This window comes from Myripristis murdjan, chromosome 20, assembly GCF_902150065.1.
Source record: "Myripristis murdjan chromosome 20, fMyrMur1.1, whole genome shotgun sequence".
In the NCBI taxonomy this organism is placed as follows: Eukaryota; Metazoa; Chordata; class Actinopteri; order Holocentriformes; family Holocentridae; genus Myripristis; species Myripristis murdjan.
In genome coordinates, this window is record NC_043999.1 from 20662092 (window position 1) to 20771181 (window position 109090).

Sequence of the window (109090 nt, forward strand, 5' to 3'; positions counted from 1 at the left end):
CCCACCGCTCTATTGTGATGCTGGGAGAGTGATAATCCACACATAAATAGAAACTCGGAACAAAACAGAGACACAGCCCGCAGAAGAATATGTGCTAAGCCTTATTTCAGCTCCCATTGTTCACTCCTTGTCATCTTGTGTGGATTCAGGAGGGGAGAGGAGGAGAGGGGAGGAGTGTTGTTGGGCAGGCACGAGGCCAAATGCAAATATTGTGGAATAAATGGTGCTAAAGCTCAACTGTGCCACTTCGCACCTAAGCCTGTGTGTTGAATTAACACTGTTATCATAAACATTATGTTCCTGTGGAAGTGGGCTGAGCATCGACAGATGGTTAAGAGCATTAGGGAGATACCTGCCAAAGGCCGCTTTTCACCTCCAGTTTGGGCTATTAGAATTCACAGGCGAGTCATGGCTCCGCAAGCACCCGTGGCATATGGCCCGCTAAATATTGACTGATATTTTAATTACGCTTTGCATAATCTAATAATTAATCACAAACGTGCAGTTTCACCTTTCGTGAGTGCCCAGATTTAAAATTGCGGTTGGTGAAGGCTCCTTACGAAATTGCTATTAGGGATTTCACATACTAATGAGGAAAGTTTTTTTTTTTTTTTTTTTTTTTTTTTTTTTTGTCTTTCAGTGGTGTACAACTTCCATACATTTCTAATAGCAAGTTCCATTAACAGTGACAAAATAATACAAAGCTGCACCATACACAGCATTGGAGATTGGCATTATTTTTGATCACTAACATGCCTGATGCACGAGGATTTGCAAATTTGTGCTCTCTGGATTGTGATTGATGTCTGTTTGCTGCTCTGTTGGTGCATCTATATGTGCAGATATGACAATACTGTACGCGCATTTACATACCTCATGTGCACATGTGTTACGGTGTTTCAATTCATGTCTTTGTATCCTATAAAGGGATTGTACTGTAAAGGAAATGCTGGCTGGAGCCTCGCTACATAGAAACTGGGATCTGAGTCAGAACGGGCTCAGAAATACACTCCATGCACCTGGCAGTGTGTGTGTGCAGCACTGCACTGTATCTCCTACTGTCTCCCGGCTCGGAGACAGAGAATGAGATGGAGAGGCAGAGAGTCAGAGAGAGGGAGGGAAAGGTTGGAGCATCTTGCTCTGAGTGGGTGGGGAGGAGTGGGCGGGAAGATTCACATGTCGCACATCAAACTCCTCACAGGCCAGGGGAGTTCAGAGGAGGCATCTGTAACAGAATAATACACCACAGGCTCAGCATCCAACAACTTAGCATGCAACAGGGAGCAAGTAAAGCCCAGAGAGAGAGAGAGAACGAAAGAGAGCAGATGAAAAAAAAAAAAAAGGGAGGTGGGGGGGAGCAGAATCAGACCATGCCAACCTTTTGGAAAAGCAACAGCTTCTTCTTTTCCTTGTTGCGGTTTCAGTATTGTGCAACATTCGAGCGACGCCCCGCCTGCTGGATGAGCCGCACAACACCAGATCGACAAAAACCTGCTGTGTATATTGTTCTTCAGTGATTGCATGAAATTCCCCTCTAATTGCTCTTGTTCGTCAACACAGTCCAACGGGTGATATTGAGAACATCTGAGAGCTTTCAGCCTGTGTGTGTGTGTGTGTGTGTGTGTGTGTGTGTGTGTTTGTACATTTGGAGGACAGCCTGGAAAATGAGGCAGTGAGATTTGACAGGCTGGGTGGGGGGAGTGTAGCTTTCACCTGTGTGTGTATGTGACTTCACATAGGCAATTGAGCTTTTAAATCCCCCTTAATGGAATCCATAAAATTGCCTGGCATATGGGGGCAATCCGGACCACATGGCGGGCTGCTGCTGCATGTCAAAACCCACAGGACCGCTCATGATCAGCAGCACTGATAGAGGTGTCTGTGGCATTGCCAATGAAAGCAGAGTTGCATGATCACATGTTTGTATTGCTCCATGTTAAAGCCATAGTCACCCATAGCAAATGAGATTATCTTATGCTCAGATAACCTTCGTTTCTGCTCTTTTCCTGCTACTCTTGGCCTCCAATGCACAGAGCAGTCACACCTGAGAGTCTGCTTTTGGTCACTCGGCAGCCTCGTGGGATTAGCTGGCTTTGAACCGCCTTGCTTAGCACGTCAACAGCAGAGGGTTGTGGGCGTGGACAGCGAAAACAGCTTTTTCCCCCAATACAGAATGTCCTGGCCAGGGATTTACACTGGCGAGCTTCAAGTCACCATCCCACTCTCTTTATCAAACCCTTGGCGACTGCCGCCCCACATTCAACGTGAGCAATCGCGTGCTTGAGTTTCTTTGTACTTTAATTTCCATCTTGTCAATATTTGATGGAGTTCCATTAAAAAAAAGAAGAGAAATCAGTCTGCAACATGTTATCTTAAGCAGAGTATTGGCACCGTTGCTGTGTGTTTAGTGAGATTGATAGTGGTGTACAGTAATCTAACATGACTTAAATATGACTCACTGTGAGTCCATTTGATCATCTGGGTTTCTGTGCCAGCAATGCCTCAAGGTCTCCACCACGCGCTGCTTCCCAACAATGGAAATTAGTATTGCACTGCCCTCTATGGGACAATGTAGGAAGTATACCTATTGTGTTGACTGCAGCAGGAGTTTTCAAGCTCCAGACTTACAAGTTGACTTTCATGAAGCCACAGGCCCCATTAGAAGTGACTGTGTGTTCAGTTATTATTAAAAATGAAAAGTTTTACATTTAGTAGCCAAACCTGGGCACTGACATAAATTCAAATAGATGAGATTAAAACATGTTAAACTGACCACACTTACATTTTTTGTGTCATAATCATTTCTATTGAATTATACTGAAATAAAACTATTCCTCATATTGTGGAGGACGCTGTGAAGGGCCCCTTAAGGACCGCGGACCCCGCTTTGAAAACCACTGGTCAATTGTATCAGGTGGAATATTGTTAATTTAACAGAATCCCTTAAAATACTCCTAAATTTTAGCCCAGTGTGTGAAGTCAATTTATAACAAGAGTTTGACGAAGAAAAACTGATTCAATACTGCAAGTAAAGACAAATGAATAAATAAGTGTGAATAAATGAATGAATGAATAAAAAGAAAAAGACAGGGGCGAGCTTCTCTGATTTACATCTTTAATAATAATAATATTATTAATAACTTTATTTCAGTGTTTATTTCTCTAATAGTTCTTTATATCACAAAGAGTCTTCAAAATGCAGACTAGGATCTGTATATAAACTGTACACAAAAGCAAGGCACTATACACCGTAGGATTCGAACATCAAATACATTTCCACCGCTTTCTCTCTCTCTCTCTCTCTCTCTCTCGCTGCGCGTTACTTCACGCCTGCAAATGATCCTTTCTTCCGTCTGAGCACCTGAATAATAATGACACCAGATCCATCGGAATGAAGCTGCATCATCGGAACGGTAAATGGCAAATGGTGTACTGTACACGGTCTCGCGGCAAGGGAAAACAAAGAATCACAATACTGCCCGCTAGTTATCAACATATGACACAAACCTCCTCCACATTAATTATACAATTTATTTCATCATTCTTAGCTCACTGAATACTCGCAAAGCTGTTTTTTTTTTAATTCCTATATGGATTTGATATAAATATAAATTATTTGTAATGCACAAACATACATACAAGAATAGCAGAGTCTGATTTCGGGGAGTGTGCCGAACAGTTTGACAGGGCTGCTCCCACTCCAGTAAATGGCTGCATGGCTGACAATGTAAGGGCAACAGCTGGCCTGCATTTACATATATACAAACATTAACTACAGAGTGTAGGTTCAAAAAGCCACATGAACATCCACGCCTCCACACAGATCAGCGGCCGCTTACACCCTCACCTACTTACACGACCAAAAAACACAACACACACAGGAGGGTGAAGAGACTGGCGTCACAAAAGGCCGGTGTGCCTTTTATTTAGCCACCTTTTTTTTTTTTTTTGACTCTCCAGCTCTTCATGTCCGTTCAAGCCCTCCATCTTGACTTTTGCTCAGGATAGGCCGATCCAACAACAAACAGGAAGCCATCAACAACCAAAAAGTTCCTGGTGGCTGGTTGAGTCCCTCCCTGACACTGCTCTCTGCTGCTCCTCAGCTCAGCTCTCCGCCCCGACCTTCTAGAAAAGTCCTTTGGCTTTCTTCAGGTTCACCTGCTTCCAGCCAGGCAGGCTCTCGTACTCCACTCTGGTCATCTCCAGCGTTTTCTGTGGGAAACGCAGATCCATACCGTCAGTGTACTGATAATACTCCACAATACGGATCATTTACAAAAAAAAAAATATCACATTCCCCCATTTAAAGAGCACAAACCAAACTCTGCCTCCTGCAGGGTGAGCAGTTCAGACATGAGAAAACATTAACCTGTGAGAACACACTCATGCATGAGTGAGATACAAACATCCAGCCATCATTCGACAATTTGTCTCCCAATAAATCATGATTTATCAAGTCTGACAAACAACCACACCACTTGTAGACTGTGAGTGATAACATGCTGAAAAAAACATGAGAGAAAAGCCGGAAAGATGTTTAATTCAGATTATGGAGGACATCCACAGAGTGATGAGGTAGAGTCAGAGAGAGGCAGAATGATGGGTAATGTAGTGTGCTAGAGAGTGAGGATGCGGTGCAACACGACTTGTCCCGGCCGTCCATGCTCACGTCAGAGGACTCACCTTCCCATAAGCCCCTACACCCTGGAGGGTGGAGTGAATGAAAGACATAAGTTTACAAAGAAGACAGATGATGGAGAGAGGATGACTCAAAACATAATGAAACACATGATGATGAGAGAGGAGGAAGAGAGGGATGAACGAGACAATCTGGACAGACAATCATCAGCACGCGAGAGAAGCCGTCAAGATGATCACAAAACACAGGACAGAGACGAGAAACATCACAAGATTATACTTTTACACACAGTTCCTCCTCCTGAGAGGCAGAATTAAGGGAACCGGTGTTGCAATTTGAGTTTCGGATAAACTTAGTAGCATTTTTCAACTTATCACTGACTACGTTTACATGCACAAAATATTCATTTTTCTGACCTTGTGCTATTAAAAGAAAATATTCCTACTGAGCTGTTTACATGACTGATGAGAATGAATATTCCACTGTATTCCAGTTTAAGCCGTGGCAAACACAGCCTCCCTCTTTCATTTCATAATGTTTAAACGTCTGACCAGAAATGTGGGCTTTTCTTTTGTGAATGCAACTCGAGCCCAGTCTTACAAAGTGCTGACTAGTTGGTTTGTTTACAACACACAGAGCTGAGCGTAAACAGGTAGCCGTGTGCCACAAACCCCAATTGAGGCACATATTTCTAATGTGCTGTATACATGACGAAAGAATACTCCCACAACCCAAATCATATCGTCATATCCCTCATGTCTTAAATGGAAAATGCTAAATGCTTCTGGACTTAGTGCCAATGAATGCAACCCGGGTTGAGACAGCTGGCACACACACAGCAGCTGCACTAGTGCTACTTTTGGTCAAATTAGGACGGCATTCCCATAAAACCCCACTGCTTCCGATCATTAAAAGGATGTCGCTACATTGATCAAAAGGTTTCCTCATTCAACATGTTGGAAATGGTTTTTCCAGTGACCTTTTTTACTTGTTCCACCATCTGCCCCAGCAAGAAACTGAAAGATTTAACTCCATTTGTGCTGGAAGAACAGCATCCTTGCCCTGCTTTGTGCCATAAAGCAAATCTGCCTCTGTGCTGTAAAGCAACAAAAGGATTTCCAGCCAAATCAGAAATCAGAGTGTAACGTTGCCAGTCTCCTCAATGATGGTCTCATTTGTTTGCAGTGACTATACTAATGTCTCAAAGTGAACACAGTTATGATTTACTGATATTAAATGCAACAAGTAACACTTTAAATTAAAAGCAGAGTCTGTCAGTGTACGTGAGGATCTGAGCCCACCTTAAAGTCGTCGTCAGACAGGTAGACTTCCAGACGGAGAGGGTCCACTCCCTCTGGCAGCGGCCGTGCCAGCAGATCCTCCAGGGGGTACGTGGTCTTACACAGCCTGGCCAACACATCCTCCACCAGAATAATCTGGTTACAAACCTCTGCCTCCTGCTAGGACACACACACACACACACATCGAAAAATGATACACTGACTGAAAATCCCTCCCATGCAAAGGGTTCATCACACCATATACAGAAAAAAATGCATTTTACATACACTTCAGGATGTACAAAAAAAAAAAAAAAAAAAAAAAAAAAAAAAAAAAAAAACTGGCTGCACATGTATTTGTACAAGACCACAGAATGTGTCCCGTGTTTCAAAGGAAGACATTTTGAATGAACAAATACATTTATCCACTCTGTACGTTTTGAAACATTACTAAACACGCTTGGAAATGTATGTGAGGTGTATTTTTTGCAGCCTGGGACGTGTCAGTGGAGGCTGATGTCTTCCTGTGGAAACTATATTGTTCCCCTCCATCAGATTACCCAGCCTGCAGTATTAGGATAATATTATTTTTTCCACCCACCCTCTCGGTGATCTCAGCGATGTCCTCTCTGTGCTCCCAGCTGGGGAACATGTTGGTGAAGGTGAGCGGCTCCAGACCGGCGTGGATCAGATACGACTTGGGAGGCTTCTTCTCATTCTTCTCTGTGGGGAGAAAGCAAAAGAGCCTGTTTTTGTGGAGAACACATTATGAGTCTTAAAGTGGTAATCCATGACTTTTTCACCCTTTAATTTAGCCTGTCCATAGCGCTTGTTGTGGTATTTTTGAATTGCACTTCCCAGAAATCACTAGTGAATGAAACATTGCCTTTGGCCCTGTTTAATTCGACCTATGAGATTATTTTCTCCACAGCAGCTCTGTTTCCGGGAAACGTTTGCATGACTATAAAACATAACTATAACTCCAATATGTGGGATTTCACCTCAGCTTTTAACATGCTGCAAGTCACACAGACGATCCATCCCGTCATTGTGATATGACTGTTTCTGCTGGAACACACGGTGGGGTGGATTACCTCTGCAGTACTGCAGCACCGTCTCCATGGCGCACTTCCTGTCCGAGTCCCAGCGGATCCGAGCCGAGCCGGTGCTCTCGCTGTCCTGAGGCCACCAGCCCTGCCACAGGTACACCTCGTGGTGGTTGTCCACCAGGAACAGGGCTTCACACAGGACAGAGACACATACTCATCAAGTTTTAAAACCTTTAAATACGCAGGGGGGGTTATTTCTTTATCCTGCAATCAAAAAATAGATTTGAGAGCAAAAACTATCAACACTACAATCAAAGAATTCTATTGCAAATTTGTGATAGAAATGCAAATCCAGAAGTTTTGCTTGCTGTTGAGCTGAGTATCGTGGGCGGGACCTACCCTGAAAGACACGTCTCTATTGGCCAGTCTCGACAGCGTGGCATCATTCACTGTTATAGTGTCTTAGCATTAGCGCCACAGTCTGGATAGGAGTGTGGGTCAGAACGGCCTCTGTAGCCTGTTATTAAATGTAACTGTGGATGTTGCCACCAAAGCTTTGCGATTTGTAAACAAAACTTTACAATTTCCAAATAAAACCTTTCGGATTTGCATTTTAACCACACACTTATTTTACTTGCAATAAACCAGTTTTTGATTGCACCGTTCATAGTTCTGCTCTCAAATCTTTTTTTTTTTTAATTGCAAACCTGTTCTGTTTGATTGCATAATAAAGAAACAAAAAACAGTCCATAGGGAAGGTTCTCTGAGCCGTCTGTCCAGAAACGTCCTCCATAATTATAGTTACAAATGCACGTCTGTTCATTTATGCTCCATTCTTCTGCTGATTTGTGCTTTGTGCTGTGAGGCTGAGGGAGAAATGCTGTCTGTTTATTTGTGTATGAGACAACTGCTCATGTTTGTGTGTGTGTGTGTGTGTGTATGTGTGTGTTATTGTACTTTTGTTTTTGTGTTAACCAAGTTGGAGTTTTACACTCTCAGAACGAGGACATTCCCATAAAGTGGTCAGTCCTCACTTCAGTGGACTAGCTTAGGTTTTACACAGAGAGTTACAGTTTGCTCATGATAAGAGTAAAGGACAGTAACGGTGAGCATTAAATGAATAAATCACATTTTGAGGTCACTGGCCTTTTGATCAACTTATCTGTTAAGTGATGAAAAGACAGACATCAAAATGTGAACACTTTAGCTCACACATTATGTCAAACAGGCAACTGGCAATCTCCAAAGTAAGAAGACTGACTGTTTCATGGTAAAAAGACTAAAACGTTAAGCGGCTTCTATTCTATGGCCGGCACATTAACTTATTTTAAAAATCACACAGCATTAATTTAATGATTTATTTTTGAAGATGTTTCTGGTGAGGTGACCTTTCACCCTCTGTAAAATAACTTTAGCAGCACATAAGAGCTTGCTTATCACTGACTGGCACTGGGCACATGGGCCAGTGATCTGCCAAGGACACATGGATGACTTCAATGTCAGCCGTCTCTTCATACAAAAGTTGACAGGTAAGTAGCCAATCTTCCAGAACTTGGTGTGTTCCTTTAACGGGAATGATAGTCAATGTCCTAGTCAGTGTGTGTGTGTGTGTGTGTGTGTACCTGGCTGGGAGGCTGAGTACAGGTCCTCCTGTAGGAAGGGCAGAGAGTTGACCTGCTCAGGGTCTCTGGCCGGGTAGAGAAACTCCACGGCTGCAAACTCCCCTGAGCTGCTGCTCAGCTGGTAGAGGCGAGGCGTGAAGTTAAACTTCCCGGGGTCTGAGGGTCAAAAGAGACTTATAACCAAGGGTGCTGCTAGGTTATACATGTCACAAATTGTGTTATCTCAGAATAAGAAATGTTATTAAAAAGTTGTATTTTACTCCAATAAACAGCTTAATCAAAAAAAAAAAGTGCATTTTGACTCGTGTTGTTGTGATGTAAAAAGGGTTTCACGCTGAGTCACATGCGCCTGGCTTCACGGTGTTTGGTGACCCACCTTGCAGCATGCAGTCGTACGCTTTCCTGTCCCTCCTCCCGAGGGCTTCCCAGAAGCCCGTGGGCTCGGCTCCCTCATCACACTCACGGATGGTCACCTTGCTGCTGCTGTGGAGTCCCGCCTCCAGAGGACAGCTGCACACAGACCAAGGCATCACTCTCACCCATGATGACACTCGTATTTGACAAATTGAAACCAGCTATCACTCTGATGTTTTGCAGGGCCCTGGAGTTTATTTTTTGGTTAGTTGTCCGTAAAGGTTAGAACTGAATAAAGCATGTTCTTCCTCTTCATGGAACTCACTGTAAAACAATTTGAAGCTGAAACACTAACAGGTCATTTAGTTTCTTTTTTCTAAAAATGAAAAAAGGTAATTCCACCTGTTTCACTTCAGCATAAGGCAGATCAGCCCACTGGGATCAAGAAAGTGACAACTGACTCAAGACGATTCTGGAAACACGTGGGATTATCTCACCACACTAGGTGGGATTTAATACATTTTGCTGGTATTGGTGAACATTGGACTGCTTTAACAGAAGATTCAGAATTGAGGGGAAAAAACACTTTAAAAATGTAAAAGACACTTGAGTTTAGATGCCACTCACTGTTCTTTGATCTTGTTGGCGGCGTTGCGCGCCACCTCCCGCGTGTGGGCCTGGGACTTGCAGCCGTGCCACAGGTAGATGAGCGCCTGGCTCACGCTCAGCAGCACCATAGAGACTCTGGAGCGCAGGCTGCTGCAGTGACACGCAGCCTCCAGCAGGTGGCCCTCCACCGCCACCTCCCCCCGCACACAGTAGAGACGCCAGTCATCTGAGAGGGAGAGGAGGAGGAAGACTTGAGGCTCACTGTAAGTCAGGGGCAGGTGAACACCCAGGCAGAGGTCTGCTTGTGTTTGCATCAGAGAGACGGACAGCAGAGACCAAACCACAGCAGCCCCTCCGTCCTGGAGCCAGGGGAGCAAAAGCTCAGCTCATGCAGACGTGTAGATAAATATGGAGCGCCTACAAAATGCAGGGTGCTGATAAAGAGATTGCGAATGTTTATCCCGTAGGACACTTTCTATTCTCGACATCCAATTCTTCTCCGAGGTGCTACGCCGCTCTCGGCTGTGTGCGTCACTCATTACGGGCGGATGATGAATTTACACGGCTCCCGCACAGAAAAGCGCTCGCTGCTTTGAATTCGAGTCAACTGTGATCGTCTCATTGTCTCAAGAACTGGCAGGGCTCACGTATCCAATTATAATTCAGAAAACAGAGGGAGGCTGAGAGGAAAAGGTGAGGGAATGAAGGGGAAACAACACACACGAACACACACAGACACACACACGTTACAGCAGAACTGTGTATGACAAGGGGAAGCTACTCAAGATGAAATGGATTCTCTTGGGGGGAAGGACACTTGGCCTCTCTCTGCAGACTTCATCTTGTTGTGTTTGTTTGTCAAGCTGTCGGGCCCCTTGCCTACACAATGCAAAATTAGCATAGGACTACATATATATAACGACCATCATTTTATATTTAGTATTATATTACAAGAAAAATAAAGACCCAGTTTTTTCACATGAAGGCTGAAGTGAGCAGCATTTAATTTTCATTTATTTTCATTTCGACATTTTCATTTTGATATTTTTATTTGTGAGTGGCCCTGCGTCCTTCTTATTTCGTACTTTTACAATCTGAGTGTTTCATGGGAGACACTAATATTTTGGGGCTGCATTGATCTATTCATGATAAAATGCAAAGGCCCCCAAATGATTTTTTTTTTGTCCAGGGCCCCAAAATGTCTAGTCTAGTCTAGTCTTCCTTCCTCACAGCCGCTCCATTCAGCTGTGTGTAGGAGGGGCCACTCTAATACTGAATTACATTAATTTAATAAGAAGAACATTAGCAAGATCAGAGTAAGAACAGGAGAAGAACAACACCCAGCTGCTGCTTTCACTGCCTGGCAAATGACTTTATGTTAAAAGTAGTTAAAATTGTGGGCTCACTTTGCGAGTTTTCCTCCTCCTCCTCTCTCTTCCCTGAGTGGATGATCATCCCTCCTTTGAAACACTGCAGGAAACACGGAGGCTCCTTGCCCTGCTGCACCTGAACCTGGAGCAGGGGGAGGACAGGAGTCAGCCTTCAGTGTCACACACACACTTTGAATACAAACAGATAATCAGTGAGTGTGCTTGAGTGGGTCTATGTGGCTCTGTGCTGCCCACTGTACCTGCGCTCCCCTCTCCTCGTCCAGCTCCACTGTCATCAGTGCTGACGTTCCTTTCTCGCTGATGGTGGAGTTGCGGCCCTGCCAGAAGAAGTAGCAGCACTTCTCCTTCCCGGCTCCCGCCGTCCTGAGCTGCTCCGGGTTCTGTCTCTTCCCGACTGAAGAGGAGGAGGAAATTGTCAGAGAGACAGAAAGCTGAGCTGGATGTAAAGCTGCCGTATTAGAAAACCTGGGCTGAGCCACATCACAATTTTCATTTAAATGATGATATGATATCTGCTGGGGTCTGTAACAGACAGACACAGAGCAAAATATTTCATTTATGTATTTTGTCACACATTTGACAAAACTCCAGATCCTGGGATTTGCTTGTCTGTGACTGCACTTGGCCATTTTGTGACTTGGATCATTTTTATTCATTGTTCAGCCCAATAAAAAAACTACTGGAAAACTGCAAAATATTGTGATGTCAGAATCAATATTTATTATGTTATGAACCTTGTGTTCAATGTTGGGTATAGATATTATGGCAAGTAAATTCTTTGTACGTGCCGCCACATGACATTTATTTTATTTGGAAAAACTCTCGAGGCTTGTTTCTGAAATGATATTAAATTGCACAAACGGCTGTATACCAGAGGATAAACAAATGCTTTTCTGATTTTTTTTGTGGTTGAGGATGTGGATGTTTGTCCTCAGATAACAACCAGTTGGAGGTCACAGTTTACCAAACTTTTTATTTACCACTACATCACTGCTTGTTGGAGTGAGACCAGCCACTCGGCAGGCTCCTTTCCCTTCTATTTTCTCTCATTGAGCTGGCTCCACTGTCTGCCCTGCAGCAACATGCCTTTATGTCTCTCTGCTCTCGGAAAGCTGCGGCCTGCCATAGCTAACCAGCGGCTGGGACTCCTTACAAAACACCATGGAAGATTTCTCTCCGGTGTTTATGCTGTGGTCGACAACTATGACTTCCAAAACAGAAGGAGAAGGAGGGATGGAAGAGGGACGAGACGGATGAGAGTGAGATTGAGGAGAGAAAAGAACAGCGATCTAGCTTGGTATGGAACCATGTTTCCATGTGGTGTGTAAAGGGAGACGACTGGAGTCTGAATCAGACATGTGCTCTGATACTGTTCGATGTGTGCAGAGCGAACGAGCTGTATTTCTGAGGGGACGCAGTGTGCAGTCAGATTGGCCTACATCTACAGTAACCCACATCAAGTCTAGCTTCAGCTACTGAGACAACTTCTGAGGAAGAGAGGACGCATGAAAACACAGGAAATTATGTTCTTACTAAGTGACATTCCACCTTATTATCCATCTTATTTATCAGTATCAAAGTTTATTTTGTTTTAAGCTCCTCAAAATGGGGTAAGATTATTTTACTACTTACTTAACTTGTTTGAACACATTTTCTGTTCCTTGAACAGAAGACATACCTATAACCCATTATGGGATCACAGTAGGCTCCTTGTAAAAAAGCTCTTTTGTTTTGCACTAATGAACTCCTGACTTTTGCAGACTCTGGGGGAACTGAAGATTTGTTCCATGCAGACTGTTGTTCCCTGAGAGACATAAAGGCAACAAAGTGGAGAAGTTTCAGCTTTTTATCTTTTTTTTTCTTGGTAGAATGACTGGCAATGGCTACCTGTGTTCCAGAACTTTATACCAATGTGGACTATTTTGATTTTGAGCGAAGCAGAAGAAAGCTCAGCAGACACAACCTGTGGCATTTTAAATCAAAGGAGGACATTTACAGTTTGAGTGCTTTTCAGCACTACTTTGCAGATGGCTCAGCTGACCTGCACAAGTTCACCTGGAGCCCAATTTTTAGCACTAAATTACTCAATGCTAACACATTCAACGAAACTGCTGCATTTACCAACAGACAGTTCAGGAGGGAAGTCATAAACACAGCCTAATTTCAAAAATAGCAATAAATTGTCCTTTAAAACTCCACAGGACTCAATAGATGGCAACTAGATGAGTTGCTATAGGGATGTTTTAGCAGGTAGGAGTGTACAGACACAGTATAGGGGAGTGAGGCCGGTACAAACCTGCGGTGCTGACCATGTACTTCCACTTCACCACGTAGGTGTCGCCCTCGTGGAACTGGCCGATGCTCTGGCGAGGCAGGCGGCTGTAGTCAAACTCCAGGATGTGCCACACCTCCACCGCCAGCGTGCTGATCTCGTAGTTCCGCCTCTCCTCGCCCTCCACCAGGCCGTAGCCCCGCCCCACGCTGAGCCCGTCCAGCTTGGTGTGGACGGGCGCCTGGTGGAGGGGCAGCATTAGGGAGGCGTTGTACGCACGGGGTTGGTCTGACATGGACGGCTCCTGGGGTGATGAAGGAGGAGAGAGAGGAGCAGGGATGGAAATGAGAATGATGGCAGAGAAAAGAGAGAGTAGGAACTGAGAGCAGCCATGATTCACAAAAGGCAAGACATGTCATAACTCCCTAAAAAACATCTAAAAATCTGATTTAGGGGAGAGCATCTTGGCTTTTTTTTTTTTTTTTTTTTAAAGCCAAGATTAATATTTTTTTAATTTAACATTTTTTTCCAATTTTTTCCACCTCAGAATTTAAAAAAAAAAAAAAAAAAAAAAAAAACTTTTATTTTTATATTTTACCTTTTGTTTATGCCCTAAATGACCTGGCATGGGTGACTTAGGTTTTTCTAATTTCTACAGAATTTCTACATTTTAAATATGTGCAGTATTTCCATGTCTGTAAATGCATTTTGCGCCCTGTTCCACATTCCAAGATGTGCGATATTAAACTACAGTGACGAAGGAGGAAATCCCCTTTTTGTGTATTTTCTTTTTTTTTTTTTTTTTTTTACTTTTTGATCAGTGATGTTGTCATTGCCGTTCTTGGTGGGACTGGGTGATTTCCTGGAGTCGGTCCAGTCCAGGAACTTCTCCTTGAACAAGGTTGTCTCGTTGTGTTGGGTCAGTCTGCCAAACACTGCCCAGTCGGGACGGCCCTGGCCTTTCCTGCAGGTAAAGACAAGAAGTCGGTACGTCAGGGAACACACAGCTATGTGGGCTCAATCGCTAGGATCTTTGAAAAGCTTCTCAGTGAATCACTTCACTTCTGTTGGGTTGTTATCTGTGCTATAATACTTTTAATTTTGATCACTTTCATGTTAAAATGCATTACAAGTCATGTTTAGCAGCTTTTTAAAGCAGGCTGACAAACTTCACCTATTCAGAACACACAAAAAAGAAAGTAAACGAATTGTGCCAAGAAAATGAAATAATAATAAGAGTGCAACAAGGAAATACACGACCCGCTGGGCTAAGCAGGCCAGATGGAGACGTTTAGATCAAAACATACAAAGGTTTCTGTGGTTCAGTGTGGCTCGGCTTGATGAAAATGATCAAAGGTGTTGTTCTCTAATGCTGCGGTGTGTGTGTTTCCGTACTTGGGTATGAGGGCGTTGCACTCTCCAGGGTCCAGAGGATTGATGTCACAGTTTGTGTAGTCGAAGGTGCCGTTCCACAGGTGCTTGGCCAGCTGGAAGGCCACCTTCCTCTGCGCCAAAGTCACTTCCTTCCCATGCCATATGTACATCTCGCTGCCAAAGTCAAAGACCAAAACCTGGGAAAGACACAGAGGGGGGAGGGGTTGTCATTTTTCATTCCGACACTGATGGATATCTAACCCGGCCAACCCAGATGTCTTACCTCTTTGGGATTGAGCAGGCAACAGCGGGGAACCTTGGCCCAAAAATCATCATCGGGGACCAGTTTGTCATCCATCAGGCGGTAAATACAGTTGGTCTCCACTATGGCACCTTCATACAGCTCATCTTCATCTGGCGTCCCCGCCGCTACGAAGGAAAAGAGGGAGATTTACAAGCTGAGGCACATTATTGTTACCTGGGTATTTACAGACGGAGCGGAAACGACATCTGGATGCATTTTAATACTCCGGGGACTGATTTCTCATGGTTTAATGCCTAGTAAATTATTTTAAGAAGGAAATAGCATTCCCATTTGTAAGATATATGCCAGGAGCTAATGCTTACACTGATAAGTGGTCTGTCCACCCAGAATTGTCCAGAACTCCTTGGCAGCTTGGCTGTGTATGTTGATGCCCTCCTCGATGACGTGGACATAATTGGCACGGCAGCCCAAGTCCCTCTTGGTCTGGATGAAGTTGGCAAGCTCCTTAGCCTGCAAGAAAGAGAGAGAGGCTCTTAATGAAAAACTCTCATTACACATTCCTGACGAGTTCTTGTTGAGTGTGTAGGAGTAAATGAATACTTTACTCTCTTAATAAATAACTGTCATGGGTAATGCAGTGTACACACTGATTAATTGCATCTAGGACGCAGAAGAAAGCATTCTCAAGCTTGTTTAAGCGTTCATTTATAGCAGACTAACCTCATCATTCAATATCTGAAAGAAACAACCGAGTCTGCATAAGCATTGTTTTGTCAACCATGGACATTAGGTACTTTTATTATACCATTATATTTTATGATACCATTATATGTTTGTTGTGTGTAAGTTGCACCATCTATCATGTTGTAGTAGTAGATGTCATTTTTTTTCAAATATGTAGATTTGTCATTTTTAACTGAAACTTTTTATTGACAACACACTTCAAGTCAGATTGAGGTCACTGCTGTGTCCAAACATGTGGAGGTCATCAGGTCAGGCCAGGCTTTGAACAATAGCCTTGGTCTGTGTGTCAGAGAGGGGCTTCCTGCAGCTGCCCCCCCCCACCCGACACTCCAGCTCACCCCCACATTTTCCTCTCTGCCCACACAAACCGCTTCCTGTACTACGCCAGTGCTACTTCCTCCCCGGGCTGTGTATACTTCCTGCACGTGAAGCCTTTCCCTCATAACAACAAGCAGATTTGTTCAGCTCACTTACTGAGGTGAACAGATCTAAATTCAATTAAAACACACACCTTTTTTTTTTTTTTTTTCTTAAACTGGCTGCATCGTTTTGTGTCATGTAGAACTGGAACTGCAAAAGCAAGACTCACCTTGTTCTTCTCAATGACGTTGGAGAACTCCCCGGTCCAGATGAAGCAGTGGTGTGGCGTGATGAGCAGGAAACAATCGCCGCTGTTCAGGGAGGACGCTCTGGGCTCCACCAGTCTGGTCTGGACGTGCCGTCGGCCTGGCGTTACACAGGCCAGAATAAACAAACACACAGACAGGTGGCTTATCAGTGACAGGTCCGATTATCACTGTCAGCACGCCTGGATTATCCGGCTAGGGGCCTCGGGGCGACCGGTGTCCCCGTTTCACCGCCGGCCATCACAACGCCACCCTGTACATGGTGCAAGTACCCAACCAGTCATGTGCACACCACATGGGCCAGGCCAGACTGTGCTGTGAACAAGTGCTCAACTGAAGACAGTCACGAAACTATGTAAATTACACTTAAAGGTTTATCTGCACAAAAAAACAGAGCTTTGGGCTGATTTGGGATTCTTGGCAGTTAATCTGGACCTGTCTGTCAGAAGCCAGCAGGAGCTGAAGGACCGCTCTTAACACAATGAGGTTGGAACAGTTCCACCTTTAGTAAAGAGGTACCCCTGATTTAGTGGATTTGGTGTGGATTACAGGCAGACAGTGGGGTTGTAAGGGCGGATCAGGATAGCGTGAGGTGGCCTGGGGAGAATGATTTAGGGTCGCAGCTGTCACCGACAGACATGTGGAGGAGGTGCGAAGACACCAAAATAGACTGTCTCTCTCCTCTCCCATTTTAGATATCCTCTGGAAGGGACACCCTTGAAGCAGCATCCTCCACAGCTTTGTCCATAATGCCAGTTATTACCCGCCCCCTCTCGGTGAACCTCAAAGTAACTTCTGCTCTCTGAGGTTATCCTCAATTGTTCCAAACTGGTTTAGGTATGATGTGCAGTAAACAAGGGGAAGATAAGACTCTGCAGGATAAACAAGCCAATTTATAGAAAATTAGCATGAGGTCGACTGACATTTCGCTGTCCGTTCTCATTGGCTGGCCCAGCATGGCACATCTGTAAGTCTGTACAGCAACAAGCGGCTCCCCCTGGCCTGTTTCTTGGTATGGCCTGCCCTCAATTTCACTTTTCTAGGGCAGTGGCTTCACAGAGGACTGCAAGAGACATTTCTCGGTGCAGCGTGACAACCTAGGAACGTGCCCATTATCAGCATCCCAACAGATAGCACTCTGATCCCCAGAGTGTCTCTGGCAGTGAAAAGATCTGTACGATGTCTGCATGCCGAAGCTGCAGCTCTACTGTTTTATGGAGCACTGCTGATCTCTAAAAAGACAGGCAAGTGGAAAGATGACAATAGTCCCCTCATAGAAGGTAAGATTAAGGGGTTGGTGTTTTCTATTACCTATAGAAAAATGGTTTGCAGTGTGTGGAAGAGTCAAGGTTATTATCATAAACTAAGATGAAAACTGGGAGTTACAATTATTGATAAATGAGAGAGTAAAACAACTTTTTCTTGGTGACGGTAAATTAAAATAAAAATATGCTCAAAATGCGTTGAGTTCCTGACTTTTGGAAAAAAGCACAACATATATTTGGCAAGTTTTTTTTTTTATTATTATTTCACTGACGTTAGATGAGGATGTAATGAAAAATGTGTATGTAAATACATTTTTAAAATAATTTATGAGTTATTAATCTCATACAATACCTGTCGCAAACACATACAAAACACCTGTTCTGAAATTCCATCAGTATACCTTTAAAAAAACATCATTCTTAGCAAAACCACACTTGCACTAAACAAAAACTAAACTAAAATCACCAAATTAAGGTATAGGAGTGTGAGGCTGGTACATTAAACTAAAGACTGAACTGACATTAAAAAGAAAAAAATATATATATAAAAATAAAAACGAATCCACAACTACATTGAGCCTGGTGAGTGCAGCTCTATGTGTTTATGTGCAGTTGGGGTGGTCTGTCCACTCCACTGACCTTTGACCTGCAGAAGCATGAGTTTCTTGTATGGCACGGCGCTGTTGTTGGACGTCTGCTCGGAGATGTTGACGCTGCGCAGGCTGACACTGCTGAAGTTCTCCTTGCTGGCCAGACCGGCCAGGGCCACTTCAGAGAAACCTGAGTTCTTGTTCACTGCAGTAAACGGGACAGAGGAGAGGGAGGAGGGGAGGGGTGATGAGAAGGCAAAACACCCAGAGTCTGACTATAAAGGCACCTGAGCTGCCAAACTACTAACCATGATCACCCTGACAAGTGACCTCTAGAGCTTGAAATGATTACATTTTATCCCTGTATGCAGATTTTTGAGACATCGGCCATACAGACGCTCTCACGCAGTTTCCATTCAGTCTCAGGCCTCCATGTTGCTTCACCAAATATAGAACACTGTAGAGACATTACTGCATGTTTTTACTGCTGTCAAATGAGATTAAGGCAGATGTCGAGAGTAACTTGGCTTTGGCTTTGTGGGTTTTGTGATGTCACTCCCAAAAAAAGCTGCAGAGCACGTGAAGTCCACAAAGGTACAAAAACAAGCCTGGGCTTTTGAGGACTGCTCCGCACAATGGCAGGAAACCGAGACGAGTCCCAAATGTAGGTCAGTTTATCCCCCATGAGGCTTGTGTGGGTTAATTCACAACACAGAGAAGTGACGTATAGATTCAGTATGTATGATTTTATATGTGGGTGTGTTACTATATCTGTGAGGGATATTTGTAGCTTACTGTAGGCTATGTCTTGCACTGTCTCTGGCCCTATTCCCTTTGTAGTGACAGGGCGTGTTGTTCTTGTGCCATGTACATCTGCATGACCTGCGAAACTCTGAGCTCTTCATACGCTGTTACACTAATATTACCAAGATTACCAAAATATTACCAAGTTTATTGAAAATCTGCAAGTTGTGCTGCCAAGTGACCAGCCATGAGTGGAGGCTGATGGCTGAACAATTGGATTTCCTACACAAATTGGTCAAATTATTTAATACAGGGATTTTATTTTTGAACATTCGAGAATTGAATTTCATTGATATTCAGAGTTTATGGAGCCTTTTATTTTGCCAATTGAGCATGCCAAGGCATTCATGATGCATAACAAATTGAGCAAATGCTGGCCAAACAGCTCCCCCACTGAAAGAGCCTGTCACATGTCACATCCCAGAGTGATCTGTCTCATTCATTCTCCAGCTCCTCATCCATCCATCCATCCATCCTCACTCACTCTTCTCAGCCTTCATCCTCTTGCTCTCCAGCAGGCCGATGTTGAGTCTCTGCTCTGTGTACTCGTGTCTGATGTCCTCCCTGGCAGCCAGCATCCTCAGAGGGTTTCTGGATGACTGGACGTTACGTGCCGGCCGCACCGCTCGCTTGTGTTGCACCATCTCAGAGGTCAGCCTGGGATAGGGTCAGAGGTGAAGGGTCACGAGTGAGAGGTCATGGTTCACAGAGGGAAAGAACTGGGGACACACGACTAAAAAGAAAAGACTCTACTGTTCCTAAGCAATGAAAACCATTTATGAAAACATTAAGAGTACCTTTAGAGGATTATTTAATCACCTTTATTTACCTTGAATGTCCAGTGAAAACAAGCTGATCATCGACAAACAGTAGTAAAAAGAGTAAGAAAATGTCTGTTTCAACTCCACTGGGTACAATGACACTTGTGGTTAGAAACATCAGTAAAGCAGAGAGCAGAATTCCTCGCCAACTAGCAAGCCAAAGACGGGCCTTCAGTTCGGTGAGCTTGCAAACTTGACACACAGACGATCTGGCATTCTCGGTAAACGGTTTATTTGGAAAAAAGCAAAGTTATCTCCGTTTGGGACATACTGAACAGTCAAGACCTGGATTACGATGCACAAAAAGTTTGAGAATTTGAAACGGATGCTTTCAATATCCATTTTGATGCCGATCAATCCCGTTCTAGCAGAAATGGCAACAAATTTTGGAACCTTTGTTCTCTGTGAAGCATCAAATTAAATATTTTCCACTGGACATTCAAGACAACTCAGGGTGGGTAAATGATACCAAATATACAGTTTTTGGATGAGGTATTCTTTTAATCTGTAGCCATGAGAGCTTACTTTGGCATCTGGGGGCCGAAGATGGCATCAAAGTCATCGTCTATCTCCACCTGGCTGGAGACGGAGGGGAGGTCCTCCACATGGCGGTAGAACTTGGAGAAGGTCTCGTCTTCGAGGCTCATCACTTCCTTAACTTTCTTCTCAGTCACTGTGATGGTAGCCTCGGGCAGCCCGGACACTGGAGAGGAACAAGACAGGTAAGGTCTTATTCAATTAGCTGTGCATTTATGGCTGCAAAGACTGTAAGGTCAGATGTACTGAGATGAAACTGATTACATGTGGGTCTTGGTTACAGCATTAAAACACACATTTACACTGCAACTTATGATTTATATCGACTAACTCCTAAAAGTCTCAGACAAATCTCAGAGGAAATCTATTTTAGTTTAGTTTATTTTCATATCCATACAAAAAACATATCCAACATATGCATCAGCGATACATCTGTAAACGGAACAATGCAACACAATCGCCAATGCAGATTCATGCAGATTCATGCAGTCAACATACTGCACTGTTGCCACACATGACAAGTATACAAAATAATGTATTGACAAAAAGCTATAATGTAATCATAAATAAAATACTGAATCTTTGATGATAATGTCTAATCAGTTATGTGTGGGTGAATGGTGAAATATTTGTAAAGTGTGTGGTTGATCTGAGACATGATGAGCTTTTCAAAGCGTGTAGTGAGACTGACCTTTACTGTTGATTTTGCCGAGGAAGGACTCTAGTTTATCCAGCTTCCTGTCTGACTCCAGGTTCAGATCTGGGATGGCCTTGATTTCTGCACAGCCACACAGCAGTTAGACCCATGAAGTTACAGCGCATTTCACTTTAGCACAGTTCACACCTCTGAACAGGCAAGGCAGTCTCAGATCGCTGTTCAGAAGTCACGTTTGACATCACTGAGGACTTCAGGTGACTTGAACAACTACTGAGCATGGGTAGATGCATACAGTCACATTCAAGTTAATTTGAACGGATCAATAGATGGTCACCACAACTGTCAGTCACAAGCAGAGTTACAGCCATTCAATGGAATAGTGTTGTTTGATGTAAATATGCCTTTCCCCCCACTTTGCACTCATGCATTTTTTATTCAAGTAAACACTATCCCAAAACTTTAATTCCATCAAGCACTGGCAACCTGATAGAAGCATCACTGCAACATCAGCCACATTAGTGTTGATGATATTCATGATACTGATGATGATGGACATTGCATACAGTGCAACACCAAAAGAAATGGGAATACACCTTCATTATCAGATAGCTCCTCCATGTCTTTTAAAAGAGAAGCAAAGGCAATGAATTACATAGGGTCCAAATGCCATTTATGAAACACAAAAACTTGAAAACCAGTCAATTCTGTAGCCAAGGACAAACTTGAAGCTGAATGTCTTGTACATGGACGACTCATGAACGTAAATCAAATCAGGATTCCAACTCAGTTTAGCACATTATCAGTTAGTGAGATGTGTATACAGTTAGTCTGGCCAAATGCGCATCTGGTGACAGCGGAGAGCATAACATCGTCATGTCATTAAGTCTAAATCCGCATGGGGCCCGAACTGAATGGCTTCACATGACGGCAGCTTGACGTGACAGGCAGAGAGTCACGAGAGTGTAGTCAGAGGCACCAAAGATAAAAAGTTAGACAGAACAAGGGGGGAAAGAAATGGGGCAGAACTGACCTTCCTGTGGTTTGGAGATGGCGGGGGTGCCTGTCTTGGGCTTGGATGGCACTGGAGACAGGAGGGCAGAGGGTGATGCCAGCCCTGATGCACAAACACACACAGGCATTAACAACGAATGATCCAATAAGCTCACATGGTTACTCTGCTCTGTATCCACCACATGCCACATTACTAAATTATAGAATATGTGTAAAAGTCAACATTTTCTTGAATATTATAAACTAGGGCAAGGGAGAACACTGCAGCGATTGTCTTCATAGACCAAAGAGCAGGTGCGTGCGCATAATGAGCATACTAATTAAGTATACAAAGACACTTTGAATGTTCCAACCTCCACTGAGACCAGACGATGGTAAAGTAAACACATTTAAACTTTAACAGGGAGGAACCTCTGTATTATTGAGAACCCAGGGGCAACTGGATGCTAAATGTTTCAAATGACACATGGTTATGCACTGAGGCAGAAGTGAAGGTTTGTTTGTGTAGCATGTTCCTAACCAAGTAGTAGTAAACAAACACTGGAACTAGTGCTGTCAACATTAGCTTCACAGGGAGTGGGAAGGGAAGGAAGCGCGATCTAGAACGCCCCTGAAGCTGAGGCTTGAGTGCATCGCTCTGCCGCCATCAGTTCTGATGCTAATCCTTCCTGTGCCACCCTCCATCAGCGGTAATCTGCCTAAACCTACCAACCAAACACTTCCCTGAACACAAATAAAGCCCGCCGCCCCCTCTGGCCTCGTCTGACACTAATAGGATAACAGGCCAACCATTAAATAATTTTCTGCTTGAGCGGGGGCCTCCCAGTGGCGACTTCAGGATGGTGTGTCTGGACAGGAGCTGATCCGAGGGAACAGGGGAGTTATTTTCCTTCAGTAGCTAAATGAGAAGGGGGATTTGGGGAAATGAGGGCAGAAAATTGTGACTACGATCCCCCTGGTTGAGCTTATTGAGCGCCTTTACAATTCTGCCTTTGCCTATGAAAGACAAAGAAAGAGATCGATGGTGGAGAATAGTTTGTCTTCGGACCTTTCTTCACCATGCGGGCGGCCACGGTGAACTGGGTGGAGTCGTTGGCGGCTCCCTTGCCCTTGCTCTTCGAGGCCTCCTCTCTGGCCACTATCAGCTGCTTCCTCTCCTGGATGGACATATGAGCCTCGATCCGCTCACTCTCCATCTCACCTTCAGCGATCCTCTGGAAGAGAGCGAGGGGAGGAAACGTTACAGGAGGTAACGTTACAGTCAAGTGAATCATACTGAATCGTGTTGGAAGGAAAAATCCACCTTTGGATACTCTTTCACCGTTACATATTGCCATTATTTATCACCAACCTATGATGTTCAATGCATTCCACAACTTATTTTGTGATGAAGTGTGGGTATTTGTTTTTGTTGTACCCACTTTGCCTCAACCTGCCCTGTCTAGCCTCTTCAGCTGGTGATTTCCTACATTTCCCAGAGCACCTTTCAACACCTCCCATAGAATGAGTGTTTTATTTACCTGTGGGATGTAATGTAATATAAGAGAGCTGGCGTTTTTCTAGTTGAGTTATTCTTACCTCAACACATCCTGTGGCTGCATTGCATTCTGCTGTATTGAGGCTACTACCAGTGGGGAAACTGCATCTCTGCCTTTTCTGCAATGGATTTACTTTTGTATGCTTGTTGCAAAACAGTGAGTCTAGAAAGAAACCCTTGCTTAGAGTTTTTTCATCTATTAAACTACATGGTAGCTGTGCTGAAATATTAAGTTATCCATAGGAGAAAAGAAAAACACAGCATCAAAAAGAAAAAAAATGCAAATGGCCATTTTACAAACAGTGCTCAAGTGTTTTAGGGTGGATTTTTCCTTTTAGAATATGCCAAATTTACTCGGCAACAAAGAAAGTAAGCAATGACACGAATGGACAGAGCACATCACTCCTTGCCTTACATGTAAAATAACCCCTTACCGACAAACAAAGTGTTTATTTGTCTACTCTGCTGGTAGACGGTTATGTAATTCACACTGAGGCGAAGCACAGGACTCTGAGGCATTGATGTCCCTGCCAGTGCGGATTACACTCAAGATTTAGAATTAAACTCTTTTTTACAGTTTTCCATTAAAGTGAATGAAATCAATGTCACTGCCAAGACAACATAGAGACCAGCCTGTTTTTAGTAACAAACTCATTTAGTACCACAACTTGTGAGCTGCAACACAATGTGCTGCTTCAACTATTGCACTTGTGTGCGCGGGCTGCAGCAGGAGGGGTGGAGTAAACGACCCCACACAAGTGAGAGGGCTGTGTATGGCATTAGCAGAGCCGGTGGGTCACCTTCCGTCTCCAGGGGTGTCTCTCATCCACCTGTAGTGGCCTGGGATGTCTGGTGGCCTTCACGACCAGAGGAAGAGGTTGGGATGATGAAGGTAAGAGAGAGGGATGAGGATGAAAAGATGAGAGAGCAGCTGCCTGAAGACAACCTATCAACTGGCCTCAAGCATCAAACTCTGCAGGGGGCTGCCATGCTGCTTCACAGGCATGTAGCAGAGCTTTGGGAAAGTGATGGGAGCTTGTATTCGGCAAACATTTAGCGGCATACCACAGGAGCTGGGGGGGGGGCTGCGGAGGGTTGGTGAGCGCTGCAGACCACCGTGTACTCTCGCCAGAAAGATTTTGCTCAATGTGGTTGCAGATGAGGAAGCAGCAAAGCTCAGACAGCCCAGTGTTTGGGAAGGAAAGCTCTAATATGTAAGTATGTAAGGGCAGTTAACAATGTAGGTATGCCTGTATAGCGACTCCACTGTCTTTACTGGGTGTTTGACAGACCTTTATTAATGCACACTCTCCAACTTGTGCCCAATCATTTCATCAAAGCAAGGCCTAAGAGGAGATCTGTGATTTGTGTTTGGATTTCAGAGTTTAACTACTCAGGCGGGGAACTGAGCTGTAGACTTGGGCAATATCCAGGTTTTAATATTCCTGTTCCTTTTCTCCAATATGTACGTGTGTTGCTCATTAATCACAATTGTCACGTGTGTAATCATAATTATCCTTGCATCCTATTACTGTTACTCAACTTGCCACTAGCTACAGCACCAATAATTCAACATTTTTTTTTTTTTTTTTTTTAAATCAAATAGAAGTTAAGGGAAACAAGAAGTCAGGGAAATTAATCAATGCTGAATCAAATCCTTTATTGCAAAGGCTGCAGCCACTTTGTAGAAAATGTTGCATATGGCCACAAATATTGTGATATTCGATATTATCAGATTACTGGCCCAAGCCTTGTGAGCAAGCAAGCAAAAGGGAAGGCTTCACAAGCAGCAAGACCTGGTGTGTCTTCCTACCTGGTTGGCCGGCTCATTGGGCGGAGAGGTGTGGAGGGGGGGCTCAGGAGAGGGGGTGAAAGTAGAGGCAAAGACTGGCTCCTATCGAGGTACAGCCATGGAAAGTGGAAACACACAGAGTGCAGAGAGAGGACACAGTCAAGAGTAGAAGCAGCTGGAAAGGAGGGCAAATGGGGAAAGGAAAACAGAAAAGCATGCCAAACTGTTTGGATTATATTTCATGGATCCACAACAATTCTGGCGGGGAATGAATGAGACTCGGAAAGGGATGGGGGTTTCAGTCTCCTGCTGTCACACATCCTTCACTTTACCATTAAATATCTACCAAAGTCATGCGGTGTAGATCAGCTTTCAGCAAAGATGTTAAAGTGAGTTAAGTTTCAGGACCGATCCTTAACGTTTTAACAAATAAACAGAGAAAAGACATCAGATCACACAACCCGTATGTAAGATACCTGAAGCACCCATGATTATGAAACCCAGCGAGCAGAGGTGGGATGAATTAGAGCAACTCGGAGGTCACACACACCAGCATTAGTGCAACACCGTCACCATGATTGTAAAACGGGACACAGACACACACACACACACAGAGTCACCACATTGATACACACACAAGATGTGCGTGTGTGTTACACTAGGATTTGTATTTATCAAGAGAGGGTTATTGCCCAGGAAGTGTTACATTTAGATTGCTAACACAATTTTAATATACTTGATAAATACCACCTCAGTGTTGTGTGTGTGTGATTCTGGCCTTGCACGTGGCCTTACCCAGAGCTGATCGGACACAGCGTACTCATCGATCATCATCGGTGCTTCATCATCCTATAGACAAGCAGCCGGAGGAGAAAAGGGACATGTTTTCTGGACACTCAGTTTCTCTCACTGAACCATACCATGGATCACACAAACAGTTCCCCCTGCATCCTCCACATCTTAAATATCTGAAGTTGTATTTTTAAAGGCCCCTTTAGTAGATTGTAGATTAGTACTTACTCTTTGGGTTGAAGTCGACAGTATGTGGGGTTTAACAAGCTAAAGTAGTGCCAGTTCCATCAAAACCTGGCATTACTGGACAGAACAATGGGAGTCTTTATATCCTTAATTGTTGGCATTTGCTCCAGCCTGCTCAGTTTTGTGTTTGCCTAATCTTTACTGTCCTTGTTCTTTGATCTAAAACAGGATATTGCCTGAATTGGGTCCACTGGCTTCGGTGAATGGGAGGATGAAAACAAGATGAACAACAACAACTGTCCTTCCCCCTGACCTCAGCTAGAACCATAAGCCAGTCCTTGAACTTGATTAAGGAGTCCGTTTTCATGTTTTGATTAAAACATTATGCCTTTCTTTCACCTCCTTAATCATTGTGGGAAAGGCCCGGAAAAAGCGAACCAAACCCAGTGTGTCTGATCTTTCACAAAGGCGTCAGGGGAAAAAAAAAAAAATCTTCCTGACCTTAAATTAATTAAAAAGCTACAGAATTTGCAAAGCTGATCCGTCCAGCAAAGCTGAACAAACCCAGATAAGCAGTCGAAAACAAAACCGTCCTGCTTCACGGAATCATCTGCGCTGTTGTGAATATTCCCAAACAGAGAGGTATGTGTGCAGTCCCGCCCCGGCCCTCCCTTCCAAAAACACACCGTGGATGTCAACACAGAACCACGCTCACCATGCAGAGGATGAAATCAGGTTTATTTTTAAAGGAAAAGGACATGCAAAACAGAGACAAAGGCAAACAGAAGAATGAGAGGTTACATGAGACGTGCATTCAAAGGAAAAAGAAAAAGTTAAAGACGGGCCTGACAAAAACCAAAACAAAACAGAGGTTTAGTTGGAAAGAAGAGTTAAGTCATGATATGGTACAGGTGTCATCTCCAAGCGCAAATACATTATGTTACTTTTTCTCTAATAAAAAAAAAATGCTTTTAATCTCCGTAAGTGATTTAAATATCAAGATGAGGCAACAGACTGTATACTGATGACTTCAGTCCTGTAAATCACAACAGAACTGGGTTAGTATGGTGTAGAGTAAGTTCAGGCATATTAGGTTTAAGGTACAGTAATCCTTGATATTAACTAAAACTAATCAAACCCACTGTTATGAAGAATTATGTAACATTAATATTACAGAGGAAAAATGAAGTTTCTACAGAATGAAAACAGCATGCATGAAACACAACAAGAATGATGCTGATGCTAGGTTATCTACCATTTAGTGTAAAACTGCCACTGGAATAGATAAACGTGACTCCTGGACTTCCTGATGAAATCAAAGCGTGACAACATGCAAAAGCTCTTACATGTGACAGGAGAGAGGAAACAGACAGATCAAAAAGAAAAGCCACACACAAAGACAACACACAACCTCTCTGTTTAGAGATATCCAGGCTTGTTACCACGTGCCTTTGTGTGCATCTACTGTAAAACATTTTATTTAATGGCTATATAGGCAATTTTTAAATCCCTTTGACTCCAGTGTTACATGGCAGCAAAAGAAAAGAAAAAAAAATAGATGATGTGCATCTTCAGAACTCTGCATAATGAACAGCCTGGCTTCAAAGGCTGGCACAGAAAACGGAAGAGGTCATGGTAACTTGTTATCATAACTACCGCACAGAGTGGATCAGATCAAATTACCAGAGCCTCAGTGGCATGTCGCTGCCGCTATATTGGTGCTGCGTTCAAGTCACATGGGAAAAATCGTTGGAATGACGTGACAGTTAAAAGTAACGACTTGGAAGTGTTCACGCGTTTGAACTCGTTTGAAGCCGCTAAGATGCTGCGATTGAAGATTTATGTGGAACTGGGCTGCGCTCAATAAGCCATTTCACGCCAAAACACACATGCATGTAGCAAGTGATGCCTTTCAGTTCACGTGTTACAGCAAAACAGACAGCACCATGCCAACAACAAACAAAAAATATGACAAAACTGTGTCCAACTAAGGTATTTTGTAAGAACTGGAATAAAAAAAAAAAGACTTATTTGATGAAAATCGTGTATTTTGTTAGTGTCATCTTTTAAAATATTTCCTTCTGGTGATGTCTGACTATTGGGATCTGTCACCAACCCTTTACTTCCCAAGGACTATTTCCTTCTGAGAAGCTGAATTGAGCTGTATGTGTAAATGTTTCGGGGAGGAAGATCATGGCTTTTGTTTTTCCCATGTGACACTGAACACAGCGCGCGTCCATATCTGCTTGATGAGCATGGCACAGGACAGTGTGTGTCTGCGGCTTGGCGTGTCTGCTCATCTGTTCACAGCCCTCAGTGAGTGTGCACATCAGCTGGTTACCTTCTTCTTGAAACTCTGCTCCACCTCCCAGAGCTGAGCGTGGCATTCGCCCACCGCCACCTTCACCACATCCTGCTTCTTGTTGATCCTGTTCCTCCAGTCCTCCTCGCCGCTCTTCTTCAGCATCGCCAGTCTGAGGAGCAGAGGGAGGGAGGGAGGGAGAGAGAGAGTGGGGAGAGAAGAAAGACAAACCGCAGTTTCAATATGTACAGTATGCTTAAAGGAATACTCCCAAGTTTTGGGCAAAATACCAGTTTTTCTTTACTCAGACAGTGACCAGATGTTTGATACCATTTTCATTTGTTGTTAATTAGCATACAGAGTTGCTGTAGAGTTTACTTTTTCACTTTGATGGAGCTAGGCTAGGTCTTTATGCTGGACGTCCAGAGGTGCACTGCACAGGACGTGCAGATGTGAAAATGGTATCAAAAATCTGGTCTCAGTTTGGGAGAATCTGAAAAGTCATTCTTAAGCAATAAGCTTAAGAATGAATGAATTCTTGAATTACTTTGCTGATAAAAAATTCAAGATTCATACAGCTGACTGGCATTAGTCAGTAGAAATAAACATTTACAGAGTCATAAGAGTGATAACGTTACAGAGGCTAGTTTGTACAGATATGAACACAGGTGTGTCTTGGGCACAAAGAGTTTGAAAACCACTGCTCTAAATGTCTTTTAATAACACAGCAGCAACACATCATTATAATAAAAAGTCTAAATGTTCAAGAAATCTTTTACATTTGATCATCAATAAGAATCGTTCTCCAGCCCAGCGATATAGTTCTTACTTGTGGCTAGAATAAGCAAAATATTAAGATTTATGTTTATACAGTCACAGATGTGTACTTCGTGGAAATTATACTTCTCTTATGCAACAATATGTTATGACTGCTCTCACATTCACTCCATAACACCAACTTGACAACTGTGTTCCAACATTGTGGTTTTTCAGGGCAGGCTCCTCCCTGCACTGAGCGGGGACTCTAACATAATTTGATATGCAGATTAGTGTATGATGTCATCCGGTGGCTTCTAGCCGCTCTTCAAGCTGCTCTTCTTGAAAAAAAGTTGGCTTCACTGCTCTAGTTTGATCCAGCGCAGATACTAATATGATGATCCACCATCACAGGGCTACTCTAAAGTTATTTCTCCTTGCAGCTGGGCTAGCACTTGCAATAACTTGGAGCGTGCTTCCCATTAGCTTCTATCTAGCCTTGTCACAACACTGGCGCCAACAAAAAACAGCAAGCATGAAGTCTTATCCAAGTTTGGGTCGCAGATGCTCCCCCGCCAGACCCTTTTCAATCAAGCTTGCAGACACTAAACAGAGCCAGCCAGCGTGTCATTTAGCAGCCACAGATACAAATACTGTACATTTCTGGAACATGGATAAACACATCGGTGACAGCTAGAGTACACTCAGGCATAAACATCACTTAGAGATGTCAGTCAATGTAACCTGAGCTGAGCAGAGCATTAGCTATTTAGCTTCTACTGTCTTTTAGGGTTTGTTTCCAAAGGGGGAGTTAAAGCACAAGACAAAATGCTGGGATTTCATTTTATCCACTGAATAAAATTTAGCAGAACTGGTGAGACAAGCTGCCAACAAAGTAAGTGACTTTGGCTTGCACTGCACACAATACAATGTACACAGCATACAAATGACAAGCTCTCAGCTTGGGACAGGTATGGTAATATTCCTGTTGGAATTTAGGTTTTGTAGGCTATACTGCACTTCAAAATGTTTAGGATTACAGAATTGGTTCTTTTTTACCCTGTAAACTGGGATTACATATGAAGCATATACAGATGGAGGAGCACAAAAACACATAGTGAAGCATACTGTATACAGAACAAACGTCCAATTATGAGCTCTCATCTTTCAGTTAGGAGCAGACGAGCTGACAGAAATACGTGGGGGGAGGGGTGGTGGGGCGTTGGCAGCGCCCTCTGCCCCTCTTACAACCACCCTTCTGTGACCCAGTGAGGGGACGTCCTGTTCTGGCCTAGGGCTTCACAAAAACGCCAAAAAAACAGGATAAAAGTAACATTGAATGGCCATGGCCAGCTGTATCTGGGATTCAGTTGAAAGTAGAGCCACCCCCCCCACACCCACCCCGGTCCCACATACAGTGAAATCCTTTTAAGAGGGAGAGGCTCAAAGACGCACTGACTTGGTGAAAGAATGCGCGAGATGTGACACAAGTATGTAAAACGCATACACAGCAATGGCTGCATACACGAAAACCGACACACACCCACACCGTCTCACTAATTTCTTGAAGCACATGTAATTCCATTATGTCACCAATCAATTTATAGCCTCACGGCACCCTGATGCCTGTGTTTGTTACTACTCTCCGCTGACATAACTGGACTTATGTAATCATTTCATTTGTTGCTGAGCCCAATACTTGACTTCAATTTGTTTGCTTATTGATTGGCAGAAAGCGCAAATGACATGCACGAAAGCACGGTGCACTCTATGACTAAACAAAATGCCTTTACCAACACCACAAATCGCATTTTTTCCCCACAACTGGCTGCTTTTCATGTGCAATCTACAGTATCTCTTTAACGAAGAGCAGAGATGGTTAACAGCACCAGCCAGAGTTACAGCCTAACCCAGATTCCCCGCTCCCTCTTGGGCAGAGGAACAAGGTTAGAAACACAGAATCAGACTATGCAGAATGAGCGGTCACTAGTATATCAAAGGAATCGCCTTCAGCACGCCTAAATGAAACTGCCATGATACTGTAGCCTCACTGTCATTAAATGAGCAGCTCGAGCGGCTGATGACACTGAGAAAGCTGGAACGACCGCCGGGGCTGCGAGCGGTGAAAATGTCTGTCACGTTTTGGGTTCTCAGCAGAGCCGCATCACACTGACGAGCTTTGATATGGAAAGGAAGGCCTGCTCTGTCCCTGCTAGCTCTGTCACGACAGCGCTCCAACCTGCTGCTGCTGCTGTTAATATCACTGTGTGCCTTCGTGTCGGGGAGCCCAGGAGCAGGAGCGTCTCAAAATAACAAACTAATAACCCACTAACTCTCTCTCTGTCAGGCTCATCATCTCATTCTCTCTCTCTCTCGCTCTAACCTACATTTCATTGAGGGATTCAGAGATTCTCTGTATGTCTCATCCCTGAACCCTGTAGGTTTTTCAGCTTTATTTAGTGCCATCTGAGCCGTGTTGAATGCAAAGTTAAGCTAAAAGTATTTGAGATCTGTTAAAAACAAAAGTAAAGTATGGAATAATATTGGATATGCATGCAAAAAATGAGATTATTACTTGTCAGATTGATGTTACACAGCCGATCAACTTTCTAATCAACACACAGCATCAGAAACATATATTAAGTAAATTAACGAGTGCACTGACAACAGCACAGGGCTCACCTCTCTTTGATGGACATCTGTCTGGCCGTCATTGCGTCTGTCAGCTCGTCTCCTTGCACAGGTTGAACCAGGCTGAGTGTGTATCCGCCGCCGTCTGCGAATGTGTCCGCTGCTTGAGGTTGACACACACTCCTGGGAGAACCGGACGCGGCTCTAGATGTTACCACCCCGGACTCCGGCAGCTCTGCACACACGGGATGAGAGAGTGCAATGTTACTAGGCGGTAGGTTGGAGCAGCAGCTGCACAAGTTTCATGACTTTTCTATGACTTTCCATAACTATGTCAGAGCACATCCATGACCTAAAAACATTTAAAAGGGGTTAGTAGTCCTGTACAGCTATATGCTGTGAAGAAAAGGAAAATCTGATATTCCCTGACTTCCCTGAATCTCTACAGCAACATCCTTGACTTTCTTTTTCTGGAATACAACTCTTTGAATCCCAGGATACTCCACAAGTTGCACGGCCGATGCGAAGCTTGCATAAACACACTGTATTCATTCTCACGCTCAGTCACTCACACACACTGCAAACTCAGCAGCACAAAGCAGCGTAGGAAAAAAAAACCTTCACACTTACCAAGAGGCTCTCATCTGCTGGTGAGAAGCAGCACACACACATTTCACAGCTCTAACTCTGACTCTCTGGCCTTCCTTGTTCAAGTTGCGTAGCTGACATCGACCAAGTAACACACACACACTGTAGCTCTCTCCGAGGCTTTTACTTTGAAGCGCTGCAGCCTGTTCTTTGTCTACGCATCCCTACTCCTCTTTGTTTCTGTCCCAGCTCCCCGAGCTCCCGTCAATAGATCGAGTCCTCTCCCCTCTCTGTCTAGCCTCTGACATCTTTCATCTGACTGATTCTGTGCCAAACGCCGATACACACTGACGCAACAAGTCACTTCTGCTCAGTCAAATGAGGGAAAGCCTGCAAACCACAACCTGCATGCAGTCACATTTTCACAGAAAACACAGGAAATGTGGTTTAATTAAAGTTGAGTTGTTGACTGTCTCTTCGGTTCATCTATTTTTTTTTCTCAAAGCTTGCCCTTTAAATACTTACAGAAGTCTCAGTTCATTCACTTACCCTGCAACACAACTGTTTCAGGGATGTTTAAGAGCAGAAACCAATAACTACACGGAAGAAGAATACTAGTGTCCCTCTACCAGCTGGTTAGCAGTGAATTTCTTACAACTTCTTGTGGTCAAAAGACAAGTCAAGCTACATGATTTTTACTGCACTGTTCCCTGTGCAGTCTAGCATTTATTTCATTACAAAAATGGATCAAATAAAAAGTATAAAACTGGCAAAGGCTAATTCTGTTCACAAGAAAATAATAACAATAAAATAATAAACGCTGCTTGATTTTGCTGTAATTGGGTCAAGAGGGAAAGACAGGATGTCACATTCAGCTACAGTAATCTGTCAAAATGCTAAAGAGGAAATTCCCATACAGGACTTTGTCTCTCATTCACCGCTTCACAAAGAGAAATAAAGAGAGAAAGTATGAAAGGGAGAGAGCATGTCACATTGAGGTGTGACCTCTGGCCAACAGCAACGAAGAAATCTCTGCATAACTGAAAAAAAGAACGTGGAAACAGCTCAGATTGCTCCCTCAATTTCCATGCCAATGTGCTGCTCTTACCTCCGCTGGTGGCCTTGCTCCTGTGGCTGCCTGGGTAGTGTAGTTCCTCCCTCAGATAGGCTCTCTGCTCCTGTCTCTTCTGGAGCGTCTGGCTGTCTGAGCTCCACACAGCTCCGTCTCCCCTCCCCCTGGCCAACCACTGCTCCTCCTCCTCCTCCTCTCTTCTCTCTCTTCCAGCCCGGGGCTGGGGCAGGCCGCCCTGTCTGGCTGCTCCCTCAGGAGAGGGCAGCTTCCTCTTCCCTCCTCCCAGATCAGCTTCCTCTCCCTGGATGATGTGAGCCTGGTGGTCGGAGGATGCCAGGGACCTCCAGACTGGCCCCTCTGTCGGCTGGGTCAAAGGGCTGGGGTGGCGAGGGGGGTCGCGGGGCTCGGCGGGGGCTCCGACTCGAGTCAGATGGATGTCTCCGGCGTGGTCAGTGGAGACTGTGCCTCCTGGTCTCAGAGCAGAGGAGGAGGACGAGGAAGAGAGGTGGCCGAACCTGGAGCCTGCGCCGTTCTGCAGCTGTGTGCCACAAAAAAACAGACAGGGAGAGAGAGAGAGACAGAGAGGGAGAGAGAAACAAAGAAGTAGGTCAGCTCAGGGCAGGGGAAGCAGCCCTAGCACCGAGGCTTCCATGTCACTGAGAAAAAGGTCAGGCAAGACACCAGCACAATGGTAGAAATTCAAGCTGACTAATCACTGGCTGACTCACTGCACTTCCTGTGCATCAAAGGGCAGCCTATCTGCCCGGTCAGCTACAGCTCACATCACAAAGCCATGCCAGCAACCTACCCAGAGGCAACTACATATAAACCGCAGGCACAATGCATCCAGCTGTAGCCAAAAGACACAGTTGCAAAATTCACAACCGACCGACAACAAAAGCTTTGATCATAACCACAAGGATACAAGCTGAACAGAGAAACAAGTATCAATGAGAGGTGTTTACCGCGTAACACCAGCCACATAAAGACATATTTCAAGTCTGACTGTTTTCTCCAGACTCTCTGCTCTTGTAGTCTTTCTTTTAATATCCTCAATTAGCGACTACTAATGGTAATTTGGTTTCTCTCCCTCCTCTCTGAAACAGTTGCCGTTCAAATGAGCTGATGACAAGTCGCTGCTTTCAGTCCATTCGCTGGTGGACGAGGCTTCAACTCTTTTGTCCTCCTCTCCTCCAGCACAGAGGCTTCTTTCATGCGCGTGCCTTGTTGAAATATGGTGAGCAGGATCCATCCATCCACACATCACATCCTCCTCACTGACACAGCAGCATGATGATGAGACTGACGCTCACTCCGGTAAAGCCACAAGACTGCCACTGAGTCACACTGACTTACAAGCGGGGGCCATGCGGTGATATAGGCAGTACACTCATAGTGAAATCACACGGCATCGAGATGGACCAGCAAGGAAATGATCGGCCTCGGTTCACAATAAGAGGCATGTGGCCACTTCTGAGAGCTGCCAAGTGTGATGCCATCAGCCTTCATTGTCTCAGGCAAAGAGCATGGCAACTGCTGAGCCGCAACGGCCGAGACGGGGGAATCTTACGTGCAGACGCTCTACCGGGCTGTCACACAGCTCCTGTTCATCACTGAAGTCTATGTCTGAGGGCTCCTGGGGCACAAACACATACATGCTACAATGCTTGGTTCATGTGTTTCCCTCTGGGGGAAGCTGGAAAAACAATCTACACTGCAAAAACACAAAATCTTACCAAGATGATTTGTCTTATTTCAAGTCAAAAATGTCTTATTCCTAGTCAAAATATCTCATTACACTTAAAATAAGACATGATCACCTCAGAAGTAAATTGTTTTTAGACAATTGTCTCTTGTTTCAAGTGAAAATTCACTTGAAACAAGTGAAAATTTGCTTGTTTCATTGGCAAAATTTGCCAGTGGAAAAAGTGAAAATTCACTTGAAATAAGTGAAAATTAGCGAGAAACAAGAAACAAAATTTGCAAGTGAAAATTGTCTAAAAACAAGTTACTTCTGAGGTGATCATGTCTTATTTTAAGTGTAATGAGATATTTTGACTAGTAATAAGACATTTTTGACTTGAAATAAGACAAATAATCTTGGTAAGATTTTGAGTTTTTGCAGTGTACACATACATGAGCAATCTGTCCCTGAAAGATGATAAAAATATGTTTTCTGATTTCCTACTGCAGTATCCCTATTGCTGTCTACCCATTTAGACAGTTTGGGTGTGATTTGCTGAGGTTTCCAGTGTGCTGTGAACTCCCCTGGCTCCCAGTTCCCCAATACAAGGGGATGAGTGCTGTTTTGTTTATTGTCAAAATTTTACATGTGGAAAAACTCAACAGCAACAGCTCTCTCCAAAGACGATGACACAGACACCTGCCATAATCGTTGTCCTCTAGAACACCGATAAATTATCTATTCAACCAAACAAACAGAAATTTGGAAGGTTAGATACAGTTTGCCATTTCTTCGACAGGCAATAGTCCCCAACAGGGGGAGTCATGGCATTGTTTTAGAAAGGGCTGTTGAGTTTTTCATATGTAAAGTTTTGTCCTTTTGAGCTCCACAAATGCATACCCATCCAACTCCATTATATCGAGGTGCTGGGAGACATGGAGGATCCTGTAGACTGGAAACTTTGCCAAATCACAGAAATCTGGATGGATAGATTGCACTAGGCGTAACTGGGAGAATAACTTTTTTTGTTTTTTGTAAAAAAAAAACAAAAAAAACAAACAAAAAAAACCCTCACACAACACATAGTGTTTCGCTGCAACAAGTTAATGAATGAAACAAGGCGATATAGTAAAGGAGACTTATGTGTCTTAAGATTACGTTAGAATGACTAAGATTTTTTAAGTGGACTTCCAGTAAAATCAAACAGGAAGTGAAAGCTCCTCCCTCACCTGCTCCATGTCACCCAGTGTGATGGGCTGGGTCTGGTAGCGGGCGTTGGCCCTGCGCTGCCGTGCGTCCCCCCTGGTGCGGGTCACCCTGGTGGGAGGCTGAGCCAGCCGGTTGAACAGCGCCATCTTCTCTGCCAGGCTGAGGGTGCAGAGATCAGGCTCTTCTGGAGTCTGGCTCTGGTTCTGGCTCTTGTCCTCCGTTCGGGAGACCTGCTTGGAGCGCTGGCTCTCCTGGATATCCTGGACCTGCTGGGCCTCCCGCACTGGCTCCTGGGCTGTGGCGCTCTGCTGCGAGGACGCCTGCAGGCTGAGGAGGGGAATAACACCCAGAGCAAGGGGAGGAGGAGAGGAGGAGAGAGGGAGACGAGACTTCTGGTAAGCATGAAAGCAGCACATGCAGGCTAGCAAGAGGCAAGTGGCATGCTTCAGGCAGACAGCAATGTGGAGCTGTGTGTGTTTTATATCAAATTTATTCAAAAATGCAGACTGAACACTGTAATCATCAAGAAAATATTTAAAAGATACTGAAATCAAGAAGATAAAAAATTGTTAGACATGCATGGGGAGCCATGCCCACTGCAAACAAAAATATGAGATATATCAAAAGGTAGATAAAGTAAATCCCTTCTAGCCTTCTGGGTGAGCCAATAAAATCTCAAGTAAAAGTCCTGTAGTTTCCTCCAAATCACACAGGAGGGCAGCAGAACACCAACAAATTACTCATCACTACATGCAAATCCACCAGGGACTTACATACATTATTTCCTCAGGAGTAAAACCCACTAATACTTCAAGCACACACAGTGTTTTCAAGCCGTTTAGCTGTGAGAACACCACTCTGAGATGACAGCAACACTGTGCCGAATGAACAATGTTCAGTAGGGGTGCTTTTGTGTTAGTCACCAGGGTTGAACGTGAGCCTTCAAACCCATGCAGATGTGTGTGCCATGTACCTGTGTCGTAGGAGGGGGCTGCAAACTAGGGTGGGACTAGGGGTGCGTGCTACTGCAGTGTGAACAGTCACTGTTTGCTGCACGGGAGTGGGGACACTACAGAGTATAGTAGGGAAAAGGACACAGTCACACATGTAGGAAACACACAAAGAAGGAAAGAACCAGATGACTTCCATGTGATTAATCAGAAGGGCAACTCAAATCACAGGGGGAACATCGACTATGTTGAGGGATATGTGAATACCTTGCATCCTTGAATTTGAGAGTTTAAATGCCTGACGTTCCAGGCTACAACAGTGTTTCAAAATGCTGAGGAGGGTGGATTGAAGCTCAGTCAAACATTTCATTTCATACAGAACTCTCAGAATAGAGGAAATGACAAATTAGGTTTCCAAAATGCTGCTAAAGCTTGTTGATGTAACTTCTTCAAATGGAGTAATTTAAAAAAAAAAAAGATGAAATCAAGTTCCTATACTTCCCCCCCCCCCCCCCAAATGTGTAGTATTTTGCTGCAGTCTGAGGGTTTACAGTGGGGTGTTGCATGAACTTACGTGGCGGCGATGACCACCTCCTCTGTGGTGACAGGCTGGGTTTTGGACCGGTCCTGGGTCCGTCTTAGCCTCCTCTCCACCGCTGCGTTCCTCGAGCGCAGTTTCGGGGCTCCACCATCGATGCTCTTTTCCAATTCCTGGGTGGGAGTGGTGGGGAAGATACAGAAATTCATTGTGGATAAAAATCTATTTTTTTTTCTATATTTCACCTCACTGCAAACCAGGTGGGATATTCCAGCAGGGGATTACTCAGGTGTTGTGTCGTCGGAGTACAAGAGAAAGAGTAAAACATCGGTTTGTAGAATTCAACCAGGAATTATTTGCATTGAAAGTGAGAGCAGGTCTAGATGACTCAATAGGCAACCAGAGTAGATTAAGATAATAAATGACTCAAGAAATTACCATAGCAATGACCAAACAGAGATAATAACTGAGTGGATTAAAATAATCTCTGTTTTAATTTCTAGGTATTGTCATGCAGAGTGGCCACAACAGACTTGAGTACAGGCAACTGAGACTAAAGCGCATGTTGGGGGTCAATTTCACAGATGTGGACCTCAAATGTGCTCCATTAAAATGAATGTTCCACTGGAATTCCCTGTCTAGTCTCATCCATGTCTGCGAGGAATACAAGTCAGGACGATTGCCAAGAGCTCCTCTCCAAAAGCTTCATAGTGAAGAGGACAGACGGAGGCATCCAAATGGAAAATCAGACGTAGTGTCAATGTCTGTGTCCTTGATTGGAAGCACATTTGTCTGCGCTCGCTATCCAGCATGTAATCTGCGGACATATTTCTGCATGCGTAGAAAACGTCAAAGAAATGACAGGGCACACACGCTGATGTTGAACCTTACCCTGAAGAGAGAGCGCTTGGCTGCTACACTCAGCTTGGCCCGTTCATCCAGCTTCTCCTCATCAGCTACACGCAGGGCGACAGGGAGGGTTGGGGTGGGAGGGGGAGCACAGAGAGGTTGGAAACTGGATGAGTTCCACTCCAATGCATAGGATTGAACCTAAGAAGTTTGAAATAATCTCCAAGAAAAGTAATAGGATACTCTTTGGCTTACAACTGACTGAATGATCTTTCCCCACAAATGATGCAGTCACCCCTGAGGCCAATGTTACATACATGCATTTCCAATGAAGCAGCAAGATTACAGAAAAGAACATAACAGTGCAACAAACAGAAAACATAACATTGGGTGTATTTTGTCATCTTGAGCTGTGTACCCTCTTTGGCGATGATGTCAGAAAATTAAGCTGTTTTTCAAGAAACTCAAATATTCCATATGGTGTGCATCAACTGTCCTTGAGGCAAATTTGGAGAGCAGTCGGCTAGATGTGTGCACCAAATTTCATGGCAATCACATCACAACGTAACTGTAGCACCCACGGCTGGGCCAGCAAAGCATCAAAATGTGGCCTCTGGTATCCCTGATATTGCATCCTCATCCTTTTCTGAACAACACTGCGATGGGGTAATGAATTTCATTTCTTTAACGTTTTAAGGCCTTATGATCACTGTCATCATGTTTATGTTCATCATTATCGCTGCTAACACCATCTGGCTCTAGAGTTGGGAGCAAAGACGAAACCACATCTCATCACTTGCATCTGGCGTCATTGGGGAGACTATGCAAAGCTGGACAGGTGTGAGAGGCATGGCTGCAAATACACACACACACACACGCTCGCGCACACACACACACACACTCTCTTTCTCTCTCTCTGCAAGACATATGACATGACATCATCAAACAACTATTCCCTTTGACTGACGCCGCAGTGCTGCGCTCTGCTCACTCTAATTCTAGTCAGTATAAAAAGCGTCCGGATGAATGTCTGCTTATAAGAAGCAGATGAGGCTGCTTTGCCCTCAGTCGAGCTGCTATGATGTTATGCTACTGTGAGCAGCAGTAATGACTCTATAAACTCTACTTCAAATGTTGTGCTTTCCTATTAAAAAATAAGACCTTAAAAACAGACGTTTGAGTCATTTTGCCTCCACCCTCAAGTGTATTCTTGGGCTTTGACATAAAGCCACTGCAAAGGTGCATTTTATTTATTTGTGTTCAGCCTGACTGCAGCTTTGAAACACCAGATAACCTTGTCATTCATGGTGTTTTTATTGGTAACTGAATACATCAAAACCAAAAGGAAAAAAAAAGTCCTACTTGAGTATCTCCTCACTGGGTGTGGTGACAGTATTGTGTAGTTTAACAGCATTTGGCTGCTGAATGACAGATAATAAGAGGCCTTTCATTCTGAAATACTGCAACAGTGGTTTGAGAAGTTTTAATCCAAATGGAAAGTAATTGAGCTGATGAAAATACATAATCGGATGCTTTCAGTGCTTGCATCACCATGTTGTCATTAAATTTGTTCCTCCCAAACCAGGACTGATATAATTCAATTTACTTAAAGCACTGTAGTGATATGCACATTATAGACATTGTGTTTGTCCTCTAGTCTGTTTTGGCAACATCCTCAACCCTTACAGCACCTAAATACATTTGAATGCTTGCTTTAATTAGTAACTCTGTAATTGTGTAAGATTTGAAATGTAAAGACGTGGAAAGACATCCTGAGGCTAAAAACAGTCCCCATGTGACTCACTGTCCCAAACAAAAATGCTGTAAATGTGCCATTAAACATTATGCAACTGGTGGCCTCAGCCAAGCAATCCGATTGGTTACAGACGTGTTACAACCATGTTGATAATTCCCACACAGCCAGGCTTGCTTTTCTGGTTGTTATGCCAACTCTTGTGCTAAGAAGGGAGCTAGATAATTTTTTATTTTTTTCTTATTCTATGTAGATGTGCTTGTAGAAAACCTTTCTGTAAACATATGGGTAACTCTGCCTTGCAGCTGTGTTGTACTGTTGCCATTCATCTAATAATAGCAAACAACTCCTTCTTGGTTAAAGTTGTTATAGTAAAGCATTCTCAGCAGTGATCTCCCTGTACACGCTTTTATTTTGCTTAGCCACGTGACAAATTATTACTTATGAGCGCTATAAATCATGGATGTCTATAACCATGTTCATAAACAAGCATGACTGCATTCTGCCTATTCATGAAAATACATTAAGTCATTTGTGCTCTAATAGAAGCTGCAGATATGAGGACCAAGTTCTATCGTTAAGTTTAAACATCTTAAATCTTTGTCAAGATAAGTTCAAAGCACTACTTACCTTCAGTGCTGGCAATTTCTGAACTGACACAGGACCTTAAAAAGCACAAAAGGGAAAAAAGACAATCAGCACAAGTTTCTGGCATTCCTGTAACAATGCACGACGAAATAAAACCAAAAGATGATCAGTGGCTACGGAAAGACGTGAAAAACTACGCACAGAGCCGATGAAGACATTCAGCAAAAAGCAGCAGTTTTGTCAATAGCAGAGCAGAGGTATGTTAGTAATGTGATGGCATGTGTTAACAGAAGAAATTAAAGGGAAACAGAGTCTAGCAGGGTGGACTAAGCTGGAGAATTAGACCGTATTACAGGAGTCTGTTCAGGTCCATGGTCTCAGAGAGTGAACACCAACAAAGGCTGATTCATGCTACCCTGGTGCAGTAACATGTGATGACCGTGGCCAAGGCCCGAATCACAGGGACCTTTGGCCTTTAAGCTACCCAACTTTGCTAATGTAATTTGACTGAAATCAAGGAGGAAGTTGAGGGGAAAGTGGAGGAGACTGCATGCTTGCATTTATTTGCGTGTTTAGAAATGTGTGTGCCACACCCACTGGCATGCTGTAGGCTTCGATCAAACTTATGGCATTCATCTGATTAGGGACTTACCACATAATAAAGAATTACTTACAGTGCACTAACAGCTGATTAGGTTACTGATTACTGATCGTCTCGTTTCAGCAAAACCTGATCAGATTTTAACATTTTCCTTTTACACACAATTGTGACACCGACCTGGCCAGTTATGATTTTCTTTCTTCATTCTTTCTTTCTTTTTTCTTTTCAATGTACATGATCATACAGACATTTTACAGCCTTCATGACACTCTATATAAACATATCCATGCAGACTTGAGTCCAGTGCAGTACCTATCAGTCTCCTGGCGCTCAGCAGAGGTGATAGGCTGCGTCCTAAACCTCTCTGAGGTCTTTCTATTGTCCCCAGGACAGATATACTGCCTGGGCCTCCGGCCCCTGTCCCTCTCCCCTCTCCAAGGAGCCTTGTAGCCCACGAGCACCCCGTCCACCTCAACCTCACTGGAAAACCGCCCAGCAGAGGTGGACAAACAGATAACCAAGAAAAGAGAAAATACAGTGTGGTAAGAAAGAGACAGAGATGGACTGCAAAAATGGAATTGTTTAAAAACAGGCATGGGTTAGATTGTGAATGTTCTCACGATACAGCAACCACACCCCTGATTTTTAAATCAAATATGCAAGCAAGGTCAAGCCATGCTTATTTATTAGTGACTAGGGCCCAGATTATTCTGGTAGAGTGACACACACTCTTTCTTTAGCCCTATAATCTGTATGAACCAAACAAGACAAAGCACCAAGAAGTTACAAGGAATCATTCAAAGCTTACTGTTACGTGATTAATGCAATTAGTGACATTTTTAGAAATGAACAACTATGCAATTGACTCATTATAGGTTGATGTTTTAGTCAACCTAGCCTCAGTTGCTTGTTAGTCGCTGATTAGCCAGGCAATGTTAGATAACAAGCATCAACGTGAGCTCCAGGGAAGCCAGCCAGTGCCCAATGCCAGTGCAACATTTTACTGTACCACCTACAGCTCAGGCCTGCGGATGGTTGGTGGGGTGGTGCTGGTGCTCTCCAGGTAGGAATTTCTGAGCTGGGCCACAGAAATTTGGGTGTCCTGGTGATTCTCTCCATTATTGAACCCCTCTTTGCACATTGGGACACCTTCCACCAGGTTCCTTTGACTGGGCCCTCGTGGAGCCCCGGAGTCTGACACAGATCGACTCTGGGCTACAGTGGAGGAGGAACTTTCTGGCATTGTTGGATGGACCACTTTGGGCTGGATGTGGGTGGCAGCCGGGCCCCTGTGGATGTAGATAGCATTTTCCCGCTCTCTGGCTCTGCTTTCAGCTGCCTGCAGGCGGGAGACGTGCTCCGTGTGTCTGGGTAATTCAACTGCATCTTCCCATCTGTGCCTGCCTTTGCCTAAATAGCCTCCTCTTGTGGGGTCTTCTGCCTCGAGCTCTCTCGCTTGGCCGAGGCTTTGGGCCCTGACTGTACCCTGCTCCTCTTCCCCCCTGCCCCTCCGTGGGTCTTCGGTGCTCCTCTCCCTGCGGCGAATCTCCGAGGGTAGTACTGCTTTCCGACTCTTCAGGAGGCCCTCCGTCTTCACGTCCTGAGCTTCCTCCTCCTCCTCTTCCTCCTGGGACTGCTGTTGATGCTGGGCCCTGGGACTGGGAACAGAGGCCATGGACAAATAACTGGGGTAACTGCCACCCTCCTGCCCTTCAGGTGGCCCACATTGGGTGAACTGCGCCTGGGGGTTTGAGTAGGTTTGCTGAGGGCCCGGTGGGTCCATTTGGTAGCGTGTAGAAGATTGCGAGTGGGGTTGGAGGTGTCTGCGGTACATCGGGGCTTCTGTAACATTTCCCAGCTCTGGGCTCCTCTGGCGGCCCTCCTCCCTGGCAAGCCTCTCCCTAACTCTGATTCTTCAGGGAAAAAAGAGGGGTTGTTAACACCATTTGTAGCACAAGCACACACTCACTTCATTTACCACCATAAAAGCTGCTGCCATCTGACACCCACATCACTTTATCAGTGCATAAAAAACGCAGATACTCCTCTTAAGCTCAATAAGAAGTGCATAAGTCTCCTGGTTAAAAATGAGCCAACAAAGCACTGCACTCCAATCCAGCTCTAATCTACAAGATTCCTTGTGTGTAGACTTGTCAACGCACAGGCAGAAAGTGCTTCTTCCCTGTGTTTAATATGGCGTCTACCTCACATCCTTTGTGCAAAATCAGCAGAAAGTACCAGAGAAGGAAAGAGAGAGAGGGAGAAAGACCCAAAGATAAAAGGAGACAGAAAGGTGCTTACTCTAAGCAAAGCACCCTGAATCTACAGTCACTGATAAAAAAAAATAAATAAAATAAATCAGTGTTACTCTGGGAAAAGAAAGGACACTGCAGCATCGCTACCATCTGCATTGCTTCTGTCTGACATAAGAAAAGATATTTTACCTAAACATCTGTTAAAGTGAACACAGCAACAAATCAGTGACAAGTGAAGTTATGGTCTGCACCAAAGGGAACCAAGGCTTATGATGGCGGGGGATGATGATGTTATGCCAGGTTATGTGATGTGACCCAATACTCAAAAGCAGAGGTTCTTAAACTTTTTTTTTTAAAATCATAAGCCTGGGACCCAAACTAAGTAAAAAAAAAAATTAACCCTACATCAAGAGATCATTAGAGGATACAAGAATTTTATTGTCCTCCAGGGAACCACTGGGTCATGATCAGACCCATAGTTTAAGAAACACTGCTCACAAGGGTCAATGAGTTATGGGCAGTCCAGCTGAATGGGAAGATGATGGGTGATATTGCGGGGTGGGGGTTGGGTCAGACACTACCACACACCCCACCCTCGGTGTACCTCGATGGCCAGTTGATAAGGGAATGGGTGTCGCCCTCCGCATCAGTCTGGAGGAACCAATCACTGGTCAGTTTTGGACCCGCACTGCACCAATAAAAACCCGGTGGGAGACAGCATGTGAGGGAGTGGGTGGATGGGCACTAGTCTAGACTGTTCACTTGTCTTCTTGTAGCACATACACACAGACAAGCACACATCATTGACTTCACATTGAGCTTGACCAGAATGAGAATGGGCTTGGCAAACAGCCGGATCCTACTTAGGATACATGTTCAACTCCCCAGTGAGCCATTTTATTGTTATTCTGGTATTGGGAAAGGAGCCACGCGCAATAAAATATAAATAACGAATCACCCTTGCAATGTTTGTTGAAATGAACAGCAATGGCTATAAAAACAATTACCCTTCTCTTATATCACAACACACATACTGTCTCCATGTATATGGAAAAATGGGTTTCATAGTTCAACAGTCGTGTCAGTATCCAGGGGGAAGGTTCACTAAAGTCAGTCCTGTTGGAGACTAAAGCCTTATCTATCAGAGCAGATATTCAAAGGACATGCCATCTCTTTCTACCAGCGCCAAAAGGCAGGTGAGTCATGCTGGCCCTCTGACGCCAAGTAAAAACAAATAGCCTGAGCTATTTCATATAGCGCAGGCCTGAGCTCAACAGGGAATACGCCCCACTCAGAATTACACAAAGGGAGCCAATAATACAAAGAGAGAAAGACAAAAAAAAATGGGGGTGGGAGGTGGGTTGAGCGGAGAAATTCAAGATAGACAAAGCAGGGCATCTCTATGGTTCACAAAGCCAAACATAAGATCTTTTCAATGCGACCTGCATTTGAATTTAAGATTAAAATAAATCAAAGAGGCCTATTTACAAATGAAGACAGCTAATGAAAGCTACATGACTAAATAAGTCATACAGGGAAAATATATATGATTAATAATATTATTATTGTGAAAAAACAGGAAATTAGGCTCATTATTAGGAGGCACTAGTGAAATGTGGCCCACTTACTACTGTCTGTCTAGTTTACCATTACCCAGTCATTTTGCCATACATGTTTATGTAATTACATTTTTTACACTTCCCATTGAGGAAAAAAAAAATCTAGTCATTTCCCATATCTACCTGTGGGTGTCCCGTGATTGGCTGTAAGTAGATCTCAATGTAATGCTGATAATGAGAACAGTCGACTTGGCACAATAGCGAAAAAACAGAAAGTTAGAGTTTCATGTTTACTGTGATGGACCATGTGGTCGGTGGAAATTGTTTTTCATATTGTAAAATTATGAATGGCAGTCAACTGCATCTTCTGAGAGGAGGAAAATGATGCCTGATATCTAAAACTGTGCATGCACTGCCACAAATAACATAAAGAAGAGGGGCAACCTAAAGCGAGTAAGGGACTTGAATTCCAGTTGTTAGAGGAAGCAGATACAATGCATATTAATATTGTACTCCAAACTTTGCTCAGTTTTAATCCCAGAGTGAATTTGCAGGGAAAAGATTCTTGCCACTGCATGGTGACAAAAATAAGACCTCTAATATCTGGATTCACAAAATTTAATACTTGATAAAGGACTGGATTTATGTAATTTTTTTTAAAGACTCCTTGAGGCTTAGATGTTTTAAGAAACAGCGGATAGCTGGAAAGACAGACAGAGATAGAGGAAGGTTTCTTATTCGTCTCTGTAACTCTTTCCCCTCAGGCCTCGCTGGTCTTGATCAGGCCCAGCTGTGGGTCGTGGTCCTGACCGTGGAGTCACACTGAGCCGCCCTGTAACACAACACTCTCCCCCCGCTACAAACACACACGCACCGTTTTGAAAAAAGAGAGAGGGGGGTTGGAGGAAGAGTGGGACAGAAACAGAGACAGATAGGGAATGACGGCCTGGCAGGGTGTGGAGTCAGAGCATGCATCTCCAGCTGTTCATTTAGCAACAAAAGACTGTAGCTCTGTAGCCTTGCCAAGGCCTGGGCTGTTGCATCAAAATTAAGGATGACAGAATTATAATATGTTTACATCCCTGTGTGTGCATAAATACTGAATGCACAAAGTATTAGGGACCTCATTCTTTGCCTACACCTGCTTTGTGAATTTTTTTCTGTGATGTCCCTGATTCTCAAAGAAGTAACTCTCTTTCATGTAAAGCAGCACACCAGGCGCACCATGACCAAGAGTCTGTCACCATCTTAGCCATCAACCTGGCAACTTGCAAATAATATCTAAAAAAGTTACAATTCTGCAAACACACTCGCTGTGAAAACACAGTTTACTCAATCATCTGAGTCGTCCTCAAAATCCCAAACTCCCAATCTCAAACTAGTGTGACAACGGCTTGGCCACTGACTTTGGACACAAACTACAACAACTGCTGTTCTGACCAAAGTCACCTGAAATCTCTGGAAGAGAAAAGCGAATACACACACACATAAACATGTTGCATTAATCTCTGCAGTGTGCTCACTGGGCGCAGCTGCTGGTTTCAGCTGGACTTGGTCTGACCTCAAAGATCATTCCAGAACAAGCTCAGGTTGCCTGATCTGGTATGAAACCCCATTCTTGCCAAGAGGACGACCTTGAACATGCATGAATGAAAAGAGGGACAGAGACAGAGATGGAGGACTAGCCTGACAGATGATGCTGTCAGGCTAGTCCATCTACAGGAGGGAATGATAAAGCAGTGTTCTGTCCTGCATGGAAACCCTCCTCGATCTTCCTGTATGAAGATAAAGATTTGAGGAAAAGCTGGGATCTGGGCTCTAGGGTGGGTAAGAGCATCAAAGACACTCTTGGTAAGACCTTCAAGCACTGAGAGAGGTGGAAACTGGCCTTTTCTTGGAATGACTTGGTATCTAATCTATTTCTGACTATTTTGCAGTGACTTCAGTTTATGCAAGAGACAATCAAAAGACTACTGAGGAAAATACAGATTTAAAAATACAACAACAATTAGGCCTCTCACCCCTGTCTGCTCAGGATGTTGTGGGCCTGCTGCTCAATGAACAGGTCCCCTGGAGATGCTCCGTGTTTAGGTGAGGTGAGCGATGGGTGCCTGCTCAGTTTGGGTGAGCTAGGTGGCACCCCTGAGACCGAATAGTCCTTGGTTGGCACCCTGGCAGAGGAAGACAATGACATCATGTCCATGTAAGAGGAAGATGACGGTGGCTCTGGAGGACCAGCATTCTCCTGCTGAGCCCTGCGCTGATTCTCCAGGTTCATCAGCCTCTCCCGCTCTGTGAACGAGTCTGCCCTGGATCGACCCGGCTCATAGCCAAGGTCTGGGTGGTATGCTGTGCGACCAGCCCTGGGGCTAGTGGTGGAGGTGTTGGTGTAGGAACTGAGGGTGATGTCTCTTCCATCCTCCCCCACGGACTCCCCCCTGCCTCGCCTCTCTGAGGCATCCGAATCCTTTCGGCTACGAGTGTAGCGCGAGGAATAGTCCACATCTGGCTCCTGATCCAAAGAGATACCGTAGCGTTCAGCTAGCTGCCGTCGTCGTTCCGCCTTGTAGCGGGCGATACGCTCAGCCTTGGAGTCCAGATCTGGGGTGGCGGTGGTGGAGCCCATGCTGTACACAGGCTCGGTATGGAGGGAGGACTGAGGCTCCACTCGGCTTCGAGATCTTGATTGCCGCTCTGGAGCGATCAGCTGCGGGTCTGGGCTTTCCGAGCCCTCCATGCCATATCGCTGGACTGTAACTACAGAGCAGAGAGGGAGACAGACAGTTACCCCAAGAGTGACTCGGGACAATGACAAATTTTAAGCCTATTCTGTGCTGTCTTACCACCACAGGGCTCACAGGGGTCAGATGCCCTTGTGTAACGCGGGGTGTCCTCCTCCAGAAGCCGGTTGGCCACCAGGCTGGGCAACAGAGACGGATGTACCTCACCCTCTATTCCCTCCAACCTTCGGGCGATGCGCTCTTTCCTGCACACACAAACAGGAAGAAAGAAGCAGTCATCCTGAACTATGTTATTAGTGCTATCATTATCAAAAAAGCCAGCACCCTGCTCTTCTCACCTGTTCATCTCCCAATCACTTGCACTTGTCGTAATGCCTTCAAATCGTTTCCTCAATTCAGAGACTATAAGAAGAAACAAAACACATGGCAAAGCAATTTTAAGTCCAACAAATTGAAAATGAATTACTCCATTTTGCACGGCTTGCAAAAATGTGGCTCTGTTCCTGACATGACAATGATGGATACAGGAATTCATGAGTATCTGAATCTGAATAACAGCTTTTTGGTTTGCAACATTCTTAAATCAAGAAATGCAAATCTACTATTTCAACCCTTTATCCAAAATGAACACCGATAAGTATATCAAATGCACTGAGACAATAAATCTCAACATCTTATGTTAAAAGCATGATAATTTGGACAAATGTTAGACATACAATGAACATGAATGCATCTGAACCAAACTAAAGTGAATAACTTCTACAGTGGAAGAATTGTATCTAGTAGGTTATGCAACATGCATTAGTGTGTTGCACTGGGTTTATAGCTCTGCTAGACAAACATGCTCTTCAATGCCTGGTTCCCCTCTCAATTTGGTCCAAATCAATTTCACGGAAGATTTAAAGACTTCTCTCAGCGTCCAACCCACAGTATAGCTTAGGCAGTCAAGACATATCAATAACAACCCAACAAATGGCTTTCAGGGCCTTTAACAGCTAATCAAAAAGTGTTCACCATAAAGTGGGCCTTTACAAACAGATGCAACAACCTCTAATAGACCGTATCCATTTACTAGGCCCAACATTTTGGTTACAATGAAGACCACATGAGAAAATGGAGATTGCAGCATTAGATATTATGCAATATCTGAGGATTGTGCATTTAGAAAAAAAAGGTTTTAGGCAAATCTTGACACACATCCACCTGGCAAAGAGGCTGCTGTTGCACAATAGCAAAACAGAGAACCTACCCCCAACCGCCAAAAACCCTGGGAAAGTCGACACTGTGAGGGTCATTTGCAAGCAAGCAGAAATAAAAAACCCTTACTCACCTTTGGGGAGACTGGCCAAGAGACTGACATCTATATCCTTGGTGCTTTTGGCTAAGTCGTCTTTTTCGTCAAATGAGAACTCTTTCTGGAAGCTGAGGGGTGCAGGAAAAATACCAAATGTTATTGAAACAGGGTCGAGCTGCGGGGAACAGGATTTGTTTATGGTCTGACAGTGTAAGCAACTGTAAGGGCCTCATTGACTGAATTTAAATTTCTCAAGAGATCAGAGGGTCATCCAAATCATAAAAAGAAGAAAAAAACGTTGCTGGAACCAGGATCTGTTTGAATGATGTTCAAGAGTCCTTTAAATCATTGTATTGTGTACAAAGCAGCAAAAACAATTAATTAATCATCCAAACAATATACTCATTTTTCAACCTGCAGTGCTCCACTGCAACTGCATCAAGAATCCACCCATATTTATCCAGACTTTATGAGAAAGCCTTAAACATGTTTTTGGGGATTTTTTTTCTGGGTTTGTCCATTCCAGCACGAGCAATGAACACAATGGTGTACTTGACAAAGTCAAGGGTGACGACAAGCTTAAGCTCTTTCTATCACAACAGCATCTATTTTCATTGCTGAACATCCTATCTGCTCCAACATGTAATCCCAGACTCCTGGATGCACAGTGTTTCCTAGTCCAAATCACATTCATGCAGCTTGGCTTCAACTCGGTGTCACCGTGTCCATGGTTCTCACTGCTGTGTAACTTTATATATAGAGTGGAGGATATGTGCACAGGCCGGGTGGAGTACTTGACACCCAGCCAACAGTGTGATGCTGAGCAATCCTGCTAATGCTGCAGCAGGGAGCTTTTACACAGCCAAGCAGCACAGTGACCTTAACTTTCACTTTCCCGCTAAGCTTGTGCAGACACTGGCTCTGTCTAATACCCTGTGTCCTGTGTCTGTGTCCACCCACACAGTCACAGATAGAGATATACACGCACTGGCAGCAGACACGTCGTTCTACCATCTACCACTGCAACAAAACTAAAAGCACACAGTGAATAATGCAGGATGGAGGCCGCTAGAGGCTGCCAAGCTCATTCAAAATTTTCTAGTTTGTAATGTAGCAATTATTTATGGTGTAAAAATGTTACATATAGCACCTTTAATATTTGTGTTTGAAGTGCACTACCGCTCCTTATGAAACTAGATACTGCTTGGTATTTTGGTTACTGTCACATCATGACATGGCATATGTGTTGTTTTTTCCTGGTTTTACAGGCGGCATTACAGCAAAGACTTTTCTGAGTAGCCTGTTGTAGCTGTTTTATTATGTATCTCTACCTGCCTGGTCATCATATCCACATTAATGACTGTTTGGCAAAGCTCTTATGTATATATATCTTATAAAAGCACCAACAGTCATCCCTATAATATTACCAAAATAAAATATTGATACAAATCTATTTGGTCAAACATATGATATTATTATATTATTCATAGATGTGACACAGCCAATTGGAACTAAGAGTTTATGAAAACATGAAACACAGCATGTTTTGCTTTTATTTTTTGAAAATAGCACTGTGATTTTACATATCTTACCTCAGAGCCCTCTTCTGTAGCAGTCTGGGGTTGCCAAGTTTTATAGGGGTCTCACTTCCAAATCCTATGGCCACAAGAAAAGCGATAACATTAACATGTGAAGTTAGATCATACAGTTTATTGGCTGAGTGGAATCTGGAATAGTAGAAATATTTAATTTTAACTTTAAATGGAAAAAAAAAAAAAAAAAAACACATTACAGATAATCATCTTGACGTGAAACGGCCAGTCTGTCTTAGGGGGCCTTGGCACAAAACCATGTTAATTAAGTGGACTTCCACAAGGAAAATACATGATTGGCAAAACAACAATCTGCCTGCCTCACTGAATCATGCCAAGCACAAAGTGATGTGTGTAGTCAAAAAGAGTTGCACTCCCTCCTCCACACAGATCACATTGCACTTACAAACAGAGACACAGTCTGGCTTTATCTTAAGTGTCAGACTGTGTGCTGTCCATGTGGTCATAGCTCTAGACGTTTGATACAGGAGAGACTGTGTGTCTCTGAGACAGACAACATAAAATCTGACCACATGTCAAGGTGGCTTTGCTGTGCAGTGGGATGGAGCCAGCAGCCAAGGACATCCTTATCACTGAACAGAACCCCTATACTAGCATGTGGAAAGGGAACTGCATGAAGAGAGAGAGTAAAAAATGCTAAACTATGCTGTCCAGTACCTAAAACCTTAAAAATATATATATCATCATGAAGCTATGCAATAAAACACTCTGAATTCCATCCCTGTGTAATTAGATTGCAGGGACAGACAAGAGTCAACATTAGTTAGTCGTTCTAACTTATTAAAGTCTGGTTTCAATTAAGGAGAATGGGAAGAGTCAGTAAACAAGGGCAAAATGTGACATAAACACCTGCCTACACAGAAATACAACCTCGTTACTTAGAAAAGGGGCATTAGTGGGCATTAAGCATCATAAACAACCTCTCAAGGAATGCAAGTTCTTTGGAGCATCCCTTTAAGGAATGTGTGTGTGCCTGGTTCACTTATTTGACTCCAAACCTCAAACGTGCGGTTTTGGCTGCTCTGGACCTCCGAGTGGCCAGAGCAGGCAATTTTGAGACAAACATGTGGTCCCACTTCCATCCAGAGACCAACCCCTCCAAGTTCACCTCAGGGGCACTCCACCCCCCACCCCCCACCCCCGACCCTACATCATTAAACCCCCCCGGCCTCCTCCCTGAAGCCGCACCTAAACCCCCATTCCAGATTTGTTAGCCCTTATTAAGCATGTTTGGGTTGATGGTTAAATCCCTCCTACTTAAGCAAAACACTGTTTGAGGAGAAAGAAGAGGGCTTATTTGGAGAGGGCTGTGCACCTGGATCTGTTTGGGATAGTTGTGTATTGTTTCAGCTGGGTGGACTATGGCTGCTGAAGACATGGCTCATTCCATGTAAGTTGTGGAGCATAATCCTATCTGAGCTGATGCTGTTCTCTCTTGACAGGGCAGCGGCACCCAGATTAAGCCAACACTGCTCAAATACCAAATACCACAATCAGAAATGTTGAGCAAATTTCCTAAATGGGACATTAACACCACATAGTACGATGTTATGCTATCAGTCTAATACGTAGCCATGTGCGGGCGGCAGATGAAAATCTCATCTCTATGAAGAGTCATCCTTCCAAGAAATAAAAAATGTGACTGATTTTTCCATGACCATCTACGCATATCTACACCTACACTGCAACCACGCTGGCTTTGAGGGGGGTTTATGAGCCCTTGGGCAATAGAACTTAGTGTATAAATCAAAGATAGCCAAAAAAAAAAACAAAAAACAAAACTAGAGTTTTCAAACAACACTGACATTGCTGATGTTAGCACAAACCGAGGCTGTGAGAAAACAAAACTAGATACCAATGTAATGCCAAATTACCTGAGGAATAAGCAATATATCGATATTATATTCAATATTGTAATAAGAGGCAACATATCATTTGGTACTTTGGATGTCGTAATATGGTGATATGGCAAAAATGTTGTGTTCTTGCTTTTAAAGGCTGCATTAGAAGAGGGATGCAATTTTCTCATTTGCCTCTACCTGTTGGGTCATCATATTCATATTACTATTGATTGTTGAAATCAAAAACCTACAGTGTGTGAAGAAAGCACAGTCATCCCTACGATATTGCTCAATATTGTTAAAAAAAAAAGCAGTATCAAGATATTCAGTAAAATATGTGCTGATAACATATTTTGTCAGTACTGCAAAGCCCTAAATTAGCTGCTTTGCACTGGGTGACAGAGAGCTGCTGTCACTCTGAGGTGCTTGTCTGAGACTGTGGCCGACCAACCATATAGAGTTATCCACAATGCAGAGCTGCACTCTTTTAACACCTCATACAGCCTATATGTTATGGCATGTGAGCCATCAGGGGCGAACCTGAGCGCCTCAACACATTCAACATTCCAGACATGGACATAAAAACCTGCGCAATGATCACAGATGTCGCAAAGCCTTTGATGCTCGCTGCAACCCACAGCAACTCACTACGCTCGGTGTAGCCGGGAGGGAGAGCGTGAGAAATTCCTCAGCACTGTGGCCCGTGTGTGTTGATGGGGCTGTAAAAATGGCTTGACGCTGATAAAACACGGGGATAAAATGATTTCATGATTCACCGGAGTGTCATTCAGGCCGTGAGGTGAGAAAAGCCTTTTATGTGATGATATCAAAGGTCCGAGACTGTATTAACACCGACTGTACAGAGAGAACACACTGATGAACTTTACTTTAACCCAAGGCACTAATCAAAGTGCACAGGGTTATACATGACAGAAAATAATGAGTGATAACAACACACAATAAAAACGGAGCTGATGTTTACTTGCCTTTAACTGGCAACACATGCTGCTTGTGGTCACACACACACAAACACACACACACACACACACACACACACACACACAGTTACCAAAGAGGCAATGGGGGTGAGCATATGTCCAAGTTGAGATACAGGATTAACTTCCACACCCGGGATTACAGCGAGCCCAAAAGGAAATGTGTCACTCCTTAACCATGGCAATTACATCATTCTGTGTGTGTGTATGTGTGTGTGTGTGTGTGGTAAGCCCCAAACAGCCCCCTCCTCTCAGCAATTGCCCACCTGCTGTCTCTTCAGTCTGTTTTGCTAGTGACACAAATGGCAACTGAGGACTCACTGAGGCAGCATTATAAAGTGACAAATAAAAAAAAAACAGAGGCAGAATCACAAATGAGATCAAACAGCAGACTGAAGAAAATGAGGTAACAATAAAGCCAATTATGCCCTTAACATCAATGACAATTTGTATCCAAGCAGCTCAGTCTCGGTAGCTAAGCATCCGTTGAAATCTGGGAGGGAAAACAGAAGACACTGAACATTTAAGTGCATGTTTTGACACAGTAATGCATCATAAATGTGGCATGATATCCAAAATCCCGAGATGAGCTTCTATGAAACCCCAACCCCCCCCCCCCAAAACAGAGCTCTGTGCTCCTGCAGTGGCCTCAAACTGTGGGCCACCTGTTGTGGATTCCCAGCCAGTTGACCATGAAGAGGCCAGATCTCAACACTCACTCCTCACTCTGGAAATATTACTGAGAGGAGTGGTAATGAGAACCACTCACGGCACAGCACACATGGACCTGTGGCCAGTCAGGAACGCATAGTCATTTGTCATATACATAAACACACACACACACACACATAGGTTCACGATGGTGTGTGCATGCACAGCCATGGATGCAAAACCTAAAATGTGTCCATATATGCACAAACCATGTACAACCACTTTCCGAACTGAGTCTGAGTCTAAGTAGCCGTGGAGCCCAGAAATAGCTGACTCCCTAAAACAGCCTCCTGCAGTGTTAAGAGTCCCTTATCTCTGCTGCGTTGTGTGTCCTTGGAGGCTACAGCTGCAGTGCAAGGACAGCTGGCTGGAAACCGGGGCACAGAGAAAGGGAATCTGCAGTTTGCTGCCTGCCAATTTGCTTCTGCTCCAGGCGCAGCCTCCCAGCCCTGCACACAGCACCAGTACCTGTCCCACGCTCTCAGCCAAAACCTGAAATCTCAGCTGTGCCCCAAGCCTGCAAGCCCAAGGCTGCTCCCCTTACCTTGCCCGCAAAACTTGACGTGACTCAGGTAATTCGAGATCCACGGGTTCCGGTACATTTTGGCAATAAGGTAAAGACAATGGACAGAGAAAAAAAAAAGAGTGGAAATAAAAGAGGGAAACAGACAGAAAGAGGGGCAGAACAACAGACAGGCAGCTGCCTGGGAGGTGATGCAGCTACAAAAGCAGTTCGTCAGTGGCCTGGGACGGAGAGAGAGGAAGAGAGAAGGAGAGAGACACAGAGAGAGAGAGAGAGAAGAGAGGAAGGGAGGGGAGTCAGGTAGTGCTAGCAAGAGGGTGAGGACGGAGAGGGAGGGGAGAGGCAGAGCGAGGTGATCCACGTCCCAGCAGCAGCAGTGGGAGAAGTTCTGGTGGTCCTGGTAAGCAGAGGGGAGCAGTGAGGCTGTAGCTGCAGCTCTGCCCCGTCTGAGATCCACACCTCCGCTCTGGCCCCTCTCCCTCACCACTAAAGGCTGCCCGCTGCCCGCTAAAACAACCTGCAGGGCGAAAAGCTGCTCAGCACGGGCTAAGCTCATTAGCCAAGGCAAGCAAATTAGGCCCCGTCCCCACTATGCAAACAGATTGGAGCAAAGTGTCCTGCATCCTGCAGAATGAGGCTCACAGGGACGGAGAAGGAAAAAGAGAGTGCGTAACAGAGAGAAGGAGTGAAGGGAGGGAGAGAGAGAGAGAGAGAGAGAGCTGGGAAGTCCCAGGAGAGTGCTGCCTTCCCTTGGCTTGCACAGAAAGAGTGTGATGCCAAAAAACCGGTGCAGAGCGTCAGAAAGAGGGAGAGAGTGCAGGTGGGAGGGGTTAACTAAGTGAGCAGAGGGGAAGAAAGTTAAAGTGATCCTCTCGGACAGATGAGAAATTCCAGTCATCTCTCTCAGTGGGGACAAAATAAAAGAGCAGCATGCAGAGAGAGAGAGAGAGAGAGGAGGAGAGAGGGAGGGAATAGAAGATGAGGAGAGCAACAGCGTGAGAGAGCGAGTGAAAGAAAATAAGGAAGAGGAAGACAGAGAGAGCGTGCAAGACAGAAGGGAATGTGAAATCAGCTGTGAGGGCTGCTATGGGAGGTTGTGAAATATGGTGTCATTATACTAAATGCTTTGGTTGTCCCTAGAATGGACGAAAAAGGTGTTTGCAGAAGAAAAACAACAACAACAACGGGCTGATTTATTGACAGTCTCCAAATTCGCCCCTCTCTTTTATACACTCATCAAAAGTCGGCATGTGTCCCACAGCGCATGCAAATTGATATTCCCTATGAGTCAGAGGGAAATGGGCCTGTATAAACCCGTTCCATCATGTGATTATGCTGTAATTGAATGCAAAGCGCAAGCCAAAAGCATGTGCAAGCACGCACACACACGCACACACACACACACACACACACACCTCAGCCTATACATCAACGTGATGACGATGCGCTTATCATTCCACCGATAGGGCATTGCGGCGAGGCTGGCCCGCAGCCCAATAATGCTTTTCAGATGCTGTTTGGGAAAACGGTGGTTACTATCTTATCTCACTGCAGCACACAGAGCAAAAACTGTCACCACAAAACACACGGGCAGCGACACAAGCCAGGTCTAGCAGATGGAAGTAGAGGTCACAAATGCCGATCTCTCTGTTGAGAGGCGCAAGGAAAAAAAAAACACTAAGATTGTGGTTTCATTGTTGTGTTTTCCACAGAAACAAGAACAAGAGCACTGATCTCAGTGGACTTTTAAAAGTTCTTGTAAATGTAAGCTCGGTTGTTAGACCTCACTTCAAAAACACCAATGAACAACAATCATATCACATCATAACATTTGTCAAATCATAGTTATCTGTCCATCTCACAATCAAGGTCTATGCAGGTGTGTGTGTGTGTGTGTGTGTGTGTGTATAATGCAGCCAGACTGGGGTGTGTGTGATTCAGAGGTGGCATATTTGGATGCTTCTGGAAGTGAGCTCATCTGGCCCAGTATGTGAGCCTGTACTGTGTCCACACACACACATGCAAACACACACACACACTGCAAAGCTGCCAATTCACACTGGAGGTTAGAGGATGGGTAGGTGCTACCTACACACCCTGTTATTTGCAGCACCAACCCTGAGGGCAGATTTGGGGTTTGGGCGGTGGGGAGGGTCCACCCAGCACTGATTTTCTTGTAAAACAACACACTGAAGTCATCACTGTCAAACTGCATCCAGCAGACTGATTTATATTATCCGGTACGTCATATGAATAAAGGTAATAAAGTAACATCATAAGATAAGAATAAATTCATGCATGTGGAGATTTTTTTGGAAAATCAGTGGAATAAAGAAGTGGCAGCCCACACTCTTTCATTCATCTGCACATTCATGTGTCTACATGAAACCTTGATTCCTCAGCATGTCATTTGACCTCCGTGTGTGAGTGCTGCCCTTTTTGGCGGTGTTCAGTTGGCAGAGTTAAGATTTGCTGAATGCAGGTAGAGACCTGGGTACAAAACTAACACCCACTTCTCCATTATGTGGTCTTGGGGGTGCAAACTACCAGAACTTCAACTGTTTTCCGTTATCCATTTTTGACATGTGTATTTAGCTAGAGAAAGAAAGACAGAAGTTGTAGGACTCAATTCTGGTGATTCTCTTTAGGGATAACCAGCTTCTCATGTGCTACAAAACCTAAATATCATCCTCAGCATCTGCAAAGTGCTAGTGTTTTGTGTTTTATAGAATTAAACAGTTGCCTTTTTCATGTTTTGCGCAGATTTCATGTAAAATCTTGGCACCTGGTGGCAAACAATGCACGATGCAGTGAAGAGCAGTACTTCTAAGCCATGTGCAACCAGGACCCAAAAGGTTTTTTCTTCCAACTCCACACTACACCAGCTGATTTCACTAATTTGTTCCTCCTCTCTGGTTGAACCTACATTCATCAATTAAATCAGCTGCTACCCGTGGGCATCAATGGACAGATGGTCGAGAATCACTGGTGTAAAGACGAGTAGAGGCTGCCAGTCTTCTCAGCAATGGTCTTGCTTGTTCACAGTAATTACACTAATGCCTCAGAATTAATGTGGTAGTGATTCATAGATGCCAACATTCTACTTGTAGTCACTGTAACGGCATGAAAAAAAAGATCAGCGCAGGTTTTGATCAAACGCATGCCAAACCTGGCCCTATCACCCTAGCTACCGTCACTACACCTATCACAATCTACCGTCTGGCTGTTGGGCAGTCAGAGTTGATGGTAATGTTTGTTTCTATGACTCATCCGTGGCAGGGGTGAGATCAGGCCTACAAAACGACCTGACTGTTTCTCCCCTGTCATTAACGATGACGACTCTTCACTGCCAAGGTTGGGCAAGACCGTGCAGGTCGCTGCTATGATGCAACACTGTTCATGTTGTTCTCTCATCTTCAAGGTGGATTGCAGGATTCATTCAGACAGTAATAAAGGGCTAAAGGGCACAGCCACAACTGTGCAGAGAAGCAAAACAAAATGCACAGATGGTCCCCAAGAAAAAAAAAAAAAAGAAGGAAATGGTATTTTTTGGCAACCAATTCCATGCTCAAATAGGTGTTAGGGTGGGACATGATGTCAACACATTAATATATTGTGATACTTCCTCTTGTGAAAAATTATTGATACACTTGTGCCAAGTATCGATATTTGAGTCTTTAACTTAATTTGCACATAGTACATTTGAGTTCCTACAAGGTGTGTTCGTTCCCTGACTTTAGGCATTTGAACTGAAACTGTTATTATTTTGCACTTTCCAAGGTAAGGGATATCGTGATGTATCATAGCTGAATATGTTACAATAAATCACATATCGGAGGATTGCCTGTATTGTGATGCCATCGTTACCGTGGGTAGAATATCATGATATTACTGTACTGCCAGTTACCCAGCGATCCTCAACACTAATAGGCGTGTGTTTATTAGTAACTCTGCAGCGGCAGATACAAGGAATGTAAACATGTGAAGAGCTGCATTAAGAGGGATTACTTTTACAACATCTCACAGCCAAACAGGAAACCACACTGTGCCACAAACTGAGGTAAACCATCCCAGTTAACCCTGTCCACTGATTATATAACTGAATCATTATGGCTTTAAAACCAGACAGACAATCTCAGAAGAATGTAAATATAACCTTTTCAAACCATTCTCGCAATTGATGAAGTCCATTGCACATTATGACCCTTTCATAAAGGGAACATTCTTGTTTTGTGAAAACTAGGAGTGCAAACCATGTAGAATTGACCAAGATACAGTTAAAGAATATGGATGTAAACAGGGGTGTGATGGTGGGTAAACGCTTTTTACGATCATTTATCCACGTATTTAAACCGTTTAAATGTGTGTAAATAGCAATTACAATCACAAGCGATTGTGATGATGCTCACACTCTCTCCCACACTGGCTGAGCCTGCGATGCGGTAGCTGAGATAAACTAGGCTTTATCCACCTTTTTACTTACCACTACAGCTCTAGATGTAATTTAGAGTCAGCATGGTTCTTATTTCATGAGTCTGCTGGTTCAGCAGATTACCTCCTTATACACTGAGTCTTAGCAAGTTTGCTGCTGTATATGCCCAAAATGGCTGGAGGCATGATGGCACAAGAGGCCAGAAATTAGATCAAAGGTCTATGAGAATTAAAATCAAAGCCACCTCTATCAACATACTTCATGATTTGAAGAAAAGACAAAGCAGTGAAACTGAACCACAAGACATTCAAATTAAGTACAAGCACAGACCAGCACGGGTTTTTCAAGGACAATATCGTATTGATACTTTTGTTTTAGTCAACGTGGAACAGCTACTCAAATAGCATTTAGACCACTGGAAACAAACTCTCTACAGAATCCCAGGATAACAATGAAACATACTCATGCACACCTGTGTAGGTGCCAATTGAAATGCAGTGGTATTGGTTCAGGTTAAGAGCCCATAGAGCGCCTAAACTGATCAATCATACTATGAATGTGTAATCAAACACTGCATCATATAAGTCATATTCGAGATGGACAACATGGACTATAGCTGATATCTATTTTTAATAAAAAGCCAATATCAGCCCAATATCAAATTAACCCTTCAAGAAGGCACTTGGGATCTTGAAATTGAACAGCACAATGAGCAAAGCGAGTCATGTTTAATATCATAACAACACAGAGTCACGCCTCTCCACTAATCATCATCCCAGATGTTCAGTGAGCCACACATTCGAGCTATTTCAGCCTGGACAGCTTCACATGTGCAGTCAGTGGGTCATTATTAGATAAACACTTCCAGACAGTCTGTGTTGCACTTCAAATGACCTCTAGCATCCCGACAGGTCTGCTAGGGCTGAAATACCTAATGGTTGCACCACCTTCACGGCTGGAAAATCTTTTGGAGAAGACAGCGAAGAAAGAGCAAGATAGAGAGAAAGACGGAGAGAAATAAGAATTAGGAGAGTTCGTCTCCTGCTCTGGGCTCTTTCACAGCCCTCTTAGAAATAAAGTCCAGATTTATGGCATCCCACAGGAAAGATATCCATCTTTTCTGGCAAGGGAGCAGCAGAGGGATCCAGCCTGCTTGGCCATGCCGTCTCTGCAGACACATAACAGAGCTCGCGCCTGTGCTGCAAGGCCATAAATTTAGACAAGGGGGTAGGAAATGAAAGGTAAAGATATTCATACCCATGCATAAAGGGAGTGAGACAGGGGAGAACTGCTGGTAAAACTCCATTTGCAAGGATGAGTTTGATGTCTTTTACTAGCCATGATGGGACTTCATTACGAAGCAATGAGGTTCTCTTGTGTGCCCTTTGACCTCTAAAAGGTAGTGAAAGTTGTGTTCAAAAACAACAGATTCTGTCCAACGCCTTAGTGACGACTCTGTGGCTTTTAATATAGGGTCTAAGTTTTCTGTGTGAGCAGTCATTGACTTGTGGCACTTTGGAGAGCCCTCAGGAGGTAAGGAAGATATCACCGGGATGCACAGAAGCCATGGACACAAAGAAAGACACTGAACATGTTTTAGTGTCTTGAGTGTGTACAGACAGTTAGTCTGAGATTTACTCAGGCTTTAGACCAAGTGTTAACAGAGTATGTTTGCTTAAATATAGTGTGTAGCTTTACTGGCACTCTGACCCCAGTTGGGCTTCTGAGATCAGATATGAAACACCTCAAACTTCAAGAGACACTCGTGAACCAGAGCTTCATACCTCGTTATCAACTTCCTTTAATAACCCTGAAGTCTTTGAAACTCTGCAGCCACACTTCTGCAAGTAGATATACCAAGATAATGCTGACCTTCAAGAGAATTTATGCACTGTATTAACACCCAGGGAAAAAACCCACATACACCCTTCTACACATGGCTTTCCCAAAATAAAACAGATAAGAGGTCTTAAGCAGGAACCTCAGTGACTCCAAGAGGAGGCCTCCAAGGGGTGCAGCAATGTTTCTCTCTCGAATCTACCAGGACATTCTCTCACAAATCACCGCCATAAATCCAGCACTGAGCATGGGTCACAAACCAGTTACACCAACATCTTCTTGTGCAATCACTTATAGGAAGACTGAGGAGCTTCTCTTGTCCAAAAATGTAGTCTTCTCTTCACATAAGGGGTGCCAGCAGTTGTGTCCAGAGACAGCCAAGCAGTTAAACGGTCTTACACTGTTGGTATCATTAATCTGTGATGGCCGTGGCATTCCTAAATTTCTTCGAATGCCTTCTAACAACCACCCGAGAATATCCATGTACCTGCTACAATCAGAGGAGAGAGCGATAGTGGAGTGAGAAGTTTAGCAGCTGAGGAAAAATGACAGCCACTCATTACTCAAAAGGCAACATGTCTTGTGGCTGCACTGCTTCCTGGTGGTGTATCAAGGATTCTCTCTGAGGAGAAATTAGTGTCTCTGCCTCTTCTAATGATGGATTTCTCCCAGTATGATTGCAAAGCACCCATGCAAAATGGTGAATCTAGAAAGACGCTCTTGCTCTGTCTAAGGAACTGACACCAAACCTTGACATTCACTGTTGATGTTTTAGATAGCTGGAAAATTTCTGCTCCATTGTAGCTGCACTGGAAATATCTAAATGTGAATCCAATCTGTGAACAGATTTTGCCATTTTCTTCCCCAGTACATGTAAAAAATAAAACTGTAAGTAGATATTACACACAACTGTTAATCAGGAATAATCTGTTCATAAAAAAGCCAATATAGCACCATCTGTTGCTGGTGCACAATGATGATGGCCTTGAGGCATCTGATGCACCTGAAATCCTGAAATACACGTCTACAGTATCTGATTCAAACAAAGGCCCTGGGGAAAGATCTGTACCCAAGTCTGCACACACGCCCACACACATTCACAGAAAGGTCTACTATTAAATGAGCACACGTGTGTGTGTGTCTGTGTGTGTGTGTGTTAGACTGAGACCAACAGCACATCTGGTTAGGACAGCTACGGCATTAAAATCCTTTACTGATCCTGTTTGCCAGTGAATTCCTGGTGCCGTTTCCATCCCCGGACACCTTCCCAGGAGCTGTCATCCTGCTCTGTTTAAAGGATGGGAGCACTAAAGGCAATGGCGACACTGCTGGAACGCAAATATCTTTCATTTCCCCCTACAGAATCGTTCAGATCAGTCGACATAATATGAGGTAAGCCAGTGGATGGGAGGCTGCCACTGGTGAGCTGAACCAACTGCAGGACCAGCAGCAGCAGCAGCAGCAGCAGCATACTGCCTGGCAGGAAACACCTATTTCCACAGAAAGAGCTGGGAACTCAATGAACCATGAGCTAAATACTCCATGTTGCTGCCATTTTTTAAAACAAACATGTTATTATTGGCATGGGTCAAAACACATCATTCATAAGCTATGAATTTTTGACCAGGCAGAGAATAGTCAAAAAAGACCAATACAACATGATCATTCATGGCCCCTATTTCCCCTCTTCCAAATTTTTGAATTTAATATCTTGTGTGTGTGTGTGTGTGTGTGTGTGTGTGTGTGTGTGTGTGTGTGTGTGTGTGTGTGTGTGTGTGTGTATACTCATGTGTCTGTACATGTAGACTCATCGACAGATTATCAACATACAGCTGGCAGTATCGCCCCATGATGACGCCACAGACTGTTCACCCCTAACTTTGTCTTTCCCTTCTTGTTCCATTTTGTCTCCTCCTTCAAACTCCACTACTAAAGATCCGGTTCAGCTAATCAAAAGTGCCAAAAGTGTAAAAATAAAAATAAAACTGGCAGATTCATCCAAAATAGAGGCAATTCTACAGGGAGGTCCATTTTGCATGCTTAGCGCAATATCTGCAAAAATGTCTCAAGTTCATGTTTCTGCTGAGCTTTTCCCAAAGCAAGCAGTCACATGTTAGAATGCCAATATCATTTTCCTACCTTTTATCAAGCCATTGGCTTCCATTCATTTTACTACAATATGAAAACTTTCACAGACTTCAAACTTTCTTCACACCAGTATTCCATCACCATAATAAAGTTATCCACATTAGTTTTCCTGAAAGCAGCATCACTGTTGTGTTTTCATGACTTTGAATTGAGAGGAGTGAGGCAGTCCATCTGCTGGACACAGTCCCTGGGGAAATGTTTGCTTTCCACAGCTAATTATCAGTTCTGTGGTTTAAGAATGGTGACAATGTGGTTAGCTGCAGAAGCAGAACATTATAAGGTGACTGTTTCAAACAACAAATTTGAAAACTGAGGGACTTTGATTAAATATTGTGAAAATTTCAGTTCTTCCACATGACTTGCAGAATGGTTTGCTGAATGTAACGTGGATTAATTGCAGTAAATTGGCTATACATTCAAAATCACTGGTATGGTCCATTAAGTTCCTCCATACCTTTGTCATTCTCAGGCTCTGACAAAAGCATAAGGCATGACTACACACACTGTGCTGTATCCCAAGCATAGCCGCTTGTGTCAGAGCTCAAGTCTGAGGTCAACGCCAAGGGCGGAGACCCCAGCTCAAGTACTTTGTCCTATTAGTGGCTCTTCATAAAGCACCACTAATTAGATTGCAAACTGTGGATGGTGGGTTAAAAATAAAGAAAAAAGGTGTCATGCAAAAGTAAATCTTAAGACCCTACATTTAAGACCACTGGGAATAAGCCTTGTGCAAGACTGTGGGTGCTCAACAAAACCTGGAGTGGGTCTGTAAACATGTTATGGGTTCACAGACAGCTGAGAAATGGGACACTTCTCCCTCATCTTTGCCTCATCTGTCCCTCTGAGTCTCAGACAGGCTGTCGAGGGATGGGGATCGGGTTACTATAACCAGTAGAGGGAGATCAGGTGACCCTTACACTCATCCAAGGTACTGTATAGTCCACAAAACATTCTCACATGGCCATTCTGACAAATACATTTAAATTCATAGGATGAGAAGTCTACCATGAAGTAAATCGGATTAATGGTTGCTAATATCTTTTTGGTGCTTGCCAGTCCGTGTTGACAGGCAACAGGACAAAACAACAGCAAAACAAAACCATAAACACAAAGTCTTAGGAGGGTCTAAGCTGTAGTCCATTTGTCAGCCCTGTGTTTATGTCTAACCTGGGTGCTGACAAGGGGGTGTCCAGGCTAAAATAAGTGGCTGAACAGTAGTATGAGACATGTGTAGTAGTGGTGCCTTTATCTACATTTCCATGAGCATCGCCTCTTTAAGACGTGACATTAATTCACATGGAGACTTGACCGCTGTCTATGCTCTGTGAAGCCAGCAGACACACTCCACACCACTGTAGGCTGTTGTCATAATTATCTGGCAACCACTGTTGTGGGTTTTTACTGAAACTGTAGTTCCTAATAAACAGTTCACCCAAAACACAGAAAGATCTTTTCACTCTTACACCATCCAGACAGTGTCTGTGAGATTTAGTGAAGTTTCCAATTCGCTGCTCTTCCACGTCTTTTGGGTATTTGTTTGTGGAGCGCATACCATCAAAAATGCACATGTGGAAAACTCAAAACAATATCATAGTCACTTGAGGGAGTACACAAACTGTGGGTGCCAGGATGCAGGGAAGATCCTAGCAGACTGGAAACTTTGCCCAATCATGCAGAAATGATCTGTGCACACTAGCGGTAGGTGTGAATATACCTTTTATTTTTTGTATTTTGAGTGAACTATCTCTTTAACAAAACTATACCTGTCCATCTTCATTGTCCAGTGAAAACTGTGTATCTCCAATTTTGTTGATTTTACTGTTTTAACTTAATTTGAGTACCAACATGCTCCTGTATGTGTTTCTGAGAAGTTGATCTTATGGAGATACTGTACATGGTTTTAGTCGGACAGCAGCACGATGCATCTTGATGCCTACTGAGCGTTCAGTTTCGCAACACAGACAAGCAACCTGACCCCAGAATCCCAGATGCAGCTACAACACAGATCCAGCAATACCTTCCATAACTCTGACACAAAGCCCCAACCCTGACACGTGAGCACAGTTCACTTCCCCTAGTGCCCACTCACCATCATATCCATGGATTAAGAGATTACATGCTCTAGATCAAAGCTAATGAATCCACAGTGATTCCCACAGCAGCCTGACACTTAGACAGACAGCTGAGAAAAGTGACTGTGACGCAGCCAATTGACAATGTGAAGGCAGTGACAACATCACAGCTCCACTTTACCTCGCCCATGCCAGAAATTAGATCAGCCTTTAGCCAATTAAGTAACTATGAACTAGGGCTGGTATATTTTTGGAACAGCCCCCTAAATATAAATCCAGCACTGAGGGCCTCATGATTAAATGATGCACACATATGCAAACAGAGATGCGTGTGTTCATCGGCATCTGGGTTAACGGTCTAATCAAAACATGGAAGCAACACAACAACATCTGCACCATGTGTGCGCCTGGTTTGACATTTTTTCTTGTAATAACATTCTCAAAGAACGAAAAACTCACAACACATGTTAACGATATGAATAATACCATGAACTTTAATTGTAGGGTGTTTGAACTTGGTGCTAAAACCAAAGCGGACATGAGTAGTGACTAAGGACAGAGAGCTCATACGCATGGAAAAACGTGTGTAAAACGTGTGCGCGTGTGTGTGTGTCTGTGTGTGTTGCCGTTAAAGGCAGCGCTCTATTTCTGTCTGTGTGTCCTGACGGAGTGAGAGCAGGTGCTGCACAATGAACAACTGTAGTTTCCCAGCCAGCCATTCACTACTGAATGAATCACACAGGGAGAAGCTCACAGCCCTAAAATCCAAAACTCCATTTCTTAAACATTTCACCGCTCAACCCGGGCAGAGATCATTACACTAAGGAAAGCATGAATTTCTAGTGAAAATCACTTCCAGGCAATTGACTGGAACTAGGAGACCATTTTACAGAGCAGAGCGTCACATTTGTAAGTTAATATCAGAACGTGTAATCAATCAGAGATAAGAGAAAGTCACATGAGGACAGTTTGAATTTTATACTGAGCAGACCGAGTCAAACTAGTAGAATCCAAAAGGGACTCTTCATTGGAAATTTTTAAGTAATCCAGACTGTTTTATATCAACATAATTCAAAATCTCATAATTCCAAATCGCCTACTGAGTAATTTACTACTTAGGGATTTGTAGACAAAACAAACACTGTCATCAGACACATTTATCTCCTCAGAAATAATGTGGAACTACATTTTCATGGTACAATCCTGAAACCTACAAAATAAATAAAACATCAAGAGCGCACCACGATCAATGACACCCTTAAGAACATGTGTAATGAAAATAATACACCAATCACAAATGATGTTGAGAGCTTCCTCACCAAAGTCACACTTGAAACTGTTGTGAAACCTCTGGGCAACAACCACATGTGAGGACAGTCATCAGACAAAAGAAACTCACCTTCTTTTAATGTAGTTCCTCTTCTCGTGCGCTACTGAAGGCCATCGGGTTCAAGTCTTGCTGAGGGAACTCTGAGCGTTTTAAGTCTTTAGGGGTTTATAAGGGTGTACTGGTTCCACTGTCCTGGGGAAGGTCAGCGCTCCAGAGACTGGTTGGGATGGGGACTACTGGGACATAAAGCTAGACTGACAGGCCCAGAGGCACTGACAACTCCCCCTGACCCCCTCCACCCCCTCCTTTCTCTCCACCACCCCCCATTAGGGGAGCATGTGCTGTGGCTAGATCTGCAGCAGGCCTGAACCATGGGGGAGCAGATAAATTTAGAACGGTACTTTCCCACTCCATCACCGCCAGGCCAGATCAATCAAACAACGAAAGACGGCAGCGGCGGTCATGAGAGGGCGATCAAACGGGGGTCAGTGATGAGAGGATGGAGTGGGAAGAAAGACAGAAGGCCATGGTGCAGTAAAACGGCATTTACAAAACAGACTCCAGTGTGTACTTCCACTCTAACGTAATAAATTTTGGAAGTAAATTCATAAAAAGTTACAGTGACCATAAAATATATAGGAGTGTTTCTTAAACTGTGGGCTGTACACATGTTTCTGATGGAGCACTAGCATGTTTTTAAAAAGTCTGGGAATTTAATTGGGCAAGTTTTGTCCCAATCTAAGCTTTGGGATGAAAAAGTTCACCAAAGCCCAGGAAGTGCCAGAGTGTTTTACTGTTTCTGTAGAGAATGAGCCATAGGTACCTAAGGCTGGTCTACTCAACTGGTGGCCTGCAGGCCACATCTGGCCCAGAGGCAACTACCAAGTGGCTAAGAAAGCTCAAAGTAAATAGACTATTTAAAAAAAAAATTTAAAATATTTTCATTGTAATATTATTTTATTAAAAATATTTGTTAATAGCAATATTACTGTATAGCCTTAATCGTCACAGCACTGTGAAAGGCAGTCGGGAAGCAAAATCAGAACTCAAGTAAGAAAGATATTCTGCCAATCAAGATATCTTTCACAAATCAATATTTCCTCATGAGATGCCATTCCAACCACACCTAGTAGCTTTTCAAAACATCTGGCTATTGACAGTCACAAGCAGGCAAGTGCTCTATTGAAAATATGTCTCTGTCAACCTTGAAACATAAACTGACAATGAAAAACATTAGTTTAACGCAGTCTAGATTGACAAATACTGGCCTTGTGGTAGTTAAAGAATATAATATTCGGAGCAACCACATTACAAAATGCTAAGGTTTTAAATACACTGCTGAAAATGTCTGGTCAATCTACATTCCCTGGTTTTCAAAATTTGCCCAATTGAATTGGTAATCGAGTAGCTCTGATATAGGTGATATTACATTTTGACAGCAGCAACAAACACACAACAAACATAACAAAATGAGATAATAAAGCAAATTACCCACAACCTGCACAGTCATTCTACCTATTAATTCTAAACTCATGCCCTCACACTTGTACCTGTAACCCTGAAATTGACCCTGTTTTTCCTAATGGAAGGTGCCCCAAAGAGAGCCCAGGGCAGAACCTGGGCCCACTGAGCAAATTCCATTTAAGGCCCTGGACACTGAGGTTTTGATAGCACTCAATCTCCCCAAAATAGACCCCTGCAGCTCAGTGGGATCAAATCAGCTGTCAGGCCAACGATCCCCCTGCTACACGCAAACAAGCCAGTGACATGCCAATGCAACAATTACGATGTGCAGACAGACAGTTACCTTTATGATAGACTTGATATACAGCGTATATACCTAACCGTCCCATGAGAATGGCATGTGTATGCGGTATGGGTATCTATGCTCTATTGCTGCTGGCATGGCAGTGGATGGTGGAAACTCTTAAAAAGGGTGCAGAGGTGGCATGCACCTTGTGGGTCATGGCAGTAAAAAGCAGCAGAGTTCAGCACTATTTAAAAACTGTCATTGTACCAACAAACGACAGGCTCAGAGGGATGAGTGAGAAGCACAGTATTTGGAGTAATGTTAGGCCGTAGAGGTTGGTTTGCTGGGTTGTATCTATCAGGTGACTCAGGGAAAAGGTGCAGGTATGCTACAGAACTGGGCCAACACGGCGTGCCAGTCCTCACAGCAAGGGGGCATATGGCTTTTAATGCCGGTATGTAGCGATCAAACCAAACCGTCTCACACTTCATCACCAAGCTTGGAAACAGAGGCCGAAGAAATGTTTAAGTGCTGAAAAAGGGGCATGAGGCTACTGCAAGCATAATCAATGGGTGCTCTGGGATTTCTTGGGAGTTAAATTCTTCACGTCATCGTCACTTCATCATATTTACAACATCCACTTTCATTTTTGGTGAACTCTGAGCCCTCCAAGACATGAGACACGAGGGAAGAAAAAAAAAAAAAAACACTGAATGACTTCAACAATCAGCTCAACAAGCAGACAAACCTCTCATTCATCATGCTGATGATTATACATTTGGGGTCCAAAACCCCAAAGAAGGACAACATTAGCCAGATGAAGAGGAAGGAAGGGAATCGAACACACACAAAGACCCAAAGATAAGGACAAGGCTCAGTTTCAGCTGGCCCCTGAACAAAGGACACACTGGGCAAAGGAGAGGCCACTGGGAGACGGCCAGTTAATGGGACAGAATTTAAGTGGAGCGAGGTGGGCGATGAGAATGACTCAGTGATTTCTCATTATGTACATGTTGAGTGGGGGGCGGTGTATAAGACATACAGGACATACAATGATTAGAATTATGAATATATACTTATACACATGAACAGAGCACACTTCAAGCTGGGATTTTTAGGGTGATTTACACAACAAATAGCACCCTCTAGTGTTCACAGCCAGGTACAGCTACACAGATCTTAAGCCTCCACTCCATCTTCACTGACTCCTGGCCTCTATAGTTGGCTTTAAGTCTCAACACCACTCCCTTTCCAAGATATCACACCAATTGATTTGTTTATGGCTGTGTGAAAAGGTAAACCCTGAAACTGATTCATGCTTTTTCGGCTGGTTGAGAGAGCAGGCCTGGGAAGCGGGCCAAGTTTTCAAGTTCCTCAATGGAGGCGAGGCAAGGCTTTGTACTTTCAATAAGCTTTCAAAGCGAAGGGGGTTCAGCCACTCCAACGCTAATTAGCAGCGGAGAAACATTAATGCTTTAGCAGCCAGCACAGAAATGTGGGAGCGAATGTGATTTCAATTTAGCCCGTGTTAGGCGAGGGATGAATGTTGATTGCTAACATGCCCGAACCACACTGTACTGTCAGCACAACTGAAAAAAACTGAGGGTAAAAGAACTTGCCTCCTGTTTTTCCATAAACAGCTGCAGATAGACCACAACAATGCCCTGGGATGCTGAAAAACTGGAAATATTTGTAGTTTTAAACCCACCCCCGTCCTTCACGCCATCACTTTGAGAAAGGTCAGCCATGCAGGCAATCTCACACACTGTGGCTTTGCTTTAAAAGGCAAGGTTTTATAAAAGCTGGCACCAGAAACTAAGGTTAAGAAGTGTTTCTGGGTGCAGAGCCCTCACACCCATAAAGCCAGGCATGGAGGAGCAATGAAATGACAGAACAGACCAGACTGGGCCTACCCAACCCTGGCTCTATCCAACAGCATGGGCTGCCATTCACATGGAGCACTGAGCATGAACTGGACCCAATTACACCGAGGCACAATAAAACTCTGTTTAAAGTGGTTGGAAAAGAAATAACAGATGGGATAAATGAACAACAACACCAGAAAAGGTTGGAACTGCTCTCTAACGTCTGTATGTCAAAACAAAAAAGCTCTATCCCATAACTGTCAGTATCTGATAAGCAGTAATTACTTTTTTCTTTCTTTTTCTTTCTTCTTCTTTTCTTTCTTTCTTTTTTTTTTTTTTTTGCAAAAATCTAGGTGGTACAGAGAATAGGATTCAAGTTTTCTGTACAATTTCTTTTTTATTTGCCAGTTTTGCAGAGTGTGAAAACACTTTTGGCACACAGATACACACAGTAAGAACACAATCCAATGTTCTGCCACTACCGTTATCCTCGCTTGAACAGTTTTCATTCATATGACATATCAAGCCACAAACACTATTCTGTGTGGTGCGTAAAACAAAATGAAACAGACAGGTTTGTTCTTATAATCAGACCATAAATGGGACTGTGATTACTGACAAAAACTCACCTCAATGCTCGCTGTCTTTCACTCACACAGAAGCAAAAACTAAAGTTGCTTTGGCCGAGTCGTGCACTCACAGGCCTGCCAAAGGAACCAAAGCGGTTTCAGTGAAAGCCTCTTCCTCTTGCTAAACAATCACACCTCTTCTCATCACTGATGAACTGCACATCAGGGCCTGTCAGGCAACAAGAGCTTAAGGGGAAAAGTTCACCACTGAAGACCCACTGCTACAGAACCAAACACAATATTTCAAGATGTCATTCACTGGCCACAAATAGACAGTGCAGAAGTAGATAAGAGCTTCAGAGAGGCGGGGAGATAAAGAGGTTCAAGGGTGAGAGAAACTGAGATGAAGAGAAAGAAATTGGTAGTAGAATAGTCTACATCAGGGAGAGTGATAAAAGCACAGAGCCACAAATCTCGAGAGTGAAATAATCCAAAGATAAGACACGGATTGGTGAATTCTTTAACAGAAGCTCCATTTGTACAGCAGAGTGCCTTATCTTGACAGCACCCATCGCTGACAGCTCCAGCCCCCTGCTCCTCCCTTGAAGTGATGACACGTTAAATAATAATAAAAAAAAATGCCTACACTTTGTCAAGGCTAGGGTTTGACCCCATCTCACCCCTGCCATCCCACACTGTGATGACCTACATGTCTACTCAACAGCAGCAAAATTGCTGTTACACAAACCAGACCACTTTCCCACCAAAGCATGCCGCCAAGGCCCACTAAGGCAGATAAATGGGCTTTCACTGCGCATTAACGAGCGGATGTGTCCACCACAGAGAGCAATCATACAGCCAAAGTAAGACAAAATGGAAAAACAGAGGCCAAGATTGAGAAATTTGATATCAAAGCAAAGACAAAGGCTGGACTGTACCTTTCATAGTGCCCCTTCTTTCAGTTGGGTGACCGTTATCTTTGTGTTGGAGTAGATTATCGCCACCAAGAGTATCCACAGGCAGATCAAAGAGGAGACAGAGAGAGGGGAGGCGGAGGAGAAAGGGGGAAAGAGACAGCAAGAAGATGAGTGAGACAGGCAGAAAGAGAGGGACGGAGGAAGAGTGAGATTTGCCAGTGGGTAGGACTCTGGACGGGGAGTCACGTGACCAGGCTGGAGGCAACTGGCGGCTCACCAGGAACCACGGCCCACAAAACCACAGGGCGGGTTTGGCGGTCACACCAGTGTTGGCCCATTAAGGCAGCAACATGGGAGGTTAGACAGCCAGTCTGGCATCTGGGTGTGGGCTGCCAGGATCCCGGCCCGCGATTCATCTCCAAGAAGGAGATGTACACCTGGAGTGTGCTTAACAGCGCTAATGGACATTATGACAGAGATGAATAGATATGGCAACACTCATTTGTACTAATGAGCTCTGATGAAGAGGATGGAGTGAGTCAACCACCAGAGATAGAAGAGGAGGAATCCCTCTTTGCTCTTTCCAACGGCACTGATGAGCCAAACAGAGTGACAGTTAAACCAGAAGTTTCCAACATGAGGGACAGCCAACGGCCCTAACTGACAAACACAGACACAAACGCGATTCCTGCTCTTCCAGGAGATAAGTGGGAGTGCTACATCACTGCCAGTGACAGTTTGAGAGGTGTTTTTCTTCCAGGTCAGAGGTTAAGTGGACTGATTTGCTGGGGGGTTGTACATCAGTCTTCAAGCCAGACTCTGTACACGCTGGTCCCACATGTACTGAGAGCAAGCAATGACAATGAGAAATGCCACTCAAAACAATGAACTTCAAGTCACATGAGCTGATGACATACTAAATAAAAAATGCTTACACCTTGTCATGGCTAGGGTTCAGCCAGTGTGGGTTTCTGAAAGCCAATTCCCCTTATTATTTTTTGTCCCCTTATTCATTATTGTTAAATATGTCCATTTTCAAGCTACAAAAAAATTCACTACTGAGTGTTTAGCCAAAAACTGTGCTCTTCTTGGGCGTCTCTGAAAAAGCATTTACACCATGAGACACCAAAACTCTCGAATGAAACATTAAATGGTAAGGAAACTCTGGGGTTAATTTACAAATATCTATGAATATCTGACAAAATTTAAAAAGAAAAAAAATTACATTGCACATTTTATGAACTTTTTATGCAGCTACCATCAGGTAGGAACCTCCATCATAGTGGAAAGAAACCCACTGGCAAAATCTGATATTTAATGATAAGGCCAATATCAGTATGTATCAGTAAACAAACTGGTCTAACCTTAGTCAAGATATTCTGTTTGACAGCATTTCTGAAAAATCCCATGATCCAATTTCAAGTCAGGGTTCAGTTGACCCAGTAACCTGCAAACAGCAGATACAATTTGTTCTCCATGCTGCACCCTTAAGTGATTATCATTGCAGAAAAATGCACAAAGTGGCACACTTTATCGTCTCAGCCAGTCTAAGCCGACCAAACGTTCTGGGGCAGAGAGGCCCAAGCTAAGCCAATAAGGAACAGAGGGGAGAGTTTGGAGAAGGCTGTAAACAGTCCTCAGTGTTCTGAGTAGGGCTGCTTTTTGTTACTGAGAATATAAAGGATTAGCAGAAGTCACACATATGTTTCAAGCCTTATCTCTTGGAGTCTAATAACGAATCACAATCCAAGTAGGAAATGCCACTGTTTATGGGATTAATATAGATAAGGCAGTAACTGATGTGATGAGAAGCTTTCAAGTACATTACAAATCTACCTAAGGGTACTTAACACAAGGGCATACGCAAACATGATTGTGAACACTCCCTCCCACACACACACACACACACACACACACAGCTACCATCCCAGGCATTCTGTGTGAATGCTTTCCTATAAAAGGCAAGCTGTTAGGGTCTAGCATGGCATCAGACCAAAGACAATGACGAGCAGCGCCAGGTGTAGGCGAGTGTCCGTGTAAGCCTGAACGTGTCTCCTCACAAGTGCTGCGCAGCCTGTCTCTCAAACTTGATGACTCCTTTTCAACTCATCGCCCACCTCTGAGCACCGTTAACAGGCAAGACCTAAAGAAGACGTCTCAAAGGGAGAACAGCATCTGACGGCGCTTGATAACAACCACTTTAACACCGATGACCTCACACAGCTGCATCAGGGTCTAATATGTTCGTCAGACATTGGTCAAATGGTGGTTTTATTGGATGATGTAACCCATGTTGAGTGCCAGATGGATGAGGTGTACCTCGCCCGGACAGGTCTGATAGCATCAGGTTGTCAATCACAGATGTGTGTACTGAGATGAATTTCAAATACTTAGTGAGTACAACCTCGGTGAGTCAGGCCTTAACTCATGCAAATTGTAACCAGCCAACCATGACACATAAATCTCTCACAAACCCACACATGATGGGTTGCAGAAAACACACACCCCAGTTGTACAATGATGGGTAAATGCCATAAATCATGAGGTTATATGCACACATGAATGCTCAGCATGTGGATGCCCAAGCACAAACAGTCCAATCTATTACCAATCTATGGGGGATAAATGAGGGTGGATAAATGTGGGAGGTTTATTTGTCTAGGATGTGTGTGTAAGAAGTTTTGAAGAGCCTAAAGGGTGAAACAATATGCTTAGGGCAAGGAGAGGTGCAGCTGACAGCAGGAGCCTGAGAGCAACTTCACAGCCATAGAAACTCAGATATATGCAAGCCTCAATGAACTGCTTTAGCCTCCCATTCCTGACTGCAATAGCCAATAACTATAGGTGTTTAGAACAGCAACACTAATCAATAGAGCCCTATCACTAGTCTAACTGAGTAAGACTGATGAATAATCCAGTGTACCTCCTTGGCCTCTGAGAACATTAGGATTACTGAGGAATAAACATGTTGGTCAACACACTGGAGCAAAGTCCACCAGAATATTCACTTAAGTGCTCGACCATTCACTCACAGACACGACTCAAACCTGTGTGATGGTGCGTGTGTGCGGGCATTTGTGAGTGTGTGTCTACTTGGCAACCTGCTGTCTATTGTGTCAACACAACAGCTGCTGAGCTCCGGTCATCACATCCACATACAAAACAAACAACGGAAACTGAGCACCAATGCCACTGAGGGTGGTTATTAATATTAAATGACCAGAATATCAACATTATATTAACTCCATCATTTGTTTTGTTTGGGAACTGCCTGCAGTAGAAAACACACACATGCACAAAAGGTTGTCCATACAGTTGGATAGAGATGCTGAATGTACCCACATGCACACCTATGGGTTGGTCGAGCAAACCCCAAACAAACCCGACCCTGAATGCACTCAGTAGGAAGACGTACATTTTAATAGATGCATTTTGACTTGTTAAGCTGATTGACATCACCCAGGCATCCATGCTGATGTCAACCTTGTGGTGGAAGAGGTTGTGTGTGTGCGCTCAGGCTGTGAACTATGCCGAGCTCACAGCGAGGTGGAGAAGAAACAGACAGAGGCCTGCCATTTACCAACAGTTAAAAACAAAAGAGGCAGCTGGTAGTTAAAGACTAACAGAGCTTTAGTGAGCAGGGAGTGAAAAATAGAGGTCCTCTGGCGAAGGCCGTCAGGTCTTCTGGCACAGGATCCCCGGTCTCCGTAAAACTCACCTCCCTTCAGGCAAGAAACTGGAAACAAAGCAGCGAACAGGGACCTCATGGAGCAACACTGTTTTATAACCACACGGCTCAGATGCCACTGAGCTGTTAAGGAGAACACGAATGGCATTTTGACAGTGTCTCGCCTCCATAATTCAACACAGAGCATTTTGACGTGACGTAATGCATCCTCTGGCGGCCGTAATGAAGATCCTCAGCTCTTGGGCAGCAACAGCTGTGAACATGACTCAACCCTCTCAGCAGAATTGTCCAGACAGGTTTTTAACATAACTGATGATTTCACCACTGATACATCTGATCAATTTTGTGTTTTTATAATGTTAGCTTGTTAGCCAGCTAACCAAGTGTCTGGTCAACTAATCATCACAGTCCTGCCAACGGGAGAGTCCCTGGGTTCCCGGGACACTATATTTCCTCAATGTAATACATTATTTCAGATATTATTTTCACCCAAAATGTACAGTATATTATGCATTTTTGTCATTTTGTCAGATAATTTATGTCAGAGGACATGGGCACTGTGGTCTTTTTATGTTGCGGGAGCACAGGATTGTGTATTTTAATGTTATTTATACTTCTGCCAATGCTAATGCCAACTTTAACTAATGTTAATTAAAAAAAAGTGTAATTGAGTAAGAGTATCTTTGCAAGCAGCTTGACCATAAACACCATTTCAGATATTTACTGAACTATCAGAATATACTTTGTTTTTGTTGGAAATCCAACCCAGAGATTTCCAACTTCCAACATCATTGAGGTCACGCTGCAGGATAATAATGCTCAGGAAAAAATGGATGCCCGAAGGAAGTCTGGTGGAGACGATCGGAAAAGTTAAAAGCCTACTTTAGCATTGTTGTGACTGCAATGTGCTGTGCATCATGCTGGCTATTCGCAATGGGGTCAGTAAAAAAAGAAAGAAAGAGAAAAAAAGATGAAAATTACCATAATCAGCACAAAATATGAAAATATTTCTCAGAATGCATAAGTACACATCAAATTATTAGTAAAAATATGTCAACAAATACTTTTACAACAATTCCATTGTTACATTTACAATGAAGGCCGCCGCGTCTGATGCTGTCACTGACATCAAGTCAGATAAATCAGAGCTCTGAAATGACAGCCAAATTTCCAACCTGTAATTTTTGAGTTTGATGCTGTTCAATTCACTTTTAAGAACTTGGAGCTTCTTTTTCCAAATTGTGAGTTGTCTTGCAGCAAACATTTTGAGTTTGACATCTTGATATCCTGGGTAAATAGGGCGGACCCCATAGTAACCATCTGGTTTGTACACTGAAGTGCCTAGAGGCTTATAATATTAGTTGCTAGCAGATATATCTTCCCTTACGTTTACGTTTGTGAATTTCTTTGGCTTGTATTGTTAAACAGGTGTATGTAAAGACAAAGTGAAGACGTCATTTTTAACTTTATTTGTTATCAAGGGTTAGCTTGAACCAGCTAACAAGGATGGGGGTGGGGCAGAAAAGAGTGACTGGATCCAATAAGCCCCCCCTCCCTGGGGTATTGTAGATACACAATACCCCCAGAGCATCCACTTCATGAGGACCACAGAATCCTTAATCCTGCACGGGGGTAAAGGTGACACTCGGAGCTAAACCCTGAGCGTCTGGGCCTGTGAGGGGTGTGTAGGTCTGAGGTTTGGCCCGAGCAGAGGCTGTCTGGCTTGGGAGGTCATGGTAATGGAAAGAGCATGTGGAGGGACAGGCTCTAGCAAACAGACTGAAACTAAGAGACAAACTGGAGGTGTTTAAAAGACACTGATAAAAATCAAATAAAAGTAAAAATGAGACTGCAACTATTTTGTGTAAATGATTCAAATGATAAACAAAATATGTATTTTTGTTTATGTGCAGACTTGGAATGGGAATATCTGCCTAACCCTACCGATATCCACCTGAAAAATTCATCTAAATGCATTCATTTAAAAAGAAATTATGATTTTTGTATGTGATTATTTCAGTGGCTGCAAAGATGCAAAATACCATAAACAACAATACAAATAACCCTGACTAAAAACTGAACTAAAACTACGAAAACCACACTGACAATTATCTAAAACTGAAGCTGAAAATCACAAACTATGCAAAAATAAAAATTAATCAAAAGTCCACATCTATAACAACGCTGGAGGAGAGTCTCCCCACAAACACACAACATGGAGCTGTTGCCATGGGGAAGAGTGTAAAGTTTGGCGTGTCCACAGCCAGGGTCTGTTGTTGATTCACCACATCACAGCTACACATGATGTCATTGACAAATGGTTACCGCTGACTGGTGGACGTGAAACAGCAAAACACAGAGGGGCTTTGAAAAAGGTCAGCCCATGCGTGACTGACCCCAGGAAAAGGAGGGTGTGTGTGTGTGTGTGTGCGTGTGTGTGTGTGTCAAGAAAACAGCTCATACCACCACTTCCTACTGTGACCAGCGGAGCATGTTGTTCTATTGTGATCGGTGAGGTATATCTTCTGGGCTGTAGGTGATAACTGTTTTGTGTCTGTCCCACGAAATATCCATAAACCCTCTGACAGCGCTCTGCTTTTATGAGAGGAAGCTGTGGATTCAGCTGATGTACTTACAAGATGACCACTGAGACACAAGTGTTTAAGTGTCTTCCTCCAGTGTCTGAACTGCTGCACATGCCATCTGGCCCTGCAAGCAAATTTTTCCACTTAGTAGCTTACCAGAGTGAGCTACAGATATGATAAGAGTCCAACCAAATGTAAACTGCATATTAAAACAGTGCAGGCCTTGTGCTTTTCCTCTTTGCCCTGGGACAGCACAACATTTGGGGATTGTCAGCATGCATGAGAATACACTTTAAAGGGGACAAACTTGCATCAAATTTCAAATCAAAGCATCAAATTCTGTGCATATTCCACATTTTTGTCAGTTGAGTCAACTGCACACAGTCCTCACCTTCAGCAATTTTGGAGCACCTTTAAGGAATTACTGTCAAGATTTCAAAGCTTAAATGCCAAAAAGCCAGAACTGTTTCACTTCACAGGAGGGCCCTTTTACCGCTAAAATAGTTTGACCAAAACATGTTTTATTCTATAATTGCACAAGTGAACAACCCCATTATACAACACATCCTTTTAAAAGTTACTGAAAGCAAATCAATACTATCTGAAAGATGAAAAACTGTCCTCCACAACGTTGCTGTGTCTTCATCTAGGGTCACCTTTAAGAGTTTGCACTGTAAGATAGGGCTGAACAATCAATCGAAATATTATCAAAATCGCAATATGGCCAAAGTGCAATATCCAAATCACAGGAGCGGTTATTTTTTGATAAAGGTAATGTGTGTCACAAAATACATTTACAGATATTTTCTGACATAAAGGAACATGCTTGCTTGGTACAGATCCCAGCAAAAATCATATCATCATCATCATTTTTCTATTTATTTTCAGTGAAAATGAAATGTGAAAAATTAGCATTCCCTCTAAAATCATGACTCATATTGCAATCGCAATATCTGTCAAGATAATCACAAAATGATTTTTCTTGCATATCGTTCAGTCCTACTGTGAGACACTGCATCCTTCAGCATGTTATCTGATATTTAGGTAATGTACACAAGAAATTGCTAGTTTTAGTTGATATTACTCGAATGCACTGAACTAATGCAGCTGATTATTCTGACACTGAAAAAGTATGGATCTGGATCTGAGCAGGAATCTGGCTCAGTCTGTAACGAAACCTAAACAATGGTGGGCCAGCACATTCATCTGGCAATGTACTTTTTCAATCCAAATTCCAGTAAATTAATGGACAACAGTGCAGCATTGTCTCGCTGACCTACATTGGCCAGCGCTCACCCTATAGACTCCCTTCCTCAGCTGTTGCACCCTACAGTACAAACAAATCTGACGATGTAGCTATGGAGGAGTTCTGCTTCATTTAGTGACCAGAATCTATCAACCAGCACCTTGGAGCAGAAAAGATTTTTACAACCCAACTGCACAAAATGACCACAGTATATCTGCAGTGGTTTGATTGGATTGTTGATCAATACCAATGACTCACAAATTACTTCACCAAATGATGAGATTCTTGGCTCCCAATACCCACTTTCCAGCCTGTGCTCTGTTTAGGAACAAAAAACTACCCACCCATTGGAGTTTTGAGACACTTCAAACCCCCCCCCCCCATCTAATGCCACTTCCAACTGTTCAACAATGGAGCTGGCAAGCTCTACTGCAGGAAGAGACAAATTGTACTGAGTTGTTGCAATTCCCACTGGCGGTTGACTGAGGTCAGCAAAGACCAAACACATCTTAAATGAGATGATATTCCCAGCTTCAGTTCCTCTCTGCCTCGCTGTCTACAGGCTGACCATAGGGAATCCTGACTCAGAAGGCCTTTGGGCACCTACAGATGTGGCAACTGCAGACACCGTGAAGGCATTCTATGCACCCAAATATTCACAGACCACCACACCAAACCCATCTACCAACACACACACCAATAAGATTTCATCCACTGCAATGTTCCTCTGCAGTGTGCTGCCTATGTTGTGTATCGCCTCACTGGCCCCTGTAGATGTTTTTGTGTGGGGGGCACAAAATGCGACCCACGCGGCTGGACACTTCAGTGAAACGACCAATTGATAAACTTTATCAACTGGTATATGGTATGATAACCCCACCACCCACCCAAACACACACACACACACACACAACCAGAAGCACCTACTCCTGTTATTTCTTTACAGCACAATCTCAGTCTGCCCTGACGAAGGCCGCTTGGCTGAAATGCAAACAGCACCTTTGTTTCTTCCTTTTCTTACTGTTTCTCCCCTCCATACGAGTGTGCACTGGACACTGGAGACCACATTACTTTACCCACAGGTAAGCTGGTTCCTTGCCCATTTTTTCATACCGTTCTAGTACTGGTATACTGAGAAACACTAACTGTGTTTCAAGATACTTTGATCACAGTACATCTCAATTTGTAACCTTACTAAATGACTAAACATCAGGCATTCTTGATTTGTCGGATTCAAGTGAGGCTTGGTTACTATGCCCCCATCTTGGGTTGGATTCAGACAAAAATATCCGCCCCGATCCACACTCCACAGTGGACCGATAAGTTTCTTGTTACCAAAACTAGCGGTGAGGCTGCCTTATGTCTCTATAAACGGGGGCAACATTGTCAGGGAGAAACATAACAAACCTATCCTTTAATGCCTTGTGAAAAAGAGGAATTTTGAAGACTGTCATATGCAAAAGGGGGAACTTGTATGTCATGTGGAAGTGTTGGCACTGCACAAGTTTGTTTACACAAAACCATGATCTGGAACACAATATGGGTGCAGATCAGCGGGGTCATACGGCAATTTATAAGCTTGACTGTTTGTTCAAGGGTCACGCTAGTGGACCTCACATCGTCATGTCCCCTCTTTGCTGTTTGCTCAGGAGTTCCAGTGCAGATCACAGAAAGACCAAACATCAAAGTCATCTAAAACCTTTTAACATCAAAGTCATACAGTTTTTGCCAGCTTGACTAGGAACAAGCTGTTTCAGTAACGCAACCAACAAAAATTTTACTTTTGGCTTTTCCATCGACTAATGTGTGCAGCAAAATCACCTTTGACCCACAATATTTTTTTTGGAATATTTATGAGTGTTTTGAAGATTGATTTACTTCTGGTGAACAAAAGAGGTGTGGCTGTTTCAAGGATTATAGAGCTATAAACCATCCCTGTTTTACATGTTTTCCTCTTGATGCCATGGCAACCAAGCCCACCCAAACCATACCTCTACATCACTGGATCGATAGCAACTAATCCACAAAAGCCACAGTGTTTATGCAGGAACTCTATTCTCCATCTTCTCCATCTAAGTTACAGGTGGAGCCTCATTTCATCACAAACACTGACTCATGTCTCCCAGCAGGGAAGACCCACTGAGCATCTGCTTCCAATAGCCTGACTCTTCTAGCAAGGGGGTCTGTGGGAGGCAACGGTCCCATCGGACCCATCTGAAGCCCGAGCCCCAGCTCTCCAGACCGGGGCCCCCCAAAACAATGATGTAACGCTCTGCAGGCTTATGTAACTAACCTCTGCTGGCTGATTCTCACTCTGAAATACGGGAGGTGGAGACCCTGGGAGGACTCGCAACAGAAAAACTGCACTGGACTGCCACTGAGAGCGGACATGTGAACCCCTTGTGTACTTGCACACAGTCCACCATCTACTCAGAGTTTGTTCCCTAAACTAACTTACCTCATTTTCATTTGGATCCATCAATGTGCCAAGTAGCCCTCTGCAGCTCTGAGTGGGACATTCATTTATTTATTTATTTACTGAACACAAAACTGACTTTTGTTTATATTGATGATTATCACCACCACCATCTCTGTGCACATGCAATGTAGAATAACCCTCATCAGGCAGAGGATATTAGACCTATCACTGAGAGAGACTAGATTTGTGGTCTAGCTGAAGATAATCTGCACTCATGGTGTAAAGTCATTACTACACAGCTGATCACTACAGGCCTACAGCACAGGCATACTGAGCACCTAATCATCACGTCAGTCCCACTCCACTGGGACAGGGGTATGCGACCATGTGCCATGAAGAGCTGAGAGCCCGCAGGTTTTCATTCAAACCAAAAACTCCACCAGGTGAGTTAGTGCTTACCTCACTTTCAAGCAGAGAGGAGGAACTAATCAGCTCTCCATGGCACATGGTTGCCTACCCCTGCACTGGAATGATCCATTATTATTAGTCTGTTTAAAAGGAAGCTGACATTAATCACAACCAACATGTCAATCAATACTGTAGGGATGTCACAACAACCGATACTTCAGTACCAAGTCGATGCCAATAGTCTAAAAATATGACGTAACTATTTTTCTATGGCACCATAGATACCGTAGGCACCAGGTGTATATATTTAAATTTTATATGTATTTAGATATAGCCCTCAGCAGGCCGTAGCATATTCTTCCGGAACAGACAAGGGCAGTATACATACAATTTACGCTGGTTCAAGAGTGGGCTAAAGAAGAGACAAATACAAGAGGAAAGGTGGAGCAGCAGCTCTGCCTTGAAAGAAACACAGTAAGAGTCGTGTATGGAAGGATTTTGCATTCAAGGCAAATGCTCCTAGGATAATAATACATTTGCAAAACATAATATGCAAACAGTACCATCAAAATTTCCTGTTAAGTAATTGTTTCTTTGTCTAATTAAGTATAAGCCTACTTATTAGTTCCGTATTTTTTCAGGACTCTGCTGGATACTGCAATTGAAATTCTGTGTGATCGAAAAAAAAAAAGGTCACTAGTCACAGCTGACTTACTGTTGGTTTTAAATACTTAAAGGCTTAAATACTTGAATGTTCAACGGATTTTAATAAAGGAGTGTACGTTGAAGTAAATGGGATTTTTTCTTTTTTTTTTTTTACCATGGCATTGAAACAAGTATTAAGAATCGTGGAAATCCAGTGGTATTGGTATCGACTGCTGAATTTCTAGTATCGTGACAACCCGACAATACTGTTATCAAAGGATGACGATCAATGTTTTCTTTACAAAGAGGAATGGAAGGAATATTTTAGGATGTTGTTCCTTATTTTGAGGACTGAAGCCACTTGATCTACAGGTCAGGCTGATAACATGTCCCTCAACTTGGAAACGGAAATATGTCTGTTTTCACAATAACTGCGTTCATCATCCTGGTGCTGATGTATTGCACATTGTAAGCTGCTGTGAATGCCTAATCTGAACCTGTGAGGCTGAAACTAAGTGTCTGTGTCAAATTTTAATCTGCACTTATTTGGGTTTGGAATTCAACAGGATGTTTAGATAAACTAAGTAAGTCATGTGTGACAAAGCATCTGAGGAGAGAACAAGGGACGAGTTTCCTGTTGACATCCGAGGGAACACCTCAGAGTCATCCAGACAGTAATATCATCTGCAGGTTATATTATACCTGGTCTTCAGTGGAATAACAAAGACAAACTGCACTTTTGTGCTGGCATAAGGAGCAGTCATCCTCTCTGCACTGAGGCTCTGAGCAAATGGCCTTGATCAATCTCACATCATGCCTCTCTGCCCATTACACTGATCAAGCACAAGGTACTCAAGTCTTGTCACAATCCCTCTGGGTTCACTGACCTCACTTCTTGAAGACTTGCTGGAAAGGAATAGCCACTAATTAGGCTCCCTGTGTACTTCCAAGTGTGGAGAAAAACACAGAAGTAGCCCTCCTAATTACATGCAGGTTATTTGTTTTGGCAGATGATAAGCAATGCATTACCTGCCAAATAAGGAAGAGGGAAAAACACTTCAGCAGTGCACACACACACACACACACACACACACACACACACACACACACACACACACACACAAATGCATATCATTATATATATATATATATATATATATACTTTCCACTTGAAGGCCCAATTAGGCAACAGGCACACTGACTTGTAAACTTAGAATACACATGTTCCATACCACACGCTGGGCACACACGCTGGGCAACAGATCCACCTACATATAGCCTGATAGCCTGCTTTGATGGTGAAGAATGACAGCCTCCTTAAAGGAGTTCTTCCTTGATAAGCGGCAGGATAACAGCGTATGCAACTCACGCCAAAGCCCATTCAAAATATTGTTTTTTATATTAACTGGATTATAACCATAGTTTAAAAAAACGGAGATGGATAAGAAAGATATTTTACAAAATCCAAAGAATTTCTGGATTTTTCGGCTCATAGATAACCCAACAAGCACCACTCCATTCGATAAATTATCAATTTTAAGATATGTCACAGCCCGCTACGGCCCACACCTCTGACTTGGGAATATCAGACATGCATGTTTTAAAGTCGAAATTTTATTGAAGTGGGTGCGGATTCGTGTGTTTGATGCACGCCGAACTGAAGAATGGATTCTACTGATTCGTCAAACGTCCTCAGTTATATTTCATCCTGAATGCATGTTGGACAACAGGCATGGGCACAGTAAAGTACAAGATTTTTTCATGCACTTTGGCGTGGCATTCTTTCCATAGGGGCGACAAGGGTACGCACCGAGACTAATGGATCTTCTATTCCTAGTCGTGTAGTATTAGATGACATGTACAGGGTAACTTAATATATATCGGGCGCCGCGGCGTGCGTTTACAGATAATAAAGAGGTCTATTGTGGCCTTGGGTCTGGCTCTCCAGTTTCACAAGTTGTCCAAAAGCAGACTGATTACTCGACCTTTTACTTTCTGGCTCAGCTGATGCGAGCCAGTGCGTGATGGTGTCGCCACTCAGTCCACCTGCCGGAGGATGGGCTCACCTGAAGAGCACTGGAGGTAGAGGTTTGAGTCCACAAAACACGACGATAATAAATAAATTAATATCGCTTAATAAACAAAAGGATACCGGACAACTGCAAACTCTGTACTCAACAAGTATGAAATGGAAATAAGTATATTTTCACATTTAATACCGAACATGACTCAACAATCAACTTTTGCGCAACCCAAAATGCGTGTCGTATAGGTAACTGTGTTGACCTGAAGGTTTCCTGGAGCTCCCGTCTTCCGCTGCACGACAAACTCTGGAGTCGGACCGGGTTAATAATGTCTCAGTCCGCTCCGCACAACACACAGCCTCAACTAAGTTGCACAAAACAGGTTTTCCACTGACTTACCGGAGCTGTCCTGGAGGAAACCGTATCCCTGCGGCGGCAAGCCCGGACAGTCGCACTGTGTCCACTGGACTCACACTCACACACACGCACGCATACACACACATGCATACACACGCCTAATGTAACTGTCATTCACGCCGCTCCGCTTCGTAAACTTCTGCATTACTGTCAAGTGCCGCACAATAACAAAAGAAATTTTCCGGTTTCCATTTTCAAAATAAGAGTCCATGACGAGCTTTTACACTACAAAGTATTTTCAGTAAATAAGTAGGAACAGCGAGGATGACAATAGTCAAATAGGCCTGAAATCCTATTTTTTCTTTGCGCTAAATTTACGTGTTACCATTTGCAGCTTCAGTGCCGTGATTTACCGGTGGAATTGTGGTTTCAACTTGTACTCTAGTCATGTCATATTCTTTTCCTGCTCTGTACACCTCATTAATGTTTTCTCTAGTGTGATTAACTCTAGTCCTCTATTTTGAAGGATGAATGGTTTAAATTTGCGGTCTAACTTGACGCAGTCCCTGTGTTATGGGAGTTACCCTATCTATCTATCTATCTATCTATCTATCTATCTATCTATCTATCTATCTATATGAAGTGTAAAAGCAAACTATGAAAAATGAACCATTCAGTGTAAAAAAATGAACCATTCAGTGTTTGTATGTTTGTTTTGAATAGTCTAAGGACACTTTTGCCTTTAAAAGAATATGTGTTGATTTCATATTGTTATCCCAGATCTCTGAATGAAAAAAGGTATTTCTGACAAAATACAGAGAACATTAGAAATGGTAGTGTTTTTTTTTTTTTTTCTCCCTGATGAAACAAAGCGACCCAAAACCAAAACCGTGACCCAAAAACCTCAATACAAACAGAACCAAACCATGAGTTTATTGAACCAATTCACCTCTATCTATCTATCTATCTATCTATGTATCTATCTGTGTATCTTATTACTGATGTCTCAACCACACACACACACACACACACACACACACACACACACACACACACACACAGGCGCACATGCAGAGTGTTTTTCCCGCAGTGACTGATGGGGTCAGTCTGAGCCCAATGGACAATCAATTTCCAGTCTGGTCTAATAGCAGAGCACAACAGTCCACAGTCCATTAGAACAAGTTCAGATAAACATTCAACTGGGTCACAGCTGAGGCAGTGTCTGTCTCCGTGACGCCAACACATGACGGGCTTGTAAAATGCAAAACACTGGAGCTGAATAGACTGGAGCTCTTGCTGTTAAATGTTATTGAAAGAGGCGATAGATTATATGTGGGTGCAGGGTGCAGCCTTGCATCTAGGTGTGGGGGTCTGAGTGACTTTGACTCTGAGTGTCACTCCCTCCCTGTCACCCCTTTCCTTTCATCAGATAGGTTTGGGCATTGCCTCTTTTGAATAGTCTCCACCATGGTGAGTTTCAAGGCATGTTGCTAAGGGTAACAGGCCGGTGGCAAACAAATGATCCCCATTGTAGCCTGGCCGCAGTCAGAATGGTTGATGAGCCTGTAGCTAACATGAAACTCACCAATGAGACACCGGCAGCCATATGGAAAACACAGAGGAGGAGTTGATTTAGGACGGGCTGAACCTGCACGTCGCTTTATACTGTAAGCCCAACAAAGTGCAGCACACCCACTTTAAAATAATGATATTCCAAGTTATGCATCACTGTGGTTGCAAATGTATTCTCTGTCTCGGCATCTCAATCATGCATTATCCAGGAAAGATGAAGGACTCTTTGTTTACAAGAGAGGAATCTCAAAAACGACACTTTTGTTACAGCAAAGCGGCCAACAAATTGCTTTGACAACGGAGTAAATCACACTGAAACGACAGCAGACATGTCAAACAGTGCATTCCGCAAATGCTGCTAACTTAGATGTGAAAGATTAGAAGTTGTAAATTAGATCCATAAAAGGGATACAGCCAAAACCACAGGCAGGCCAAGTGACCTTCTGCTGTTGCTTTGCTGATATCAGATGATTTCTCTCTTCTTCTTTCGGTACAAGCAGACAGTCCCGGGACAGCGAACTGAACGCCCAGCTCCTATCTGCTAACCTCCTGCATGTGACAAGCATTCAGACAATGTCATAATAAAGTGCAGCAGCTTTCCACTAAAGCCAGTGTGTTTTTCCAGCAATTTATCCCAGATTGTGTATTGATTTTTTTTGTCCATATCAGGCAATTTGTGATTCCATTCCTGGGCCTGTTCTGGCTGCTCTGCAGTGCATTGCTGTCGTATGAGATTATTTGAAACTGTATCATAGCAGGTCATTTGAGGTTTTCCTTTTCCCATCCCCCTTTTGGTATATTGGGTTTCAAACTATTAACTATGTGTGTCCATGTGTACTTTATGTATATTTTTTTGAGCGATCTGCCTGCATTACCTCACAGTCAGTATATGATCCGATATCCAGTAATGGGTTCTTGGAGAGAGATGAAGGCTAACGATGCTCATCTGAACATTACTGAGTTCCTTGACTCCAGGAGAGCTTATCATGAAATCCATATTTTGTTGTTCTGCGGCCTGACAGAAATACAGCGTGTTGTGCGCTCTAAACAGGACCAGGCTCTGGACGGCTGATTTGATGTCAATTCCATTTGGCGTTCGATACACAAGAAACACATGTGCCTCGAGCGAGCCTTTGGGGCTGTGGCATTGCACACATGGACTTTGCATCTGCTGAGCGGCAAAAGGCAACTCAAAGGTTCTCCGAATCATTTCAAACAGAGATGTGCTGCATGAGCGCCATCAGAAAGACACTAAAGAGCAGAGGTATGTCAATGCAGAGGAATTACTGTGCGTGTTAGACTGGGATCACACGCCACTTCAGTTTACCTCCGACCAGCAACATCATTTACATCTGCTGCACCAGTCAGCTTAAACCTTACAACCATTCACCCAGCAGTAAATTCACAGCATGGGCTTGGAATTATACGCTTCAATCCAAGTTTCGATTGTGTGATCTACATATTCATGATCTTTTAATATTACTTTAAGCTACATAGAGTTTGTTTTTTTAAAGGAATACCCCAATGTTTTGTTCAAAATACCCTTTTTCTGTTCAGACTAAGATAAGATGTTCAATACCATTTTCACCTCTGCGTCCAGTTGTTCAGTTCCTATGGGTTACATTTCATGTGATCCCAGCTCTGTCAAAGTGAAAAAATAAACCTTACAGCAACTCGGCAGATGTTTTATTTACACAGTATATCATGGCTGAAATACATGTGTTAGATATTTTTTTTTAGAAATTGAGAACCATTTCAGGAGAACTTAAATGGTGGAACTGTAATCACTTTTATGCTTTTTTAGTTCCAAAATGTGTTTTTCAAATATGCATGACACATTTTGTAAATAAGACAGCTTTGGATTTGCTGTAAGTTGTATTTTTTCCACTTTGGTGGAGCGAGGCTAATGACTCCCATAGACTTCAAGTTTTTATGCTAAGCTAACATGAAATGCTACCCATAGGAACTAGAGTGTGGATCGGGCTGGATATTTTTGTCCAAACCTGCCCCGGGACTGAGAGCACAGTAACCGAGCCCAACCCGAACCCGACAGGCATTCATGTTTTTATGTCCGAACCCAACCCGAAGCCGAGATTTTGCTTCTCTGTGTTGTTTTTTTTATTTACTCATGTTTGGAATGAGCCGTGGCCACAAGAGGAAGTGTTTCATTGCAGCGTACATTTATGCGAGGTAATCTGAGACAAAAGCTGAGCTAAATTCAACTGAAACGATCTTGTCATTATTGTGGTTCCTGCAGCCAACGTATGAAACTGATCTCACAGCTCTCTCACCTGATGTGGAGGATTAATCTTCCAGCTCGCACAGAGAAGTCTTCCTGCCTTATTGTCCCAGTTCCATGGTGACACATGCTTTTGATAGAGAGTGAGGTGTCCTGCAGATGTTATCGGCCTCTCACTCACAGTGTGTCTCACTCTGGAGCCTGTCTGATGACGCTCAGCCCTCTTTGTCTTATCAGAGGGCAGACAGCTCTAGCCTGGAGCATCAGTCTGCTCCTCTCCCTCCCTGACAAGACGGCAGCACTGCAAACTCTCCCTGGATGACGCATCTGTTTACAGAGAGCCACTGCTTCAGGCTTCAAAAAGTAAATTTTAGTCATGGTGATGAATATGGTAAATATGGAAAAATCATCCGTCAAGCAATTTGCTGATATCTGAAATGCAAATAACTCAAAATCCTTAGAGGACCACACCAGTGGTTTTGCATGTTTAGCATAATATCCACAAAATGTGTGTACGTCACATTTCAGTTAATCTTTTCCCAAAGAAAGCAGTCATATTTTAGAACTCCGATATCATTGTTCATAACTTTTATCCAACCACTGCTTTCCATTCATTCCAATACGATATAAAAATGAACTTTCAGAGACTTCAAACTTTTTTCACACCAGTAATCACCATAATAAAGTCGTCACATTAGTTTTCCTAAAAGCAGTAACACTGTTATGTTTTCATGATTTGAAACAGGACAGACTGAAATGATCTCTCTGCCAGGGAAAATAGTCCCCAGGGAAGCCTTTGCTTTACACAGACAATTATCAGTTTATTATCATGGCAGAATATTGTAAGATGTGTGTTTCAACCAAAAATTTAGATTCAAAAACCGGGGGTTTTAATTATATGTTGCTAAATCTTTAGTACGCCTGCATGACTTGCAAAATGGTTTGTTGCAACGTAAAATTTGGGTAAAATGTAGCAAACGGGCCAAACATTCATGGTTCTTTAAATGCTCTGTTCCCTACTTTATCTCTCAAGCTTCCTAACAATTGCATACCATTCAGTCATGTTTAAATTCTTTGTGAACATGCTGTTTGGGAGGATTCAGCCCAGTTGGCTAGCTTGGATTGCGTGGGCTTTCTCGTTGCTGCATGCTAAATGAGAGTGCATTCTTGGCATGGGGGCCGTCGTGTCTGCACAGGGCATTTAACTGTGCCGCTCCGCCCCTCGTCGTCCCTCTGGCTGGTATAAGCCCCTGTAATGAGGTCAAAGTAGCCATGGACTCTGGCAGCACTGGCTACACTAACAAGACCTCTTTCATTTCATTGTTGTCCACAACTGTGGAGCGTCTGCACCGGACTCTGGTTGTTGTTAATGTACCTTGTCTTACCTTGCAGCAGGCTCTTCTCCTCATGGCTCATCATAACCATTAGTGGTTTCATACAAAGGAAGACAGTCAGCATCGATGTCAGCGGCAGTAATGAAAGTTTTGCTGACCTCAAAACAAATCAGAGAAACAAGAGGCAAGCTGGCCGGCCTTGTTTTATGCTGCAGAGTGAGCCTCTTAGATCCCTTCCTGCCATTACCTTTAGGTGCATTTCGTATGGAACGACAACAGCGCAAAAAAAACACAGCCATTTATTACTTGACACGATATAAGAGTATACACTGAAGCAGCAGTTTTTCTCATATCATCACCTCTTGAAGCACTTCAGCCGATACTGTTAGCTCATATTTTAAATTTCTTGATATTGAGTTGATCACATAATAACATAAAGCCTAAGTAACTTCATCACTGGCTACAAAAAATAAATCTTGGGTTTGTGTTTGTTATATTTGTATCAACCTTTTGTTTTTATGTTTTGACTTGATCAGTCTACTGATCAGTCTACTGATCAAGTCAAAACACCTCTCTAGCTGGCTTGCTTTGGCTGCATTCTCAGCCTAGTTCTGTTGGACCAGTAGAAGTTTATCATATTGGCAGATGACTATGTTGTCTTTGTGGAACTCATGTATTATCTTTTATAATCAAATTAGGACTAAAATTTGATGAAGACCCCTTTGTTAACCTTTTTGGGTGTGTTTCAGCCATCTTCACGTTTTACTTGAAAGTTTGCTTTTAAGTCTTGGTGTGAAAAATGGTTGGTTGGTTGGTTTTAAATGCAACCAGAGGGAAATGATCTGCGGCAGGGGCTTTCATTGGCTTTATATCACAAAAAATAATATGTACAGTCCAATGTTTTAGCAAACTCCTATATTCGTTTAACAAAACATATTGTTTTAACATGTTCCAAAATATTCTGTACATAAGAGATGCAGATATGGTGAGCAGCATTGGCTGAAGAGCTTGAAGATGTGATCATACAGGCAAACGTGCCGCTTCAACATGTATTTTTATATGATGTTAAGAGGCAATAAATGGCTGTGTTGACAAGTGTTTTGCACATTTTCACCCCATCTGCCAACCATAGCTCTGAACAGCAGTTTCTTTTGTTTTCAAAGGCACGGAAAATGCAACACAGTGTGGACCCAAGCGCACATAATGGCTGCTGAAGGGAAACAGGCAGGGAGACAGGCGAGAAAGTTTGTGGATAAATCCTCTTCTCATTATCCGCATGCCTAATGATGGACTTCATCAGCCTCTCTCACACTCAGAGGAGGAGATGACCTAAGAGAAAAAACTTTCCAGCAGAAAATTGCACAGTTGTCAACAATGCACCACTGAAGCGCCAGAGAATACTTACCCGGTACAATCTATATCGTGTGTTTTACATACAGTGAATGCCCAAGATCGTTAAATGAGATGTCATTCATGGCCAACGAGGTGCCTTAATGAGTATAATCTCAGACGACTGACAAGTTTTGATTGTACAACACTTCAACTGGATTTGAACTCGTCCTCCTATTGCAGTCAAGGCCAGCTGAAGTTATTTGTGTTTCCATGTAAAAAGAATAAAGCTCAGTCCTCACAGCTTGGTTTCTCTCAGCAGTCACATCCCACCCTCACTAGGGGATTGTGCACCCCCGGGTGAAGCTATCTGATGTAAACACTGTAGTGTGACTCAGAGCCAACACACTCAACCGGGTGAACTTTGCCTCACTTACGGATTTGCAGACTACAGCACCCTAAATATGACAGAGTTGCGCTTTTGAAGTTCAATGTGGTTTTCTTTTAAACCGTAATAACAACAACATGTGTTGAAGGTGGCAGATCCAACTCAGAGGTGCCCGGGTCTTCACATGGACCACCCGGTGCTTTAACAGGGCACCATGCAAAATCTGTAATTACAACTGAGGGCTTTCAGAAGTAGCACAGATGGGTCTTTCCTGTTCCTTTTTGAGTAATGTCTCGATTGTTTCAGGCCTGGGAAATTCGCTTCGTCCTGTTGGCTCTGGCATACGCTGATGGATTTGGGACTTAAATAACTGAGGCTGACTGTGACATTTGAAAGGGCATGTTTGGATGCATGGTGTAAAGGCTCACTGAAAGAAGGGGTCATACCGTTTGTGTGTGTGTGTGCTCGATGACCTATTGTGGGACTGAATGTGATCCTGGCACAATTAAAACCCAGTCTGACACCATAAATTTCTTTATTGCATTAAACCCTCAGTCATTACCATTACCATGCCTTCAGTGGCCTCAGGAAAAAGCTGAAGTGGAGCGGGGGTGCAGAAAAAATATCCCTCTTACATGTCATTCAGTGCAGAATATCAAAATATCTAATTCTCTCTAAAAGAAGTGAAATTAAATCAACTCGCTTGATAAATGCTTTTGAATGAAGTGGCACTGCATTGCAAAACAGCATTGGAAAGTGAAATTATATTGCCCCACAAGTAGGTTTTTCAGTTTTTCCTCAAGGTTTTTCAGCTCAATACTAAAGAGTTATAAATTGAACATTTTTAAAAATAGTGTAACTCATGTAAACTGGAAGCGTGCAACATTCTGAGGTGTCCAGGAGTATTTGAATTTGGTCATTTTTACTTTAAGCCATGTGTTTTTTTGTCGTGCAGATTTCACAAGCCACTTCAGTCTCTTGCTTCGTGATTTTATGAACACTGGACATTTCACGATAATGGTCCTCACTCACGAATGTAATTTTGATCGAAACTGGAGGAGAAACGTTGCGATCAGTGCCATGTGACCTCAATTAGAATGTCATCCTTTTGTCGAGCTAGAAATGAAAAACAGGTGTTGAAATGCTCTGCGCCGCGTGTGCTATTGAATTAGCGCGACTGCATGTAAGGAGTGTTTTTTTAAGTTTTATTTTTCTAAGATTACTAGATCTGCGACGCAGCCAACCAATGAGCCGTTCACATCTGCACTAGATTATTGTGAAATAACAAATTATATGAGATGGTTTGGACACAGGCCAGTCAGAGTGATATTACGCACAACAATTTTAAGTAAGACCAAGGTCATGGTTCATGGATAATCATAGACTTTTGATTATACTGCATGAACTGTGACAGAACATTGCATGGCAGCCTCTTTAAAACACAAACAAAACCTAGTCCATTACCTTTACTGCCGAAACTGAAGCACACAAATCACTAAAACCCCATAATAGACTGTTGACAGTTTTAGTCAAGCACACTCACAGCTTATTTTAAAGCAGGATGCCTGTATCCTTCATCAAATAATGAACGTTACATTAGTGCATCTTGCTTTTTGTCCTTACATGACATTTGTGAGGGTAATGTTACAAGTGGGTAGGTTTTCAGTCTCAGCTGCTGGAAATGGGTATGCGGCATTGATACACAATACACAACATTTGTTTTTCCTCGTGTGACCGCACAGAGAAAAAATGTGGCACACTTTTATTTGTCTCACCACACCTCTTCACACAACATCACCAAAGCAAAGTCGCATGGAAAACGAGCAGTGTTTGGGAAAGCATGCGTCTCCGCTGATCAAATGAAGGCTGATGACAAATCCATGAATAATGCAACATCTCTGAGGGCCGTGCAGATTTCAGAGAGTACAGAAAACAGTCTGCTTGTTGCTTACAAGCTTGACTTGGTCTGATGGGAAGGGTGAGCCGAGACTGAGGGGGTGGGGGGGTGGAGGAGTGGGGGGGGGGGGGGGGGGGGGGGGGACACAGAAGAATGGAGGGGTTAACAAGATAAGAACAAGAAAAGATGGGAGGAAACAGAAGTGAGGGGTGGATGCCCGAGCTGATGATCAAAACAGAGTGTGTGTGTGTGTGTGTGTTGTGTGCTTGCGTGCATACACTAATCACATACTAATGTCTCCCTCTGTCAGTCTCTGTGACTGTCTGCATCTGTTTTGTACATCTGTTTGTTTCTCTGTCTGTTTGTGTGTCCCTTTGTGTGCTGGTTTGCATGTCTCCACTGTTTGTGTGTGTGTGTGTGTGTGTGTGTGTGTGTGTGTGTGTGTGTGTGTGTGTGTGTGTGTGTGTGTGTGTGTGCGTGCGTGCATGTGTGTGTGCATTAAACAGGCTACAGTCTGGAGAAATTCAACCACTTTGGCTCCACAGCTGCTTTGTCAGTGTCAGATCTTGTCAGCAGCACAGCAGCGGCCTCTCTCTCTCTCTCTCTCTCTCTCTCTCCCCCTCCCTGTGGGGTTGCCAGATCCAGGGTGGTCCACACCACCGTTCTCATCCCACCCTGTTTGCCCCTGTTGTCAGGGGGGATTATGCAGATTTAGGAGCACTACCTCACTTCTTCCCCTCCTCTCCCCCCTTCGATCCGTCCATCCATCCTCTCCCCTCTCTCGTCTCTCTCTGTCGCCACTCCTGGCAGCCGTGAAAATGCCCTTTTCACTAATGTCTGAGTGGCTGGCTCTGCGCTACAGGATAAAGTTCCCCATCTGCCTGAGATAAATGTCAAGCTTGAACAGTGTAAGAGGAAAACACATGAGAAACCTGCCTAATCAGCAGACAGAAAGTAATAGCACTACTTATATTAACCAGCCAAAACATGATGATATGCTGCTGGAAAAAGGCCTGGTGGAGTTACAGTGCCCTCTAACTGCTGGCACTATTTAACAGGTAATTTGTTGGCAGAGCTGATTTACAGTCTCAAGGCAAGTCTTGAGCTCAGCACCCCCCAAAACAAACCAAGACATTTTTCTCTTTTTTTTTTTTTTTTTTTTTTTTTAATGAAAGAGAAATTAGCCATTGGAAAACTCTTCTCCAAACCCTTGGGGAAGATTAGAGACTTTTGGCTGACCGGCTCCCACGGGTCAATACGAGTTTGCAGTCACCAGGGAGGTCAGTGGCTCCATGGCAACGTGCTGTTTTTACAGAGCTAAGGCAACACAAATAACCTCAGTGCAGATGCTGTTATTATGTTTCAATTTGATTTTTTTTTTTATCTTTAACAAGCCACAGATAAAACAAGTGGAAAATGTATTCTGATCTATGGTTAAACTGTTTTTTTTTTTTTTTTTACCGATACATAAGAATATCTGAATATTAGTGTGTCTATGTTCCCTCTCCATGACTGAAACCTCGTGAACCTACAAAGCCCCTTGACTGGTTTCAGGGTTTATGTTTTGTGAGGGGAAATCATGTTGCCATGAAAACCACTTTTGGGTTGACACCAAAATTCATACCTATGCATCTTAGTGTAACTGAAGTCGGTCAAAAAGGACCACAGCTTTGAGCTCTGGCGCTTTGCGTGAGCTGTCTTTTGAGTGCAGCAGACAGGAACGGGTCATATGACCGACCTGAGGAGGGCTCAAGCTGTCAATCTGCTCATTGGTCAGTTATGTGGAAAACAGTCAACTTCAATAAGGTTCAACACTGGCAGCCGGCGCACAGGAATCAACACTAATAAGACATTCAGTTTTGAAAGGCAGAGCTAACGAATAATTTTTCCTCTCATGATGGCCTGGATGTGTCTTCTTGAAAGCAAAATGCTTTACTGGACATTACACTACAAATCCTACATGCTGTATAGAAAGCAATCTGGAAACACTTTACACACTTTACACATGTCAAATTGCTCCAGGCCAACAAAACATTATGGAGTGACTGGGCTGGTGCAGAAGTCAAACACTAGCAACCATTCACTTTTTCACCTCGAAACTCAGGGCTTCTCTAAGGATTACAGACACATCCATCATTTGCCTTGCACATACACAACGTCCATGTGCGTCTGCTCTAATAAGAGGTGGAGTTATACCAGACCGCAGCATGTCAAGCCAGACATAATGTGCAGAGTGTCTCTATCATCCTGGGTATTAAGATCCATGTAAAAGAAGTAAATACCGCATGACACTAATGCAATCTCACGAGAAAGCATTTCTCCAAACCCCAGTTCCTGTCTGGATTTGGGAGGAGGCTGTCATGGGCCTTGTCGCCTTTGGAAATATGATCAAGAAAAGAAATTTATGAAGCTGCTGTGCGGGTTGTGGTGGATTAGGGTGTCTTAAATCACATTATGTATATAAAGGAATGATAAACCCACTTACAAATGGGGATATTCATGTTAATTGTTGTTCTTGAATTCTGTCTTCATCATCCACCAAGATTTGAGAGTTCCTACAAGTCACCAGCTGTAATAGGATTGAGTTTTAGGCCCTGCAAGAAAGTGAAAAATATCTCGCTTGTTGAAGGTGAAACAGATGCAGATCTTATTAGCACTGCAGCAATATGTTACCTAATGTTCTCATAGGTAACATTGCTGTAGAGCTCCCATACTAAAAACTAGAACTGGTGGATTTATATCCAGGAGCAGCACAAAATTAGCGTGCTGTGCTAACAAGAGTTACTGTTAGTGATGTTTGCTGAGCCTATAGTGGAGGAAACCGGTGCAGCTGCAATTCAAATTCTGTTCATTCAAATTTTTGCACTTTGCAATGTTTTCTGCATCCAGTGACGACAATAGAAATTTTTTTTTCCACCAAAAAAACTACAAATTTTGCTTCCCTTTAAACTGAAAATACACTGAAGTTAAGTGGAGTGAATCTAATTTGTGCATGTTGAGATTTTGCAGATCATGATTTTCTGTTGAGAAAAGATTAAAAAAGGTAGCTCCCATGTGTCGGTGGGTCATCTCTCTTTGCAGACTGACTGACTGGGAGCTGCTGCTCTCATCTATAATTAATAGTTAAGCCTGTGCTGTGTGGCTGGGAGGCCTTGTACTGTTTGTGGCCTGCCGTTAGCCGAGCTGAATAATTAAAGATACCAGTTTCCTCTCCATTGCCATGCAGTGTGTCTACCTTGCTCACTGACACAATCAATTAGGTGCAGGTATAAGGGGCAAAGGGCCTCATAAACACAACCTGGCTGCACAGGATTTGGAAGCTACTGTGCTCTAGTTTGTCAGATACGTGGCAGCTGGTATTTGTTTTATATGGTTAACTCAGCTGGCCGTGTGCTCATGCGTGCAAGTTGCTCAATTGGGTGTACTTTCACAAAGTGAGGTAATGTTTTTCAATTCACTCTCCCCCCAGAATTTCTCATTTTTAGAAAGGAGTTGGAGAAAATAACTTTTCAATGTCATTTCAAACTGAGATTGTTTTGCGAGTTTTTCTACAACGCAATTCTGCCCCTCATTTTTCCTCTTTCGATCTGAGCCAGATGTTGCCTTTCCTTCATTCCTCTACTCGGACTGTCGAGCTGATTGAAAAAGAAATGCAGTTTGTTTCGTGCACACTCTTACACCCGTCCCTCCTGAGTATCAGAGATTGTGTCACGTTGCTTAGCCGCGTCAGAGTCCACACAAAAACAGAGTGTTGTTTTCTCTTTGTCCACAACGTGCAAGATTCAGGGCGGAGGAGAGGAAGATGATGATGTCAGTCTCGGGTGTTGAAAGCCTTTTCCCCAGGCCATCGACCCTCGCAATTGAGACGGTGGAAACATTCTGTCAAATCCCTCTGTGGACAGACCGCAGTGGTTAACAACAGCTGGACCTCTGTGGTCAGCAGGCACGGCGGAGCCGAGGCGTGTTGCAGGCCTCCATCACGTGGACAGCCACAGATTGTGTAATGCTAATGAGCCAGCGTCAGTAGACAAATGATTGATCCTGCAGCTGGCTGACGTTCAATCTGGACAGCGGTGAGCGAGCAGTAAATCTGTCTTTTATGAGTCTTTTCCTTGCGAGCAATTTTATTTATTCCATTTTGCAATGGAGTCATTTGTTTCCCACGGTGCCATTTTTTTTCCCAGTCAAGAAATAAATAGCTGTGGCCATGGTGCGACCAAACGCTATCATTGCTCTGCAGTCTTCTTGAAAAAGTAGTTTACCAGGAATCAATGTGTGAAAGATGCCCTTATTTTTGGATTTTGTCAGCAGAAACCCCCAAAAAACACAGGATTCCTGGAGTGACCGCAGCCCTAAATCAGCGTTTCCCCAAATCCTCCTGCCACCAGTGCAGATCCTGGACTTGGAGCCAGCTGCAGAGCTCGCAGCACAGTCCCAGAGGTCTTCACGGTGCCTCAGCAAAACTGAACTTACCTGTCAAGAAGAGCAGAGTCGGCTGGGCTTCTCAGCTCTTGCTTGTCCATCAGCTCACCTCGTGCTGCTTCTTCTTTTGTCACTGAACTGTTGCCATGCTTAATGTATTTTTTCTTGTTTTAATTGCTAAATGATAAATAGCCCTCCCTCCGTGCCAGCTCACCACACACAGTTCAGAGAGGAGAGGGCTGAGCTGGCATGGCAACATAGCGCCATCTGTAGGATTTAGCGAGCTAAGATATGAATAGTTCTCCCTTCAGGAAAAAAATGAAAGCAACTTCATTACAAGACCGAAAAACTTAAATATGAATCGATTTTTGGAATTTGTGAATTGATCTTGAATCAGTATAAGAGAGAAGAGATTTTTTTCTGCCACCACTACTGCTTCACATGAGTGATATTAGTCTAATTAAGAGAATCACTGGAAAAACTGATTTTCCACATGGATAGATTATCAACCATGACACAAGTCTTGCTTTTCCATTTCCTTAACAGAAACCGCATTGTTCCTCCTAAATTCGACCTTGTGTGTGACACTGACTCATCCTTTTTACCCTCTGTAAGACACTCTGAATAAGAACAACAATGGGCTGTTTGTGTGTGTGTGCATGTATACACGGTTCCACAGTTGAAAATTAAAACAAATCTTTAAAATTATTGATTGTTGTTCTTTATAATGTTTTATGCAGTTAGATCTTACAAAAGTTTGTAGATGCACACACTGCAATACCTTGTTTGCATCTTTTGCACTGTTTTATCCTATGAACCGTCCAGAAAATGCAGAACCAACCAAGAACTGACGCTGTTGGGGAAGGCGACTGGAACAGACATGTAGATTAAATCTAAGTGAAATAGATTCCCATGGAATTATATTTTATTTAAAAAGTAAATATATTTAGTTAATGTTAATGTTAATGCTCTCTGTCAGAGAGCAACCAATGTTAATGTTAATGCTCTCTGTCAGAGAGCAACCAGTGAGACTGGGAGAACTGGGAGAGAACCAGCACTGTCCTGCTGAACTCTGAACCTCCACCCAGGAAGTGGTGGAGGGACTCAAGTGGTGCTGTTACTGTCAAGTTGCATCTCACTTCACTCAAATTTTAACAAATTGGGCATCTTATAGTTTTTTATAGTCTAAGACTAAGTCTATGAGATAAATGCATAATATTACCCAAAGCATGTGCTGGACTTTGAAAACGATATGAGTAAAATAACTGTATTTTTTCCCCCTGAAAATACTGATTTGGTTTCTGGCATGAAGGCAGGGAGATTTCTCTGGAGAAACCTGATTATTGTATGAAACATATTCTCTTACACTCATTTCTGAACCTGTGTATGTGAGAGAGTAGATGAGGACTACATTAATTGAAAAGTGTTTAAAAATATTATGTCTAATTGTGGTATACCTAAATATAAAACATAAACCACATTCTTTCCCAATTGTTATCTTTTTCGGGGAAGGCCTGTACACAGATAGACTCCAGGTGGCGCTCAAGGTCTCTGGCCTCTGATGAAGTGTCCTTTCTGCAAGATTTTTTTTTTTTTTTTTTTTTTCGTTTCCTAACTGATATTTTACTTTTAAAATTTGGCCTATGGAATGGAAGATTTCTTTCTCACAAAACAGAAAAGTTGTCAAAACAACGAACGTATGCAATATTTCCAAGTGAGTGTAATGTTATTTTTATTTATTATTTACGTAACTTTTTGTGAGGTTTCTTTAGTTGTTGCTGTGTTTCTCTCCTTTGCACTACTTTGTGTATTATTATTATTATTATTATTGTATTATTGTATTAGTATTATTATTGTGTTAAAGCTTCATATGTGTGTAAGCGGCGCTCTCTGAAGAGGTGGTCCTCGTCTGCCTGCTGCTGACAGCCAGCAAGGCAGGCAGTCGGGCAGTCAGGCAGTCAGACCACCGCCAGGTCACCGCACAGTCTGCTGGAGGCCTCGGTGTTGTTGTTCCTGCTAGGGGGTGAAACCACACGTCTGTACCAGCGGCCTGACGCAGCCGCAGCCCGCCGCCCTGTGTAACCACACTCTGCGGTGACCTGCCATGGGTCTGCGTCCCCTCTCCACCGAGAATAACCCCGACCAGAGACGATGGTTTGATTTTATCGTGTTATGAATCAAGCTGACTCGTGATTTCCAGTGTTACAGTAAACCATGCAGCAGCAGCAGCAACACTCACCGTCAGGTAGGTGAAGTTTGCTGCTAGTGGTCATTTCCAGATTTCCAGCGCCACAGTTACCAAGGTAGGTTCACATCCCTGTTTTCTTGGTTAGTCTGGCGAGGCAGCATGTTTAACAAGTCTGTGCAATACTGAAACGTGCAATATTGGAATATGAAGGAGTTTGTGTTTTTTTTCCCCCTTATTTTTATTATTTATGATGTTTGTCTATACTGCACTGAAGGATTGCACCTAATTTCGTTGTTAACCATGACAATGACAAAGTGATTCTTATTATTCTTATGTTTACAACTCAGTATATACTTCAAGTAATAGCAGTACTATTCAGTTATTTTTCCAGGTGTCATGCACCAAAAGGCCTCATGGGCTGACAAGACACCGCACAACATAACAGACAGGAACAGTAACATAATGCGAGCGAAAAGACACATATTGTAGGAGCCATGAGTTTTGTTTGATTATTTTAGATAATTGCTTTATTTTTGGTTAAATTTGATTATATATTTTTTTTCTTTTGTTTAGTTTATGTTTTGTTGTTTTGTTTGCCATATTCAGTTTGTAGAATCATTTTGTGTATTTTGAGTTTTTTGTTAACACTGGGCACGAAGGCTATAAGTATGGGCAGGTATAGTGCCAATATGCACCTGGGTGGGCGTTTTTTTTTTTTTTTTTTACCAGAGCGAGAGAGACAGGTAGAGAGCGGGATTCCTTTGTCCTCAGTTTGTTTGCTTGCCTTGTGAAATAAACCATTTAAAACATGGAAACTCAGAATGGACACAGTGGACTCTTTTGCCTGCGTAAATCATGGCCATGGTGCAGTAGTGACCCTTTATTTGTAAGTTTAATTTGAGTTTGTTTTGAGGATTTTTTGATAAATGGCCACTACAAATATAGCTAATACACCTACATGCATGGTAAACAGTGTCCAAACCAAACACGAACACAAGCGTGCTCCTCAGACAGCACAGCTCCAAAACAGAAGTTACACACATCTGAGGCACCCACTGTGTTTAACACTCTGTGCCTCAAATGTGAAATAATAAAATGAGCTTTGCTGCAGCTAGAATTATAATTCAGTGCAAGACAACAGTAAAATTTGCAGTTTCAATCTTTAAATTACACTTTTCTATATATACATTTATCATATTATAATTATAGATAGATTTAAACTATTATAAAATACTGCAGAGAGAGCTTATGTTCATTTTATTGTTTTTTGTTTGTGTAACAGTTTAAACAGCTGAACAACTACAGTGTGGTAGTCTATTGTTTTGAATTGACTTAAGTGTTTTGCATTGTCCTGAGCCAAGTCTGTATATCTTTTGGCTGATATTCACTGTTGAAGATGGAAGAGGAGGCAATTGCCTTTATTCTGAATTGCGCTTTTTGTTGTTTTGTGTAATAACCTAAAGCTAAAACATTGAAAATAGTCTTCTTGTTGGCCTCATTACACAGTTCAGCCTCAGATGTTCCTCAGTGACCAGCTGTAGTGGGACTTTCAGCCGAGCCTTACACTGTCCAGGCTGATTCTGTCCTCTAACAGCCACAGAGAAGCCTGCAACTGGGTTATCTTGAAATAATAGTTATAATAGAATTTAAAGAGGCCAGTCTAATCATATTGTGTGGTGTGGTACTAACTATATCACAGGTTCTCTGAATCACATTGATGAACAGCTTTTTACATCTGTACACGTTCAAGGAACAATTCAATTTTAAACAAATTAAACACACAACGCTTGGCAGAATAAAAACAATGCATTCTATTTTAAGAGGTTATTAAATTATACAGAGTAATGTGATCTCAGCGTGACCTCTGATAAAAGATATAAGGAAACAAAACACGTCTGCCATCTCTGATACCAGCTCCTGTACGTGCCTCTGAACGGGATGTCTGTGATGTTGTAGGTTTCCCAATTTTGATGACTCATGACTTGCCTTGACCTTGAATATTGATGACTCGGATTTGTGCAGTGAGGTCCTGCGCCTGAACTTGTGACTTGATCACATAGTTTACACCCAGGTTACACGTCTTTTCAGCATTAAATTCTGACCTGAGCATTAGTTTGGGAGTAACACAGAGCTAAATGTCAGCTTGAATAAGTGGAAACCACAACTTGGAGTCGCCTTTCCAACTTATGAACCAGTGGACAAGTGACATGTACATTTGCTTTTGTTCCTCTTAACTTTTTCTCGCATGGATTACTGCTCATTTTAGGATCGTTGTTGTGTTAAAAACATCAAGGATAACTTCAGTGAGCTGTTGTTCAGTGTTTTTCGTGTTGAACACTGATCAGATGAAGCTAGGTGTTTCAGTGTTATCTCAGTGCAGAGTTGTTGTGGCCGAGTGGTTAAGGCGATGGACTAGAAATCCATTGGGGTCTCCCCGCGCAGGTTCGAATCCTGCCAACAACGGTGGGCTGTTTTCACTGTGGTGTCACAGAGCAACAGCAAGGAATACCTGCAACAGTCTCCTGTGGCCTGATGTCTTGTAGCTCAGGCAAAGCAACCTTGTCTGCTGTTGCTGCTCATTTGCACATTTGCACATGCAGCTCAGTCTGCACAGATGTTCAGACGGAGTCAATCAGGTTTCCTGCTCTTAATTGCTGATTATGTGTTCTAGTGCAGAGGAGAAAAGGAACAGTCCTGCTTTGAGGTTGTACTCATCATTTTCACTTCCAGCTGAATCCTGCTGACACTTTACTTTGGTAAGTTTATGAGGTGAGAATCAAACCCAGCCTTGTGTCATGTTGTGTCGTGTCGTCTCTAATCTCCTCCCTTCTCTCTTTGCTCTGCAGTGTTTGCTTGCTGCTGTACCTCCTCTTTCTCCTCCTCCTTTCTCTTCTCCTCCTCTTTTCCCTCCTCTTTTTCCAGTTGGATTCCTTGTTAGCTCCCGATTCTTTTGTTGAAAGCCCAAGAACAGACCAGAGTCAGTCTTCAATTTTCTGATGCGATATTTATTTTGGTCACATACACTATATTACCAAAAGTATTCGCTCACCCATTCAAATGATCAGAATCAGGTGTCCTAATCACTTGGCCTGGCCACAGGTGTATAAAATCAAGCACTCAGGCATGCAGACTGTGAAACAAGACATTTGTGAAAGAATGGGCCGCTCTCAGGAGCTCAGTGAATTCCAGCGTGGAACTGTCATAGGATGCCACCTGTGCAACAAATCCAGTCGTGAAATTTCCTCGCTCCTAAATATTCCACAGTCAACTGTCAGCTCTATTATAACAAAATGGAAGCGTTTGGGAACAACAGCAACTCAGCCACGAAGTGGTAGGCCACGTAAAGTGACGGAGAGGGGTCAGCGGATGCTGAAGCGCATAGTGCAAAGAGGTCGCCGACTTTCTGCACAGTCAATTGCTACAGAGCTACAAACTTCATGTGACCTTCAGATTAGCCCAAGTACAGTACGCAGAGAGCTTCATGGAATGGGTTTCCATGGCCGAGCAGCTGCAGCCAAGCCACACATCACCAAGTGCAATGCAAAGCGTCGGATGCAATGGTGTAAAGCACGCCGCCACTGGCCTCTAGAGCAGTGGAGACGCATTCTCTGGAGTGATGAATCACGCTTTTCCATCTGGCAATCTGATGGACGAGTCTGGGTTTGGAGGTTGCCAGGAGAACGGTACATTTCAGACTGCATTGTGCCGACTGTGAAATTTGGTGGAGGAATTATGGTGTGTGGTTGTTTTTCAGGAGCTGGGCTTGGCCCCTTAGTTCCAGTGAAAGGAACTTTGAATGCTTCAGGATACCAAAACATTTTGGACAATTCCATGCTCCCAACCTTGTGGGAACAGTTTGGAGCGGGTCCCTTCCTCTTCCAACATGACTGTGCACCAGTGCACAAAGCAAGGTCCATAAAGACATGGATGACAGAGTCTGGTGTGGATGAACTTGACTGGCCTGCACAGAGTCCTGACCTGAACCCGATAGAACACCTTTGGGATGAATTAGAGCGGAGACTGAGAGCCAGGCCTTCTCGACCAACATCAGTGTGTGACCTCACCAATGCGCTTTTGGAATAATGGTCAAAAATTCCTATAAACACTCTCCTCAACCTTGTGGACAGTCTTCCCAGAAGAGTTGAAGCTGTAATAGCTGCAAAAGGTGGACCGACATCATATTGAACTCTATGGGTTAGGAATGGGATGGCACTTCAGTTCATAGTATGAGTAAAGGCAGGTGAGCGAATACTTTTGGTAATATAGTGTATAAAGCAAGGCAGTGCTGGTCTCAGTGTGACAGAGCTCCCGCAGGATCTCAGTCAGAATGAGCCCCGATATCAGGAAATGATACACATTTATGTTCTTGGGCTTGGGCCTGCCCCGTACATAGGTTGGACTTAAACGCAACCAAGAATAATTGGCCAGTTACCCGGACATGGACAGGCCAACCACTGTCCATGCCTTCTTCCTGGAATGTGTGATGCTATGTGTGTGAATGTTGACTGGGCGTGTATCTAATGCAACAGACCTAACTAACAAGATAGAGAAAGTACATCTGGCTCCTGCTGTGTCTGTCCTCTGCTTAGCAGCCAAGCTGTCCTGAACTATGTAATACATTGGATAATGCAAGAAACATTGAACTATACGGCCAATTGTAACATCCTGACAGAAAGTGCTGAGTGTGCAGCAGCAGTTGACTCTTTCTGTCAGCGATGGTGGTATAGTGGTGAGCATAGCTGCCTTCCAAGCAGTTGACCCGGGTTCGATTCCCGGCCATCGCAGACCCTTTGGCTCCAAATTGCACTTAAACCTGCACTTTTCACTTGTTTCGGTTTCTTGGTTTTGGTGTCACTGATGTTCAGCTCTTTCAGTGTGATGGAAAGAGCAGAATAATGGACACAAAGGTTTAAGACTTTGTCTAATTATGAAGAGTTTTGTTTGACGAGTTCAAACAAAAAAGGGGATCAAATAATGTGATGCAAACTTTTTATTTTTATATAAAAACAGTTACAAAAACATGATTGTGGTGAATTTCCACTATCGGGATAATTGTAAATGGGTATAAGTGTGAATATCTTCACAAGTGACTTGAAAAAGCTGTCCAGCTTGTTAATATAGTCCTGTACTGATTTGCTGATTTATTTTGAATTGCCACAAAATGAAGCCTGCATCTTTTCCATAATTCCAAAACCCTCAGCTTCCTCTGTCACCTTTGCTAAAATATCCTATGGTTGCTGTACCCCCACAAAAAAAAGTTAAAGGCTGATTTGTGCCACTATGGTGTCCACAGTGTGAAGTTTTTTGTTAGTTTGCAGCTCAGGAGGAGCAGGAGGAAGACCACTCGTCATCTTTGTTGTTGCTCTGTGTGTTTTCTTATGTTAGCAGCTGGTGCACAGTTACTCACAAATGCAGTACCAGGCAGTACTACTGATACTGCATTAGAGACTGCTACTGCAAGCTTTGTGAAATTTGCCATAGTCATGAGATCGGCAGTATCAGTTCTTGTGACATCCCAAGTGCTGTCCCAGGGGTCTGTCAGCAGGGGGATGTAGCTCAGTGGTAGAGCGCATGCTTTGCATGTATGAGGCCCCGGGTTCAATCCCCGGCATCTCCATCAGGTTCTCTGTTGAACACCAGGAGGTGTGTGGGAAATAAAGCTTTGACAGTGAAGTGGAATCAAAAACCACAAGTTTGTTTGTATGCATTTCTGTAATCTGCACTTAATCTAGTTAATTTCTGGAAGCATATATGGGTTTTAGGTATGAGGAGTAATTCAATACAGTAAGCTTTCTTACAACAATCAAGAAATCAGCCCTTGTCTTAATGGATTTTCTTTTTTATTTAAAAAATAAATATATCAAACAGTTGCTAATCACAGCTGCACAAATGCAAAGGTTTTCCTGCTTTTCTCCATGCCATAGTGTTATAAAATGTATGCTTTTTGCTGGTCAGACAAACTAAATCATTTTCATTTTTTCTCACATGGATTACTGCTCATTTTAGGATTATTGCTGTGTGATCATCAAGGATAACTTCAAGCTGTTGTCAAGTTAGTTTTTCATGTTGAACACTGATCAGATGAAGCTAGGTGTTTCATTGATGTCTCAGCGCAGAGTTGTTGTGGCCGAGTGGTTAAGGCGATGGACTAGAAATCCATTGGGGTTTCCCCGCTCAGGTTCGAATCCTGCCAACAACGGTTGACTGTTTTCACTGTGGTGTCACAGAGCAACACCTGCAACAGATTCTTGTGTACTGTGAGGGTGATGCAGCTCAACCTTGCCTGCTGTTGCTGGTCATTTGCACAACTGTCATGTAGCTCGGTCCACAGAGATGTTCAGACAGAGTCAGTCAGGTTTCCTGCTCCTGATTTCTTATTATGCTTTCTAGTGCAGAGGAGAAAAGCAGCAGTCCTGCTTTGAGGTTGTACTCATCATTTTCACTTCCAGCTGACTGCTACTGACACTTTAGTAAGTTTATGAGGTGAGAATCAAACCCAGTCTTGTGTCATGTTGTGTCGTGTCGTCTCTAATCTCCTCCCTTCTCTCTTTGCTCTGCAGTGTTTGCTTGCTGCTGTACCTCCTCTTTCTCCTCCTCCTTTCTCCTCTCCTCCTCTTGTCCCTCCTCTTTTTCCAGTTGAATTCCTGACAGAAAGTGCTGAGTGTGCAGCAGGAGTTGACTCTTTCTGTCAGCGATGGTGGTATAGTGGTGAGCATAGCTGCCTTCCAAGCAGTTGACCCGGGTTCGATTCCCGGCCATCGCAGACCCTTTGGCTCCAAATTGCACTTTTCACTTGTTTCGGTTTCTTGGTTTTGGTGTCACTGATGTTCAGCTCTTTCAGTGTGATGGAAAAGAGCAGAATAATGGACACAAAGGTTTAAGACTTTGTCTAATTATGAAGAGTTTTGTTTGACGAGTTCAAACAAAAAAGGGGATCAAATAATGCGATGGAAACTTTTTATTTTTATATAAAAACAGTAACAAAAAGATGATTGTGGTGAATTTCCACTATCGGGATAATTGTAAATGGGGATAATCGTGAATATCTTCACAAGTGACTTGAGAAAGCTGTCCAGCTTGTTAATATAGTCCTGTACTGATTTGCTGATTTATTTTGAATTGCCACAAAATGAAGCCTGCATCTTTTCCATAATTCCAAAATCCTCAGCTTCCTCTGTCACCTTTGCTAAAATATCCTATGGTTGTTGTACATGTATATATTGTATATATTTCACTATTAATCATTTGCCAATATTACAGAAATTTGATGTTTTGAAGGCACAACAATTGCATTACCCATGAATGTTAGGTTAGAGAATCCAACATTTCCCCGATCTAATGTGACTTCCAGTATAAGCTACGCCCACTTATGGGCTTCTGTCTGAATACAGACACAGATCATTTTAATAATTGATACAGATACAGATAATGACATATCTGCACAGCCCTCATTGTTACAAACAATGAATGTGGTTGGTTGCTTTTGTAATTTGTTTTTGCCAAAAGTTTTTTGTTAGTTTGCAGCTCAGGAGGAGCAGGAGGAAGACCACTCGTCATCTTTGTTGTTGCTCTGTGTGTTTTCTTATGTTAGCAGCTGGTGCACAGTTACTCACAAATGCAGTACCAGGCAGTACTACTGATACTGCATTAGAAACTGCTACTGCAAGCTTTGTGAAATTTGCCAGTCATGAGATCGGCAGTATCAGTTCTTGTGACATCCCAAGTGCTGTCCCATGTGTCCTGTCAGCAGGGGGATGTAGCTCAGTGGTAGAGCGCATGCTTTGCATGTATGAGGCCCCGGGTTCAATCCCCGGCATCTCCATCAGGCTCTGTTGAACACCAGGAGGTGTGTGGGAAATAAAGCTTTGACAGTGGAGTGGAATCAAAAATAGTGACTCCAAGTGTGTTTATATACACTTAAATATTCAAATTCTCTGCATTTACAGCACCTAGCTTTACAGAAGTATAAGTGGGTTTTAGGTATTAAGAGAAATTCAGCACAGTAAGTTTTCTTCTGGCAAAACATGCAACAATCAAGACATCAGGCTCTTGTAATTGTCATAATGCATCTTCTTTATTAAAAGAAATCCATTGGGGAGTGGAGGCAGTGGAGGACTGTTTGCACTGTGGTGTTGTGGAGCAATACCATTTGATAC

The 109090-nt window shown here is 43.4% G+C and overlaps 1 protein-coding gene and 6 non-coding genes across 12 annotated transcripts; 6 read left to right on the forward strand and 1 right to left on the reverse strand.

Moving 5' to 3' along the window:
* Nucleotides 1–3498: 3498 nt before the first annotated feature.
* On the reverse strand, nt 3499–72236 carry svila (supervillin a). 6 transcript variants are annotated; one of them, XM_030079838.1, is made up of 39 exons: nt 72215–72236; nt 51181–51244; nt 49625–49716; nt 48633–48696; nt 48397–48539; nt 47575–48310; nt 42756–43652; nt 42052–42219; nt 41181–41215; nt 38840–38904; nt 37985–38121; nt 37434–37529; nt 36481–36787; nt 33604–34105; nt 31959–32142; nt 28560–28692; nt 26036–26089; nt 22960–23125; nt 21931–22014; nt 20934–21020; nt 20231–20408; nt 19369–19541; nt 18130–18285; nt 16189–16325; nt 15218–15365; nt 14874–15019; nt 14612–14787; nt 14027–14180; nt 13241–13520; nt 11184–11338; nt 10960–11065; nt 9572–9779; nt 8967–9100; nt 8591–8746; nt 7014–7157; nt 6521–6642; nt 5941–6096; nt 4684–4704; nt 3499–4212 (listed from the first exon to the last, which is right to left on the reverse strand). In XM_030079838.1, the coding sequence occupies exons 1-39, from the start codon at nt 72219–72221 to the stop codon at nt 4126–4128; spliced, it is 6858 nt and encodes a 2285-aa protein (XP_029935698.1). In that variant the 5' UTR covers nt 72222–72236; the 3' UTR covers nt 3499–4125. The 6 variants fall into 6 exon arrangements, with proteins under 6 accessions (XP_029935698.1, XP_029935697.1, XP_029935696.1 ...); XM_030079837.1 differs by lacking the exons at nt 42052–42219; nt 72215–72236 and adding an exon at nt 55293–55906; XM_030079836.1 differs by lacking the exons at nt 4684–4704; nt 72215–72236 and adding an exon at nt 55293–55906.
* Nucleotides 72237–103315: 31079 nt separating this feature from the next.
* trnas-aga (transfer RNA serine (anticodon AGA)) lies at nt 103316–103397 on the forward strand. The gene has a single exon. It is a non-coding gene; the product is annotated as a tRNA-Ser (tRNA).
* A 2249-nt stretch (nt 103398–105646) lies between these two features.
* Nucleotides 105647–105718, forward strand: trnag-ucc (transfer RNA glycine (anticodon UCC)). Its single transcript has one exon. It is a non-coding gene; the product is annotated as a tRNA-Gly (tRNA).
* Nucleotides 105719–106479: 761 nt separating this feature from the next.
* On the forward strand, nt 106480–106551 carry trnaa-ugc (transfer RNA alanine (anticodon UGC)). The gene has a single exon. It is a non-coding gene; the product is annotated as a tRNA-Ala (tRNA).
* A 500-nt stretch (nt 106552–107051) lies between these two features.
* Nucleotides 107052–107133, forward strand: trnas-aga (transfer RNA serine (anticodon AGA)). The gene has a single exon. It is a non-coding gene; the product is annotated as a tRNA-Ser (tRNA).
* A 492-nt stretch (nt 107134–107625) lies between these two features.
* On the forward strand, nt 107626–107697 carry trnag-ucc (transfer RNA glycine (anticodon UCC)). The gene has a single exon. It is a non-coding gene; the product is annotated as a tRNA-Gly (tRNA).
* Nucleotides 107698–108684: 987 nt separating this feature from the next.
* On the forward strand, nt 108685–108756 carry trnaa-ugc (transfer RNA alanine (anticodon UGC)). Its single transcript has one exon. It is a non-coding gene; the product is annotated as a tRNA-Ala (tRNA).
* Nucleotides 108757–109090: the final 334 nt, after the last annotated feature.

Bases quoted from the DNA above. Each gene is read 5' to 3' on its own strand.
- svila (XM_030079836.1), bottom strand. From the start codon at position 55,827: ATGAGCTTAGCCCGTGCTGAGCAGCTTTTCGCCCTGCAGGTTGTTTTA. The intron at 9,101-9,571 runs GTGAGTGGCATC...GTCTGTGTGCAG, and splicing joins GCCAACAAGATCAAAGAACA to CTGTCCTCTGGAGGCGGGAC. The intron at 7,158-8,590 runs GTACACACACAC...TCCTGTGTGAAG, and splicing joins GTACTCAGCCTCCCAGCCAG to CCCTGTTCCTGGTGGACAAC.